The sequence below is a fragment of the Peromyscus californicus genome, unplaced genomic scaffold (assembly GCF_007827085.1).
Source record: "Peromyscus californicus insignis strain IS unplaced genomic scaffold, ASM782708v3 Scaffold_5__1_contigs__length_169319896, whole genome shotgun sequence".
NCBI lineage: Eukaryota > Metazoa > Chordata > Mammalia > Rodentia > Cricetidae > Peromyscus > Peromyscus californicus.
This window is the reverse complement of record NW_026294573.1, coordinates 123,183,751-123,327,929: the sequence shown is the minus strand read 5'-3', so window position 1 is coordinate 123,327,929 and position 144,179 is coordinate 123,183,751. Positions and strand designations below refer to the sequence as shown.

General features: G+C 39.0%; 1 long non-coding RNA gene and 1 pseudogene across 1 annotated transcript; both read left to right on the top strand.

Moving 5' to 3' along the window:
* The first annotated feature begins 40,185 nt into the window (after positions 1–40,185).
* Positions 40,186–120,472, top strand: LOC128097466 (uncharacterized). Its single transcript, XR_008213868.1, has 2 exons — positions 40,186–40,506; positions 117,703–120,472. It is a non-coding gene; the product is annotated as an uncharacterized LOC128097466 (long non-coding RNA).
* Positions 120,473–140,376: 19,904 nt separating this feature from the next.
* On the top strand, positions 140,377–141,228 carry LOC128097890 (60S ribosomal protein L5-like; annotated as a pseudogene).
* The last annotated feature ends 2,951 nt before the right edge of the window (positions 141,229–144,179 follow it).

The window sequence follows — 144,179 nt, the reverse complement described above, 5'->3', positions numbered from 1 at the left end:
AATTATCTATTCTAATTCACCTTCCTAGGAAGATCTACCTGTTTACCCTAGTCCTTCCTCTACACCTAATCTCTTTGGGTCTATGGACTGCAGGTTGGTTATCTTTTACTTAATGCCTAATATCCACTTAAAGTGAATACGTACCAGATCTATCTTTCTGGGTCTGGGTTACCTCAATCAGGATGATTATTTTTTAAGTTTCATTAGTTTGTCTGCAAATTTCATGATGTCATTTTTTAACAGTTGAATAATTTTCTATTGTAAAAATATACCACATTTTATTTATTAATTATTCTGTTGAGGATTATCTAGGTTGTTTTGAGTTTCTGGCTGTTATTAATAACACAGAAATGGACATGGTTGAAAAAGTGTCCTTGTGGTAGGATAAAATGTGCTTTGGGTATATACCCAAGAGTGGAATAGCTGGATCTTGAGGTAGATGGATTCCCAAATTTCTGAGGAACTGCCATATTGATTTCTATAGTGGCTGTACAAGTTTGCACTCCCACCAGCAATGGAGGAATGTTCCCCTTATTCCACATTCTCACCAGTATGAATTTTCACTTGTTTCTTGCATTCTTTAAATATTTTGGATATTAGTCCTCTATGGGATGTGGAGTCAGAAAAAAAATCTTTTAACATTCTGTAGGCTGCTGCTTTGTCCAAATGATGGTGTCCTTTGTCATGGAGAAGCATCTCAATTTCATGATGTCCCATTTATTAGTTGTTGGTTTTGGTGCCTGTGCTATTAGTGTTCTGTTCAGGAAGTCTTTTCCTGGGTCAGTTCATTCAAAGCTATTCCTCACTTTCTCTTCTATCATGATCAGGGTGTCTGGTTTCATGTTGAGGTCTTTGATCCATTTAGACTTGAGCTTTGTGCAGGGTGATAAGTATGTATCCATTTGCATTCTTATACATGCAGCCATGCAGTTTGACCAGAACCATTTCTTGAAGATACTTTCATTTTTTTCCAGTGCAGATTTCTTTTTTTAATTTTTTATCAAATATCAAGTGTTCATAGGTGTGTAGATTTATGTATGGATCATGAATTCATTTCCATCCATCAACCTTTCTATTTTTATGCCAATACCATGTTTATTGTTATTATTATTATTATTGTTGCTGTTGCTATTGTTATTATAGTCCTATAGTTAAACTTGAAATCAGGAATGATGAGAATTCCAGCAGTTCTATTATCATTCAGGATTGTTTTATGCTATCCTGGGTTTTTTGTTGTTCCATATGAAGCTGAGAATTATCTTTTCAAGATCTGTGACGAATTCTTTTGAAATTTTGATAGGGCTTGTATTGAATCTGCAGATTGATTTTGGTAGGATGGCCATTTTTACTATGTTAATCCTACTAATCTATGAGCACAGGAGATCATTCTGTCTTCTGATATCTTCTTTAATGTTTTTCTTCAAATATTTGAAGTTTTTAATCACACAACTCTTTCACATGCTTGGTTAGAATCATCCCAATGTATTTTTATATTATTTGAGGTTCTTGTAAGATGTGTTGTTTCCCTCATTTCTCAGATCATTTGGCATTTGTATGTAGGAGGGCTATTGAATTTTGTGAGATAATTTTGTATCTAGGTACTTTTCTGAAAGAGTTCCCTGGTGGAATTTTTAGGGTCATTTATGTATACTATCCTATCATCTGCTAATAGTGAAAGTTTGACTACTTCCTTTCCAATTTGTATCCACTGGATTTCCTTGAGTTGTCTTATTGCTCTAGCTAAGACTTCAATAACTATGTTGAATAGGTATAGAGAGAGTGGACAGTCTTGTTCATGATTTTAGTGAAATTGCTTTGAGTTTGTATCCATTTAATCTGATGTTGGCTATAGGCTTGCTATCAACTCCTTTCATTGTGTTGAGGTATGTCCTTATCATGAAGGTTGTTGGATTTGGTCACAGGTCTTTTCTGCATCTAATGAGATGATAATGTAGTGTTTTCTTTCCGTTTGTTTATATGGTGGATTGTGTATTGAACCATCCCTGCATTTCAGGGATGAAGTCATGGTGGATGATCTTTTCAATGTATTCTTGGATTTGATTTGCAAGTATTTTATTGAGTATTTTTGAATATATGTTCATAAGGGAAATTGGTCTGTGATTGTCTGCCATTGGGTCTTTATGTGGTTTGGGTATCATGATAAGCACAGCAATGTTCCTTCTATTTCTCTTTTGTGGAATAATTTGAGGAGTGTTGGCATTAACTCTTCCTTGACAGTATGGTAGAAATCTGCACTAAAACAATCTGGCCCTGGGCCTTTTTTTACTTGGAAGATTTTAATGACTGCTTTTGTTTCATTCAAGTTTATAGGTCTGTGTTAATTGCTCATCTAACCTTGTTTTAACTTTGGTAAGTGATACCTATCAAGAAAATTATCCACTTCTTTTAGATTTTCCAATTTGGTGGAGTACAGATTTTTAAAATATGTCCTTATGACTCTCTGGGTTTCCTTAGTGTCTGCTGTTATATACCCCTTTTCATTTCTGATTTTGTTAATTTGGATATTCTTTCCCTGCCTTTTAGTTAGGTTGGATAAGGGTTTGTTTACCTTGTTGATTTTCTCAAAGAACCAACTATTTGTTTCATTGATTCTTTGTATTGTACTCTTTGTTTCATTCCTCAGTTTGATTATTTCCTGCCATCTATTCATCTTGGGTGTGCTTGCTGCTTTTTTTTTTTTCCTTAGAGCTTCTTTTTGTGTGCTGCTAAGTTGCTAGTATGAGAGCTCTCTTTTTTTCTTTTCTCTCTTTCTTTTCTCTCTTTCTTTCTTTTTTTTTTTTTTTAGTGTAGACACTTAAACTACTGAACTTGCCTTTGAGAACTGTTTTCATTGTGTCCCATTTGTTTGGACCTGATAGTTGTGATCACTGGGCATTCTAGGTAAAATATGTTTCTGGTTATTGTGAGCTGACACTTAGAAATAGGGTTAGGCTAAGTGTCTGAAGGAGTTCACAGGAGGGAGGAGAGCAGAGTGTTAAACCAGGATCTGTTTTTGTTCCCTTGGCATAGAGGGAGACATTGAAGAGTGGTCATGCCAGAGGGTCTGCTATAGATCGGGGGACAAAACTGGTATGGAGTGATTGGATCTAGAGGACCACAAACAGAGGGCAAAATCTAAAGACAGTCAACCTATATTCCTGGCAGGTGTGGTCTGTGGTTTAGCTGGGAGTGCCTCCTGGAGTTGGGATCTTGGATAAAGCAACAAGTGGGGAGAGGTGGGTTAGGAGAGGAAGTTCTGTGGGGTCTACAAGAGATGTGGGCAGAGGGGGATGGAAGGCTGCAAGAGGTGTTCTGTTGAAGAGATAAGGATGAGACTGGGGGGTTTGATTTGGAGGGAGAGTGGTGGAGTTCTTCATTTAGCCTACCTGTTTTCCTGGCCTGCTCAGGTGGTGTGCCTACTGGTGTTGGGAGCTGGAATACTGGGATGAGTTAGGGGAAGGAACTTTGGAGGAGAAGGTCTTTGTGATCCACTGGGAATGGAGTCAGAGAGGAAAGTGTCAGAACTTCCTTTTCCGGCCACCAAATGTTCATCTTTGAGGAGAAACTATTTTCTATCTCTAGTCTCTTGACCACGATGATTCATCTCTAAGCCATTTTTCACTTTTGAGATGATTGGTCAGGGATTTAATAAAGGCTAACATTTTTTCCTGAAAAGGAGGCAGAGCCTGTTTGTTTCTTGCAAAGGAAGTGAAAAATGAGGAAGCCATCTGGCATTTCCTCAAAATACCTAGATAATTGAGGCCAAAGTATCTTTTAGCTTAATTTATATCAAAGAATGCGTTTCATGTCTACTTCCACACTTACAACGTAGAAAGTAGCCTAAAGAAAAAGACTGAAATATACTAACAACAATTTTAAGTACAATAGCTACTAATCCTATTGTTCTTTGCTCTCCATTCTCTAGACATTCTGCTATTCTTGAATTTAATATGCATGTACACATATATTAATTAAAAAGAAATTTTTGAAGAATTTTTAAATATTAAAATGCCTACCTTTATTAAAAATTTCATAGCATTGATCAGATATATTTTACTGGTGATGTAATCTCTCTGTTATCTTTCCAAATTTGCATTTCAAAGCCTATAGATTCACTGTGCAAGGTGAAGTTGGTGTCCTCTCTGCAACAAAGATGCAGGATGACATCACCTCTGATGAAAAAGCACTATTTACAGACACGATTATTTCATAAATTTAGTTTTACAGTTCTAATTTAGCAGCATGTTTTCTACTATCTCTTAATTTGCTGTTATTGAAATTCATATTTCTTAAAATGTAACTATATTTAAAACACATTTAATAGCAGAGTTTATTCTCAACAAATACATGAGCTACTGTTAGGTTATAATGCTGTCTCAAGTCAACAGACATACCACCTTTCATTACTACTTTGTAATCTCAGGAAGTCACTTTTTGGTTTTTCTTGAGAACAAATTAGAAATCAGAACCATTGCAACTTTTTTGTTAAAAAGTGTTTATTTCTTGGGGAGGTTAGTATTAATAATCAATCAAACTCAAAGTCACTATATTATAGACATACAAATGTATTTAACTGATTGTCTTGGTTTTCTATCACTATGGCAAAACACCATGACCAAGGCAAAGTATAGAAGAGTGTATTGGGGCTTATAGTTTCAGAGGATGAGTCCATGATTGTCATGGTAGGTAATATAGTCAGGTAAGCAGGCATGGCACTGGCACCATAGCTGAGAGCTCACATCCCTATCTGTAAGTAGAATGTAAAGAAGCTAACAGGGGAATAGTATGGGCTTTGGAACTTGAAAGCCCACCCTCTGTGACATACTTCTTTCAACAAGATCACCCTTCTCGATCCTTCCCAAATATTTCCACCAACTTGTGGACCAAGCACTCACATATATGAGCCTATGGAACCATTCCTATTCAAACTGCCACAATGGATTTATTTAATCTTTCTGACTGGTTAATGTTTTAAGATAACTGTCATTTTTACATCACACTTTACTACTACACTCCATCACCTACATTCCAAAGGCAGATTAATATAATCTGCCTAATGTATATAGGCAGATTATGTTAGAATTTATATATTTTAAACTTTAAAAGCTGAATAACTCAGTTAAGTCCTAGAGTTAAAGGAAATAAATCTAGAGTATTAAAAGTACAGAATTTTATAGTTTTATTTGAAAATACATGATTAGAAATATGTAGCAAGAATATAATATTGGCCCTTTAGTTAATATAGTCCCACATCATCTTTCTCCTCTTTGACTTCACATTCTGATTTTCAGTAGAAATGGAATCAATTAACAGTCTTGTAGCTTGCAAAGTATGAGATGAGAAGTGTTTTCTTTAATAGAAGAGTCAACACAATTCCTAAATTTTATTTCCTTTTTCTACTCTAGATCATTGTTTAACAGGATATCAATTGAGAATAAGTCTAAGTGGTCATTTAAAATAATATTATCTCTTTTTTTTCCTGAGGAGTGAGCTAAGCTTCCTTTCCTAAACAATGACAAAGATGTACAAAAAGTAAATAACAAATTTCAAGACTTTGAAATCAGGTGACGAAGGACAGTAATTTCTGAAAGATCAGATAATCAAGAGCTCAGTTGAGACCAACAACTGCCCAAGCTTGCTTTTTCAAGGGAGTTTCCAGGCCATAGCTCAGGATGGTGAGAAATTTAAAAGAAGTTTTGGCAGTCTATCTAACTCTACACTCAGTGAAAATATTTCTTAAACACAGTGGTGAACTGTGGACTGTTTCAGACATGTAAAACCTGGAAGACTTCATCACTAGTAGATCTGGACTGTAAAAAATGTTTATGGAAGACATTTAGGCAGAAGGAAAATAATAACAGATGGGAATCTGGATACATAGAAGGAAGAGAGGGGGCTAAGTAAGTTACTATTTAGAGAAATGCAAGCTATTTACATATTTGTTAGAAAACCATTTAATGCAAAATATTAATGTATTTTGGGGGCTTATGATTTAATTTTAAGTAAGATGATTTAGGAAAAAGAAGAAATTCATGGAAGAGAGATAAAAGTGTACAACCACAATGGTCACTGCTTTGTAAAGGTGGTATAATGTCATTCAAAGGTAGCCTGTGAAAAGTTATGGTATGAACTTTAAGGCAGTCATTAAAACTACATAGCAAAGAGCTTTATCTATTAATCTTGAATAACAGAGATAAAATAAAATCATGAAGAGTACCCAGATCTAATCAGGATAGAGAAACTGTCAAAAATATAGGACATATATCAAACAAATACAAAGGGATAGAGTTAAACCAGATATCAGTAAACACACTATAAGTGGTCTTCTTGACCGTAAAGGCAGAATGTAGTAAGAAACAAAGCCCAGGAGTATATCATGTACACAAAGCATGCACTAACACAAAAAATAGGAATGATTTAAAAGTGAAACACATTCTACATTAATCAAACAAAAACTGTAGTGGCTAAGTAATATTAGAAAAGGTAACACTAAGACAAATCATCTTCAGAAGTGATATTAAATATGACTTCTTTAATTATAAAATGAAAATATTGTAAAGGCTAAACTTTTCTCATTAAACAACAAAATGCATATGTGTGTGTGTGTGTGTGTAAGTGTGTGTTTTAGACAATATATACAACTGTAGAGTTTGACATGTGTGTCAAGATGCACTTGTTCACACATGCGAGAACGCATACTCAGGAGGGTAATATCGGCTGTCTTTCTCAATCATTCTCCACCCCAGTTTTTAATTTTTTTGTTGAAAAAAAATTGTCATATGATATATTCTGGTCATGGTTTTCACTCCCCCAAATCCTCCCAGATCCTCCCTACTTCTCCAACCACCCTTTCATCATCTCTTTCTCTAGAAAACTAACAGACAAGACCAAAACAAAACAAACCAAACCCCCAAATAAACCAGAATTAAAAAAATAAAATAAAGAAAAAAAAAACACATAAAACAGACACAGATACACATGCACAATGACATGCACCCACCCAACGAAACCCATAAAAAAATCCAAAAGTTAGAAAAAACAGTATGTGTGCAAAAGAACCAGTAAGACTAATACCCTAACAACAAACAAACAAACATACAAACAAACCCCCCCAAAATCCCAAAGTACCACTGAATTCATTTTGTGTTGGTCATCTATTTCTAGTCACACATTCAGCACGAAGAAAGACTTACTGACTGGGTATAGGATGGTTTAAATGCACACCCAGAAGAATGTGTGGAGACAGTTTGGTTCAGGTAAATTGAGTTTACTAGAGAGAATTAGACTTAAAACAGCAGTCCAAGCTTCTACCTGTAAAAAAGCAAAATCACTCCTAAACTTAGTCAATTCCCATGTAAAAGTAAAACACATTATTATTGTTTTCTTTTTTTTATTCATCAATTTATTTTACATCCTGGCTGCAGTCTCCCTCTCCCATCCTTCACTCCTACCTCCCAATCCTCTCCTCTTCTGCCTCCATCCAGAAAAGGGTGTGTCTCCTGTGAGTATCAATAAACCATGGCATATCAAATTGCAGTAAGAATAAGCACCTCCCCATGTATTAAGGCTGGGCAAGGTGACCCAGTATGAGGAGTAGGATCCCAGAAGCCAGTAAAAGAGTTGGAGACAGCCCCTGTTCCCACTGTTAGGAGTCCTGTAAGAGGACCAAGCTACACAACTGTAACATATGCAGAGTGCCTAAGTCAGTCTTAGGCAGGCTCCCTGGTTGTTGGTTCAGTTTCTGTGAGCCCCTATGAGCCCAGGTTAGTTGATTGTGCGAGCCTTTCTTAAGTGTCCTTGACCCTCTGGCTCCTACATTCCTTTCTCCTCCTTCTCTTCACCCTCCTTTTCCTCCTCAGGATTCCTGAACTCCACCTAATGTTTGGTTGTGGGTCTCTGCATCTGCCTCCATCAGTTGCTGGATGGCACCTCTCTGATGACAATTGTGCCAGGCACCAATCTGGTCACAGGAGACAGCCAGTTCAGGCTACTTATCCACTATAGTTAGATCTAAGCTGGGGTCTTCTCTGTAGACTTCTGGGAGTTTCCCCTGTGCTAGGCTTCTGCTGGACCCCGAAATGCCCCCCCAGAAGTTCCCCTCAGTACTCTCCCCATCTGTCCCTCCCACAACTTGATCTCTCGTAAAAACCATTATTTTTTATTTTTATTTATTCTCTCATATATTACATCCTCATCTCAGTTTCCCCTCCCTCCATTCTTTAAATCCTCCCACCCCCACCTCTCCTCTCCCTCAGATTCATTCCTCTTCCTTTTACCTTCAGAAAAAAACAGGCCTCCCAGGAATATCAAATGAAAATGGTGTAACAAGATACAGTAAGAATAGGTACATACCCTCATATCAAGGCTGGATGAGGCAAACCCAGTAGGCAGGAAAGTGTCCTAAGAGCAGAGAAAAGAGTCAGAGACGACTCCCTCTCCCACTGTTAGGAGTCCCACAAGAATGCCAAGCTATGCAAACATAACAAATATTCAGGGGACCTAGCTCAGATTCATACAGGCTCCCTGATTGTTGGTTCAACTTCTGTGAGCACCTAGAGTCCTGGTTAGTTGATTCTGTGGGCCATGTTCTTGTGATAACCTAGACCCCTCTGACTCCTTCAATCTTTCCTCCCCCTCTTCTACCAATTTCCCCAAGCTCTGGCTAGTGTTTGGCTGTGGATCTCTGCATCTGCTCCTATCAGTTACTGGATAAAGCCTTTCTGATGGTGACTAGGCTAGAATCCAGTCTATGAGTATAGCAGAATATCATTAGGAATCATTTCATTGACTTTTTTATTTGTTTATTTGTTTGTTTATTTATTTATTTATTTATTTATTTATTTATTTATTTATTTATTTATTTATTTATTTATTTATTTATGCCAGACATGTTTGGTATTATCTTAGGTCTCTGGGCTATCCAGCCTCTGGTTCCTGGCCATTTAGGCAGTATCAGGCTTGGGCTCCCTCTCGTGGCTTGGGCCTCAAGTTGGACCAGTCATTGGTTGTCCACTCCCTCAAGTTCTACACCACTATTGCCCAGCACATCTTGCAGGCAGGACAAATTGTATGCCGAAGGTTTTGTGACTGGGTTGATGTTCCAGTTCCACAACTGGAAGTCTTGCAAGGTTACAGAAGATGGCCAGTTCAGGCTCCATATCTCCCACTGCTTGGAGTCCTCACTAGGGTCTATCTCATAGATTCCAGGGAGTTTCTATTGCAATATGTTTCCACAGTGTGCCCCCAGAAATGCCCTCCAATTACAGCCATCTCTTCCAGCACTCTCTCCCTGCATCCCACCCTACACCTGCTTGATTCCTTCTGTTCCAATCCCCACTTTCCCTTAGGAACCCCCAAATCTATTCTGTTTCCCTTTACCAGGGAGATCCATGCATTGCCCAACCCTTAAGTCCTCCTTGTTACTTAGTCTCCCTGGGTCTGTGGATTGTAGTGTGACTATCTTTTACTTAACAGCTAATTTCCACTTATAAGTGGAAATACCATTTTTGTCTTTTGGGGTCTAGTTTACCTTACTCAGGATAATTTTTGCCTAGTTCCATCCACTTGTCTGCAAATTTCATGATGTCATTTTTTTTTTAAAGCTGAGTAATACTCCATTGTGCAAATGTACTGCATTTTCTTTATTCATTCTTTGGTTGAGGGACATCTAGGTTGCTTCCAGTTTCTGGCTATAATGAATAAAGCTGCTATGAACATAGTTGAGCTTGTGTTCTTGTGGTAGTATAGAGCCTCCTTTGGGTACATTTCCAGGGTGTGGTATAGCTAGGTCTTGAGGTAGATCAAATCTCAATTTTCTAAGAAACCACCATATTGATTTCCAAAGTTTGCACTCCCACCAGCAACGGAGGAGTGTTTCCCTTATTCCACATCCTACACAGCATAAGCTGTCACTTATGTTTTTGCTCTTACCCATTCTGACAGGTATAAAATGAAATTTCAATATTGTTTTGATTTGCATTTTCCTGATGGCTAAGGATGTTGAACTTTTCTATTTAAATTGATTTATCTGGTCTCGATTTAAATTTGCTAAGTGGTATCTATTGAGAAAATTGTCCATTTCTTTTATATTTTCCAATTTTGTGGAGTATAGTACCTCAATATGACCAAATGATTCATTGGATTTCTTTGGTGTCTGGTATGCCCCTCTTTTCATTTCTGATTTTGTTAATTTGAATGTTCTCTCTGTGTCCTTTAGATAATTTAGAAAGGGTTTGTCTATCTTGTTGATTTTCTTAAAGAAGTAACTGTTTCATTGATTCTGTGTATTGTTCTCTTTGTTTCTATTTTATTGATTTCATACCTCAGTTTGATTATTTTCTGCCATCTACTCCTCTTTTGTGTGCTTGCTTCTTTTGTTTTAGAGTTTTCAAGTATACTGTAAGTTGCTAGTATGAAATCTCTTCAACTCCTTTATGTAGGCATTCTCAGTTTGGCTATCCCACCTATACTTCCTGCCTGGCTACTGGCCAGTCAGTTTCTTATTAACCAATGAGAGTAATATATATTCACAGTGTACAGAAGGATTATTCCACAGCATTTCTACCCTTTTTTAACCTTAACATAGTAAAACTATATATAACAAAACAGTTACTAAATAAGAATTACAGTTACAATATCCAGTCCATTTGTATTTGACAAATTTAGAGAAAATACTCTATTATTTACCTTATTTTTATGACTCTAAAATTTTATACCAATTTCCATTTTATCATAACTAAGGAAAATTTTAACTATGACTATCTAGTCTTCAACTCCATCAGAGACCCCAGAAGGGCGAAATGTTACCTAACAACAGGGAGATCTGGCTGCCTGGACAGTCACACTAGGATTTTCTGTAATGTTGGGTCATCCATCTTTGGCCCATAGGCCTAGCATATCTGACAGACATTTCTGAGAAGCAGGGAAATTTGAAGGACTGTCCTGCCTTGTCTTTCAAACCACCACAGATAGTAATTGCCAGAATGATAGAAAGGGACAATTTGAGGGAAGGCAGGAGATAGAGGACTTAAAGGAGGGAGATGATGAACACACTGAACATGAGCTTAAACAGAAAGTGAGGTGATAGGAAATATGAGGGAGAGGTAAGCAAAATCAAGAATATATGAAAAAGGCCATTTGGAAACATACTATTTCATAAGCTTATTAAAAATTGTAATCTCAATAAAAAAAATCTTGAACAGAAGTAATCTCCATGGATTGATAATGCTCTCTAAGAAGCTGTGAGTCATTACATGAACATCTCAGCATCAGGTGCAGGATACCTCCCTATGGATTGTCAGTCAAGGAGGCTGCAGAGGCCCCAACAGAATATAGAACAGTGCCATTGCTCTTTTGTTTCCCACTAGATGGGAAAAAATGGTAAGGCTCTATTTGAAGACACCATACACTTTGGTAGCAGGGAATACAGAAATCAAGATGGAGGTGAACTAAAGTTTTCCTCTCTGCCAGCTAGCATTCACAGCGTCAGAAGGTGCTATGCAAGCTGCTAGGGGAGAAAAGCCACCAACAGTTTTACCCAGCTGTGTATCCTGTGAGCTATAATAATTACCTGCTAGACAAGATGTGCCCTTTGGTGCGATGATGGCATGACTGTAATGGGATTAACCAACTTCTTTCTGATGCACTTGAGGCCCACTCCACAGAAGAGAACTTATACTTGGCTTTGTAAACCTGGCAATGAACCTATGGCTTCAGAGGTCATACACCTTAGAAGGGACCCTACTATTCTTGATTTGCTAAATGGTTATATTATCAAACTACCTTCTAAATGTTAATATTTATCCATAGATTAGTGCTGTGCCCAGCCTTTATCACAGAACCTCCTTACTACACCAGACAGGTGGTTACTGCAGAGATCCAAACTGGTGCCACAATCTCAAGAATACATGATGATAGAGTGCTTGGCAGCTGTATAACATTTCCCAAGACTCAGAGAATATTGAAGAAGAGGTGGAAAGAATGTAAAAGTCAGAGGATGGGGAGATGTGCAGCAAAAAGACATCTTTTGGATATGACATAGCTGTTGTCCTCATGAACTCACTCCAGTTGTGGTTATCTGTAAGACTGGAGCTGTCAAATTTTCAGGAGGGAGTAGGGTCCATTCTTTCCTGAGGGATGATTGGCAGTTAGTGGCTACTGAGGGAGGGCTGTCATCTTTTTCAGTGTTACAGTCATAGATATGTTGCCCTTGCTTCAGTAAATAACCTCTCCTCCATGTTTAGGCTAGAAACTCTAATTAAACTCATTGGGTCACACACAAAGAACAAGACACAAAATATGGGGAGCTTGTTGAGAAAGAAGTTTGCAGCATGAAGAAGGTGGGGAATGAGTGAGGAGAGTGGGGGTGAAAAGACTAAAAACAATTAGATAAATGTAAGAAACTGTTAAGAGACAAAGAAATGAGAAATAATTCGAAGACCATTCTTCCCCAAAATAGAAGAAAATAAAAAGCAGTCATGAAGGCACAAAAGAAACCACATTTTCAATACAATCCTGAGCAGAAAGAGAAAGTGATGGAGACACCACGTTAGTTCAGAACCAGCATACTGGCACAAAATGTCTACATAGACTGATGGAGTATAACAGAGGACCCATAAAAAAGCCTATGAAGTCGTAATCACCTGATATCCAATAATAGCCCCCAAATCATACACTGAAGAAAACAAATACTCTTCAACAAATAGTACTGAACAAAGTGGAAGAGTGAAGCAGGATTCTGAACCATTCAAAATGGACCCAAAACCAGGAACTTTGGAATTGCCTGAGGAATGCAAAGAGGAAACACTTGAAGATATAGGTACCGGTAAGGATTTTCTGAAATGGGTTTCAACAGCTGAAGGAGAAGCTCTTATCAAGGATAGCCAATATATCTTGACAATGTTTTTAACACTTTTCTTTGACTTTCTTCATTCTCTTGCCCATAAGTTAAGCATATTCTACAGCCTCCCCATTTTTCTTAGTCCATTGTTTCTTCAGATCAACATGCAGATGTTTGTGTTGCAGGATGCTGAATCTTGTGTTCCTTGGCCCTGGGATTCTTACCTTCTTTGTTCAAGGATTTTCTGTCAATATGCTGGGTGGGCATCATCTTCTTTAGAGAGATTGAGAAGCTCTTAGATTCTGCTAGCTCTTTTGGTCTCCTACTACTGAGGTACAGTAGTACCTATCACTACAGGAATATCCTTTCCCTTCCCACACTTAAAAAGAAAAACAAGTTGAGGACACTAAGCATCCACAATACATCTGCAAACAGACTTGCACTTCTTTTCTCCAGTTCTCCTGAGTCTATAACAAGAATGATTGTCATTCAATAGCAGATGCACACTGCCATGGGTCAAGAGACCTTGCTTCATGGGAGGACTTTGCTTGTCATTTTACTGCTGATATAGGCCACTTTTCCACTTTTCACTCAGAGTATCAGCATCTACTTCGGTGGTTACACATTTCTCAAAGAAAGTTCTAAGTTTGTGTTCACTGTTCACTCCAATGAGTTTCTGATGGCCACTGCCTAGGAAGGAAGCTTCATGTTGACATATCCTACTGTGTAGGAAGTTCTACAAAGAGAACCATATTTTGTTTTCCATGCCACTTAATGCTCTCCTGTGTGAATGAATCACAGTTACTTCTGTTTTGGTGGTAGATATTTAGGCTGTTTCTATTATTAACTATTCCAAATAACATGGCTCCCAGTACTTAGATTGTATGTCTCCTTCTGGACCAGTGAAAATTTATTTTCATATGGACATATGCATATCCATCTACATTTAGGAACAAAATTGTGCATGCTAAACTTACCTCTGTCTCTCTGTCTCTGTCTCTGTCTCTGTCTCTGACTCTCTCTCTCTCTCTCACACACACACACACACACAGTAGAACAACTGAATGTTTAACTTTATAGGATAAGGTCACTTAATTTTCTAATAAATTTCTCATTAGTTTTGTAAACTATAGACAGGATTTATCCCTGTCTCTTGACTGATTTTTGTACATGGCACTTAGCTGCTTGTAGGAATAATTTTGATACATCATTTTTCTTTTTACAAGACAAGGTTTCTCTGTGTATCCCTGACTGTCCTGGAACTTACTTTTTAGACTAGGCTGGCCTCAAACTCAGGGATTCTCCTGTCTTTGCCTCCTGAGTGCTGGGATTAAAGGTGTGCACCATCACTGCTAGGCTATTATGATACATCAATTTTGATGCCAAGTAACCTCTCTTAATTGCTGCCGAATTATGAGAAGTCCTTTAATTTATTCTCACAAAAAGATGGAGGCTCCTGTGTTGTATGAATCAAATGATGATAGATGTCATATTTTCTAGCCCCTTCTAAGAGTTGAATTTATTGTAAAGCAAATGATGCTTAATCTTCATTGTCTTTCATATTCTTGGACCCCACTAGCATCATTCGAAGGTATTCACATTTTGTATACCTTTCTTTAATAATTAATTTCTTTTCTCAAGGACACCCATATTTTTATAATCCCAAGTTTTTATGAACCTTGATATTGCCCCAGTTGTAGGAGACTTTCCTTAATTTGGGATTTATGTTTTATGTATAACCTTGACCCTCCCAATTCTCTGTATTGTTTGAAAGGATCTCTTTAAAGATTCAGAACATTTTTTATTTCTCCAGAATATATACCAATTATCTGAAACATCAGAGGAGACTTTAAACTTAGATAATAATGGGTTCTTTCTTTGGCTATCATTCCGGTTTCAGTGAAGATATCTGGAGATGAATCAGACTTCTAGCACTTCTCAACACAGTGGATGAATCTAGTCAATTCAAGTTATTGTTCTTGGAATATTTTAATTTACTTTGGTTATTATTTGGCTGTAAGGACCAGTTCCAATAGGGCAACCTGTTGTATTAGTGCTTCATAGACTTATCTTTCCATTTTCTTGTAATTTTTGCTTTCTTTTCTGAAGTTAAAATAATGAAGAGCATCAGGCACAGCATATTAAGTATTAGTGAGAAAGTACTGTGCCTATGAGCATGTTGCTGGCTATCAGTGTGTTGTGGTCCCTCGCTTAAGGACATGCTGATTTTTGGTCATAGACTGTCCTAGTTAGGGTTTCCTTTTAAAAATAATCTACTTATTTTATGTGCATTTGCGTTTTGCCTGCATGTATGTCTGCATGAGGGTGTTGGATCCTAGAGTTACAGACAAATGTGGGTGCTGGAAATTAAACCTGGGTCCTCTGGAAGAGCAGCCAGTGCTCTCAATCACTGAACCATCTCTCCAGCCCTAGTTAGGGTTTCTGTTGTTGTAATAAAACAACATGATCAAAAGCAACCTAGGGAGGGAAGGGTTTATTTGTTTACATTGTTAGGTAAAAGTATCACCACTGAGTATAGTCAGGGCAGAAAAGGAAACAGAGGCCACAGGAAAATGCTGCTTGCTGTCTTGTTGCTCATGGCTTGCCCAGCCTTCTGTCTTATACACCCTAGGACTACTTGCTCAAAGATGGCACTGCCCACAATGACCTGTGCTCACCTACATCAATCAGTTAAGAAAATGCCTGACAGGCTTGTCAATAGCTCGATCTTATGAAGACATTTCCTTCTTTTTTTCTTTTTTTGGTTTTCTTTGTTTTGTTTTATTTTTATCATTAGCTTCTTTTTTATTTAATTTTTGTTATATTTTTCCTCTTCTCCAAATCATCAGATACTTCCTACTTCCCCATGCAAAAATTAATGTTATTTTGATCTTTCTTTCTCTAAAAACAAAAGCTAAAAAGACAAAAATCAAAACAAACGAAAACAATAAGATAAAAGTACTAAACCAAGTCAAAATAACATAAAAATTACACAAAACATGGAGTCCACTTCGTGTTGGTTAACTGTTCCTGGGCATGAGGACTACCCTGGAATGTGGTTGATATACTTCGTGATACTCCATGGGAGAAAACTGGTTTTCCCTTTCCCATCAGGTATTAATTGCAAATAGCTTCATGGCTAAGGGTGGTGCTTTGTGGTCACTTCCCTTTCCTGCTGTTTGGATTTTGTCTGGTTTGAACCAGTGCAGGTTTTGTGAATGCTGTCACAGTCTCTATGAGTTCATATGTTTATCAGTACTTGTCTTGAAGGTGTTGCTTTCTTGGAATCATCTACCACCTCTGACTTTTACAATCTTTCTATGTCCTCTTCTGCATAGATTGTTGAGCCTCGAGGGGAGGATTTTTATAAAGACATTCCATTTAGGGCTTAGTGTTCCAAAGTCTCTTACTCTGCACATCATCCAGTTGTGGGTCTTTGTGATAATTACCATCTACTGCAAGAAGCTTCTTGGGTGAGGACTGAGCAATGCACTGATCTATGGATATAGCAATATATCATTAGAAGTCATTTTATTTCTGTAGTTCTTTAGCAGAATAAAAGTAGTAGGTTTTTCCTTAGGGCCCACAACCTAGCTAGTCTCAGGTTCTTGGCTACTTTTTCCAGTGTCTGATATGGGTTTCATCTGATGGAATGGGCCTTAAATCAATAACAAAAAATGATTGGCTACATCCAAAACATATGTATCACTATTGTACCTGTGCTATCTTGCAGGTAGGTCATTCTTGTAGCTCACATGGTTTATAGCTGGGTGAGATTCAAGATTGCTTTTCTCCACTGGTAGCATGTACAGCATGTGATAGAACTATGAAACACCAGTAAGTAGGGCTGAAGCTTCCAGTTAAGTACTAGTTTTATTTCTCCATGTTCTATGACATAAACATCTGGTGTCTTCAGCAACAGGGTCTTGTCCTCAGCTTGTGGTGGGTAACTAACAGCCTTGACAATAGCTTTTGATGTTTTGGGGATTCTATGGGACCCGTTTGACAAATGACTCAACAAGATGTAACACATTCTTGTCACTGGAGGTTTTAGTTGGTGGTATAAGATGTCTAGTTGGGGCATTGTCTCCCCCTTTATATGTTGACTACATTTAAATTCCTTTCATATATTTTAGGAAGCTTCTACAATAGTAGGTTTTTATATCTCTTGGTCATATGCCTAAAGGACCCTACATCCTACAGAGATACTTGCTTATGCTCATCACCACTCTATCCATAATAGTTATGAATTGGAAATAGCTTAGATGTCCATTATCTGATGAATGGATAATAATAATGTGGTATGTTTGTACAATAGACTATTATTCAGCTGTTAAGAAAAAAGAAAATTGTGAAAATTTCAGTTAAACGGCAGGAGCCAGAAACAATTATCCTGAGTGAGGCAACCAAGAGCCCCCCCCCAAAAAAAAACCCCAAATATTGCATGTTTTCTCTTATGTGTTGATGTTAGCTTTTAAGCTTTATGTTTGTGCAATTAAATTTGAATAACCATAGAGGTTAGGAAGCTAGTAAGTGAATAGCCAGGATGATGAGATCTTCCAAGGAAGGGGAAATAGAACATGGTTATAAAGTGATAAAAAGGAAATAGAATAGGAGGATTAAATGGATGGGGGGCTGGGAGAACATGGTGAGGGAGGGAATATGGAGAGGGACAACTAATACTGTGAAGATATTTTCTCAGTTGAAGTTTCCTTTGCTCAGATTACTTTAGATTATGTCATGTTGTCAACAGACTTTTCAGCACAATTAACTTCTTGTTAACTTGACACATGAACACATAGCTATTCAACTATAACCTTTCCTTTCTCATTTGTCCCCAAGATGGCATATTAATATCACAATATAAAACAACATAACTTAAAAAATCCCATCTTTAAAAATTCAAATGCTTTATTTATTAATTTAAAATTATTTTTATTTTTTATTGAAAAATGTTTTCATTCATTTTACAATTTCAGTCTCTTTAAAATATCCAATGCCTTTAAAATATCCAAAGTCTCTATAAAATTCCCAACTCTCTTTAAAAGTTGCAAAGTATTTGAAAAATCCCAGGTGTCTTAACTGTGAGCTCCTGTAAAATTAAAAAAACTTACATATTTTATTACTTTGAGAGGGAAGAATCAGGGCACAGTCATATTTGAATCCAAGCAAAACAAAAGTCTAAGAGTATAAAGTTCAGTTTTGGACTTCTGGGACCCCATGATGATCCTCTGAGTTCCAGAGAACTTCCACAATAGTTCCTTGTCTCTGGTTCTGCCACCCAAAGCAGAAGCATCTTGTTGCTTAGGAATACACTGTCTTTACTCCATGGCTGCTTCTGTCTTTGCCAACAACCTTATGGCATTGGCATCTCCAAAATTCTGGGGTGTTCTGCTGCGACTGGGTTACACTTTCACCAATAACCTCCCCTGGGCTCTCTTCAGGAACTCTAACTCTTATATGTGCCAAGCCTCCAACTGATCCTGAAGCTTCTACTTCAACTGAGTCTCTATATTCACCAATGTCCTTTTTTGGCCTCTCATGTCTTGAAACCTCAGCAGCCCTCCATGTCCTCTTCATGACTTCAAATCCAGTACCGCCTGGAAGACTTATCAAGTCGGGTAGTCATCATGAAGTATAGAGATGGTGGTCTCTGATCTGCAGCTTCTGTGTGTTGACCCCAAGGAAACACTTCCTGGGAAGTTTCTGCCTAAGTGATTCTGGTTTCTTTTTAATCACAGCTGATTCTCCTCTGCAGGTGACCAGAATTCATGGTCTCAGTAAAAAAAAAAATGTTTTACTCCAGTGGTGGTGCTGATCTCTTGAAAATTACAGCTGATTTTTCAGCTACTGCTAATGAAATATTACAGTTTCTTAACACAAAATATTACACAAATGGCCCGAGTAGAGTCTTTTCTTCCCTCTGAAACCTCACAGCCCAGGTCTCTACTATCTGTATTGCTCTCAACATTGTACCCCAAGTTCCCACAATAGCTTGCCAAGTCTGAATGTCAGTGGCCTCTAGCCCAAAGTTCCAAAGCACTTCCATAATCACCTTGAAAGCACATGTTCAGGTCTATCATAGCAATACTCCATGACTTGGTATGACTTTCTGTCTTGGCTAGAGTTTCTACTGCTGTAATAAAGCACCATAACACAAGAAATCTGGGGAGGTAAGGGTTTATTTTGCTTACATTTCCAGATAACAGTGCATTACTGAGGGAAGTAAGGACAGGAACTCAAGGAGAGCAGGAACCTGGAGGCAGAAATTGATACAGAGGCCATGTGGAGTGCTGCTCACTGCCTTGATCCTTATGACCTGCTCATCCTGTTCTCTTATTCACCCAGGACTATCTGCCAGGGGTGGCACCATCACAATGTGCTGGGACCTTCTATATAAACCACAAATTAAGAAAAATGCCTGACAGGCTTTACTACAGCTCAATTTTATGGAGGCATTTTCTCAATTGATGTTCTCTTCTCTCAGATGACTCTAGCTTGTGACAGTTTGACAAAAAAGTAGCAAGCACAGGGTCATTGAGAGACTGTAAAACAAAAACAAAAACACACTCCACAGAAAAGTAGCAAAACTGAATCAGGCTATTACCATTATCTTTAAGGACAGATTATGTTTTAATGAATATACTCTTTCTCTAGCAGCCATTAATTGTTAATAGCTTCCTAGCTACGCATGAGACTTCTTGAACACCTGCCTCCTCCAATCTGGAATTTTTCTGGCTCAATCTTGGGCAAATCTTGTGCAGGCACTCATATTTGGGGTGAGGTCATATGCACAACTGCCCCATTGTGTCTGGAAAATGCTGCTCCCTTGTAGTCATCCACCATCTCTGACTCTCTCAGTCTTCCTTGATGAGTCTTGAGCTTTTGGAATAGGGGATATAATATGGACGTCTCATTTAGGGCTGACCACTACTCACTTTTATTCACCGCACGTTAGTTGATTATGTACTCTGTACTGATCAACATCTATTGTAACAAGAAACTCTCTGATGAGCATTGAGAGATGCACTAATCTATGGATAACAATAAGTCATTAGGAGACAGTTTAATACTATGTTCCCCTATAGGGCTCATGACCTACCTAGTCTCTGGTTCTTGGCCTCACTCACGGTGACAGACATGAGCTCCATTTTGTGGAATGGGCATTAAATTCAAGGATAAGGTGGTTGTTTACTTTCAGAACTTTCATGTCACTATCGCACCAGTGGGCATGTCTTGCCAGGCTGGTCATTATTGTAACTAACAGGGTTCACAGCTGGGTAAGACTGGTGATTGATTATCTTTCCTGGTAGCATATCTACCACCTTCTATCACTGTGAAAGCTATCCAGTAGGGCCGAGGCTTCCAGATGAGTACCAGCTTGATTTCTCCATGTTATATGAGTCAAGTACAGGGTGCTTTCAGCAATTGGGTCTTACTCCCAAATTCAGGAGGGTAACCAAGAGCAATGGCAAGAGTTTGTAAGGTTTGAGAGCCTACAGGATCTCATTGATGAACAATTCCAAAAGAGGTAGCCCATTTCTGGCACTGTGTATTTTATTCAATAGCCTACAGTGTCTGAGAAAGGCATTGTTTCTCCAATTATAAGGTTATTCCTTAAAATCTTTTTTTTTTTTTGGGTGTATGTGCATGTATAGATTTTTAGGAACCTTGTACAGTGATAGAGTTCCACATGGCTTTTTCAAATGTCTTTAGCATTACTTATCCCTCCCTGTACTCTACCCACCCTTATTCCATCCTACTTAAACCTTCTTGCTCTATCCTCTCCACTCTTCCTTCACGTTACTTGTGTTCTTTCTGTCCTGTTCTCATTGTAAGGTACAACAAGAATTATTTACATTTATATATACTTTTTATTCATAATTTTACAATTTATTTTTACAGGAGGGCCTTTGGACATATGCAGTCCCTTATAAAGAATTAAATAACCTCTGAAAGGATTTCAGTACCTATTAACAAAAACTCTCAGATTCTTGGAAATGAACTGTAGATCCCAATTCAAGAAACATAGGCATCTAAGGAGTAAAACTTTGCATTTTATTCAACTGTGGTACCCTCAGTGAATAACTCAAATGTGTCTGCTATGAGCACTCCCATCCAGACCTGCTTCTCCTGGGGCTCCCCTCAAGTTCAAGGCTCCATTTTAGAACTCCTGTTGCATCCTCATCTTGTTAAGAGGCAGAGGAAGTTCCTTGTTTCTTAAAAACCTCAATATCACTTTCGATGCTGTCAGGGTATACTGCAAAGATTTCTCTCTGTACTTCTGAAAAGTATCATTAATCCATTCTCTGACCACCCCAGAGTAGGTAATGGGATACAGAGGCAGGATGTTCTTAGCCACAGAATAGCAACCTCAGTTAATTTGCACAGAATATCTTATTCCTAGGTCTCTCTTATGTAACTCTTTCTGGCGAATGAAGACTCCTCAAGCAATAACAACTTGCATTTATACAGCCTCATGAACATGAACTCACATAAATCACATTCATTAGTGCCTCTTCCCTTCTGTGGTCCCTTTCCCAGGTGACTAGCGTGCCTCCAGCTTTCCTTCCAACCTCTGCCTTGTCTCTATTATTGGTCTAATCGTACTTGGGTCTCCCTGGGGAAGCCCACCTGCCTGATCCTTTTCTCATTCTTCCTTGATTCTCACACCAGTTTCAGTGAGGCCCAGGACCGCCTGCTGCCCGCTCTGACAATCCCCCCACCTGCCCCTCAACTCCCCTAAGTGTGCCTCTCCCATTACAGTCTCTCTCCTTTGTGTTTTGTGGAGAGAACCGAGGCAGCTTCTCCCCGCTGTCCTGATCTTTTGTCTCTTCTCCAGCTTAAAAAATTCTGTTTTTATTCACACTTCCACCTTTCCCATACATATTGGCTACCTCCACAAGTAAATAAATACGTAATAGCGCAATACTGTCATTAAGGGTGCAAACGGAAGAGGCCTCTGTTTTAACAACCTGAGTTCTTAAAAAGTTAGGCGCATGTTTCTGCCCCTGAATATTTTGATTAGCAAACTGTAAAAACACTCTTTAGGCCCCAGCTTCCTCGTGCATTAATAATCGTGCTTACTTGACAGAGAAGTTGGGAGCATCCGATGAGAAATGGGCCCTCGTGGATGATTGTTGCTACAGGTGGTGTTCTTCATGGACTTGTCAATGAGTTGCTGTTTGATCTCTTTGCACCAAGGAGAACAAAAATGTTTTCATTTAGGCAACATTTCTTCAATATTTCAATACATATTTGAGATATTACCCTTTGTACAAAATGTTTGCTTTATTTTTGATTAGGGCTGTTAGTATGGTGATCATTTCTTTAACATTTGACCAGATAACATTATTTCCTGAACACACCCTGAGTGGTGTTATGTCTATTCATAGACTTAAACTTCTTAATGAGTATTTATTAATTTTCATCTTATTTTAGTAAGGAAACATTTTATAATTTCCAATCCCATTTCAAAGATGGTGAATGAGGTATTTCAGAAAAAGAAAGTTTGTCTGAAGCCACAGAATGACTAAAAGAGGATGATGTGGCATAAGCCCAGATCTAGTTTGCCCTGTGCAATTTTGTATGAGTATTTCTTTTTAAAATGCACTATAAAACCTAATCAGAATCTTCTGATTTGTAATCATGTGCTGAAAGATGGTGTATTCTTTTTGCATAAAAGATTTTCTACATTACAGCAGGGTGCTTTACATTGATGTGTCAGGAGGAGGAAGAAAATCCATTTCTTATACCAGCCTGTCAGCTGTCCTTTATGATTGGACCATATACCATTAGATAATCACAAACAGTGACAAGAGCTGTTGCTCTGTAGAGAAGCTCATGTTTGAATTGGTTTGCTGAGATGCAGCACTGTCCTGCATTACAAGAAAACACTACAAAGGACAGATTTGTGGTGCCAGGCAATATTTATCATTTTGATGTTGAATAGGGGTGTTTTAAATATGACTCTAATTTTGTTATTATGCATTAGATATTTAAAGTTTTAAAAGAAACATCTAAAAAATAAAAATGACTATATATTTGTGTTGATTAAGTCCTTCACTGTTGACATAATTGCATCCTGAAAAAAGGTTGAAAATAAAAATCTTGCTAATTTTCATTCCAAAAACTACATACATATTTTCTATTGTGTATTTGTTACAAATTTGCTGGAGTAAATTCACATCCCCTGCATCTGGTATACTTTTTATATAATCCTTAGAGGAGACTTCCCCTATGGAGAGATACAGAAGATATATGCCCTTATATTAACCCATAGTAGATTACAAAAAAAAAAAAAATCAGAACGAAAAGAAAGATATACTCTTCATTGTATATTTCCAGGCTTGAAGTAATATTTTTTCTTGCATACTAAAGCAAGTAAGGACCTTTTAAAATCATCGCTGGTCTCTTTTTAAATCATTGGGTAAGTGTATTGAGAATAAGTGCATTTATCATTGAAGACTGTTGGTAAAGAATATGGCATTTATTCAGATTATTCAGAGATACAATGTTTGAAGGGTTTTGAGATTGCTTGTCTGGTTTAAAGCCATATTTATGTCTTAAGTGATGAAAGTAAGAAAGCTTATTGTCTTACTGATTACTGTCATAGCCAATGAAAACATTAATTTAAAGAATTAAAGTGTAGGGTAGGTTATATGAATTTTAATAATGGGTTTCATGTTTAAATTATACAAAAACTTAATAGAATATATATTCCTAAGGTTAATTTTAAAGACACTGAATTTCTTGAGTCAACACAAATGCTATGAAGGGATTTCAGGATGAAAAATGAGTACAGGACAAAGACCACTGTGGAGAATCACTAAGTACCAGCTATGATAATAACCTATTACAAGGCACCTGGTTATAGCATGGACTTGATCACAGAGGTCAAATCATGTTCGCTGTGTACATAGTGATGGGTGATGCATCCTTTTTCTCATAACTTGGAATGCATACAGTAAAGGGGTTCTGTGTGTCCTCTGGCTCTTGCATAATAAGAGGATTCTGTAGAGTTAGGCCATTACAACAGTTACGAATGTATCAACAGTGACTTATCTGGGAGATTGCAAAATGCTCATGGAAGGAAATTTTGTGCTTACATATTCATTTAGTCTGGATTTTACCCTCACTACCAAAAGGAAATGGGGTGGCTTTCAGACTAGATCAGTGAAGTAAATCTATTAAAGCAAATATTAGCCTTTTAGACAAACGTTTTCTCATTAGTCTTGTCTCTGTGAGGAGAATGAGGTTAAAAATGATTTGAAGTTTCTCGAGTCATTATGTTCCATGGCTTCTCTAAAATTAGAGTACCATATTTTCACTAACTGTGTTTGTATTTACATAATTTTATTAATTTTTATTGCAGTTCAAAGCATACAACCATTTTACCGATTGCCTTTTTTGTAATTAGAATGTTGCATCCTCACTTTGTTTTGGTTCTCTGTGAGCACAACAACACATTTTATCAGCAAACACTGAACAGTATTTCCTGATGTAATTAGATAAGTGTATTTGGAGTTTAACATGATTTTCATCTTTATTACAGGGAAATATGAAACTTGTGAGTCTTCTTTACCATGGAAAATTCTTTTACTTTGATTGAAAACCTGTAACTTTTTCATTCTTCTCTGGCTTTGTGAAGCAGGCTGCCATCTGAATTAGTGGATATGCCAAAAGATCTCAGTTTGTGTAGTGAAGAAAACAATACTTATGGGGATGTGTGCAAGTTACAAAGAGACAGTGTCTGGAAAGGTGACAGGGATGACTGTTTAGCTCAACCAGGAGAGTTTCTGTTCTTGGATCGACACATGTGACTAGAACTTTTCTTTTATTCTTGAGCCTGGAATGTCGTTGGAGATAGATGCTGGCACAGGACTGAAGAGTATAATATTAACAGACAAAACACTATTGAAGAGCACCGGAGAAATATCCTATAATAACTTTATTTTATTGTATATCCCACCAGAATAGAAATTATTTATTTATTGTAGTTTACTGAGCTACAGAATAATACAAGTAGAATTTTGAAGCACTTAATGTATAACACATTTTTATTTTAAATTATACTTGCATCATTCCCCCCATTCCCTTTCCTCCCTCCAACCACTTTCATGGTACCTCCTTGCTCTCACTCAAATTCATGGCCTTTTTGTTCTCAATTGTTGTGAATATACCTCATACACACACACACACACACACACACACACACACACACACACACACACACACACACACCACATATATATAATACACACATATATATCACAACAATACATACACATATTACTAAATACATAAATGCAACCTGCTCAGATTGTAAAATGTTCCCTGCATGTATATGACCTCAGGGCTGACCATTAGGGGATCTTCCCTGAGGAAGATCACTTCCCCTGCTCTCAGCATTCCCCAGTTGCCTGTAGTTCTTTGTCTAGGATTGAGTCCTTCTGAGATTTCCCCCTTTCATGTTACTATGTTCGTTGGTGTTGCCATTGTTCAGGTACTGTTTAGGCAGCCATGTTGATGAGGCACCTTGGGTGTAGCTTCTCTGATATTTCTGGGAGATACCACCTCACAGCAAACTTCTTCTTCCTCTTACTTCTTCTCCTCCTCTTTCTTCTTTTTGCTTTTTGAGACAGGGTTTCTCTGTGTAGTTCTGGATGTGCTGAAACTCACTTTGTAGATCAGGTTAGCCCTGAACTCAGAGCTTCACCTGTCTCTTCCTCTTAAGTGCTGTGATCACAGCCAACTTCTTGTTCCTCTGAATCTTAAAATCTTTCCTTGTCCTCTCTTGCAATGATCCCTCAAGTCTTGAGTACAAGAATTGTGGGTTCTTTGGACTGGCTACCACACAGTCTCTTGTTATCTGCATTTTGTTTGGTTGTGGCTTTCTCTAATGAACTCCTTCATCACTGAGAACTACACTTTCCTGTGGATATAAAGACAAATATTTCGAGTGTAGTTCGGAACTATTTGTCTACTAAAGTGGCAGTTAAAGGTTCTCCTCCAAGATCTGTGATTTCACTATTTCTGGGTAGTTGACTGGGTTTCTAGTACTAGGCATGATTTCCCTCTTGTTGAGCAGGCTATTATCAAGCTGTCAGTTACTGACGGGGTATATGTACCACTACTGCACTCAAAGGTCGTTATCCCAGGTGAATAGCTGCTAGGGTTCACAGTCATCACATCTGAGTAGGGCTATTGGTTGCTTTGTTTCTTTGGAGGCTTCCATGGGACCTTCTGGTAACAGGAAAGTTAGTCCTCAAGGAGGAGGCTATCAGGTCAGATACAGCTCAGCCTCTGGGCTCTATGTCTGAGGTCATGGGACTTACCTTGTGCTCCTGGGAGGCAACCAAGGAAACAGCAATCGACTATAATGTTTTAGGGGTCTTTTGAACAACCCTGACCAACAACTACAAAAGGGGCTTCTCATGCTTGGTGTTGGGACTTTGTTTTAGATAGTTGATGGCTCTTTGAGGGAATAGTGTCAGTCCAGATAGGAAGATTTCATTTCAAGTGTATATGTATACACAGACTTATGAAATGATTCCTTATGATTTTTGTCAGACATCCTTACTGTTATTTTACTTTCCTCTTTCCTTCTTCTACATTTACCTCCCTCCCACTGGCTGATTAAGGTCCCCCAGCGTTTCCTATTTCCCCCTTTAAATCACTTATAGTTTGTTATTCTCCTTTGTATTGCCCCCTGCCACAATCTCCTTTTAATTTCCTGGTGTCTACAGTTACTTCCTGAAGTGTTGTAGCTGTGAGTTGTAGATGAAAGAAAATGTTCAATGTTTGTCTTTCTGGATCTGGGCTACCTCACTCAAGGTGATCTTGACTAGTTCCATCCATCTACCTGCAAATTTTATTTTACTTTTTTTTTTTTTTTTTTTTTTTTACAGCTGAATAGTATTCCAGGGTATATAAGTACCACATTTCATTAACCCTTTCTTGGTTGTAGGACATTTAGATTGTTTACATTTCCTTGCTGTTGTGAATAGAGCAGCAATACCCATGGCTGGTCAAATTATCTATGAAGTAGTATGTTGAGTCCTTTGGGAATGTGCTGAGGATTGGTATATCTGAGTCATATGATAGATTTATTTTCAGTTTTCCACACCAATTTCCAGAATGGCTCTATTAGTCTGCAATCCCACCAATAGTTAGCAAAGGTTTCCTTTCTCCCACATACTCTCAAGTACTTACTGTTGGTTATTTTGTTGATTATTGTCATTTTGGATGGAGTAAGTTGAAATCTCAAAGCTGTTTTGATTTTCATTTCCATAATTGCTAGGGACAATGAACATTTTTGAGATATTTCTTAATCATTTTTATTTCTTAACTTGAAAACATCCTGTTCATATCCCAGGTCATTTTCTGAAAAGGTCATTTTCTTTTTTGACTCTTTGCTTTTTGAATCCTTTATATATTCTGGATATCAGATGTATAGCTGGAAGAGATTCTATCCCATTTTGTTGACTTCACTCAATTTATTGTTTCTTTTACTTTGCTGGAGTTTTTATATTTATGGGGTCTTACTTTTGTCAATTGTTGGCCTCAATTATTGGGTATATCAACTATTACTTAGGAATTCCTTTTCTGTACCTATATTATATAATGTACTCCCTACACTTTCTTCTAGTAGTTTCAGTCTTTGACATTTCAAATTTATGTCTTTGATCCATTTAGAGTTAGTTTTTTGTTCAAGGTGGTAGATATGGGTCTAATTTTATTTTCCCATGTGTGTACATCATGTTTTTCCCGAAACTATTTGTGGAAAATTCTGTCTTTTCTCCAGTGCATATTTTTGGCACTTTTGTTAAATATTAGATGGTTATTATTATGCATACTTATGTTTGGTTCTTCGCTTTTGTTCCATTGGTCTACATATACATATCTTTGAGTCTAGAATACTAATCTCCCCAGAATGCCTCTTTTTGCTCAGGATTGTTTTGGCTCTCCAGGGTCTTTTGTGTTTCCATATGCATTTTAGAATAGTTTCCCCTCCATTTTTTGTAAAGAGTGAGATGGAGATTTCAATTGAGATTGCACTGAATCTGTAAATGGTTTTGGTAGAAGTGTAGAAGTAACCAACCATCTTATTAAACAAGAAACACAGAACCAATGCAAAGAAGAAAGCCAAGAGATCAGAGCTAAGAGCCTTACCCTTCCTGCTGAAGCTAGCCTCTTCAGCCAAGAGACCTCTCCGAAAGAGACCTACTTCCTGTCTGTTTGTCTTTATATAGACTTTCTGTTCTGCCTTCTCATTGGTTGTAAACACAAACACATGACTGCCTCATCACTGCCTGTATGTACAGTCCTTCAGGTCTTCTATGGTATTGAGATTAAAGGCGTGTGTCTCCAATGCTGGCTGTATCCTTGAACACACAGAGATCTACCTAGCTCTGCCTACCAAGTGCTGGGATTAAAAGCATGCACCACCACCACCCAGCTTTTGCTATGGCTCTAATAGCTCTGACCCCTGGGCAACTTTATTTATTAACATACAATTAAAATCACATTTCAGTACAAATAAAATACCACCATATAGAAGGGTCATCTTCATAATATTAATTCTACAAACTGATGAGCGTGGGGCATTTTTTCATTTTTCTAGTGTCTTTCTTTAGATATTTGAAGTTTTTGTTGTAGCAGTCTTTCACCTCATTGGCTAGGTTTAATCCTAGACATTTTGTTTTCTTTGGGGTTATTATAAATGGGAGTTCTTTAGGCACATGCCAGCGAGAGTCTGTGGTCACTTTATCTACATTTTTGCTGTATATAGAGAAAGCTATAGAGAGAGAAAAGCTTGGTGTATATAAAAGCTGTTTATTGACTTTTACAAGTTGATTCTTTATCTTTTCACATTGCTGAAATTGTTGATCATTTATAAATGTTTTTGGCAGAATTTTTGGCATTTTTAAAATGTATTATTAGATCATCTGCAAATAAGGATAGTTTCACACACTCCTTACTTTAAATCCCTTTAACTTCCTTGTTTTCAGCTAGTATTTCAAGCACACTATTAAAATGGAGTGGGGATCACGGACATCCATGTCTCATTCCTTATCTCACTGATATTGCCTCACATTTTTCTTCATTTAGGATGATACTGGTTGCGGGCTGTTCACATGTAGGTTTTGTTATGTTGAAGTATGTTCCCTCTGGTCCTATTCTCTCTAGGATTTTTATCATGAAAGCATGTTGGATTTTATCAAAGGCTTTTCTGCCTCTATTGAGATGATCACGTGGTTTTGTATGTAAGTCAATTTACATGATTTATTACATTATTGACTTGTATATGTTGAGCCATCCTTGCATCTCTAGGATAAAGCGAACATATTTGCTGTTTGTTGATAATCTTCTTGATGCATGTCTGTATTCAGTTTTCAACTATTTTAAGTTCACTTGAACTTACCTCAGTGGGACAGATAGGTCTCAGGAACTTTTAGCTCCTGCTTTAGAAATTTACTATATTAAGTTAAATTCTTTTCTTGTACCTTATAAAAGACACAGAATACAATCACTTAAAAAAGTCTTTAAGTCATCGCCCCAGGTCACTAGACTTGGGGCGAGAAGAATTTCACTCACGTGCCTGCTTCTGGCAACAGGCAGTTGGGCACCATTATAATTCTTGGAAGCAATGTCTTGTCCAGTGCCATGATGGACACGGGGCCAACACGTGGCGCTGGGCAGACAGGCACTATTCTAGTGAGCAAATTTATGGTGCACTATGGCAGAGAGCCAGAGAGCCAGAATGTTTATGTCCTGTGGACAGAGGCATATCTGAGGAGGTGAAAGTGGTGAGGAGTAGGCTGACATATGCTAGACAAGGACCATGGTGATGTCTGGGTCTAGGCTGAAGCTGGGGCCCATGTCTAGGTTCATGGCCTTGTTGCAATCATAGTCAGTTTCCATATCTGCCACTGTGGCTCTTGATACTGCTGAAGGACTGAGAGGAAGGGTTGTACAGAGTTAGCCCTGCCCCCCTGTTCCCTCCCCACCACTGGGTACAACACTAGGGAGAACTGGTCTTGCCCTTCACTGTCTGAAGTACTCGGGAAAGAGGGTCCTACACCTCATCTGGGCAACATAATAAAGCTGGCCCTGTTCACAGGGCAAGGGTGAGTTAGCCCTGAGGGTGGGAAAAGGGGAGAGCAGGCCATGCTTGCTTTGTGGTGAGGGAAAGACACCTCCCCTTGCCCCTGACGACCTGTAGCAGGTGGAAGACCTGACCCAACTCCTAACCAACTGCAGCGCTCAGGAGAATGAGCCCTCTGCCTCTTTTGGGCAGCATAGGAGAGTTGACCCTGTGGACAGGTGCATGGGTAAGCCAGACCAGAGCATATGAGATGGGCATAGCTGGTACTGCCTCCCTCAGCCAAAGTGTGGTGGTGGGGATGAGGGAAAGATGCCCTCCCCCATGACCTCTACCACCCCTAGTCGTTGAGGGAGCTGATCCCTTTATCAGTTGCAACACTTGGGATAGTGGGACCTGTGCCTCAACAGGGCAGCCCAGCAGAGCTGACCCAGTTGACTAAGTGAGCTGACCATGGGGAGACCTGGCGCTGCCCCTCATCTCCTGTATGGTGGCATGGGTGGGGGAAGAGATCCCAGCCCATCAAATGGATGAGCTGGCCCTGAGGTCAGAAGGGTGAGAGAGCTGCCCCTGCCCGCCACCAGATGCAACACTCAGGAGAGCAGGCCTTCTACCTTTCCTGGGCTCTACAATAGAGCCAACCTCATTGGCAGAGGTGTGGGTGAGCCAGCCCCAAAGTTGTGAGCATGGGAAAGCTATCCCCATTGCTATTCTACCGTGGGGAAGCATTAGCAGGGGAGAGCTGGCCCTGAGGTCATAAGGGTGGCAGAGCAGCCTCTGTCCCCCACCAGCTACAACACTCGGGAGAGCAGGCCCTGCGCCTCACCTGGGCAGCACACCTCATCTGGGTAGCATAATAGATCCAATCTTGTTGGCGGAGGTGTGAGTGAGACAGTCCCAAGGTTGTGAGCATGGGAGAGCTGTCCCCATTACTCATCTATCATGTGGCAGCATGGGCGAGGGAGAACTGACCCTGAGGTCCTAAGGGCAGGAGAGCCGCCCCTGTCCCCCACCAGGTGTAACACTCAGGAGAGCAGGGCCTGCACCTCGCCTGGGCAGCACAATGGAGCCAATCCTGTTGGTGGAGGTGTTGAGTGAGCCAGTCCCATAGTTGTAAGCATGGGAGAGCTGTCCTCATTACCCATCTGTCCTGTGGCGGCATCCCCCATCCACCAATGCCCTAGGCTGGTTCGAGAGCTGCCCCTGCCCCTCATCAGCTGCAGGACTCAGGAGAGTGGCCCCATGCCATGCCTGGGCAACACAGTAGAGCTGGCCCTGAAGGTGTAGGTGTGGGAGATCCGACCCTGGGGACATGAAAGCTGTAAACCGGCCCGGCCCCTTGCTCATCCCCAAAAGGGGTTGAACCTACTAGGACAATGCTGGAGAGGTCACCCTGGTGGTGAGGACAAGGGAGAGCAGGCGGGCCGACAAACCCCCGCAACTACCCAGGCCCAGAACCAGTGTTACGTGTTGGTCCACTCCAGCATCCACTCCATCTGTGATCTGCCAGAGCACGTTAAGAGACGGGTCGTGCAGACCCAAAGCTGCAGGATTCCTACAACACAGGGCAACAGCAGGATAACCAAGAGGAGTTCTAGTGAGGGTCCAGCATGGATAGGGTAGCAGAAACCAGAGACCTCAAAGCAGACAAATGAGTCTTTGCAGTGAACACTTGCAATAAAGATATATGGATGAAAGGGTTTACTTTGTGACTCACTGTGTCACACTACAGCTTCTATGATGAGATTTTTTCCCTTCTTTTTCTCTCTTTTTTTTTCCCATTTCCTAGTTTTTTAATTAATTAATTAATTAATTAATTTTTTTATTTTGCGATACAATTCAGTTCTACATATCAGCCACAGATTCCCTTGTTCTCCCCCCTCCCGTCCCCCTCACCTTCCCCCCAACCCACCGCCCATTCCCACCTCCTCCAGGGCAAAGCCTCCCCCGAGGACTGAGATCAACCTGGTAGACTCAGTCCAGGCAGGTCCGTTCTTTTTTTTCTCTTAAATTTTATTTAATTTTTTGGGGAGGTTGCAAGGGCAGAAGGTAGATATGAAGGGATGGGGAAATGAATGGGATGGAGATGCATGATGTGAAAGACACAAAGAATAAATAAATAAATAAATAGACAATTTTGTTTAACTATTATAAACTTTTATTATATATATAATTTTTATTCTGTAAAATATTTATTTGACGTATGAAAAGTCATGTCATGACATCATCCAAAAACTCCATTCAGTTAAATAAGCATACAACAAAACTTTCGAGGAAAATCTCTACAATAAGGTACAAAATACTTAGGAATATACATCTGCAGTGGGCATTTTCTGAAAAATAAATTTGCTATGTAACTTAGAAACAAAAATATATTTACAACCCCAGCCAAACAGCAAAGTCCTCAACTAATGGGTACTTACTCCAGGATGAGAGCAATTCAAAGTAAGATTTCTGTGAACCACCTTCATTTTCTTTCTGGTGGGTGCTGTTTTCTTTTTGAGACATGGGCTCATGGAGCCCAGGCTAGCCTCAGACTCACTATGCAGCTGAGGACTCCTGTTCTTTTTGTGCCTGATTTCTCACATGTTGGGTATCAGGGACCTTATTTACTTCTTTTAGAAATTTAGAGAGGACAGAGGACACCAAGCAACCATGGCCCTCTGGATACAACAGAGCTGCCACACATATGAACTTACAGAGACTGTGGCAGCATGCATAGGGCCTGCATAGGTCTAAGCCAGATGGGGGCCTAGAGCAAAAAGGATAAAGGGACACAGGCCCCTATCTCTAATGCAGAAGCTATCTCCAATTGACAGCCAATGCAAATGCAAAGCTAGTTTTCTCCAAGGAGTCTCACTGGGGAAACAAACTACTCTTTAACGGTAGGCCTCATGCCCAGCAGCAGATGATCAATACAAAATGGAATCAACAGCCTCTTTGGAGGTTCTTTGTCTCACAATATCAAGTTGAGTGTTTCTTCCCCACTTTGTCTCTTTACATGTTCTTTGTGTATATATTATGACTTCCAGTTTGGGGGTTTTATGAGATTCCTGTGTGTGCAAACATGTGTGTCTCTGCACGTGTATGTGTTTCTTGAGATTTTCTTTGGTTCTTTTTATTGTTTGGTTCTTTTGTGATATTCTGATTTGTTTGTTTTTTATTGATCTTACTTTATTTTATTATTATACATAAGATGCCTTTTATTTTTTCTAAAGACAGGCAGAAAGGGATTGGATCTGGGTAGGAGGGGAGATAGGGAGGATGGGGAAGAACAGTGGTAGTAGAAACCATAATCAGAATATATTGTAAGAAAAAAGAAATCTATTTTCTACAAAAGAAAAAAAAGAAATTTAGTATAAGGCCAAACATGTTTTTGTTTCTTGACCTATTAAAAAAGCCACAGAATATACTTTAAAAGCTTTAAACATTTAAAAAATTTGCTTTATATGTCTTTTAATAATATCACTTTTTATACTCTTCATTTATTCAAGGAATTGAAGTTAATTTATAATAATGGTCCAATATAAAATATTAAAAAATATTAAGGAAAATAGGAATAAATCAAGAGTCAGGATCAAAAGTAGAAACAGTTAAAGTAGCTGTGATATGTATAAGGTTTGTTTCCCTGTGACCAAAGAGAAAATGAACAAGTGGATAGTAGTTCAATACAAGGCAAGAAATACTTACCTGAGGCACATAAAAGTTTTGTTATCACACCTCACAAAAGAAATTTCTCAGGCCACAGTTACAGTGATAACAAAATCATATAAAGAGGCAAGAGAATTATGGACTAATTTCCTTTATTAACACAGATGCAAAAATACTGAATAAAATACTTGCAAACCAAATCCAAGAACACATCAAAAAGATCCTCCACCAATCAAGCAGACTTCATGCTGGAAATGCAGGGATGTGTCAAAGTATGTAAATCAATAAATAAAACCCAGCAGGAACACAAATTAAAAGATAAAACCCACATGATCTTCTCATTAGAGGCAGAAAAGACCTGTGACCAACACCAACACTCCTTCATGATAAAAGTCCAGGAGAGATTAGGGGTACAAGGGACATACCTCAACATAATAATGGCATTTTACAACAAGTCCATAGCCAACATCAAATTAAATGGAGAGAAACTCAAAGCAATTCCACTAAAGTTAGGAGCAAGACAAGGCTGCCCACTCTTTTAATACCTATTCAGTATAGTACTTAAAAGTCTTAAATAGAGCAATAAGACAACTGAAGGAGATCAAATTGTTAGAAATTGGAAAGGAAGAAGTCCAATTATCTTTATTTGCAGGTGATAGACTAGTATACATAAGTGCCCCCCACACCAAATTACTATCAGGAAACTCCTACAGCAGAAAAACACTTTCAGCAAAGTTGTCCTATACAAAATCAACACAAAAATAGGTAGCCATCCTATATATAAGTGACAAATGGTTTGAGAAAGTAATCAGGGAAACAACACATTTCACAATAGCCTCAATAATATAAAATATATTGTGGTAATTTTAACCAAACAAGTGAAAGACTTGTATGATAAAAACTTCAAGTTTGGTTATCTTTTGCTTTATATCTAGTATCCACTTATGAGTGAGTACATACCATGTTTATCTTTCTGAGTCTGGCTTATCTCACTTAGGATGATTTTTTTTTTAAAGTTCCATTTATTTGTCTGCAAATTTCATGATGTCATTGCTTTTTTTTTTTTTAACAGCTGAGTAATACACCATTGAGTAAATGTACCACATTTTCTTTATCCATTCTTTGGTTGAGGGGCATCTAGGTTTTTACTAGGTTTTTGCTATTATGAATATTGCCTCTATGAACATAGCCAAGCAAGTGTCCTTATAATATAAATGAACATCCCTTGGATAAATGCCCAAGATTAGTACAGCTGGGTCTTGAGATAGCTTGATTCCCAATTTTCTGAGAAGTCACCATACTGATTTCCAAGGTGGTTGTATGATTTGCACTCCCACCAGCAGTGGAGGAGTGTTCCCATTATTCCACATCCTCTCCAACATAAGCTGTCATTAGTGTTTTTTATTTTAGTCATTCTGACAGGTGTAAGATGATTGTCTCAGAGTCATTTTGATTTGCATTTCCCTGATGACTAAGGATGTTGATCAATTCCTTTTGGCCATTTGAGATTCTTCTTTTGAGAAGTCTCTGTTTCGATAAGTACCCCCATTTTTTAATTGGATTATTTGCTATTTTGATGTGTAGTTTCTTGAATTCTTTATATATTTTGAAGATTAGCCCTCTGTCAGATGTGGGGTTGGTGAAAATCTTTTCCCATTTTGTAGGCTGTTGCTTTGTCTTATTTACCATGTCCTTTGCCTTACAGAGCTTTTCAGTTTCAGGAGGTCTCATTTATTGATTGTTGCTCTCAATGTCTGTGCTACTAGTATTATATTTAGGAAGTGGTCTTCTGTGCCAATTTGTTCAATGCTACTTCCCACTTTCTCTTCTGTTGGGTTCAGTGTAACTGGAAATATGTTGAGGTATATTTATTTATTTATTTATTTATTTATTTATTTATTATGTATGTATACAGTGTTCTGCCAGCATGTGTCCCTGCAGGCCTGAAGAGGGCACCAGATCTCATTACAAGTGGTTGTGAGCCACCATGTGGTTGCTGGGAATTGAACTCAGGACCTCTGAAAGAGCAGTCAGTGCTCTTAAACACTGAGCCATCTTTCAAGCCCTATTTGCAATCTTCTACCTGTTGACATTCAGTTATGCTATTGAAGATGCTTTCTTTTTTCCATTGTACAGTTTTGGCTGCTTTGTCAAAAATCAGGTGTTCATAGCTGTGTTGATTAATGTCAGTGTCTTCAATTTGATTCCATTGGTCCACATGTCTCTTTTTATGCCAGTACCAAGCTGTTTTTGTTACCATATCTTTATAGTAGAGCTTGAAGTCAGGGATGGTGATGCCTCCTGAAGTTCCTTTATTGTACAGGGTTATTTTGGCTATCCTGGGCTTTTTGTTTTTCTATATGAAGTTGAGTATTGTTCTTTCAAAGTCTGTGAAGAATTATGTTGTGATTTTGATGGAGCTTGTATGGAATCTGTAGATTGCTTTTGATAAGATTGCCATTTTTATTATGTTGATCTTACCTATTCTTGAGCATGGGAGATCTTTCCATTTTCTTATATCTTCTTCAATTTCTTTCTTCAAAGACTTAAAGTTCTTGTCATACAGGGCTTTCACTTGTTTGGTTAGAGTTACCCCAAGATATTTTATATTATTTGTGGCTATTGTAAAGGGTGATGTTTCTCTGATTTCTTTCTTGGTCCATTTAGCATTTATATATATTTAGTTAATCTGTATTCCACCACATTACTGAGTTGTTTATCAGCTGTAGGAGTTCTCTGGTAGAATTTTTGGGGTCACTTAATAATATCATATCATCTGCAAATAGCAAAAGTTTGACTTCTTCCTTTGCAATTTGTATCCCTGTGATCTCCTTTTATTGTCTTATTGCTCTAGCTAGAACTTCAAGTACTATATTGAATAGATATGGAGAGAATGGACAGACTTGTCTTGTTCCTGATTTTAGTAGAATCACTTTGTGTTTCTCTCCATTTAATATGATGTTGGCTGTTGGCTTGCTGTAAATTGCCTTTATTATGTTTAGATATGTTCCTTGTATCCCTGATCTCTCTAAGACCTTTATTGTGAAGGCGTGTTGGATTTTGTTGAAGGCTTTTACAAGGAGGATCCTAAGAGGGATGCATGGATGGCTCTGGAAAGGGGAAAGAGATGAGATCTCCTGGGTAAACTGGGAGTGGGAGGGCAGTAGAAGGGAGGGGATGAGGGATGAGAACACCAGGGAATGGGATGGTCCAGCTGGATCAGGGATGGAGTGGGAGAGCAATGAAAGAGATATTTTGATAGAGGGAACCATTGTGGAGTTAGGAAGGAACCTGGTGCTAGGGAAATTCGCAGCAATCTACAAGGATGACCCCAGCTAAGACTGCTAGCAACAGCAGAGAGGATGCCTGAACTGGCATTCCCCTGTAATCAGATTGGTGAGTACCCTGTCATCATAGAGCCTTCATCAAGTAACTGATGGAAGCAGATGCAGAGATCCACAGTCAAGTACCAGGCCAAGCTCTGAAGTCCAGTCAAAGAGAAGCAGAAGGCATTATATAAACAAGAGGGGTCAAGATCACGAAGGGGAAATCTACAGAAACAACTGAACCAAACTTGTGGGAACTCATGAACTTTAGACAGACAGCTTTGGAGCCTGCATGGGTCCAAACTAGGCCATCTGTGTATGGGAGACAATTGTGTAGTTTGATGTATTTGAGGGGTGTAGCATGAATCATAAAAGTTCTTATTAATAAAATCATACCTGAAGCCAGGTATTGGAGTGAACACTGGAAGATCAGAGAGACAGAACAAGCCACAGCTAACCTCACCTGGCCAACTTCTCAGCTGATCTTGTTTCCTCAGACTGGAAGCCTCTGTGTCCTCATATCCGAATGGCTCTCAGCTGAACTGAGCTGCTAGAAGCCTGAATGCTTAACCAGCCAAATGCTTCTAGTTTCTGGTCCTCACGCCTTATAAACCTTTCTGCTTTCTACCACCACTCCCTGGGATTAAAGGCTCGCTTTCTGGGATTAAAGGCGTGTGTCACCATGCCTGGCCGTTTCCAATGCAGCCTTGAACTCACAGAGATCCAGAGGGATTTCTACCTCTGGAGTGCTAGGATTAAAGGTGTGAGTGCCACCATTTTCTAGCCTTTGTATCTAGTGGCTGTTCTGTCTCTGACCCCAGATAAGTTTATTAGGGTGCACAATATTTTGGGGAACACAATACCACCACAGAGGGGCTCCTAGCAGTGGGACCAGGATCTTTCCCCAGTGCATGAGCTTTCTTTTTAGAGCTCATTCCCTATGGTGGGATGTCTTGCTCAGCCTTGATGCATGGGGGAGGGGCTTGGTCCTGCCCCAACCTAATGTACCAGGTTTTGTTGACTTCCCATGGGAGACCTTACCCTTCTAGAAGAGTGGATGTAGGGTGGGAGGGGGCACTGTGGTTAGTATGTAAAATGAATAAAAAGTTAAAAAAAACCTTTAAGTTGAAGATAAAAATTAAAGAAGATATCAGAAAATGGAAAGATCTTCCACGCTCATGGATTATTAGGATTAACATAGTAAAAAAAATGGCAAAATATAGTAAAAAGTATAAAAACAATCTACAGATCCTTTTCAATTTCCATCAAAATTCCAACACCATTCTTCACAGATCTGAAAAGGACAACTTTCAATTTCATATGAAAAAAATAAAAAACCCAGGGTAACTAAAACAATCTTGAATAAGAAAAGAACTGCTGGAGGTATCAACATCCCTGACTTCAAGTTATACTGCAGAGCCACAGGGACAAAGAAACAAACAAAACAAAACAGCATGGTATTGGCACAAAAACAGACATGTTGATCAATGGACTTAAACTGAAGACCCTCACATAAATCCACACAACTATGGACACCTGGCGTTTTTTGATAAATAGGACAGAAAAAAGACAGTATCTTCAAAAATATTGCTGGTCAAACTGGATATCTGCATGTAGAAAAATGTAAATCGATCCATACTTATCCCCCTGCATAAAACTCAAGTCAAAATGGATAAAAAAAGAAACATGAAATGGGATACACTGAACCTGAGGGAAGAGAAAGTGAGTGATAGCCTTGAACTTGTTGGCACAGGTAAAGATTTTCTGAATTGAACACCTTTAGCACAAGCAATAGGATCAATGATTAATAAATAGGACCTCATGAAACTAAAAACCTTCTGTAAGGCAAAGGACATTGTCAATAGGACAAAATGGCAGTCTACAGAATGGGAAGAGATTTTTACCAACTCATCTGACAGAGGGCTAATATCCAAAATATATAAAGAATTCAAGATACTAGACATCAACAAACCGAACAATCCATTTAAAAAGTGAAGTACAGATCTAAACAGAATTCTCAAAAGAGGAAACTCAAATGACTAAGAAACACAGAAAATAATGTACACCACCACTAACCCTTAGGACAATGTAAATCAAACTGTTCTGATATTTCATCTTAACTCCATCAGAATTGTTAAGATCAACAAAACAAATGACAACTCATGCTGCGCAGAATGTGGAATATGGTGAACACTCTCCCACTGCTGGTGGGAGTGCAAAATTGTACAGCCACTGTGGAAATCTGTGTGGCAGTTTCACAGAATGTTGGGAATTGATCTACCTCAAGAGCCAGCCATACTACTCTTGGGCATATACCAAAGGATGTTTTATCCTGCCACAGACAAACTTGCTCAAACATGTTCATTGTTGCTATATTCATAATTGACAGAAATTAGAAACAATTTAGATGTCCTTCAACAGAAGAATGAATTTTAAAAAGGTGGTACATTTTCACAATAGAGTATTAGTCAATCATTAAAAAAGAAAAAGACATTGTGAAATTTTCAGGCAGATAGATGGAACTAGTAAAAATCATCCCGAGTGAGGTATCTCAAACCCAGAAAGACAAATATTGTATGTATTCATTTATTTGTGGCTATTAGCTGTTAAGTCAATAAGAAGCAACCTACTATTCACAGAGGGTATGTATAGAGTAAAAGACTAGAGGGAACAGATAGATACTTAGGAAAGGGAAATAGAATAGATAGACATGGATGAAAGCTAGGGTGGAATTGGAGGATAAAGTGGAGAGGGGTTTTGGGAGGAAACACACAGAGAGACAATTAAAATTAAGGGCCATTTCAGGAGTAGTACGGAAAAACAATGCAGTAGAAACTGCCATATCTATATAGGCAGTCTAAATGGAATTGCCAAAAATGGTGGAGACTGCATCCCAGCTGGCTACTTCTTGTCACCAAATGAAGTTTCAAGTACCAGGATGGTATTCTGAGTTGCATATGGGATCATATGTGATCATGGGGCCTTGGTAACCATATCATAGTAACAGGCTGTTTATAAGAATGTTTTTCCGGCCGGGCGGTGGTGACGCACGCCTTTAATCCCAGCACTTGGGAGGCAGAGCCAGGCGGATCTCTGTGAGTTTGAGGCCAGCCTGGACTACCAAGTGAGTTCCAGGAAAGGCGCAAAGCTACACAGAGAAACCCTGTCTTGAAAAACCAAAAAAAAAAAAAAAAAAAAAAAGAATGTTTTTCTGAACATTTCCTGGGATGTCACTGTGAATCTGAGATAATTTAGTTAAAAAGCCTTTTTCTTGGTCTGCCTTGGAGATGACATCCTAAGTAGTTCTAAGTAGTATCTTTGTGGTTGTTCCACATTAGTTAAGAATCAGCAGAAGGCCAGGTAGGTTACCTCCTGACCTTTTGTGTTATCTCTCTTCCCTCAGACCCAATCCTCGGACTGCAAGAGGCTACCAGCTGCAATCTCCCCACCCCACCCCCCATATCTCCTAAGGATCCCACAGACCACCCCCTCCTGGACTCCCTTACCCTACTCATCATTGTGTCCCAGCTCCCAACTTGGGTGAAGTTGTGCTCAACCACAGGACATACCTGCCAGAAGACCAGGTAGGTAGCCCACAGACCTTCTCTGCTCTCTCTGTTCCTCAAGACACAATTTCTCAGGCTCTTTCTTGGCACTGCAACAGAACACCAGCTGCAGCCTCCTATCACCCCTGTCCACATCTCCCACAGAACCCATAGACCATCTCCTCCCGGCCTCCTTCCAACCACTCATTGCTATATCCTAGCCTTCAACACCGGAAGGCATTCCTTGCGAACACAGCAAACAGGTCAGTATAAAGCCAACATACAGCAGTCACACTCTCTGAAAATCCACAGAAGATACAGAAACCAAGCCACCCTACATTCCCACATCCCCCAAATCGAAGTCTCCCATGGGGAGTCAGCAGAGCCCAGCACACTGAGCCTAGGCAGGTCCAAGCCCCTTCCCACTGCACCAAGGCTGTGCAAAGCGTCACACCTGAGGCACTGGATTCCCAGAAGCCTGCCCATAGATCAGGGACAGATCCTGATCCCTCTGCCTGGGTGCCCCCCAAACAGTTTGAGCCAAACAACCGTCTTCCATATCCAGAGGGCCTAATCCAGTCCCATGGGGGTTCCACAGCCACCAGTCTACAGTTCATGGGCTTCCACCAGTGTGGCTGGTCATCTCTGTATGTCCTCCCATCATGATCTTGATATCCCTTGCCTGTAGTATCTCTCCTCTCTCTCATCAATTGGATTCCCGGAGCTCAGTCTGGTGCCTGGCTGTGGATCTCTGCATCTGCCTCCATCAGTCACTGGACAAAGGCTCTATGATGACAGCTAGGTTATTTGCTAGGCCAGTCACCAGAGTAGACCGGTCCAGGCACCCTCTGGACCACTGCCAGCAGACCAAAGTGAGGTCAACCTTGTGGATTCCTGAGAGCCTCTCCAGCACCCTGTCTCTTCCTATTCCCATGATGTCCTCATATATCTTGGTATCTTCCTCCCTGCCCTCCCACTCTGTCCCTGTTCTAGCTTGACCCTCCCATTTCCCTATGTTCTCATCCCCCACTCCTCACCCTCTGCCATGCCCCCCACAACCAGTCCACTCATGTAGATCTCATCCACTTCTCCTTCACAGGGTCATCCATGTGTCCCTCCTAGGGTCTTTCCCTGTTAGCTAGCCTCTCTGGAGCTGTGGATTGAAGTCTGGCCATCCCTTTCTTCACATTTAGTATCCACTTATGAGTAAGTACATACTATGTTTGTCCTTCTGAACCTGGGTTACTTCATTCAAGATGATATTTTCTAGTTCCATCCATTTGCCTGCAAATTTCATGATATCATTGTTTTTTACTGCTGAGTAGTACTCCATTGGAACACCTGATTTTTGACAAAGAAGCCAAAATTATACAATGAAAAAAGAAAGCATCTTCAATAAATGGTGCTGGCATAACTGGATGTCAGCATGTAGAAGAATGCAAATAGATCCATATATATTGCCCTGCACAATACTCAAGTCCAAGTGGATAAAAGACCTCAGCATCAATCCAGTTACACTGAACCTGACAGAAGAGAAAGTAGGAAGCAGCCTTGAAAGCACTGGCATAGGAGATAACTTCCTGAATAGAACAGCAGTAGCACAGACACTGAGATTGACAATTAATAAATGAGACCTCTAAGGCAAAGGACACTGTAAATAAGACAAAACAACAGCCTACAGAATGGGAAAAGACCTTCACCAACCCCACATTTGATAGAGGGTTGATCTCTAAAATATATAAAGAACTCAAGAAACTAGACATCAAAACACCAAATAATCCAATTAAAAAATGGGGTACTGATCTAAACAGAGAATTCTCAACAGAAGAATCTCAAATGGATGAGACACACTTAAAGAATTTTTCAACATCTTAGCCATCAGGGAAATGCAAATAAAAAAGAATCTGGGATACCATCTTACACCTGTCAGAATGGCTAAGATAAAAATCACTAATGTCAGCACAATGTTGGAAAGGATGTGGAGTAAGGTGAACACTCCTCCACTGTTGGTGGAGTGCAAACTTGTACAGCCACTTTGGATATAATGTGGTGGTTTCTCAGAGAATTGGGAATCAATCTACCTCAAGACCCAGCTACACCAATCTTGGTTATATACCCAAAGGATTCTCATTCATACCACAAGGACACTTGCTCAACTGTGTTAATAGCAGCATTATTCATAATAGCCCAAACCTGGAAACAACCTAGATGCCCCTCAACTGAAGAATGGATAAAAAATGTACATTTACACAATGGAGTATTACTTGGCTGTAAAAAAAATAGTGACATCATGAAATTTGCAGGCACATGGATGGAACTAGAAAAAAAATCATCCTGAGTGAGGTACCTCAGACCCAGAAAGTCAAACATGCTATGTATTCACTCATAAATAGATATTAGCTATAAAATAAAGGATAACCAAGCTACAATTCACAGCCCCAGAGAGGTTAGGTAACAAGGAGGGCCCAAAGAGGAATGCATGGATTTCCCTGGGAAGGGGAAATAGAAGAGATCTCCTGGGTAAACTGGGCATGGGGTAGGGATATAAGAACATGAGGGATCGGGTGAGTCAGATGCTGGAGAGTAATGAAAGAGATGTCGTGATGGTGGGCACATTTTGGGCTTAGGGAGAAACCATCATAGATGGAGAAAATAAAATAGTCCATAACAGGGTCAAATTTAAATAATATCTATCTACAAATTCATTCTTACAGAAAGTGCTAGAAGAAAAACTACAACCCAAGGAAGTTAACTATACTCATGAAAACACAGGATATAAATAATTTCAAACCAGTAAAACCAAAAGAAGAGAAGTGTGTGTACACACAGACTTACAAAGAAACACACCACCATCACAAAACGACAAGAAGATAACAAGAATCAATATCCATTGGTAATAGATATCTCTCAATACCAATGGTCTCAATTCCCTGATAAAATGACACATACTTGTAAAAACTTGATCCACCCTTTTGCTGCACTCAAGAAACATACCTTAACATCAAAGACAGACATTACCTCAGAGTAAAGGATTGGAAAAGATATTCTAAGCAAATGGATCTAAGAAGTAAGCTGATGTAGCCATTTCAATATCTAAGAAAACAGACTTCAAACCAAAACTAATCAAAGGAGATGGTGAAGGACACTACATACTCATTAAAAGAAAAATCCACCAAGATGACGTTTCAATTCTTATGATCTATGCCCCAAATACAAAGGTACCCATTTTTGTAAAATAAACACTACTACAGCCCAAATCACATATTGATACTCACACACTGATAGTGGGAGAAATCAATACCTGACTCTCATCAAATTTTAATAAGTTGACAAAATAGGTTGAGAAAAGCCAACACCCTTTCATGATAAAAGTCCTGGAGAGATTAGGGATGCAAATCACATATCTAAATATAATAACGGCAATTTACAGTAAGCCTAAAGCCAACATCAAATTAAATTGAGAGAAACTCAAAGCAATTCCATTAAAATCAGAAACAAGACAAGGCTGTCAACTCTCTCCTTATCTAATCAATATAGTACTTGAAATTTTAGCTAGAGCAATAAGACAACTCAGGGAGATCAAGGTGGTACAAATTGGAAAGGAAGAAGTCAAAGTACTGTTATTTGCAGATAAGAGTGCACATAATTGACCTTAAAAATTCTACCAGGGAATTCCCATAGCTGATAAACATTTTCAGCAGAGTGGCTAGATACAAGATTAACTAAAATATATTAGTAGCCCTCCAGCATATCAATCCCAAATGAACTGAGAAAGAAACCAGGGAGACAACACCCTTCACAATAGCCTCAACTAATATAAAATATCTTGGGGTTACTTTAACCAATCAAGTGAAAGAATTATATGATTAAAAACTGTAATATATTGAAGATAGAAATAGAAGGAGATATCAGAAGATGGAATGATTTCCCATGCTCATGGATCAGTAGGATTAACATACTAATAATGACCATCCTACCAAAAGCAATCTGCAGATTCAAAGCTATCCTCATCAAAATTCCTATACAACTCTCCGAAAATCTTGAAAAGATAATTCTCAACTTCATATGGAAAAACAAAATATCCAGGATAGCTAAAACAGTCCTGAACAGTGCAACAACTACTGGAAGTATCAACATCCCTGATTTCAAGTTATACTACAGAGCTATAGTAATACAAACTGCTTGGAATTGGTATAAAAACAGATGTGTTGATCAATGGAATCAAACTGAAGACTTACACATAAATTCACACATTTATGGACACCTGACTTTTGATAAAGAAGTCAGAAATACATACTGGAAAAAAAGACAGAATCTTCCACAAACGGTGCTGGTCAAACTTTATGTAAAGGAGTGCAAATAGATCCATATTTATCACCTCAACCAGAATTCAAGTCCAAGTAGATTAAAGACCTCAACATAAAGCTAGATTCACTGAGCTTGGTAGAAGAGAAAGTGGGGAATAGCCTTGAATGAGTTGGCATAAGAGATGAATTTCTGAACATAACATCAATAGTGCAGGCAATAAGATCAACAACTAATAAATGATACCTCACAAATCTGAAAAGCTTCTGTAAAGCAAAGGGCACTGTCAATTAGACAAAGTGGCAGCCTACAGAATGGGAAAATAAATTTACCAACTTTACATCTGATAGATGCCTAATATTCAAAATATATAGAGAGCTCAAGAAAGTAGATAGCAAAAAAAATACACAAATAATCCGATTAAAAATGAGGTATAGGTTTAATCAGAGAGTTCTTAATAGAGGAAACTCAAATGGCTGAGAAACACTCAGAGAAATGTTCAACATTCCTAGCCATGAGGGAAATGCAACTCAAAACTATTTTGAGATTCCATCTTATACCTGTTTGAATGGCTAAGATAAATAACACAGGTGCTGTTTCATGCTCACAAGAGTGTTAAGCAATGAGAACATTCCTCCATTGCTTTTGAGAGGTCATACTTGTACAGCCACTATGGAAATCTGTGTGTTAGCTCCTCAGAAAATTGGGAATTGATTTACCTCAAGACACAGCTATCCATCCTACCACAAGGACACTTTCTCAGCTATTTTCAGTACAGCTTTATTTGTAATAATCAGAAACTGGAAACAATCTAGATGTCCCTCAACAGAAGAATAGATAAAGAAAATGTGGTATATTTACATAATGGATTATTATTCAGCCATTAAAAAATGAAACCACGAAATTCACAGGCAGATAGATGTAACTAGAAAAAAACCATTCTTTGTGAGGTAACCCAGACCCAGAAAGATAAATATGATATGCATTCACTTATATGTAAATATTAGCCACTAAGTAAATGATAACCAAGCTACAATCCATAGGCCCTGAGTGGTTAAAGAGAAGAATGGCTAGAGGGGGATGCATTGATGTCCCTGGGATGGGGAAATAAAATAGATTTTGTGGGTGGTGTGGGGGTAGGTAGGGATGGAAGTAGGAGGGATCATGTTTCAGGGGGAGACAGGATGGAAGAAGAAAGTGTGGGGAGAAACAGCTGGAACTGCTGAGTATTTGAGGTTGTGTATAAACCTAGTGCAGTGGAAACTTCCTGGAATCTATGATGGTGATTCTAATAAGGACTGCTAGTAATGGGGGATATGGAGTCTTAGCTGGCCATCTCTTGTAGCCAGGCAACGCTTCCAGTGTCAGGACTGGGTTGCATTGAGTTGAGTTGGTCAAGAGGTTCCCTTGGAGATCCCCAAACAACCCAGGCTGATGCTAGGACAGAGGGTTGCTCTCTACAAACTGACAGTGAGGACCCATTGAGGACAACATGACAGTGAGGCCCCATTGAGGACAACATATGCACAGCTCATTGAAAATGGTGAGGTTGAGCTCGAGCCTACCTGGAGCCTTCACCCCTACGTTTTTGTCTCTTTGGTATGAAGGTACTGTGCAGGCTAACGAAAGAGAAATGTGGACACCAACCCTTGAACAACAATCTGTCCAGTCTGTAAGATGTGCTGGGGCAATGGTTGTAAAGAACTTCTGGGAGTGGCCACCAATGTCTGATTGAACTTAAGGCCCACTCAAGGAGAGGGAGCCTATTGGTGAAATTATTAAGGCCACTCCACATAGTTAAAAGGGAGGTTTATTTTGTGGGGTAACTTACAAGTGAAGGGATTGGTTACAGGGTCTGGGAAAGGTGTAGTGCAGTCCAGCGGTGTTCTCTGGAGAACTCTGCTCGGTCTACCTCCAACGTCCAGGGTCCAGGAATCAAGAGAGCCAGCACATCCAGATCTCGGGTCTTCAGGGTCCTCTCTTGGCCCTGCCTTGTAGGCATGACAGTTACCAAAGCCTCAGTGGGGGTTGAAACTTCCAGATAAAAGCTGGAATGGCTACCCACTACAGGAGCCCATGCCCAACACTGTGTAGATGACCAGGAACAGGAGACTGGATAGCCTAGAGACATAGGGTAGGACTAAACATGGCTGGTCTAAAAACAAGTCAATGAAATGATTCTTAATGATCTTCTGCCATACTCGTAGATCAGTGCCTTGTCCACTCATCATCAGAGAGGCCTCCTTCAGCAGCAGATGGGGGAGAATGCAGAGACCCACACCCAAACATTATGCTGGCTGAGAGTCTACATTGGATGTCTCCATCGGGTCCCTTAGAGCTTGGGGAATCATGCAGAAGAGGGGGCAGATGAATTCTAGGCCTTAGAGGGGACTCACTGAATTAAAGGCTCACTGAATCAACTAAGCAGGGTTTATATGGGCTCACAGAGACTGAAGCAGTAAGCATGAGGTCTGCATAGGTCTGCACCAGGTCCTCTGTGTATTATGTTGTGGCTGTTAGCTTGGTGTTTTTGTGGGACTCTTATCTGTGGGAACTGTTGTGGGATCCTTAGGACTTTCTCTCCTGTTATGTTGCACTGTCCAGATTTGGTGTAAGTGCTCTTGCCTTGCCTTATTGTATTTTGTTTTGTCCTGTTTAGTTGTTGTCTCTTGGAGGCCTTCTTTTTTCTGGGAGAAGAGGAGGAATGGATTTAGGAAGAGGGGAGGTGGGGGGAAAGTGGAGGGAGAGAAAACTGTGGTTGGTATGTATTGTGTGTTGTATGATTAAAGAATCTATTTTCAATTATACATGTGTATACACACACACACATATATACATATAAATGTATACACACACATAATTAATCTTTACTCTTAGGGTTGTTGATTTAAAAAAATATAAAAAAGAGGTAGAGACCAAATTTGTGATCCAACAAATTTGTGGTCCAAAGTGAAGCAATCCCTAAGAAGAAAAGCAGAAGCCTTGGGTTAGAAAGAGACAGCAGTGGAAAACTAAGGCATGCAAATACAGGCCCCTGTGACTGCTTGAAAGTCTTTCGTTTCTTAAAGGCTCTGGAAGTGATGTGACACTTCTCCAGGAGTGTATCATGCTTCCTTCCTCTCTTGGTCATCCATAAAGATCAATGGAGAAGGTAATTTCCATGCTCTTGTTCTTTGTAATTAAAAAGAGCTAAGTACAAAGATCTATCTGTATAATTTGGAGATTAAATGACAAGGCACTATATTATAACTTTGCAGAAATTAAGGACTCTAATGAAATTATGATCAGCAAGATTTGTTGTGTGTGTTCACTCTCAACTGTCATCAGTGAAAGAAGCACAGACACTTAGGGCAACTATAAGTAATACAAATTAGAGATTATTGGGGCTTGTGTTTTTAAGTCCTCTAAACATCTAAGAATCTTGTCATTTATTTAATTCACTAATAATTCCTGGATATAAAGTTGTGATGTTTGAAAATATCATAAGATCTCATAAAACAGCAGTTTGGATGACAAAGAATGGTACAGTTTGGAAGGTGAGTTCTCCTATGATTTACCATGTTGTAGGGCTGATGTCTTTGATCATAATTAGAAGAACGAGTATATTAGTAGTTATTAGCTGTGTTAGTTTTGTGTTTTAGAGACACAGAATCCTGGTGCAATAGTAGACAGGGAATTTTGGATTATGGAGGTCTCCTATGGTCTTTTCTTATTCTAAAATTAGAAAGAATATTGAGTTACAGTGAGATTACCCTAATGAAGCAAAGTGTATTCATCCTCAGACCCTCAAAGAGCACTCTGGTAATGCAATCGTTTTCCTTCAGCAATTCAACCCCAATCCATGATGACCTTGCTAATGATACATAAAACCTATAACATGCAATTATATTAATATATTCTAATGCAATTTGGTTGTACAAAAGGCTGGTTAAATTTTTAATGACGTTTCCACATTTCTCAGAAGCTTTAGTTCTTTCAGACATCCGTGCCTCACTTTTCAAAGCATCACCGTGACTCTACTCCAAACACATAAATGATTTTTAAAAATAAATTCCTACACGTTATTATTTTATAAAATATATCACAGTGTTTGGTGATTGGAGGTTACGAAAGGGGTAAAGTAATAGAGTTTACAATGTCCAAGTTATAGATTATCAGATTGCTATTTAAAAACTACTGAGTGTGTTTTTAGACACTCAGGTTTTGAAGTGTGTTAAGTAGTTTTACATTTAATAACACGTTGTAGCTGCCCTCATTAAATGAACTCCTTATTGGAACCTGCTCTCTACTTAGAACTGCTGAAACTAGCAAGTTTCTGGGACTACAGACAGCCACACTGAGTTTAGTTGACCTGTAGTGGTCAGATAAGGGCTGCTGCATGGAAACTAATGTTTCAGGGGTGGGCCCTGGTTCATTTGAAAATATGTTATTATCGGCCAGGTAGAGGATGGTTCTTCATATGTGGAAATTACCCAATGGCCTCTTATGTTAGAGTTACGATTTTGCATGAATAAATGTGGGGAGAAAAGACTCAAATCCTTTGAACTTCACACATGCCATTTTATTCTCTTATCTGGCTGCACACGGCTACTCATAAGCGGAGGTTTCTGGACGGGCCTCTGTGGCAACCTGCCTGGGCAACGGTTCTCTGTAAAGCTAGGGCTTTTCTCAAGTTCGAGTGCAATTTAAACAACACAGATAACTGTCGGCCAGTAACTAATCAGAGCACACAAGTTACTGAAGGTGTGAGATTAGATCCAGCTGTGGTGGAAGGGAGATCCCGGAGGAAATTCCTAGGGAGACAGTCCTGCTGAGGGACACACATGGCCAGACTCCTCGGCAGGGAAGTCAGCCTGGCATCTCCACACATCCACCCCTGGGGATGTTGTTGCTGGCTCTTTAGAATCTCTTAAATGTACTGAGGCAGAGAGTGGGTAAGGATAGGAGGGAAGGAAAACTGGAGGGAAATGTCTGAAAAAAAATCACCACACAAATTATCTGGGCCTCTTGCTGTAAAACCTAACAATTTCAAGTGAATATGATTTTCTGGGTTTCTTCTGCAAGCGCCCGAGGGATGGAACCACATAACAGACAAAGTAATTATTAAAAATGCAAAGATCCAGTAGGTATGAAAAATGAAAACTTGTCTCCAGAAAAACATTAAAAGGCATGCCTAAGTCAGGGAACCAGAGTCTCTTTGCTTCTAACAGCTGCTTTTCTGAGGCTGTACAAGTTCTGTGATGAGCAAGTCCTGTATGTGGAGGTGGCTGCTCCATTGTTGCCGGCAGTTGAGACCAGAGTAGGCTATTGAGGGGAGCTAACGGTTTTGGCACTGGGTTTGGGTGTTAAGTATCAACTAACATGTTTATGCCCGCCCTTCAGATGTCCACACACAAAGACCCCTTTCTCTCCCTTCTGGCAGAAATCCAGGCCAATCTTGGAATGCTTCGTCCCTTGTCCTTCATTAAAGACCCTGTGTTAATCGTGGGGCTTCATCATAGGAGCACCCTGGAAAGGAATGCTCACTGACCCACAGCAAACACATTTCCGCTTCTGTGGAAATTGCATGTACTCTAACGTGGGGTTCTGAAGCAGAACTAAGAAACAATCAACCTCCGACCCACGTGAAACCACCTATAAGTTTAGCTCGCTGCAGTCTGAGTGGGTCTGTCTAGAGGTTGCTGCCATCTCAAAACAAACAAACAAACAAAAAACCAACAAAAACAAAAACCAACCCCCAAACAAAACAAACAAACAAACAAACAAAACCCCTGTATTAAATCTGATTGTGTGATACGTATGTCTACATACATATAGATGAGGTTCTTTCTTGCTATTTGTATGGATAACTTAGTTATTATGTATCTCATTCAGTAGCAGGTCTTGGTCCGTTAAAATGATGTTGGCCTGATCTAAATAATATGTTCAAACTGGATTTTGATAAGTAGGATAATAAGCAAGGAACGAGGGAGCGATGCGTGTTCCCCGTGGCTTTAAAGGGTGATGTTGCTATGCCAGCTTTACCAGAACTATTTCACTTTCTTTTGTGTTCTTTTTGGCATTAAAATTCTCCTGATGTTCTCTAGGCTTTGCTGAGACCAACGATTTTAATGAACTACATGTTTATAAATTTATTAAAATAAAATCACTATCAATGGAGAAGAGAATTTTTGGATAGTTCTACTAGCAAACAATTTCAGGGAGGGTTTTTTGAAATAATAAATTGTAGTAAATAATTTCTTTTTAATATTGCAGGTTGGTTTATTATTGGGCAAAGAACTGAAAAATAAAAGCATGGCTTCACATCCTAGGTATCAGATTTTTAAAAATTTTGTATAGGTGATGACTTATTTAGTTAATATTATGACTTATTTGGGTTACATATCCATATTATAATTCTTTACTCATGCTCAAAGATTTATTTTTATGATTAAAAAATGTGTTGAGTATTTAGAAAAGAAGAAAATTTCTTCCCATGCACGCCAATAATTTGCATATTTATGCTGTCTGACTTTCAGTCTTACCTTCAAGTGAAAGAAAAAAAAAAGAGTTAAAAGTAAGATACTGTGCTCATCTCCTTAAATGCCCTTGTTAGTTATTTTCCACTTACACTGCCAATTCAGTATCTTCTTCAGGCTAGAACAGGCATGCATCATTCAGCACTCTTCAGGCTGCAATGGTAGTTCTAAAAATCCCCAGAGACACGGCCTAGGCTTCTGACAGGCAGGACATCTGTCCTCTAAGTGCTGCATGCCAGGCACATAGCTGGCACCCAATAAATAGTTTTTGAATGGCTGATTGGATAAAGACTTTGTGATTTATGCAAGTATGGGAGGAAACATTAGTCCCCCTTTTCTTCTCTGTTTTTGTAGAAACCACAGCCTCTGACAGGCCTATAGCTTTATGTAGTGGCCTGGATAAGGGCCTCTGGCTTTCAGAAGACCCTTTGGGGGCCTTTGCATCCTTGGTTCTTAGTCCTGAAGACCCATATGCATACTGCTCAGAGTATCCAGACTCAACCACGTTTCACATTCCTATTGTCATGGATCAAGAATAATTTCTGGAGTGGGCAAGAGGACCCAGGAAGAGAAGACATACACAGTTTTTTGTTTGTGTGTTTGTTTTTTGTTTCTAACACCCTGTCCCATTCAGCTCTTCTTCTTCCCTCTGATCAGTAGCCCACTGATTCAAAGGCAACACCTTTCCTATCTGGTAGTTCTCTCCATTCTATGTTGGTTAATACCATATTTACTGTACTTTACAGCGTGTGTTACACAGAACTACTGCAATTCTCATATCTCAATATCCCACTTGCTGACTACAACCCACAGGTTTTTTTTTTTTACTTTCTCACTTACTGTGTGTCTTCCATGGCCTTATAAGGACCTCGAGTTCCTTGAACCAAAAGCTTCTGATTTCTTCCCACCTCTTTTACCTTCTCCATCTTTTTGCCTAATTAATACAAATTTGGTAACCTTATATTTTTAGTTGTCTCCTTGCTGATAGGCTCCATACACTTTCCCCTTGTTTCCACATACCTATAGAACCTTCCCGCTGGTTCAGTCTAGTGCCATTTGTCCCACCAGTATATACCAGACTGCTGTGACTTCCTGGGAAGATCATTTGTCAAACAAAAATGTTGGCAGTCAGCCTCAACTGCTTCCCTCCATGCATTAGAGCTGCTGGGCGACCTTGGGTCACTTACCACCCTCTCTGTGTTTAACTTGTTCATCTTTAAGATGGGGCTTATCATGTGGTGTAAGCACTGGATTAATATATGTAAAGGATTTTAGAACAATGCTTGATTGAAAGTCACCACTTGAAACTAAAACTACTTTGAGATTTCATCTTACCCCAGTCAGAATGACCAAAGTCAATAAAGCAAATGACAGCACGTCCTGGCAAGGATGCAGGCACAGGGGAGTGAAAACCTGTACAATGTGGCAGTTTCTCAGGAATCTGGAAACTGATCTACCTCAAGATCCGGCTATATCACTGTTGAACATATATCAAAAGGACTCTACATACTACTCCAGGTATACTTGCTCATCCACGTTCGTTGCTGCTCTATTCAAAATAGCCAGAAATTGGAAACAGCCTAGATTTCCATCAATCAATAAACGTAACGAAAATATGGTGCCTTTACATAGTGAAATGTTATACAGCTGTTAAGAAAAATAAATAAAAATTTGCAGGCAAATGGATGAAGCTAGAAAAACTCATCCCGTGTGAGGTAACCCAGATCCCAAAAGACAAATATTGCATATTTTCTCTTCTATGTGGATGCTAGCTTTTAAGCTTTCAATATGTGTGCTACAATCCATATAACCGCAGAGGTTAGGTACCTAGTAAGGTACTAGAGGAAGGGACAGGATCTCCCAAGGAAAGGGAAATCGAATATATTGTGGAAAGACAGAGGGAGGAATTAAAATAGGAGGAATAAATAGGGAGGAAGATGGGAGAGCAGGATAAAGGAGTGAATATGGGGAGGGCAACTAACACTAAAGGCCATTTGCAAAACCTTATGGAAACTGTCTACTGTAGAAGCTTCCTAAACTATAGACATATATGAAAGGAATATAATGGAGTCACCACATAATAGGGGAGACAATGCCACACTGGACATCTTATGCCACCAAATTAAACCTCCAGTGCTAGGAGTAGTTAGGTCTTGTTGAGTCATTGGTCAAAAAGGTCCCATGGACCACTCCCAAATCACAAGCTGTTCTCAAGGCTATTGATTGCTCTCCACAACCTGGTGGTAAGGGCCTATTGTTGAAGACAACACTTAACTTATGCCATCAAACATGGAGAAATTGATCTGTTGCTTAACTAGAAGCCTCATGCCTACTGTCTAATGTTCATGGTAATAGAATGTGCATCCAGCACTACTGGAAAAGAAACGTGGTAATTAACATCATTTAGTTACAAATCCTGTGACTTAAAACAGTGACCTGGTACAATATTGGCACAACTGTTATACTAAATGAATTAATAGTGTGACCACCAATCAAGATTTTCTCTTTGAAGAATGTGGTTGTGTGCCATGCTGCACACTGACTTCTATCATGTTTTTCTGTTATTTTTGCCATGACTTCACCTAGAAGCCCCAGCAATATTTTTGACTACCAAGCTGACTGTGTCTGTCTTTATCTTTTTGCTAGTTTTTAAAACCTGCCAGTATCAGGATTAAATTTGGCTCTAAAATTTTTTTTAGAAACTTAAGCAGATTCTTCATCTGCATAGAGTGGCATGAGGCTAAGGTACTCACACATTTTTTTTAAGTGCAAAAGAGATTCCAAATACCTTTAATCACTATAAAGACAGAAGCTTGCAAAGACTCAGTTACTTATCCAGAGACATGTGTCAATTAATGCTGAAGGCAACAGTGAAGAACCAGCATCCTATGGCTCTCTTTAGTTGACAATAAAACATTTCTGCAATATATCACTAAGAAAGAAATTTCAGGTATGTATAAATACAAAAAAGTGTTTATAGGCAGATATGGACACATCCATGAATAATTATATAGACTATGTAAATAAAGTGAAGTATTGAGAAAGTCAATAGGTAACTGTTCCTAGTTCTCCTGGTTTGCTTTGTGCCAGGTCTTTGTTCAAGTCATATGTTCCTTCTTGCAGAAAACAAAGTTGAAAATCTTTCCTATCCATTCTTGCTAGTACAGGGTCTTAAATATTAGGTTCTTCTCTTTCAGATGAACTTAATTTTTTTCTCCCTTTATTTACCATATATCTATTATGATGCCTTCTTCACACCAGATGACACTGCCTCCTATATGCTTTCTGTATTGATTTTAGCAGTTCAGTGTGTGTTTTTTAAGTAGATCTTCCAACATATTCTTAGCTTTTATTCATCTTTAACTTTCTTGCTAATATTGTTGATCAAGTCTCCACTGTCAAAATACCCACTCTCATGGGAAAGAAGCTGAGCATATCTAGGCTACATCATACTGGTTCTTTTCTGTCTTATTTAAGCCTTCTGTAAATCCTTTGTGTTCTTTCATGTCCAACAAACTATTTACCAAATTAAAGCCTTTTATTTTTCTTCTGAGTTTCTGTTCTTCGACAATCAATCCTCTTATATAATTCACCAGATTTGTGAGAGCGGAGACACTGTCACTGTCATCCTCATCTGGTCTCTTTTCAGTACATTGCAGCACACCTGGAACATGGTAGGTACTCATAAGAGTTTCCTCACTTGAACATAATAAGCTCTGTAGATGACTCAAAAGTCTATGACAATAACTTCTGCTCTTTTCACTTTCGGTCCCAATAATATTATCACTTTCTGTATGTTTATAACAATAAAATAGGTGCTGACACTACACTAGCTAGTCTTCTGGGTGACTTGAGTACACATTTTAAAAATCCTTAGCATGGGAAACACTGACATACACATAATGTTTTCAGCTTAACTTTTCAAAAGATAACATCTTCTCAGCCCTGCTTATGAGGTCTTTCCTTGTCTAGAAAGCACCAGTTCTTTCATCTAACTATTCTTTCCCTTTGCTTCCTTTTCCCACATCCAGTTCATTAATATGTGCATGCAGTTAATTATTAAAAAGACACTTTCAACTCACTTTTCCTCATTTCTGTTTTCCAATCTAGTACAGGCCACCATATTTTCTGTCAGTACAAGAACTTCCTGTTGTATGTCTTGACTTTTCTTCCAAACATCTACATTCCATTCTCCACATCAGACCATGATATTTCACACAATGTAGATCACGTTACATGACCTGAGTGGTTACAATCTGTCATTACCAAAAATATTGCCTACAGGGCTGACTTGATAGTAATGGCAGCGTGACTGCACAGTACTACTAGCAATAGGTTTGAAAATATAAAGTAGTTGAAAATACAAACCAAGTGTTGATTCATGTATGAAGGAAACCATGTCTACGTCCACAAGAAAAATTAGGAAATGAAAATTCTATATTCTGTAGTTACTTTAAGTATTCAAGTATCAAAACTTAAAATATTAGCTAATTTCCCATAATTTATTTAATACACTTTAAGAAATATTAATTGCTGCAAAAATAGGGATAAGACTAGGGGCTGAACTTGGAGAAATGGAAGAGAGAGATACCTTCTTGCTTCCCTGGCAAGAGCGGGCTGTGGGTTGCTTGTTATAGCTGGGAGCTGGGATACAGCAATGAAGGGGAGCCAAGGGTTAGGAACAGAAGATCTGTGGTGTCCACTGGAGATTGCACAGGGGGAATGGAGGCTACAACAGGTGATCTGTTGCAGAGCTGGTGATGAAACTTGGACATTGTATTTGAGGGGACAGAAGGAGTCAAAAATCTGCTGTTAGCTTCCCTGGCTGGAGTGGCTTGTATCTTCCCAAATAGTCTCTAGCAACTTAACAGAGCTCTAGTGCAAACAGAAGTGATCATACCCAGGAGGAGTAGACAGCGATGAATAATCAACCACAGGGCTGAAATCAATAAAATAGAAACAACAAAAACAAAAAACAATACAAAGAATCAATGAAACCAAGAGTTGGTGCTTTGAGAAAATCAATAAGATTGACAAATCCTTGTCCAAATTAACTAAAAGGAAGAGAGAAGATTCAAATTAACAAAATCAGGAGTGAAAAGGGGGATATAACAGCAGACACCCAGAAAATCCAGAGAATCATAAGAACATACATTAAAAACTTGTATTGGAATAGAGGCCATGCCAGTACCCATATCCCTAGGTAGTCACCCAGCTCACAGACCAGCAGTACTTCCCCAGAACCTGCCCTGACTAACCCCAAGAACCCCTCCTCTTCTCATCACTCTATCCTGGCCTACATCTCCATCAGAAGCCCCTTGTTCCACCAGAGGTCATGCCAGCCCCCAACTCAGGCAGGGATGCTCTACTCAATCACAGGCCACACTGGCCAGAGGACCAGAGAGAAACATCTGTGTAAGTGAACAGAAACTATAGAAGCAAACATCACCAACAGAATATAAGAAATGGAAGAGAGAATCTCAGGTGTTGAAGATATGATAGAATAATTGGTCAAAGAAAATATTAAATCTAAAATATTCCTGACACAAAACATCCGGGAAATCTGGGATGCCATGAAGAGACCAAACCTAAGAATAATAGAAATAGAAGAAGGAGATGAATCACAGCCCAAAGTCCCAGAAAAATATTCTCAACAAAACCATAGAGTCAAACTTTCCCAACCTAAAGAATGACATGCCCATAAAGGTAGGAGAAGCTTACAGAACAACAAATAGATTGAATCAGAAAAGAAATCCCCACACCACATAATAACCAAAACACTAAGCACACAGATCAAAGAATGTTAAAAGCTGCAAAGGAAAAAGGCCAAATAACATAAAAAGACAGGCTTATTAGAATTATACACAACTTCTCAATGGAGACTCTCAAAGCCAGAAGACCCTGGATAGATTTTCTGCAGACTGTATGAGACCACAATTGCCATCCCAGACTATTATAACCAACAACATTTTTATTCATTATATGGAGAAAACAAGATATCCCATGATAAAGACAAATTCAAACAATATCTATCCTCAAATCACACCCTACAAGAGGTATTAGAAGGAAAATTCTAACTCAAGGAGATTATACCTATGAAAACATAGGAAATAAATCAATAATCTTACACCAGCAAAATCAAAGGAAGGGAAACACAAACACACACACACACACACACACACACACACACACACACACACACACACTCAAACACACACACAGAACTACCACCACCACTAACAAAAACAACAAAATAACAGGAATTAACAATAATTGTTTATTAATATCTCTCAATATTAATGAACCCAATTCCTCAATAAAAAGACACAGGTTAACAGAATGGATATGAAAATAGGACCTATCCTTCTGCTCCATTTAATAAACACACCTCAATATCAAAGATAGACATTAACTCAGAGTAAAGAGTTGGAAAAAGATTTTCCAAGCAAATGGACCTAAGAAGCAAGGTGGTGTAGCTATTCTAATGTCTAGCAAAATTGACTTCAAACCAAAATTATTCAAGAGAGACTAAGAAGGAAAATTCATACATATTAAAGGAAAAATCCACCAAGATGACTTTTCAATTTTTAACATCTATGCCCCAAATGCAAGGGCACCTACATTTGTGAAAGACACATTACAAAAGCTTATATCACACATCAACCCTCACATATTAATAGTGGGAGACTTGAATATCCCACTCTTACCATTAGACATGCTCTTGGATTGGTAAAATTAAATAGTACAGTGGCATCCTATTAAAAGCAATCTGCAGATTCAAAGCAATCCCCATCAAAATTCCAACACAATTCTTTACAGCCCTTGAAAGAACAATACTCAACTTCATATGGAAAACAAAAAACCCAGGATAGCTAAAACAATCATGTACAGTAAAAGAACTTCTAGAGGTATCACTATGCCAGATTTCAAGTGGCACTACAGAGACATAGTAATTAAAACTGCAAGGTATTGGCATAAAAACAGACAGGTTGATCAGTGGAATCCAGTTGATGACCCAGACATAAATCAACATACTTATGGACATTTGATTTTTGATGAAGAAGCCAGAGATATTCAATGGAAAAAAGAAAGCATCTGCTGGTCTAAATGAATGTCTGCATGTAGAAGAATGCAAATATATCCATATCTATCATCCTGAACAAACATCAAATTCAAGTGGGTCAGTGACTGCAACATAAAACCAGTTACACTGAACCTGATAGAAGAGAAAATGAAGAATAGCCTCGAGCATATTGGCACAGGAGACAACTTTCTGAACAGGACAGCAACAGCAAAGGCACTAAGTTTGACTAATAAATGGGACCTCATGAAACTGAAAGGCTTCTGAAAGGCAAATGACACTGTTAATAGGACAAAATGGCAGGCTACAGAATGGGGAAAGACTTTTCACCAACTTTTTATCTGACAGAGGCTAATAACCAGAACATAGAAAGAACTCAAGAAGCAAGACATCAACAAACTGAATAATCCAATTAAAAACTGAGGTACAGATCTAAACAGAAAATTCTCAGCAGAAGAATCTCAAGTGGCCCAGAAGTGCTTAAAGAAATGTTCAACAATCTTAGCCATCAGGGAAATGGAACTGAAAACGAATCTGAGATTCCATCTTATACCGAGTAGAATGGCTAAGATAAAAAACACAAGTGACAGCTTATGCTGGAGAAGATGTGGAACAAGGGGAACACTCTCCTACTGCTGATGAGAGGGTGAAAACATGTACAGCCACTTTGGAAATCAGCATGACAGTTTCTCAGAAAATTGGGAATTGATCTACCTCAAGACCCAGCTGTACCACTCCTGGACATATCCAGAGGACTCTCCATCCTACCATAAGGACACTTGCTCAACTATGTTCACAATAGCCTTATTTATAATATCCAGAATTTGGAAACAACTTAGATATTTCTCAACTGAACAACTGATAAAGTAAACAATGAACATTTACACAATGGAGTATTACTTAGCTGTTAAAAAATGAAATCTTGAAATTTGTAGGCAAGTGAATGGAGCTAGAAAAGATCATTCTGAGTGAGGTAATCTAGACCCAGAAAGACAACCACGGTACATACTCATGCATAAAGATGTATAAAGAACTCAAGAAACTAGACATGACAAAAACACATAACTCAATTTAGAAATGGGGTGCCAATCTAAGCAGAGAATTTTCAATAGAGGAATCCCAAACATCTGAGAAACACTTTAAGAAATGTTGAACATCATTAGCCATCATAGAAATGCAAATGAAAACTACTTTGAGATACTATATTAAACCTGTCAGAAAGGGTAAGATCAATAACACAAGTGACAGCTCATGCTGGAGAGGACGTGGAGCAATGAGAACACTCCTCCATTGCTGGTGGGAGTGCAAACTTGTACAGCCACTTTGGAAATTTGTGTGTTTGTTCCTCAGAAAAAAAGTGAGTACACCTCAAGATTCATCTCTATAACTCTTGAGCATATACCCAAAGGATGCTTCATCTTACCACACAGACACTTGTTCAATGATGTTCACTGCTGCTCTGTTCACAATAGCCAGAAACTGGAAACAACCTAGATGCCCCTCAACAGAGGAATGAATAATGAAAATGTGGTACATTTACATAATGGAGTATTACTTAGCCCTTAAAAAACTGATATCATGAAATTTGCAAGCAAATGGATGGAACTAGAAAAAAATCATATGAGTGAGGTTATATCCCAGACCCAGAAAGACTAATACCATATGCATTCTCTTATATGTGGATATTAGCTGTTAAGTCAATAGTAGTCAAGTCACCATCCACAGAACCACAGAGGGTAGGTATAGAGCACCCTTACTAGAAGGAACAAATAGATTTCCTTAGGAAAAAGATATAGAATAGATATGGATAGTTGGAATGGGAAGATCAAGTCAGGAGAAAGATGGGAGAGGGGGAATTTGGAGGGGATACCTGGAGAGACAGCTGAAAGTAAGCTTTTGAGGGGTAGTATGGAAATGTAATACAGTAGAAACTTCGTAAGATATAAAGGCTAGCTAAATAAAATCACCAAATAATGGGGAATACAGAGTCCCCACTGGCCATCTCTTGTCACTAAATGAGACTTTCAGTACCGGTACTAGATTGCATTCAATTGAATTTTTGGCTAAGGCAGTCCCATGGAAATCCCCAAACAGACTGTGCTGTTGACAAGTCAATGGATTGCTCCCTGCAAGCTGACAGTGGGTCCCCATTGCTGGGGACAACACCCATACAACTCATTGAACATGGAGATATCGAGATGGTGCCTACATAGAGCCTTCATTCCTACATTCCAGCATCCTTGGTACAGGAAGGTATTCAGCATGCTATTAAAAGAGAAAGTTAAACATCAAGTCAGACACAAATCTTTTATCTACAATGGTGTATTAATTTCAAGATATGCTAGGGCAATAGTGGCACAGACCTTATGGGGTAATCAACTAATAACTGATTTGACTTAAGGCCCACTTCATGAGATGGAACCCATATACAACACTGATTGAGTGATTAAGAACATGAGACTAGATCGCCCAGGGTAAAACCAAATAATACTGTATAAAAACAAGGTGCAGTGATAAAATGCCACCTAATGATATTTTGCTATATTCATAGATAAGTGCCTTGTTTAGCCATCACCAGGATGTTTCCTTCTGCAGCAGATGGGAATATGTACAGAAACTCACAGCCAGTAATGACTTAGAGAGTAAGAGACCTTGGAATATGCCTAAATGGATGTCTCCATTAAATCCTTACCCTCAGAGGTCAGTGAACCCAGCATAAGAGGAGGCAGAAAGAGTGTAAGAGCCAGAGGAATGGAGGACATCAAGAAACAAGGCAAAGCTCATATGAACTCCCAGAGAGTGCAGCAGCATGCACAAGGCCTGCCCCTGTTGGCACCAGGTCCTCTGTGCTTGCATCATGGCTTCCAGTTTAGTGTTCTTATAGGATTCCTGAATGTGTGAATGAGTTGGTCTATGATTCTTGGTTCTTGTCTTGGACTCTTTTCATTCTGTTGGTTTGTCTTGTCCAAATTTGATGTAATAGTTTTTATTGTATTTCATTATATTTTATTTTGTTATGTTTTAAATGAATGAATAAATGAAAACCTAGTCACTAGGGTAAAAGTTAATAACTGAAATGTCATTTATATCTGCTGGGAGAGGAAAAATCAGTTTTCTCCAAAGTAGTGACTCTGGATATCAACCACTCCAGGACAGACTTTATATTCAGGAGAAGTTGACTAGCATATAATGGACTCCATAGTTTTTTTATTATTATTTAATGTGCTTAGATATTTTTATTTGTTTTTTTTTTGGATGATGTTTAGTTTTGTTTTCTTGGTTGGGGGTTTTGTTTTTATTGGAGTTTTATTGTTTTTTCAGAAAGAACTTAAATTATGGGTTGGGAGGTTTAGGGGATCTGGAAGGACTTTGGAGAGGGGAAGAATATGACTAAAATATATTTAAATTTAAAAACTGTTTTAAATAATAAGAAAGAAAATATGTGCAATATTATATTCTCAAATAAATAATCTTGTAAGAAGCAGAAAATCTCAGTTTACTTCTTTACTCCCAAGTTTAAAATTGGTCTGTGATGGGCATTTCTGCTTGTGACCTCATATCTGGGAAGAAGGAGCCTCAGCTGAGGAATTGACTCCATCAGATGACTGGCCTATGTGTATGTCTGTGGAGCATTTTTATTGATTGCTGATTCCTTGAGGAGAGCCCAGTTCACTGTGGGTAATGCTATCCCTGGGAAGGTGATATCGGTTATACAGGAAAACCTGTTCAACAGAAGCAGGGGCAAGCCAGCAAACTGCATTCCTCGATAGTTTCTGCTGAGTCCCTGCCCTGACTCCCCGCAAAGGTGGACTGTTATGTGGAAGTGTAAACCAAACTCTTCCCTCCCCAACCTGGGCTTGGTCAGTGTGTTATCACAGCAACAGAAGCCAAACTAAGACATGACACAATAAAACTCGACGATAGACATGTATTATAAACTACATGGTAAAATTGATGAGAGAGAGGAGAGATACTGCAGGCGAGGGACGTCGAGATCATGATGGGAGGACGTACAGAGATGACCGGCCACACTAGTGGAAGCCCATGAACTGTGAACTGGTGGCTGTGGAGCCCCCATGGGACTGGACTATGCCCTCTGGATATGGAAGATGGTTGTTTGGCTCGAACTGTTTGGGGGGCACCCAGGCAGGGGGATCGGGATCTGTCCCTGGTCTATGGACAGGCTTCTAGAACCCGGTGCCTGTGGTGTGACACCTTGCACAGCCTTGGTGCAGTGGGAAGGGGCTTGGACCTGCCTAAGCTCTGTGTTCTGGGCTCTGCTGACTCCCCATGGGAGACCTCAATTTGGGGGATGTGGGGTGGCTTGAGAAAGAGGGCTGGGAGGTGGGAATGGGGAGGAGGGGGGATCTGTGGAGAGTATGTGGAGTGAGTAGAAAATTTCTTAATAAAGAAAAGTGAAAGAAAAAAAAGGAAAAAAAATAACTACATGGTAAGAGTATTCTTTAAAACTCAGTCACTCCCTTTTTAGGAAGCAGGAAGGAAGTTTTCTCATTCTGTCCAGGTAAAACTGCCTAGGTTTTCCCTAGTGGTGATTTTGACCTGGGTTGCCTGGTTTTGTTTGGTGGGTTGGCTTGGGTTTCTAATTTGTGAAACTATTAATATCCTAGGGCTTCTGTTCTGTGTGTTGATCCTGGTTGGTAAGAATACGTTACATACCAGGATCAACACACAGAACAGAAGCCCTAGGATATTAATAGTTTGATCCTGGTTGGTAAGAATACGTTACATAGCCGGGCGGTGGTGGCGCACGCCTTTAATCCCAGCACTCGGGAGGCAGAGCCAGGCGGATCTCTGTGAGTTCGAGGCCAGCCTGGTCTCCAAAGCGAGTTCCAGGAAAGGCGCAAAGCTACACAGAGAAACCCTGTCTCGAAAAACCAAAAAAAAAAAAAAAAAAAAAAAAAAAAGAATACGTTACATAAATGAGTCAGAGTTGCTCCATATTCTGGGGAGTCAAAGCAAGACTGGTAAAGAGATGTGGATGAAGTAGACAGGGCTGGTGAATGATTGTGTCCTTATGGAGTATTGATTAGATTCTGGTAGGTTATTGATCTGGATTATACTTGTTGGATAGGGTTGTGATGAATGGATTATGTAAATTTTGTCTTTGACATTCCTCTAACCTTAGAGACTATTTCTTATTCTGAAATTTTAGCCAAAGGTGCTTTCTCTCTGTTCCCCCTCTGTCTCCCTCTCTCCATCTCCCTCCCTCTTATTAACTAAATGATATCCAGAAAGTACATGGATATTTATGAGCCCTTTCTTAAGACAATTTTGCATTTATTTCAAAAAATTTTACACACAAGGAAAATGTTGATTTATTTAAATTAGTGAATGAAAATTCTGCAGAGTATCCACTTCAACCACAATTCCAATTACTTTTTCCTTCTGTCATCACAATCAGGTGAAAATTATAGAAGTCTCAGCACCAAAGTTTGCAAACTCAAGAGACAGAGTACATTTTTTTTTTTCAGAATACACGCTGTAAAAATAGGAGCAAACTATAAGCTGTAAACCACCTCATTTTAAAGGTAATATAAATGGTTCCAATACAATATTCAGAAATATTACTTTATCATGATAAGAACATATTATATTACAGAGCCAACCCATATAAGTTATTTCCTCCTAATAATATTTTTTTAACAGAAACAGTTAGACAGGCTGTGTTGAACCTTCCTCTGAACACAAATTCAGTCTTTGCCTTAAGCCTGGACTGTCCAGTACCATAGCCACTGGGGTTCTGTGGCTGTTTCACTTTAACATAATTTAGATAAAAATGTATTAGAGACATTTCAAATTCTCGAAAGTCACATGTGATGGCCGTGGCCCCTTCTTGTAGAGCACAGATCATAAAACATTAACTTTATTGCAGAAAATTCCACCAAACAATACTGCTTTATCTTACGTCATGAATTTATTTTATATCAAAGCTGTAGCTAGTCTTTAGTAGGGACTGAGCAAGTCTACAGAATTGTAATATTTATCCCTAGTGTTGCACTTGCGTGCACACACACGCACACACCACTAACCCTAATGTATTCAATGTCCAATTTGTTCATTCCATTTTATGATTACAACTCACTTCATACTTTGATTTAACAAATACCTCACTGTAGCAGGCTTTCTTTTGGACCACCAACCAACTCTCAAACCAGGACAAGAAGATTTGTTTGTGAATGGAGGCAGAGTTTTTCTGTCCCGACAGCGCAGTCCCAAATAAACACACAAAAGCTTATATTAATTACAAAATGCTTGGTCGTTAGCTCAGACTTATTATTAACTCTCTTTTACATTTAAATTAACCCATTTCTATTAATCTATGTATTGCCACATGGTCCATGTCATTACTGGTCCTCTGGTGTCTTGCTTTTGGGGCAGCTCACTTGCGTCTCTCTTAACTTGGCCCTTCTTCATTCCAGTCCTCAGTTTGATGGTCTCACCTAACTTTATCCTGCCTTGCTATAGGTCAAACAGCTTTTATTATTAACCAATGAGAGTAATACATATTCACAGTGTACAGAAGGATTATTCCATAGCACTTATTATTAATTATGAATGCTCAGCCTTATCTTATGCTTGTCCCATAGATCTTAAAACTTAAATTAATCTGCTTCTATTCATCTATGTTTTGCCTTGGGGCTTTTTACCTTTCTTTCATTCTGTATGATCTACTCCATGTCTGTCTGTCTGGCCCTCAGCGCCTCTTTCTCTTTTTCCCTCTTTCTCTCTCCTCTCATTCTCTTGAGCCTGAATTACTCCTACTACTTATTCTCTCTGCCCTCCAGTCCTGCCTATCTCCTTACTTCCTAGCTATTGACCTTTCAGCTTATTAGACCAATCAGGTGCCTTAGGCAGGCAAGATAAAACAGCAATGTAGCTAGAGTTTTCCTGCCTGGCCCACAGTCAGGACAAATCTTTGTCACCCGCCAGTCCCACAGCCACTCAGACCCAACCAAGTAAACACAGAGACTTATATTGCTTACAAACTGTATGGTTGTGGCAGGCTTCTTACTAACTGTTCTTACAGCTTAAATTAATCAATTTCTATTAATCTATACCTTGCCATGTAGCTCATGGCTTACCAGCATCTTCACATGCTGTTTGTCATCGTGGCAGCTGGCAGTGTCTCTCTGACTCAGCCTTCCACTTCCCAGCTTTATTCTCCTCCTTGTCCTACCTATACTTCCTCCTGCCTGACTACTGGACAATCAGTGTTTTATTTACCAACCAATCAGAGCAACACATTTGCCATACAGAACATCCCAAAGCACTTCCCCTTTTCTTTTTTTTTTTTTCAAAAAGGAAGGTTTTGACCTTAACAAATTACATATAATTTGGGAATTTGGGCATAGCTTCTCTTACTACTTCCTGCTGGAGGGGGGCGCTGTATCTTATGGGGACACAAAGAAAATTTTAGGATTATGGAATAGTCCATGAGGCTGTATTGTCTGAGCCAGTTGCCTTCAAACCATTCTAGATGTTGGATCATCTGTGCCATGGTGTCATCAGAGACCTTTCAGGGGGTCTTGGCTGGTCAAACCTGATGAATCTTAATCTGGAACAAATCCATAGCCTCTGGCTTTCTGTGGGAACAAAAGCAGAGTCTCCTTTCCAAAGCAACATATCCTTATATCCAAATTTTGAAGTCAAGGTATCTTTAAAATATACATATTGGTTTAACTCAACATCTTTTATGATCAAATGTTTTTCTGCAGTTAAAAATCCCAAAGACAACACAATCCAGATTCTCTGTGTAATATTCATCTTTACGTGGCTTATTTTTTATATTAATTTTACTGTCTCTTTAAAGACTTTATTTTTTAAAACTATGTATTTGTTTATATAACTGTATATATCACCTTTTTTGTCTCTTTCAAGCCTACATATATTTTACACACATTATAAACTATTACATCTGAATCTGTCTTATTGTGACTCTATTGCTTTAAACTGCAGCATTTGTAAGACTGAAATGGCGCTATGGCTGCTGGCTTTGCCCACCTCAGCTTCCCAACATGGTGGTGGTACGCTTACCGCCAGCTCTGGGAGCTATCGTGGGTCTATGCTTTTATCCAAGCAGCGTGTAGCTCAGAAACCTCTTTTTTTGTTTTGTTCTAGTAAAGGCTAAATCTACCACGCAGCTTAATGTGCCACTTGCAGAGGCCTCATTCCTGCCATTCTGCAGGTCGAGCACGCATGCTAGGAACCCAACAGTAGCTCAAACCGGCAGCTGCTGCTCATTTGAGAGAGACAATTAGGAACTGTTTTTAGCTCCGTTTTAGAATCTTTTTTCTCAGTTTTTAGGTGGAAACTCTTGCCACTTGTTGGGCACCATTTGTAGCTAGAGTTTTCCTGCCTGGCCCACAGTCAGGACAAATATTTGTCACCTGCCAGTCCCACAGCCGCTCAAACCCAGCCAATTAAACACAGAGACTTATATTGCTTACAAACTGTATGGCTGTGGCAGGCTTCTTGCTCACTGTTCTTACAGCTTAAATTAATCCATTTCCATAAATCTATACCTTGCCATGTGGCTCATGGCTTACCAGCATCTTCATATGCTGTTTGTCATCGTGGCGGCTGGCAGTGTCTCTCTGACTCAGCCTTCCACTTCCCAGCTTTATTCTCCTCCTTGTCCCACCTATACTTCCTCCTGCCTGACTACTGGACAATCAGTGTTTTATTTACCAACCAGAGCAACACATTTGCCATACAGAACATCCCGCAGCACAGCAACACATCTTTACCTGATTAAATAAGTGCAGTATAAACAAATGTAACACACTTTTACATAGTTAAAGTAATATTCTACAACACAAACAAATGTAACACATCATTGCCTAGTTAAACGAATATTCCACAACACCTCACCACATTTCTTGTCACTCTGGACACACCTCAGGGATATGGAATCTATATCACATCCCTTTATTCCTTTTTATTCTTTCTCAGATTATTATGTACAAGAAGGCATTTTCTTTTTGACAAGTACTTACAGGGTTGAAATGTAACATTGCCTACAGCTACGGTTTGGTTATGGTTTATCCCTTAAAAGTTCATGTTTTGAATGCTTAGTCCTAAGGTCACAATTTAGAAGGTAGAAGATCTTTAATGAAGAAGGGTCTAGTACAGCATGACAGCCCATGACTGTGCCCTTAACAGTCTGGAGGCTGAAACAGGGAGAGTGAAAATTTGAGAGGCCTGCTGGGGATACAAAGCAAGACCATGTATTAAAAAAACAGACACAAACAAACAAACAAACAAACAAACAAACAAACAAACAAGCAAACCCTGCAGAGCCTCTTGCCTTGTGGTACTGAAAGGGTTTCTAGCAGAGAGGACACCTAGACTCTCCTTCTTCACTTATACACATGCCCTCTACCTGCTGCCAGTTTCCACTCAGCATCTGTCATGTCACTCAGCCACAGGCCTCTTGAGATGCACGTCCTGTTAGCAAGAGTAATGAACCAGGTCAATCTGTTTCCTTTACACTGTTAAGTCAACACAAACCATGCTCAGACACTTATGAATACCCACCTACTCTGATGCTGTGCATTCTGGCTACTTAGTAATTCAATTCTCAGCATCCTAGATTTCTATGGTGGCAACTTTTGCAGGAGGAATCCTGTGAAGCAAAAGATAACAGCCAGTACCTAACAGCTGCTTTGGTAGGCAAGTTCCCAGTAGCTCCTGCTGAGAGCCTTGCAACAGGGAAGAAGCTTTGAAACCCCAAGCTCACTACTTGGAAAGCTGGGCACTTGTTTGCCATTCAGTGTGCCCTGAGTTGTGCAATTCAGCCAGAAACAGTTCTTATGTCTGCTACTGATAACTCCTTTTCTAATCCTGACAGCTATTCTAAAAGTACTTGTACATTCTTCATATAGGCATTAAGAACCTCTTTTTTTTAATGATTTATTTATTTATTGTGTATACAGTATTCTGCCTGCACCACAAGAGGGCACCAAATCTCATTATAGATGGTTGTGAGCCACCATGTAGTTGCTGGGAATTGAACTCAGGACCTCTGGATAAGAAGCCTATACTCTTAACCTCGGAGCCATCTCTCCAGCCCAAGAACCTCTTTTATCCAAAGGTGTGTCCTTGATAGTGGAGATGAAACAGAATAAGGGAAGTAGATAATAAAGAGCAAACCAGTGCATTGTTTCAGTCTATGAGGCACTGCAAAGAACTAGACCAGAGTGCTCTAGTAGAGGGATAGAGGGGAAATAAAGTAGGAAGAATCTTAGATTCAATTAGCAGAGAAAAACTTCTGGCAGAGGAGACCTGAAGGATGAGAAGAGCCAGGTGGGAGAAACAGCAAACTAAGTCATTGAGACAAATTTCAAAGTGTGGTTTGATCAACTGTGTGGCTCAGTAGAGTTTAGAGGAAAGGCACAAGAGGTAGGGAGGTAGTGACCACGTCACTGCTGCATTGTGCATGGTTTTCACAGGCATAGTAGATTTTAAGAGGTTTGGAAGGCCCTTAAAATATTTATATCAGGAGACTAAAATGGAGATTTGATGCCTGAGGAGAAGAGTGAGGGAGTGAGTGAACGAACGAACGAATGAATGAATGAATGAATGGACGAACATGCTTAACACTCAGGATAAAGTGTTGAAAATGAAAGGAATCCTAAATGCCTGGAAGGTGCTCATCTTCCTTAAATAGCTATTGCACTTCCTCTCTGCTCCCGCTCTTCTTTCTTCTACACTAGGAGGGTGATATACTGAGTGGGACTCTGGAATTGATTGGACAATATCTCTACATCCACTTTCTAAAGAAAGCAACACTAACTGGAAGACTTCCTTGACCCCTTTAGGCAAAATCAGGCCTTCTCTCTTCTGTATTGCCACAGTGCTTATTGGCACATTCCTCTATGAAACAGTTTCACTTTAAATTATAAGCAAATGTTCTAAAGGTTTCAAGTACTGTAACTTCCCAACTCAGCCCCCAGCACACATAGGCTCTCGCTCAATGTTTTCTGGACAAATTAAAGAATAAGAAGGAAAACATGGAGGTGCTTTAAGTAAACGCAGAACCAGAACCAAGTTTCAATGCCAATTAGTACTAAAAGAAGATTAATTTACTGTCTCTGCAATCAGCTCCTCTGACCTGATTATGTATTGGAGTCATGAGGTTCTCTACAAATATTACTATTTATGCAGCATGCAAATTAAGACAACTCTCAGAAAACTTAGAAGTTTGAATTCCCATGCTGTAATAGAGGTCTTCTCAATTAATTCCAAGTACCCTTTGGTAAATAATAGCTTGAGAGCCAGTGGTGCTAGCCAGCATTCCTACTTTGTGTCGAGGATAACACTGCTGTATTTACACAGAATGTGGTCTTTGATTTTGCCTGAGGGAGGTAGGCAGAACAGCATCTTATCTGTACATTGTAGTGAAAATATAGTCCACCCCAAGAAATGCTCTTAGTTACCCAGTTCACACAGGGCACTGCTGGTGGTACCAGGGCCTTTTTGCTGGACAACTATCCCAATAGGTCTCAAAGTGTAGTGCAGCCGCAGTGGAAACCTCCCCTAGGAAGTGTCTAGAAATGCAAATTCTACTTTTTGAATATTTCAGGGTAAGAAGGTGAAAGAAAGACCAGAAATATGTTTCCAACCTGGCTGGTTCACCTCTCCTTAGACAATCTGTCAAGTTCCCTGCTTCCAGAAGCAATATTGATGATTGATGGCTAACTTAGTGAAGAAATCCAGTTAACATAGAGCACCATCACCCAGACATCTTGGATTTAAGTGATCCCCAGGCTTCAGCCACTCAAGTAGCTAAGAATTCAGGCTTGTGCCACTGCAACCAGGCAGAAAAAAAATAAAAGCCCACCATAGATTCTATTTCTCAGTGAGAAGTACAGACATAAAGTTCTAAAACAAAAACAAACTAAGGGATTCAAGCTGTAGTCACTCATGGAATATATTCCTTGTATATACTCTAGGGATACATGCCAAGTAGTATGACACTGCTTAAGCTGAAAAAATTTCTGACCTGGAAATTCAAATATATTCATTATCCATTATTGTATTAAATTTTCACACTAAATACTGTTTCATACGGACATATTTTTGTTTTATATGATAATTGAGCACTTCATCACAACCTTCCAAGTATAGTGTAATCTTCAATGAAGGAATGCAATAAACTATAAGTTGTACTTACACCTAACCTGATCCCATCAACATTAATACAAACTGAAATGCATAAAGTTTGGCCATTATACTTATAAGAGAAAAATAATATAGAGAAAATATATAGTATGAAGTAAATTTCATGGTGGGATGTTTATGTTAAATCACAAAATAGATGGGGCAGGGTAATGCACTTTTCTGCATTATACCAAACAAACTCTTCAACTGAATGAATCTCATCCAAAGAAGACAATTGGCTACTTTCCCCTGGGTACATACATACAATATACAAGCTTCACATAACTGAAAGCTAACCGAAGTACTCTGAAGGGATCTCAAACACATTCTACTTGCAGAGCCATGCAACACGCAAGCAACATGTGAAGAGAGGAAAGAGGGATTATATGAGCAAGGCAGGGCAGGGGTTTAAGATCATGATGGGGAAATCTATAGAGACAACTGAACCAAGCTCGTAGGAACTCAGGAAGTTTAAACCTACAGCTGTCGAACCTGCATGGGACAGGACTAGGCCCTCTACATATAGGAGACAGTTGTGTAGCTTGGTCTGTTTGAGGGGCCCCTGGCAGTGGGGTCAGGATCTATCCCTGGTGTGTGAGATGTCTTTTTGGAGCCCATTACCTATGGGAGGATGCCTTGCTCAGCCTTGATCCGGGGGGAAGGGAGGAGCTTGTCCTGCCTCAACTGAATGTATCAGGCTTTGCTGACTCCACACGGGAGCCCTTACCCTTTTAGAGGAGGGGATGGGGGGTGGCCTGGGGTGGGGGAAGGGTAGGGGGTAGTGGGAGGAGGAAAGAGAGGGGGATCTGTGGTTGGTATGTAAAATGAATAAAAAAATTTCTTAAATAAAACAATAAAAATACCCCCCCAAGAAAGATGTGTGCTTTAAAGGTAGATAAGTAGATAAGCCACCAAAACCAAATATGAAAAGGAACTATTATTCCTCCAATAGGTTTCATTTAATAAAGGTTTACCTTAAGGAAAAAAATGTTCAAAATCTGTGTGCTAATGAACCCAATTTCCTATTTTAGGGTGAATAAGCACTTCTGTGTTGCTGAACAACAGTTGTTTGTAGTCCAAATAAGTATGTTTTGGTTTTAGTTTGAACTTCCACTACTTTATTTTGTAAAGGGGAAGGAATCTTTGTCAAATACAGAGCCAGCTCCCAGTGTTTGGAGATGATAATCAAGGATAAATATAAGAATCTTTAAGATCCCAGCCCCTAAACATTAGCTACCAAATGTCTTCCTTTTTCTTTGATGCCTTCCCTGTCTTCACCCACTCAAATGTAAGGGATTTCAAAAAGCCATTAATACACCTTGATTAGCTTCGGCAGATTTTACAGTCTCTAAATCATTTTCATGAGGGCACATTGCATTCTGGGATATGTTATCAATTTTATGTCCCAATGACAGTCTTGTCCTTTTCTACATACATCCTTTGTCCCCTTCCCAAGGGGAACTGATCATAACCAGAAGGTGGAAACTGTTTAAGAAAGTGCCTAAAAGGTTTGAGTGCTGATATGCACAAAAGCTGAGCTAAAATAATTATATATGATTACCTATGTCATTGATTACAATAATTATCTAGGGAGAGTTAGCTCTCAGTTGAAATATGGATAGAAAAATATATTAATAGTGATAATTTAATAAACATAAAAAATATTATAAATGTAAATAAACACATAGAATAATAAATAATAATCATCTTTTATTGGTGATGTGCCTTTAAGTTTTCACCTATTTCTCCACAGCTGATGAGCACAGTTTATTCTTTCCACAACACTCCCTGTCTTGGTGGCATCCTCTTGGCTACAAGTTGAACTTGGAAAGCATCTCTGCAATGGTTACTGTACCTTATCTTCTAGAAGAATGAATTTTGGCTGGAACACATAAATTTTTTAAACAAATAGAATCTAAATGATTCGGATTTTATAAGGAGTTATTTTAAGATTGTAAAATTTGTTTAAGTGCAAAATTGCTGCATCGAGTGTATCAAAGAGACTTCAGGTGACTAGAAACCAAAAGCAATCAACTTCCTCAACAATCAACACATTTGGAATGAAAAAGCGACAGTACAGCAACAAGTCCAAGAAAGAAGGAAGTATTGTCTTTAATTTTTTGTCTAGATATTTCATAGTTTCCAAATAAAAAGCAATACAAACTAATCAAGACTAATTTTACTCAGAAAACACTGCATGTAGTTTTGCTGACATCAGCAAGACAGAAGTTCCCAGCGGAAAAGCAGAATGTGCTTCCTAAGCAAACTGGATTAATTTCCAAGTCACAGAATTATTAATTCTCCCTTTGGAATACTATTGTTTTCCAGAAAAATAATCTTTTATGGTACCGAGACAACATGACACCAAGAAAAGAGTGTCACAATTAATCCATCCTTTTAACAAATGTTTATTGAACATTTCTTATGTGATAGGCATGATGGAAAAGAAAAGATGAACAAAGCTATCTATGCCAATAGTCCATTTGGGAACATACATATGACAACAATTGTGAAGCAGTTCAACAGGGACTGTAACAGGGGTTTGTACAAGGTCCTTCTGGAACAAAAAGAAGTGAGATGCATATTTAGCTAGTTCCCAAGAAACTCTCACTGGAGCCAGGGGCATTGTAGTCGCTCATGTGCACATTTCCAGAGGTAAGATGATCCCTGACCTGTTACAGAGATCTTATTGCAAAAACAGAGGCGGACGCTGGTGATGGTTTTACTCTTGAGTGTGCCTCTGACTAGGAAGCAATAATAGAAAAAGAATTTTACTGTTAGCAGTAGCAGAGCTGGATCCCTGGGAATACTAGGGGAAGAGTTAGGATCAAAGGGTCAGTTTCTAACCTCAACTAAATTCTCAGACCAGGCATGAACTAAAATGAATAAAAAGAAAGGAAGTTTGCTTAATGATGTAGTGAGTTTATTTGGGACATGTTGAGTTTGTAATTGTCCTAAAATAAAGTTCAAGATTTAAGAAGAGGTGAAGCCTGAAAACATAAGCCCATTTGTCCTTGTCATAGGTACGGTTGGTGCCACAGAGGCGGGCAAAAGCGATAGTAGGAACAAATGTTATACAAAGTGGAAGCAGCCATCACCTAAGATGCAACTCTTGGGTAAAGAGCTGAGAAAAGGGAAAGAATCTCAAAACAGCTCTTGATGAGGGAAGGAAGAATGAGATGGAGGGGGAAATACAGAGGAAAGTGGATGGAAGGAAAGAAAACCTTAAGAAGAAAGAGAATCTGCTTAGCTTCAATTTCTGGAATATCATCTTTTTCTTCATAGAAATTTAGAGGGCATTTCCCCATGTCAATTTATCTTTTATTTTTGTAAATGACACTTTAAAATGCTTACTTTAATAGCCAAACAATCACTATATTGTTTTAAAAAAGAGCTTTTCTAAAAGCACAAGTTCTACACCAAAATCAACCTTGTGAATATCAAAATTTTTAAGTGTTCTTGAATGTCCAGACCTTTCTCACGAAATTTATGCAAACAAAAAACTTTACAAAACTAATTTCAAGAAAAAGTTTTAGATTGAATATGTTAAAGTGTTTTATACCTTTGTTTGCCATCAGAACAAGTTCAAATAGTTAAAAAAGATAGGATTATATTTTTCAGTGCAGTGAAAATTGTATCAATTAAATAAACTGACATGTAACCGTTCTCAGTTGCAACTTTCTCCACCAATCAAATGAGGAATATTTTGATTAAACTATTTTTCTAATGCAAAGATGACTACAGTTTATTAGATATATGCTTTCAAAGTTATAATGAAAAGATGTGTGAGGAAATTGCACAAAGTTGAACACAATGGCAGACAAAGTCAGATTTCTTCATTGGTCTCTACTTCCCAGTGTGGCTAAGTCCAAAGACAACCAGATGATGCATCTATGCATTTGACAATCTGTCATGGTTATTCTAACCCCTAAACATATAATACAAGTCTAAAAAGCACAATCATGGGGAAAATGGCAGATTTTAACATTATTTTACTTCTTTATTTGGCTATTTGGCTTCTCACTAGCTAGATTCTAATGCAAATCAAAACAGGAGAAAATGCACATATAAATTATGGACAACATTAGTATCACAAGACATTATTTTGTACTAGTTATTTGAACAAGATGATAAGACTTAAGTACCACAAATTATTCTTATGTGGGTATGAATGCTCCTTATGGTATGTGATTAATATTTCTTTTTTTGCCATTTATTTATTTTAATTCAAATATATTTTGATCATATTCTCCCCATCTGTCAAGTCCTTCCAGATTCTTTCCCTCTCCCCACTCAACTTTAAATTTAAGGTCTTCCTCAAAAGACAAAAACCCAATACAACAACAAAACTTAACAAAACCAAGAGAACAAAATAAAATGCCACTCCAAAACAAAACATCAAACTGTTGTGTTAGTTCAATCCATCCAGCCAATGACTTTTGGGATGTCTGGCCCAAAGGGCATGGTTAAAATGGATAATTGACTGGTTAAAACTGGGGGTGGAGTTGCTTGGTAGCTAGCTCTCTTGTCCCGGATCAGGTCAGGCAGAATGGAAAAACTTACAGTTGGTGCCCATCCCCTCAGGGGCAGGAGGACAGGATAGCAGCAGCTGGACCAGCAGGATCAGCAGTGGTGTCTTCCTTATTCTGTATCAGTGAGTATATTATCCCCATTTTATACCTTAATAAATTCTTGAGATTCTTTAACAGACTCTCGTGGCCTCTCATAACACCAAACTGTATTAAAATAAAAGAATGCAGAAAAAAATGTGAATCAATTATATGTTGGCCAACAATGCCTGATCATGAGGCCTGTCTTGGAATGGTTGATATGCCAAGTGTCAATCTATTGGAGAAAACTGATTTTCACACTCTAAGAGGTATAAGTGGCAGTTCAGTTGTTAACCTTTACTCTAATGGCTATGTTTCCATTCATTCATTTTTTAAATATATAACAAAATAAAACAAAAGCTATCATATTGAAGTTGGACATGAAAAGCTAACAGAAGGAAAAAATCCAAGAGAAGACACAAGATCAGAGACTCACTTGTTTGCACACACAGGAATCCTGTAGAAAGAGAACAGGAAGCCATACTATATTCAGAGGACCTGCTACACACCCGTGCAGGCCCTGTGCATGCTGTTTAGTCCCTGTGAATTCATTGAGTTTTCTACATGTCAATGTAGACAGCTTTGTTTTTTTTTTTGGTTTTTTTTTTTTTTTTTTTTTGTGTGTGTGTGTGTGTGTGTCTTTCATTCCCCTTGGCTCTTAAAATCTAACCATTACCTCTTCTGTGGTATTTCCTAAACTCTGAAGGAAGGTTTTTGATGGAGCCATTCCATTTAGGGCTGAGTGTTCCAAGATCTCTTACGCTCTACATATCGTCTTGCTGTGGATCTCTATATTCTTTTTCTCATCTGCTGCAAGAGGAAGCTTCTCTGATGATGACTGAACAAAGCACTGACAGTGTATTTCTGTGTCTGGGATATCTTACTCAGAATGTTTTTTTTTTCTAGTTCCATCCATTTGTTTGTAAATTTTATGATTTCATTTTTTAATGTCTGAATAATACTACATTGTATAAATACATCATATTTTCTTGATCCATTTCTCTGTTCAGGGACATCTAGGTTGTTTCCAAATTCTGGCTATTATAAATAAAGTTGCATTGAACATAGATGAATAAGTGTCATGGTGATAAAATGGAGCATCCTTTGGGTTTATGGCCAAGAGTGGTAGAGCTGGGTCTTGAGGAAGATAATTCCCTATTTTCTGAGGAACTGCCATCTTGATTTCCATAGTGGCTGTACAAGTGTGCACTCCCACAAGCAATAGGGGAGTGTTCTCCTTGATTACCATCCTCATCAGCATGAATTGTCACTTGTGTTATTGATCTTAGTCATTCTAACAAGTGTAAGATAGGATCTCAAAGTAGTTTTGATTAACATTTCCCTGATAGCTAAAGATGTTGAACATTTCTTTAAGTGTTTATCAGCCATTTGAGATTCCTTTATTGAGAATTCTCTGTTTACATCTGTACCCCATTTTTAAAATTGGGTTATATGTTTTCTTGATATCTAGTTTCTCGAGTTCTTTATATATTGTAGATATTAACCCTCTATCAGATGTGGAGTTGGTAAAAATCTTTTCTCAATCTATAGGTTGTTGCTTTGTCTGAGTGACAGTGTCCTTTGCCACACAGAAGCTATTCAGTTTCATGAGGTCCCATTTATTAATTGTTGATCCTAGTGCCTATGCTAATGGTGTTCTGTTCAGAAAGTCTTTTCCTGTGCCAATAAGTTCAAGGCTATTTCCTACTTTTTCTTCTCTCAGGTTTAGTGTATCTCATTTTATGTTGAGGTCTTTGATTCATTTGAACTGAGTTTTGTGCAGGGTAATAAGTATAGATCTATTTATATTCTTCTACATCCAGACATCCAGTTTGACAAACATCATCTTTTTGAAGATGTCATCTTTTTTCAAGTATGTATTTCTGGACTCTTTAGCAAAAATCAGGTGTCTATAGCTCTTTGGAGTTATGTATAAGTCTTCAATTTGATTCCATTGATCAAATGTCTATTTTTGTGCTAGTATGGTGCTTTTGTTTGTTTGTTTGTAATTACTACACTTCTGTAGTGCAACTTGAAATTGGGGATGGTGACATCTCCAGCAGTTCTTTTATTGCTCAGGATTGTTTTAGCTATCCTGTTTTTTTTTTTTCCCGTTAGGAAGTTGAGAATTGTCCTTTCCAGATCTGTGAACAATTGTATTAGAATTTTGATGGATATTGAATTAATCTATAGGCTGTTTTTGGTAGAACGCCACTTTTTCCTATATTAATTCTACAGACCCATGAGAATGGGACCCTTTTTGTTTTCTGATCTCTTCTTTAATTTCTATCTTCAATGTATTGAAATTTTTATCATATGAGTCTCTCTCTTGTTTGGCTAGAGTCACTTCAAGGTAGTTTATATTATTTGAGGCTATTATGAAATGTGTTGTTTCTCTGATTTCTTTCTCAGATCATTTGTTATTTGTATATAGGAGAGCTACTGAGTTTTGTGTATCCAGCTACTTTGCTAAAAGTGTTTCTTTACTGTAGGAGTTTCCTGTTAGAATTTTTTTGGGTTACTTGTGTATGGTATCCTATCATCTGTAAATAAAGATACTTTGACTTCTTCCTTTCCAATTTACATCCCTTTGATCTCCTTTAGTTGTCTTATTGCCTTAGTCAAGATTTTTAAGTACTATATTGAATGAGTATGGAGAGAGTGGATAACCTTGTTTTGTTCTGATTTTAGTGGAATTGCTTTGAGTTTCTTTTCACTTAGGTTGACTTGAATATGGGCTTGCAGTAAACTGTGGTTATTATATCGAGGCACGTCCCTTGTATCCCTAATCTCTTCAGACTTTTATCATGAAGAGGTGGTGGATTTTGTCAAAAGCCTTTTCTGTATCTAATGAAAATGAGATGATCATGTGGTTTTTGCCTTTCAGTTTGTTGAGATTGTGGATTACATTTATCAATTTACATATGTTGAACCATAACCATTCCTGCATTTCTAGGATGAAGTCTACTTGATAATGATGGATGATCTTTTCAATGCATTTTTAGATTTTGTTTGCAAGTATTTTGAGTGTTTTTACATGTAAATTCATTAGTTAAATTGGTCCTTTCTTCTCTTTCTTTGTTGGGTGTTTATGTGGTTTTAGTGTCAGGGGTAACTGCAGCCTCATAAAATGAATTGGGCAATGTTCCTTCTGTTTCTATTTTGTGGAATAATTTGAAAATTATTGGCATTAACTCTTTTTGAGGAGGGGATGGGAGATTTTAATGACTGCTTCTATTTCATTAGAAGTTATAGGTCTGTTTAATTTGCATATTCGATCTTGATTTAACTTTGGTGAGTGCAAAGCACCTTCTGATTGGTTTAGTGAAGGGCCGAATTGCCAATAGCTAGGTAGGTAGCAGAGGATAGGCAGGATTGCCATGGAGAGAGAGGAAGAAGAGATGAATCTAGGCATGAAGAGAAACCAATGAGACACAGTCTAAGTCAGATGCACAGAATGGTAGAGAGGCAAAAAAAAAAAAAAGCCATGTGGCAGAAAGTAGATTAGTAAAAGCAGGTTAATTTAAGTTATAAGAGCTAGTTGGGGACAAGCTTAAGCTAAAGACCAAACTTTCATAATTAATAATAAGTCTCAATGTCATTATTTGTGGGCCAGCTGTTCAAGGAAAGTCTAACTATAGGTAAGTAGGACCTATGTAAGAAAACGATGCATTTCCTTTAGATTTTCCAATTTGGTGGAGTACAGGTTTCAGATGATATCCTTATGATTCTCTGGATTTCCTTGGTGTCTCTTGTTATGTCCACCTTTTCATTTCTAATTTTGTGAATTTGGATCTTCTTTCTCTGCCCTTTAGTTAAATGTTTGTCAGTCTTACTGACTTTTCTCAAAAGAACCAACACTTGGTTTCATTGATTCTTGTATTTTTTTTTTTTGCTGTTTTTATTTCTATTTTATTTATTTCAGCCCCGAGTGTGAGTATTTCTTGTCATTTACTCCTCCTGGATGTGATTACTTCTTTTTGTTCTAAGAACTTTTCCATCTATTGTTAACTTGCTAATATAAGATATCTCCAATTCTTCTCTGTAGGCAATTAGTGCAATGAACTTGTCTTTTTGAACAGCCCTCACTGTGTCCCCATAATTTTGACTATGCTGTGTCTTCATTTTCATTCAATTCTAGAAAGTCTTTGATTGCATTCACTGTGTTAATCTGTGCCTTTTTATTGGTGAATTTAGACCACTGATATTAAGATTTATTAATGACCAGGGATTGTTGGTTGCTTTTATTTTGTAGTTTTTGTTGTTGTTGGTGTGTGTGTAAGTATGTGTATATATGTGCAGGCATGCTTCCCTTCTTTTGATTTTGCTGGTCTGAGATTATTTATTCCCTGTGTTTTTATGGGTGTAGTTAACCTCCTTAGGTTGGAATTTTCCTTCTAGCACATTCTGTAGGACTGTATTTGCAGAAAGATATTGTTTGAATTTGACTTTATCATGAAGTATCTTATTTAATCCATCTATAGTGAATGAAAGTTTTGCTGGGTATAGTAGTCTGGGCTGGCATTTGTAGTCTCTTTGAGTCTGCAGCACATCTGCCCAGTACCTTCTGATTTTTAGACTGTCCATTGAGAAGTCAGATGTTATTCTACTAGGTCATCCTTTATATGTTACTTGGTTGTTTTCTCTGGCACCTTTTAATATTCTTTCCTTGTTCTGTACTCTTAGTGTTTTGATTATTATGTGGTATGGGGACTTTCTTTTCTGGTCCAGTCTATTTGGAGTTCTGCCTACTTCTTGTACCTTTATAGGCATCCCCTTTTTTGGTTTAGGAAAATTTTTTCCTATGATTTTATTGAAAATATTTTCTGGGCCTTTGAACTGGGATTTTCTCTTCCTCTATTTCTAATTATTCTTAGGTGTTGTCTTTTTATAGTGTTCCAGATTTCCTGGATATTTTTGGCAGGAGTTTTTTTAGATTTAACATTTTCTCTGATCAATGTACCCATTTCTCCCATCATATCTTCAATGCCTGAGATTCTCTCTTCCATTTCTATTGCTGAAGCTTGCCTCTAGTGTTTTCAAATTTTTCATTTCATTTCTTGAATTCCCTCAGTTTGGGTGTTTTTCTTAGTGATTCTGTTTCCATTTTCAAGTCATAGACAGTTTTACTCCTTTCCTTGAACTGTTTTTGTGATTTTTCAGGATTTCTTTAGGAGATTTTAAAATTTTCTCTTCAATGATAATTATCATTTTCATAAAAGGAGTTTTTAAGCTTTTTTAAATTTTGCTTTAGCTATGTTGGAATATTTACAGCCTGCCATGGTAGGATAGTTGGGCTCTCGTGGAGACATGTTGCCTGTTACTGATTGTGTTTTTACACTGGCATCTAGGTACCTGGTATTGGGATGATTATAGGTCTAGGTGCTGATTTCTGGATTTGTCATTGTTGGGTTGACATTCTGTTACTTGGTTTCTGTTTCATCTGTAGGTTTTTGGAAAATGTGATGGCTGTGGGTTGCCTGGTAGAAACTTTCTTTGGACCTGATAGTTGTTGACACTGGTGTTTCTAGGTAAAATATGTACCTGGATATTGGGAGCTGGCACTTAGGAATGGGGACAGGCTAGGAGTCTGTTTGGTTTCCCAAGAGGCAGGAGACCAGAGTGTTCATTCAGGATCTGTTTATTTTGTCTCCTTGGAATAGGGAGAGACAGTGAAGAGAGGTCACCCCAAAGTGTCTGCTGTAGATCTGGGGATGAGACTTGAGGGTTGGATCTAGAAGAACAGAAGGTGAGTGAAAGATCTACAGATAGCCTTCCTGCTTCCCTGGTAGCAGTGGCCTTTGAGTTAACAGGGAGTGCCTGTTTAAGTTGGGGTCTGGTAAAGCAATAAGTTGAGGGGTGGGGGAAGGCAGGTTTGTAGTGGACTGTCTGTAGGATCCACAGGAGGTATAGCCATAGTGGGAAGGAAGGCTGGAAGAGGTGTTCATTCCAGAAATAGGGATGAAATTTGGGGGATTTTGTTTGGAGGAGAGGAGGGAGCATGAAGGTCTTCAAGTAGCTTACCTGTTTTCCAGGACTGCTCAGCTGTCATGTTCACAAGAAATGCCTGCTGGTGTTGGTAGCTGGGATACTGGGACTTTTGTCCTCACAGTGGCTGTTGGAGCTTTAAACTACTAGCACCCAGCTGCTCAGGCCATAACCTGATGGGAATTCTGTTTCCCCAGACAATGGCTCCGTTGCTTCCATTAAAGGTGGCTTTAACTAAATCTCCACCTTCCAATAAAACTTGAGATTCAAAGGCTAAGGTGAAAATCTGTGAGCTTACAGTGTTAGAATAGCAACTGGCTAACTTTCTTCACTGGCATTTTTGGAAGTCTCTCTTTTTCCATACCACCCCAACTGAAAAACCCATACTATGTTCCTCCCTGCTACTTCCTGTTAACGAGTTGCTAAACATGCCTCTCTGAGCTCAGATTAATTTTATGTAATTAAAGCAAATGCAACACATCCTTATATAGTTAAACAGCCTAAACAAATGTAACGCATCTTTGCCTAGTTAAACAAATATTCCACAAAAGAGACAAATTGAAGTAGCAACATTGGAGGAGGTCTTTGTGATCTTTGAGTATGATGTCAGAGAGAAAAGGTAGACCACAGAAGGTGTTCTGCTATAAAGTTGGGGATGAGACTGTATGTGTGGGATTTTAAGATATGTTTGTCTGTGGCTTTTAAAGCTGTACTTAGTGCTATTTATCTCCCCTCCCTACTTGTCACTGGTTTTGCCCTCTCTTGACTCTTTCAGGAAAGGAGCGCCTCATTTTTCCCACTTCCCTTCATAGCACCTATATTCTACTGTTCCCTCTTTACAGCCCCTTCTACCAATTTCCTACACGGTCCCCCTTTACTTTTCTGGTATCTGCTCTTTGTCCAGGTGATACACTAACATCAAAAGATTTGGAACTAGGATCCACAATTAAGAGGCAATGTGTGGTGTTTGGCTTGCTGGATCTGGGTTACCTCACTCAATTCAATCTTGTCTAGTTTCATGTATTAACATCACAATTGTATGATTTCATTTTTCATTATAGCTGAATAATGGAATTGGTTATTTTTTAAATGTAAAATCTCCAGATGATTTAGAGAGGTTTTATTAAATTATTATGTATTATTTTATTAAAGTCTCATTTTAGAGCTTGTTAACATGTCCCTCTTGACAAGCATGCAGCTCTCATGTGCCACAGAAACATCAGGGCATTGGTAATTTATATATGGCCAGAAACAACAAATATATTTGGAGTTTATCTAATGTCTCATGTTATAAATTAATACCCCTCAACTCTTAATTGGGGGCCAGGGAGTGGAATGTGGTGGTTTGAAAGAATATAACTCCCATAGGCCCATAGGAAGTGGCACTAATAGGAGGTGTGGCCTTGTTGGAGTAGGTATGACTTTGTTGGAGAAAGTGTGTAACTGTGGAGGCTGGCTTTGAGGTCTCATATTCTCAAGTTATGCCGAGCATGGCTCACAATCTCCTTCTGCTGCTTGTGGATCAAGATGTAGAACTCTCAGCTCCTTCTCCAGCACTTTGTCTGCCTGAATGCTGGCATGCTTCCTGCATGATAACAATGGACTAAACCTCTGGAAATGCAAGCTAGACCCAATTAAATGTTTTCCTTTATAAGAGTTGCCATGATCATGGTGTCTTTTCACAGCAATAGAAAAGCTAGCCAAGACACATAGTAACTTTGGTTGAAAACTGTATCTGTGTCTTTCTGAACATTACATCATTTCAATGTTTCTTACATGAGAAAGTAGATAGAAGGCTAGGATATACCAGCCACATACTCTTCAGCTGTTTGGAAGACCTCATGGTTCTTGCTAGCAGTTTTTGTTTTTAAATACTGAAATATTTTTTGAGAATTTTATACAACATTTTTGATCACATTTGTCCCCTACTCCTCCCAAATCTACCCTTTCCACTTTGTGTTCTTTTATTTATTCATTGCCTCTTGCATATGTGTGTGTGTGCATGTACACACACACACACACACACACACACACACACACACACACACACACACGTATGTCACAATAATAATCAAAGACAAAGAGGCTTTCCAGTCTGGAAGTGGAGGCATGGGAGGGGTTTGAGGAGGGAAGCCGGGAGAGGCTGGAGGGAAGAAAGTGAAGAGGCAAAATGGTATTGTTCTATTTCAATTAGAAACAAACATTGTTTTCAAAAATGAGAAAAGGTTATTTTCAGAAATATAGAGACAACAGGCATTTCTTTTCCTAGTGGAAACTTGGAGAAAGCTATTTCATAATTTTATATTTTTGATATAGATTGGAAACATCTTCAACTTTATTAATCTATAGAATATATATTATGCAAAATGACAAACATGTGACTTTGCACCTGACAGAGGAAATAATTTTCTTTCACTCTGATAGTATAAAATTGCATTGGAAAACAAAACTGTGTCTGTGTCTTTAAAAAATATATCACACAAGTACATAATGTACTGAAATAAAAATACTGCATTATAAAAAATATCATGAGTCTCCAAAGGTCCAGCCATGGTGAGCAGAACCAAAGTCTTTTGAGTGGATTGTGTGTTATGAAGCAGACTAGATAAGGCAGCTGTATGCTTGTCTCTCTGATGTAGGGTTGTTTCTCCTTCACTGCATGTGATGGCCAATAAGGAGAAACCTCAGCCTGAGAAATGTGTGCAGTGTGTGGGGACTGACTGCAGAATGACTCAGGGACGGACGTCTCATCCCAATCTTTTTTTTTTTTTTTTTTTTTTTTGTCTTTGGGATTTTTTTTTTATTTTAATTTATTTTGCAATACAATTCAGTTCTACATATCAGCCACGGATTCCCTTGTTCTCCCCCCTCCCGTCCCCCTCACCTTCCCCCCAACCCCCCCCATTCCCACCTCCTCCAGGGCAAAGCCTTCCCCACAGACTGAGATCATCCTGGTAGACTCAGTCCAGGTAGGTCTAGTCCCCTCCTCCCAGGCCGAGCCAAGCGATCCTGCATAGGCCCCAGGTTTCAAACAGCCAACTCATGCAATGAGCACAAGATCTGGTCCCACTGCCTGCATCATCCCAATCTTTATGTGCTTTAAATCAGAAAGAAAACGAAAGTAAAATAAGACAGAACAGAAACATGTAAACTTTGAAATGGCTGGCTTCACTAGAATGCAATAATGATTCAGAGCAGTTTAGAATCCAATGGAGGAAAAACCACAGCAGTAATGTTTAGGAAAGTTATAGCAATGTCTAGGTGAACTGGCCAAGGAGTGATTTAAAGATTACGGTCACAACAGAATAAAAATCATAAAAGTAATGTATTTTTAAGAGGCATAAGAAAATACCAGCAGTTGAAGACTGTCAAGGGAGAAAATAAAAACAATAAAATAAAAGTTGACTGGAGTGGATCCTGGATTTCCCCAAACATGAGAAGTCAGTGTTGGAGGATTAGGGGGTGGAGGTCAAGCTTGGAAACAGATCTTTTTTTTTGAGAGAGAGAGAGAGAGAGAGAGAGAGAGAGAGAGAGAAGATGCTGAGGATAGGGAGGGTGAGAGAGGAAAAGATGAAGAGAAAAAGTAACAGGTTGAGTGATTTTCAGATGATCACAACTGCTTCTTCAGTCTTTTACTAAAATTAACCTAAAGTGTATCAGAGAAAATGAATTTGTGTAAAAGGAATCTCTGAGTCCAAGGCAAAGTGCTTTCGAACTTCAGTTGAGCTTCCTCTCATACATCTGGAATTGGGGAGCAAAACATTACAAAGGTTTACTTATATTAAATTTATATGATAAAGTATTATTTAATCAATTTAACAGTGATGATTTTTAAGGAAATTTACTAAGATGTTAAGAGCTGTAAAACTCTAACATATAAACATAACAAGTAATTTAAAAACTAGATGCATCTAACAGGGGTGGGATGATTTTAAGAACCACAAGTCAGGGAGGCCCAGAGTGAAATAACATCTGGACGTAACAGAACAGCTGCACTCATGAACTCACTGCAGCTGTGGTTGCCTGCACAAGATGTGCACAAGATCAAGCCGATCACCATTCTCCTGCTGGTTGAGGAGCTGTTGACAGTTGATGGCCTCTGGGGAAGTGAGAATCAGGTTTTTTTTAGGTATGTGGTCCCTGTAGGTCAATCACATTCCTGTTGATGGATCCATACCAAAAGAGTATTTGGGATACCCAGAAGTATTTTGTTAGCACAAATTAGATTTGGTAGATAATAAAAATATATAAATAAAAAATAAATAAATTTGGCAGAGTGGGTGGGTGATGAGAATTGAACTGAAAGGCGTTAGGCGAGGTGTCTGGGAGGCATATGTTCAAAATACATTGTATGCATGTATGAAATCCTCAAAGAATGAATAAAATGTTGTATTTAAAAACAAACAAACAATACACTACAGTATCCTAGTGCCTCTGGGTTATAGAGGAATAAAACTGAGAGTCTTAACCACATGTATAAAATGCAACATTCACTGTCAGTTTTGTTTAACCTTGTATGAAATCTAACTCTATTGCTATTGAAAGTTGAGAGTGGCTTGTAACAGTTTTTAAATGATTTTAGAAAAAAGTAAACATGGGTATACATCTTAAATATAAAAACCAAGGTAGCATTAAAAATGACAGTTGTACGAAGAAAATAGCATAGCTTTTGTGTAGATATTTTAACATGTAATTTTCAGCACAGAATTCATATAATCAAAAGGCTGGCATTGACCTTGAGAGGAGGTCAAACCCATCTATCTGCTGTTATAGGTGAAGAGTGAATATAAGACTGTGCAGTGATAGGTACAGACAGGTGAATTCACAACAGTGACTTCCTTCTCTGAAAATAACATGATTTTCATTTTCATTTTGATATAATGAATGGCCAGCTGAAAATACACGGCTCCTTGGAATTTGCTTAAATCCTGTATGATAAACAATTAGGATCAAGTTGCATCTCACTTTACAAAAAGCATTTGCATCACTAAATGGTAGAGAAAAGAAGATTAAAATAACACTCAAGTGCATATATTGAAATAAAAAACATTTTAAATGACAGAAAACTTCAGAATTTGTGCTATGGCTTTGGAAAGTTTTGTATATGGCTCTTAGCTCCAAATTTGATTATCTTCTCTTGAAGCTGTCACTTGAAATTATACTGAGTCTATTTTGCTACACAAGGCAACCTTTCTTTGAATGTACTTTCACAGAAGAGTTTCTCTTTGAATGTGGTTAGCTGGATTCTGAGGATTTTGATGACAGAGGGGAGAAGGATCACAGAAGCCTTCCCTCCCAAAGCTTAAACACATTATGAAAGACAGGGCTGTGAGTTCTCAACGGTGGTCAAGTAAGGAAAGGGTATACTTTTTACTAAGGCTCAAAAAATAGGAGAGAGAGAGAGAGAGAGAGAGAGAGAGAGAGAGAGAGAGAGAGAGAGAGAGGAATAGAAAGATAGTTCTCTGAATATCCTATTTTGAAGAAATATGAACTGAAAAGGTAGAGTTTTACTAAATAAAGCCAAGGAAAAACCCTGCAAAACAGGAGCTAAGCATAGAATACAGGTCATCCACAGTGATGTGATGGGCAAGTCTCTGCTCTTTTCCATGGTGAGTGGACAGGTCACACTCTTGACTAACAAACACAGTTGTGTTAATGGATATTGAAGGAAGGACATTAGAAGAACTTGGAACCCAGAGTCCTTTTTATTAAGGGGCCAAAAATGCATAGGGGCCAGTGAATGTGAAGGCAGGCTCCCTGAGATGGTGGCTTCTCATTCCCAGAAGATTCTTCAAGGCAAGATGGTTGGAAGGCATGGGGACAGGCATCTAAACAGGGCCAATGGGGAGAGGGGAGGACCCAGGGACCTTGTAAAATATTCAAGGCAGCATTCATTTGTTGCACTTCCAGCCTTAGGCTTCTCCCACCCTGAAGAGATAAATACAGCTTTTCCTTTCTCCTGTTCATCAGCCTGGCTTTGGTCTTCAATTCTTCATTTAGGCTCAGCAATCCCCTGGATGATCACCAGCAACCTGATTATAGCTCACACTTGAATTCGAGCCCAACAAATAGTACAGCTTGGTTTATGTGACACATAATTATGTTAACACATAATTTTCGTGTTAACTTGGCTAGGCCATGGATCCCAGATATACATGGTTCAATATTGTTCTAGGTGCTTCATTCAGCAAACTTTCAAAAGATCAACATTGAAATTAGGCACCTTTGGTAAAGTAGAGTACCTTCCCCCAAATAAGACTCACCCAGACAATATAAATGTTTAACAGAGTTGTGTTGATGCACACCTTTATTTCCAGCACTTGTGAGGCAGAGACAGGTTACTCTCTGTTGGTTCCAGGCCAGCTGCAGCTATATGGTAAGATATTATCTCAAAAAGAAACAAAAAGAAGTAGAAAATAATCACCAGCACTATCTTGACCTCTGTAGACTCATGCTACCACAAGTTAACTGCAGCTCTTTCTATAGCTTGCTGGCATCCTATTTTTCTGGAGAAGTCTGGTTCTGACTAACAGAGCTTAGTAAAGGAAACACTTACTTACCCCCAACCTTAAATTCAGATGGTTAGCACATGATTCTACATAGTTTATCAGAGATTGAAGCTTTCTCCACCTTTCATCTTTACTGATTTCTAGGGTATTAAAGTTTCCTTCTAGATTTCCTGCATCAGCCCACAGACAGATAAAAGATGATAGACCACCGTTGTTGGGACAGCAATAGGGGTTAGACCCAGAATAAGAGACTGAACATTCGGATGCACCCCTTAGGCGAGCTCACCCTTAGCATCACCCCACTGCCAGGGAGGTTTTTCGAGACAGGGTTTATGTTGTTTTGGTGCCTGTCCTGGATCTCACTCAGTAGACCAGGCTGCCCTCAAACTCACAGAGATCCGCTTGCCTCTGCCTCCCAAGTGCTGGGATTAAAGGCGTGCACCAGGGAGGTAAAGAAACACTGTGTATCTGTGACAAAGGTAAAGGGAATTCGTTTTGTGAACTTAAAGTGGGATTTCAGTTATCCTTTCTTACCTATTTCATAGATTTGCTCAGGTTACTGAATGGGCAAGTGTTTTTAAAACAATCAAGTCGTAGACAAATGAGTGACATTATTGTTATTACTACAAATGTTAAGATTTTGCAAAGCAGACTTATTTTTCAATTTCACGGGGAACTTAAATATAAATAAGAAAAATATATTCAACTTGGGACATTTAAACAATCTACCTAAAATACTATTTATTGTCCTTACTGGTAATAAAATACTCAAAATGAAGAAAAAACATGAAATAAAATCCTAGATATTCCTAATCTATTTGTAGAGAGAATCTGTACAGTAGAGACTTTAACAATTCTAGCCCAACCTGATTTGATGTGGCTACTGCAGACATTTATCCTTGCTAGTCTGTCTGCTATACTTGCTATACGTTTCTTTCTTGTGTTGGTATTGTAATCAGCTTGGCTATCTTTGGATAGTAGAAATGGCTGTAGCCATTCCAAATGGCATGTTCTTATATTGAACTAACCAGAGGAAGGCAAAAGAGCCTCAGCTGTTTTCTCTGTACCGTTAGAAACTCATTTTCTTTCCTTTCCAGAAATGTCCAGAAAAATCTTGTGAGCAACCATCTGAATTATATTACATGCCCACCACAGATCTGAACTCAGGTCCTCATGCTTGCATGGCAAGAACTTCACCTTCTAAGCCATATCCTTAGACTCTGTTTAATTTTTGAGACACAGGCTCTTATATCCAGGCTGCCATCACATTCCCTATGTAACAGAGGATGACTTTGAACTTCTGATATTTCTATATCCCCTCTCCCAAGTGCTGGGATTACAGCAAGAAAACAGTTGTCTTAAATATTCTAACAAAATTGTCCGGCACATTGTAGGGTAGTACCTCAGATAGTAAACTCCAACGTATTGTGTCATCACCAGCTTTAGGAAAAGCCATCAGTGAATCAATAAGGCAAGAATGAGATTGGTATTTCTCTACTGGAATTTCTGCTCTGTGATATTCTTGTTTGGTGTTAAGCAGAGTCAGTTGAGGCTGAACAGTGTGAGTTTGTTGATGGCTTGTTTTAACCTGAGGTGTGGAACTTGAGCCTGCTCCCCCTAGTGTTGCTGCTGTCACTGATTTTCCAAGGCTCCTAGCAGTGAGATCAGGACCTGTCCGTGGTGCTTAGGTGGCTTTTGGGAACCTCTTCCCCATGGTGAATTACCTCTCCCAGCCTTGATGCAGGGGGAAGAGCTTGGTCCTGCCTCAACTTGATGTGCCAAGCTTTGTTCAAGCCCATGGGAGGCCTGCCCTTTTCTGAATGGAGATGAACAGATGGGGAGGGAGGGTAGATGGAAGAGGAGGAGGGAATGGTCTGTCTCTCTGTCTATCTATCTATTTATCTATCTAGACTAAAATTTACATTTGTGTGAAATTGCAACTTAGCCTAGAATTGATCTTTAGGAATATTTATTTATTTATTTATTTATGTTTGTTTGTTTGTTTATTTTTGTTTTTTTGAGACAGGGTTTCTCTGTGTAGCTTTGTGCCTTTCCTGGATCTTGCTCTGTAGACCAGGCTGGCCTCGAACTCACAAAGATCCACCTGCCTCTGCCTCTGAGTGCTGGGATTAAAGGCATGGGTGCAGAATATTTATTTTTTAATACATTTAAAAAATTTTTTTGAGAATATAATAGAATCAACCATTCTTTTTCCTTCTCTTTCTTCCCTCCAAGCCCTCCTGTGTAAATCTTCTCCCCTAACCACTACCCACTACCTTTCAAATTCACGGCATTTTTCCTTTAATTCTTGTTGTTGTTGTTGTTGTTGTTGTTGTTGTGTGTGTGTGTGTGTATGTGTATGTGTGTGCACACACATATACATAATAGTATATCTATTGGTATCCTGTTTAGGAGGCCATGTTGGTGAACCTTCATGGATGTAGTGTATCTGACATTTCTAGGAGACACACTCTCATAGCAAACTTCTTGTACCTCTGTGGTGGTATTGTGTTCCCTGAAATATTGTGCACCCTAATAAACTTATCTGGGGTCAGAGACAGAACAGCCACAGTATTAAACATAGAGGATAGGCAGTGGTAACACACGCCTTTAATCCCAGCACTTGGGAGGCAGAGCTAGGCAAAAATCCATGTGTTCAAGGATACAGCTAAGCATGGTGACTCACGCCTTTTATCCCAGAAAGCGAGCCTTTAATCCCAGGGAGTGATGGTAGAAGACAGAAAGATATATAAGGCGTGAGGACCAGGAACTAGAAACATTTGGCCTGGTTAAGCATTTGGCCTGGTTAAACATTCAGGCTTTTGAGCAGCAGTTCAGCTGAGACCCATTCTGGATGAGGACTCAGAGGCCTCCAATCTGAGGAAACAGGATCAGCTGAGGATCTGGTGAGGTGAGGTAGCTGTGGCTTGTTCTGGTTCTCTGATCTTCCAGCATTCACTCCAATACCTGGCTCAGGTTTGATTTTATTAATAAGAACTTTTAAGATTCGTGCTACATACCTCTGGCTCTCTTTTTATTTATTTATTTATTTATTTATTTATTTATTTACTTATTTATTTTTGAGACAGGGTTCCACTGTGTAGCCCTGGCTGTCCTGGATCTCACTCTGTAGACCAGGCTGGCCTTGAACTCAGAGATCTGCCTGACTCTGACTGCTGGGATTAAAGGCGTGCACCACCACCTGATGTGCCTCTCGCTCACTTTCTTTTCTTTTCTTTTCCCCTCTCTCTTTCTTTTTCCTTCCTTCCTTCCTTCCTTCCTTCCTTTCTTTCTTTCTCTTTATTTCCTTTTTATACTTAACATAATTTCTTTATTGAATCTTGGGGATTTCCCAGCATACACTCCGATTCCCCCCACCTCTCAGTCCCTCCATATCCTTCCTTCCCCACTGCAGCAACCCCCAAATGGAAAAAGAAATCAGACCCAATCAAAACAAAACAAAGCAAGCAAAGACAAAAAGAAAAACAAAAAACACAAAAGAACAAAAACAAAACAAACAACAATAAAAAAAGCCTCTTTTTGCTCCTTCATTTTTCTCGCCTCTTCAACACCTCTTCATTTGTCTTGGTGGCACTGGGACCCATTGTGTGTCACACACTATACCCCTTTGTCCAATCAGCTTCACTTGCAAATGTTCATTCTAATGAGTTACTCTTCCTGCCACCTTTTCCACAGTGATTCCTGAGCCTGGAGTACAGGAGTTGTGCTGTAGATGTATCAGATGTGACTAGGCCCTACCACTCTGCATTTCATTGGTTGTGGTTGTCTTCAATGGTCTCTGTTTGTTGCAAAGAGAAGTTTCTTTGATGAGGGGTGAGGACTGTATCTGTGGGTATAAGAGCAAGTATTTAGAATGCAGTTAGGGATAATGCAGTTTAGTAAAGAAGCAGTTACAGGTTCTCTCCCAAGATCCATGACTTCACCAGCTCTGAACAGTAGGTTTCCAGTACCAGGCATGATTTCCTTGTTGTTATGCAGGTCTTAAGTCCAATTAGAGAGCTGCTGGCTACTGCCCAGGTATGCACGCCACTTTGCACCCCCAGGGTTCTTGTGCCATTCTGGTCACCACTGTGGTTTATAGGTGTTGTAGCTGGGTAGGACTATGGGTTGCTTTCCTTGTTTGGAAGCTTATGTGACTTTCCAGTACAATGAAAGCTAATTCTCAGAGAGGAAGTTTTCAGTTCAGCCCTAGCTTAGGTGCCTCTGGGTCCTGTGTCTGAAGTGTATAGCATCTTCAGCAGCAGGTACTTACTTTCCATCTCTGGGGGACAAACAAGAGCATTAGCAATAGCCTGTAATGTTTTGGAAGTCTCCTGGACAACCCTGACTAGCAACTCAAAAGAGAACTTCTCATGCCTGGCATTAGGGGTTTTGTTAGATAATCTATGGCCTTTGGGGAAAGCATTTCAGCCTAGATGGGAAAAATTTCATTTAAGCTATATATGTATATATACACATACCAGTACTAGAGGTATTTGGGTAAGTAGGTAGAGGCATTTAGTAAGTAATTGTATGATTTCTTATGACCTTTTCAAATATCCATACTGCCATTTTCCCCTCGTCCTTCCTTCTTTGCTATTCATCTCCCCCCTCCCCGATTGACCTTCCCTGGTTTCCCCTTCCTCCCTTCAGATCACGTGTACTCTGCTGTTCCCCTCTTCTGTTGATCCTTCCCTCCACATTTGCCCCCTTTTACTTTCCTGGATTCTGCAGGTACTCTCGGTTATAGACTCACAGCTGGACCTAGGTACCTCAGATGAGAGAGAACTCATGACATCTGTCTTCCTTGGTCTGGGTTCCCTTGTTCAATAGGATCATCACTGTCTCCACACACCTACCTGCCAATTTTATGATTTTATTGTTCTTTACAGCTGAATAGTATCGCATTGGGTCTATATATTCCACATTTTCATTATCTATTTACCTGTTGAAGGACATTTAGGTTGTTTCATTTCCTAGCTATTGTGAATAGAGCAGCAATGAACATGACTGAGCAAGTATCTGTGGAGTATGCTGATAAGTCCTTTGGGCATATGCTGAGGTAAGGTGTATGTATCTGAGTCATATTGTAGAATTGTATTTAGCTTTGTAAAGGTCTATATTAACAATTTCCAATGTGGCTGCTGAAGTTTGCAATGCCACTAACAGTGGATGAGGTTTAACCTTCCCCCACGTCCTCTCCAGTATTTCTTGTCCACTATTTTGTTGATTGTTGCCATTCTGATTAGGGTAAGATGAAATTTCAAAGGAAAAAACAAAAATATCTCTGTGAATTTGCATGTGGGCCTAAAAATGTATTTTTAGAAAACATCTTTTCAAAATTTATATTTTAGGTGCAGTTTCCATATATGTAGAAAGAAAACATCACAGGAGTTATTTTCTTGTTAATAAGTGATTATAAATTATAATTATTATTGAAGTTGCTTAAAATTATCCCTAAAACTTATTGGCCAAATTCATCTCATAGACAACCCCCAATCATAACTATTGCCAAGGCTGTTGGTTATTCTCTGTCTTGTGATGGTAAGGCCCCATTGCTAAAAACACAATTTATTTATATCATGAAACATGGAGAAATTTAGCTGATGTCCAACTAGAAGCTTCAACTCTGCTGACTAGTGTTCATGGGGCTGGAAGGTACCTTTTGTGGTACCAGAGGAGAAAAATAAGCATTGATATCACCTAGTTACAAACCCTGAGATCTACAATAAAGATCTGCCTGCAGGGTGTGCTGGTACAATAGTGGCTCAAATGTTTTGGGAGAAAAAAGTGACTTTTTGAATGAATCTAATGAGATGAAGGAAATCCATACGTGACACTGCTAAGGTGGGCAAGAATCTGAGACTAGCTAGATCTTGGGCACTCATACATATGAGCCCATGGGGGCCATTCTCATTCAAACCACCAGAGAGTCTATAGTTTAGGGATCAGAGTCCATGATGCTGGAGCTGAGGTAGCAGATGGTTGAAGCAGTAGCTGAAATCTCACATTTTGATCCACAACCACGGGGCAGAGAACACATTGGGAATGGCACTAATCTTTTGACACTCCAACACCATGCTCCTTGTGAAATATTTCATCCAGTAAGGCCTCACCTGCTAATCTTCCTCAAACAGCCACCAACTGAGATCAAATATTCAAATTCCTGAGACTTAAGGGGGTCATTTCATTCAAATTGAATGATACTGGCCATTTGGATGTTACATAATCACCACATTGGTTAAATATTTGTTTAAATATTGCTGTAAAACCAATATATTGGTTAAATATGGATGCCACATTGGGAAAATATGGATGCCAGGTTTAGGACAGAGGCACAGAGGATACAGACACCTTACTGCTTAGGATATACTCTGTATTGTAAAGAACAAGGACTGAGTTTAACTTGGGTTAACCAAAGAGCCATCTAATTGACTGATGTAAGAAAATTTTCAGGGAGTACTGCTTCTACATGGCTTAGATGAGGTAACTGAGTCCTAAGCTCTTCCTGCCCACCGGCACTGCTCTCCTCTGGGCCTCGGCTTCCATGTGGGATTCCGTGGGGAAGAAAGATAGCAGTAGCAGTTCGATTCTACATGCTTCAAAGTTCAAGTCTATCTGAAAAGAATCCTCCCAGAGAGGGTCATTATCTGTCACTAGTTCAAGGAGCCATGGGATGACTTAGTCCTTGGACCTTGAAATGAAGCTGATGCTGCTCAAATATGCATCTTGAGAACACAGTTGGGGTTGTTTCCCAGTCCTAACTTGAAGTTTGGTGTGGGTGCTGGCTGGCAGGAACAACTATGCCTCCACCTGCACAGACATCCAGCTAGTAAATTTCCATTTATTCAGGCAGCGTGCTAGTACTTTACATACATTGTCTCACGTAGCACTCAGGATGCTTTTCTTTTGATGATGATTTCTCATCTGCAAGCTAAAACTGGTGCGTGTGTGTGTGTGTGTGTGTGTGTGTGTGTGTGTGTGAGAGAGAGAGAGAGAGAGAGAGAGAGAGAGAGAGAGAGAGAGAGAGAGAGAGAGAGAGAGAGAGAGACTAGTCAACTAGAGTGACTTGGATATGGAGTTTCCAGTCTAATCTAAGTTGATTCTTGTCTTTGTTTTCTGATGGATAAATTTTGCTTTCTAATGATTATGTGTTGCTAAAGTTTTCCTGCCTGGCCCACAGTCAGGACAAATCTCTCTCACCCGCCAGTCCCACAGACGCTCAGACCAGACCAAGTAAACACAGAGACTTATATTGGTTACAAACTGTATGGCCGTGGCAGGCTTCTTGCTAACTGTTCTTACAGCTTAAATTAATCCATTTCTATAAATCTATACCTTGCCACGTGGCTCGTGGCTTACCGGCATCTTCACATGCTGTTTCTCATCGTGGTGGCTGGCAGTGGCCCTCTGACTCAGCCTTCCACTTCCCAGCTTTATTCTCCTCCTTGTCCCGCCTATACTTCCTGCCTAGCCAATGGCCAATCAGTGTTTTATTTATTGACCAATCAGCAACACATTTGCCATACAGAGCATCCCACAGCAATTATGTGAACTAATAAGTGACTGGATTTAAAAAAAAACAAAAGCAAGGTACAACATTGAACATAGCTGAATTAGGCAGCTATATGTCTTTAAAATAAAATTAAAATTCTGGTGTGTTACATACACATGCCACATGCCTGCATGTGAATGTCAGAGGACAATTTGTGGGGTCAGTTCTCTCCTTCTACTTTCTGGGTTTCTGGGGATTGAACTCAGGTTGTTAGTGTTTGACAGCAAGATGTGGTTGTGAAGTTAGGAAAGTTTATTTTCAAAGCCTACCATATTGAAAAGGGTGTACTAACTTATAAAAGACTTATGAACAAAGAACCATGTTCTTCATCCTTTCATTGAGAAGTGCTGAGGGATCTCTAGGCACACCCTCTTCTGATGTTAACTCAGGGTAGAGTGACCCACGTGCTTTTATATCATACCCCTGTTCATCAATTTTATGATGCTTCAAGAAAGTACGATTTTTTTAAAGCTGGGTATATGTACTATATTATTCAAATATAACTGAAAAATAGTCATTTTGTATTCCAATTACTGTCTGGCATAGAATGAGGAATCAGATAGTATAATTATCAATTAATGTTTCAAAATATAGATGTAAACTTTTCTGATTTGTAAGCCACATGCAAATATTGTGATTTTAAGTTGCTATTTCACAGCTTACAGAAGACAAAGGAATGACTCCTAGGAAGATGCAGACCTTCAAGTTCGAGTCGGGGACAGGAGAGAGAAAGAAAACCAGTCACTGAGCCAAACTTCTGTCCTTTGTCATCTTGACCTTGAAAACCTCGTTTCTTTCCACCCTTCCTGTTGATCTCCAGGGACCATCAGAAGGCGGTGGAAGGGCTGTGCTTATCATCTCTCTATGTGTAAAGAATTAACCCACAGGATATAGTGACTAAGGGAGAGTTATAGTGGTTAGGTTTAGAAATTCCATTTTACCAAAAATCTATTAGAAAAGTGTTTATGATCAGTGGTTCTCAACCTGTGGGTCAAAACCCCTCTGGGGGTCAAACAACCTTTTTACAGGGGTCGCCTAAGACCATCAGAAAACACAGATGTTTACATTATGATTCATAACAGTAGCAAAATTTGTCAGGCGGTGGTGGTGCACACTTCTAATCCCAGCACTAGGGAGGTAGCAACAGGAGGTTCTCTGTGAGTTTGAGGCCAGCCTGGTCTACAGAGCTAGTTCCAGGACAGGCAAGGGTATACACAGAAACCCTGTCTTGAAAAAATAAACACAAAAAGTAGCAAAATTACAGTTATGAAGTAGCAACAAAAATAATTTTATGGTTTGGAGTCACCACAACACGCGGAATTATATTAAAGGGTCACAGCATTAGGAAGGTTGAGAATCACTGTTCATGATTATCCAAAAGCGGGTATTTTTACTCAGATGAGCTGTGTTGTAAGATTAGTGCTCTTTTTAAAGAAGTTCATGATCTTGAAATTACTCTGATGATGACTTCATTCTGGGAAGTCCTGCCCTGCCAGCTCCTGGACACAAGTTCAGTCCAAGGGGGAGTCTCTGAGAGAGCTGAAACTTGCTTTCTGGGCCATAAACCAGTCAAAATTCACAAAAAGGAAGCTTTAAATTTGCACGCTGGGAAGGGGGTTGTTAAAGCTGGCTTTTAGAGAGGGCAACTGTAGTGTGGAGCTCTGAATGCGGCCTCTGTTGTGCTCCCCTTCCCCTCTGGCCGTCGGAGCACTTGCTGGAGGAACTGGTAGGATGTTGTCTGAGTTAACATTGCCTCCTTTCTCCATTGATTTCTTTTCTGAATAGGCCTCCTTGAATCTGTAGTTATCTGCATCTTTAGGGTTCCCCTAAGGGGTATTGGATTTCCTGCTTCTAGGACTAATCAGAACCATTAATCAGCCATGAAAATAAGTGCCTGCCTATACAGGCCAAAGGCCTGGAGGAAATTACGGCTGGCTCATTAGGTAGTAGGTATAGAAGAACCGTATTTATTTATGAAACCTGCATTCTATAAGGGACCTGACAAGGCAAAAGCAAAGATTTTCCATGTTTGTGTGGTTTGGAGTTCAGAGACTGCTTCCAGGGCAGTGTGAAGGCCATAAGGCTTGCTCACACCAGGCACATGGTCACATGGCCAAGCAGACAGACCGTAGACTTTGGCTTCCAGAGAAATGAGTGGGAATTTTGTTGACCTCCATTCCCACATCTTTAATTAAATAACACACTATGTTATTCTCATCTCTACAGTCATTTTCTCAGAACGTTGTTGTGGAATCTAACTAGTAGGAAATACATCACCAAATTGTTAGTAAATACTGCTAAGTTGGTTTTCTCTGATGCAGGTTCCCAGTCACACATTTGCGTTAGAAAGGTTTGGGAAATATAGACACCAGCTGTGCTGGCTAGTTTTATGTCAACTTGACACAAGCTAGAGTTATCAGAAAGGAGGGAACCACAATTGAGAAAATGCCTCCATAAGATCCAGTTGTAAGGCATTTTCCTAATTAGTGATTGATGAGGGAGGGCCCAGCCCCTGGTGGGTGGTGCCATCTCTGATCTGGTGGTCCTGGGTTCTATAAGAAAGCAGACAGAGCAAGCCAGTAAGCAGCACCCCTTCATGGCCTCTGCATCGGCTCCTGCCTCCAGGTTCCTGCCCTGCTTGAGTTCCTGCCTTCACTGTTTTAGATGTGGGACTGTGGGTGAAACAAATCCTTTCCTCTCCAGGTTGCTTTGCTCATGGTGATTCATTGCAGCTATAGCAACCCTAACTAAGACACCAATCTAGGGGAGTAAGGAGAATAAAAACTGGGGAAAGGATCAGGTAATAAAAGAAGACCTAGCTATTAAGCTATCTGACATGATTTGAAAGTTTATATTTTGAAAATTTACTCCACAATTTAATGGGTTAAGAAATAGTATTTTAATAAGTGATTAGGCCATGAAGCCTCTTTATTAATGGATATTTAAATAACAGCATCACAGAAATGGGTTAGCTATTGCTGCAGTAGATTTGCTAGAAAATATTTATCTTGGTTTTTCTTGTGTACTCTTTGATTATGTGGTTTTCTCTGCTGTATACAATGAAGCAAGAAGACCCTCACTAAATGAAAACAACTGATTTTGCATTTCCTGCCTTTAGAACCATGACCCCAGTAAATCAATCTCTCTCTCTCTCTCTCTCTCTCTCTCTCTCTCTCAATACATATATATTTTTAGTTTGGAGATATCAGAGCCAAGTTCTTTCTTTTTATTCCCCCCTACCCTTTTTTTTCTGGTGTGATCTGAGTCCCATCAAAATCTAGGCTTTTGAAAATGGAAAGTCCTTTTCATGGCCATTTGTGGCAATGTTTCTTCTTTGAGATCATGAATATCTCATGGTTATGTGTGTGTGTAAGGGAAACATGAAACAGAGGGAAAACCTTACAGGAAAAAACCAGTTTTGTCCATTGTCCTGCCTTTCATCTCTTTTGCCATGGCTATCTTTCCCGCAGACTTCCCTTTCCATCTCATAGCAAGCAGCATGCCCTTTCTGTTTACTGTTGGCCTCCAAAGGAAAGTCCAGTCACCCACCCTTCTATAGCCTCAAGAGCCTCTGTCATCTGAGGAAACACTGAATTCTAATGTTCAGGTAAGGATAGGATATGGAACTGAAGGACCTGTTCAGGCTCTCACTCCCATTAGTGCCATCATTTTGTTATAGTGGACTTTTCCCATATTTCTACTTAGGATTTAACTTTCTTATCTGTAAAATAACATTAATAACCAGTTTCATAGAGTTATTGTGAGAATTAAACATCACAAGACATGCAAAAGTACTTTGTAAAGGGCAAGTGTCTTTAAATATATGTCAGTCTTTTCTTATGCCAACTTTTGGCAATTCACAAATATCTACCCCACTGAAATTCTGGGATAGAAAAAAAAGTAAGTAATAAGAGCAAAGTCAATTAAGCCAGGCAGTGGTGGCATACACTTTTAATCCCAGCATTTGGGAGACAGATTGGCATATCTCTGAGTTTGAGGCCAGCCTGGTCTACAGAGCTAGTTCAAGGACAGCCAGAGCTACACAGAGAAACCCTGTCTCAGAAAAAAACAAAACAACTAATAAAAAGTGTTTGATCTTTTACTGAAATAGGTGTGGGATTTTGATTCACCCTAGTGTCTGTTTTTTTCTGTTTTGATGTAGCAAAGATTTAATTAAGCAGGATACAGAACTGTAGTGACCACACTTGTCTCAGCTCTGGGACTTTATTTGGAATTAATTTATCCTGCCAGACTTTCTATTATATTTCCTCTGTAGTTGTTTAACTAGACTTTCATTTGTTTATAATCCATGACTTCTTTTCAAAACCCAATTTTTGTCACAGTGTCTGTCAAACGGGGTGCATAGATAAAAGCTGACAGGCTGGCGAGCTCCAGGTATCTGTCTCTCCACCCCAGAACTGGTATTGTAATGATTCCATCATAATTTCTGTTTTACATGGGTATTGGGGACTGAACTTGGGTCTTCTTGTTTGTGAAGTAAGTGCTATGCTTTTGTGTGAGCCTCTCATCTCTATTTAAATTCTTTATTGAGAGTGCTTGCCAATATTTCACATTCAGTATATTCCAAAATTAAGTTATGATGTTTTCCAACCCAAACCCTAACCTAGGTTAGATTCTTCTTTGAGATAGATCACCATTGTGTCCATGTCATATACTTCCTTATATATAACTTCCATGCCATATCTTCCTTTGAGAGAAATGAAGCAATGATTTTAAAGCACAAACCACCCAACACATTGCATATGCTCAACAAACACTGACTATTACTATCATTGTGTAAATGAGCTGAGGGACTCATAGCCATACACATTAGTGAAGCAATTTTTTCTTCATTTCTTCATAATTAGCTTCCCTCTGTCCACTATGCCTTCCTCCCTCTCTATATTTTAAACTACTATGTGTGTGTGTGTGTGTGTGTGTGTGTGTTTCCCCTCTCTCCCTCTCTTGCTTTCTTTATTAGTTCTGAGTTTGAGCACATGCTAGGCAAGTGCTGTATCACTGAATATGTATATTCTCAGCCCTTTGTAATTTATGTTTATGATAATCTCTTAAGAAACAGTTGTTGGGGCTACAGAGATGACTCAATGGTTCTTCTAGAAGAGTCAGGTTCAGTTCTCAGCATTCACATGGTGGCTTGTAACTGTCTGTAACTCCAGTTCTAGAGGATCCAATATCCTCTAGTGGCCTCTATGGGCATCAGGCATGCATATACTACACAGACATACATACAGACACAACACTCAAATGCATAAAATAAAATAAAATAATTTTAAAAATCCAGTTGTTAGTAATACCGTCTATCATTACCTAAAATTTAAAGTTGCTATAAAAGAAGAAAAAAAAAACAATGTATGATAATATTTTCTTTTTCTAAGGTTCACTAAAAACGCTTTAGTTCTCTGTTTTAAGTATGGCATATCTTGCTAATAGTTTGCTAGATGAAAGGAAAACAAGACTGATGCGAAGTTATTCATGAACACGTGAGCAGGAAGTGAGGAGAAAGATTTTCTTAGGTCACACTAGCTGATTAATTTGTATTTACTTAATAACAAATGTAAGGTGTAAATAAGGAAACATTAAAAATATTTTAGAATTTTGGAAATAACTGGTATTTCAGAATTTTGAGATAATTGCCTGTTCCTGGATGACTGGTCCCTGTTTGTTTGACTGTTCTAAATACAAAACATGTGTTTTCATTTTTAAAATGGGAAGTTTAGTGACTAAATGGTATTGAATTCAATCAGCATAATCATTATGATTATTAATTCACCCCAGCCTTGGCAGCTCAATATATTCTGGTGAAAACTCCCATTTGCACATCAGTTTATATCCAGGATAGGATAAAATTATAAACTTCAAGCTGAATTTTATGATAAATTTATAAAGAAGGAAAGTGGAAGAATTCTTCAAATCTTTCATATGAGACGTGAATCTCGATCTTCAGCTTACAGAGCATCCTCTAAGGCCACCACCAAGGTCCTTCTTCTCAGTCAATTTTATTTATGTAAAATCTTTCATCAAAAAATCACAGAGAGCTGTCTAACCAGCAATAAAGAAACATAAATCACAAAAGAAAATGAAATGCTCAAACAATAAAATTATACATTAGAGGCCCATTTAAAGCTGAGCATTTTAAGATGAGAGAAAAGTCTTGGCTGAAGTATACAGAACATAAGTTATAATGGGAAGCTATTTCATAATTTGGTGAAAAATGAAAAAAAAAAGCCCACTTCTAATCGTGGAGAGCCTGTTATCAGGAATGATCACTTGCATACTAGTGCTTTAATGAAGAGCTGAAGAGCATAATAATGTGAAGTAGAACTGTCAGAGGACTGAGGCATTTGCTGCTCCTAAGAAGGAAAAAAGAATATTCCCCCCACTCCAGCCAGATGGGCATTGTGCCCAAAGTGTTGTGCTCTTTAACATGTCTGGTACCTATGTCTCTCATGCTGTTCTCAGAGACCTATACTGAGGTCCCACAATACACATATAATATTCATATATTTATGATGGCATCAACCACACAGGGGCCTCAAGAAAGCCAAGGGGATCTTTCACTCTTGGCTGTCATCCTTACTTGCTTCCTCAGCATAGTTTCATCCAGTGTCCCCTAAGTCTCTGGATTTCTAATTTATAGTTAGAAAGATATTCATTTTCATGTCCCCAAGCATAGGAGAAATATGAGAATCTTGTAACAGCATTGCCTTAACATAAGTCAGCAGAAGCCCTTTTACATTTACTTCTATAGAGAAACTGAGGATTTCTTGAGACACTAGTCTTGTGTTTTATTGCTCTTAAAATAAACATAAAGAAAATGCTTCTTTGGGCAAAGTTTATAGCATTCAAATTAAAGTATACGTTCTAATTCTAGAATTTCATGTACGTCTGAGACTTCAATCCCTCTTGCTTGACTACTCAAGTCTGATTCTTGAAAATTCATTTGTGGTTTGAGATGTATACTTGCCAACCTGTCCTGAGAAGACTTACCCAAAGTTTGGTGTTTGTACCTCCCTGACAGTTAAAATGCACGTTCAAAGCAATGCCCAGTCTGTGTGTGGAATATGTTAAGATAAGGTGGCAAAGTTGGTGGATATAAAATTTTAGTATTTTCTTAATTTACAGTGAGGATTTGTGGTTTATCATTTGTACATTCACAATTAAGCATTGCCAAGTACCAAGAATATGCAGTTTATGTCTTGAACACTCCTAATTAAACATTGCCATGTGACAGGCTAATCTGTATGTTAGAGATGAATGAAGAAGAGAGGGAAGCCGTGTGAGGAGGGAATTGCCTCTACCACCAGGGGTGATTTCTCTGCACTGGGGATATTTGAACTAAGACCCAAAAGAAGAAGTGGAACTGTCCACATTTTCAAGAGGGAGCAGAATGTGTAAAGAAAGGAAAAGCATTCAAATGTTTGAGGTACTGCAAATTATGCTGTAACATGAATGCCATCAATATGCTGGAGAATCTTGTTAAAATGGAGGTTTCTAGGTGTTGTATCAGGCAAGTTCTTGGTTTCAAACAATGGAAGTGACTGCTTATGGTACAAATGTATACTCAAACATCTATATGCTGACATTTAACCCTCAATGGAACAGTTCTGAAAAGCAGTGAATTTGGGGTGATCTGTAGGTCACAAGGGCTCAACCCTCATAACTAGATCATTGCTGGTATAGACAGGGTTTGTGTGAGTGGTTGCCTTTCTACATTCCATGAAACACATGACTAGAAAACTCCCACCACACAGAAGCACCTTGATCTCTAACTTTCCGACATTTAGAACTGGGGAAAATAACCCTCTCTGCTTTATCCACTACTCCATCTGTGCCATTTCCTTATGTCGGTACAGCATGGGTTAAATCAGCAATGATGGCTTCACAAGCTTGAAGGAATTTGTTTCAAATCCATGATTGACGGAAAATGTGGAGAGTGACTTTGAATAATGAGCAGGAAACCAATGAAAAACAAAAGGAGAAACACATCTTTAGGCCATCGCTGGTATTTGTGTGTCTGTGGCTCCACCGGGTAGCGAATGCTGACAATTTATGTTCTGAGGAAGCCTTTCTCAGTCATCTCCATGGCTTCTTGGCCCTTTCTCAGGATTCAGATGTCCACTTGGAGATGTCAGCTTTGCAGTAAATAGACCACAGATATGTTGTATTCCAGAAGCTGGAGAAGGCATGGATCCTTGGCACGTGAAGACACATATAGTGTTACTCTCAGTCTATATTACCACTAACTCCTGGAAAGGAATTAACTAGATTTAGATGCGATGTGAGTTCGTTAAGAACTCTGATGGGAGGGAGGTGGCCTGATTCTGTATTTCACAGAATGGTTATCCAAGATGCTGCTATTGGGTGTCCCCTTGGAGCAAGGAAGTAGCATTCTATTTGTTAAAGAAACAATTGGTAAACTTTAGACAGCTGGAAAATAATTTCACTAATAGTATAATAAGTTTTTATATACTAGATAGAATTTAAAGCATAACTAGGCAAGGTATAGCTGTTTTGAAATTTTTTTCTCTTAGACCTCAACCATCTTTAGCTTCCTATCCTGTTAAAGGCAGGAACTGTCTGAGCACATAGTTACAACTACCACTTGGACTCCACAGGGCTCAAGCAGGAGCTCAAAGAACAAAACAGGGCTATATAAAGTGACAAAGCCCACACCAAAAACTTGTTAAGGGTTTCAGTGAAGCTCAGAAATGAAACTGGGCTGATATTTTTTTTTTAAGGAAGGACTACAAAAAAAAAAATCTACAAACAAAGCATTGGCCTTGTGAGCATTGGTATGTTAGTAATTGCTACTCTTTTCATTGTGCACTCTTTGAAAGCAATTTTGCAAAAGTAGAAATAATTTAAAATATCATTTCTTCTAGAGTCTTAGATTTTCAAATCACTGCAGACGTGATATAAATTCTTAGCGGATGTCTTAAAGGAGAATTCCAGATGAGAAAGGGCTGAAACTCACTGCCCATTAGTCTCCCAAAGAGCACAATAGGGAAATCATTTAGAAGGGAAAAACTCTCCAATTTTCTTTGACAGTCAGTGTCAGAGCAGTGAAATTCAGGTAGCTAATATATTTTAAAAGCAGTGAGTGAGTAATCCTGACATACTCTAATAAGCTGGTAAATGGTTAATAATTCATAAAACAGTCTTTTTGCAACAAAATTAAGAAATTTCCTGAATGTATGACTGATATAAAAATGAAAGGGAGGTATTTAACAAGAGCAGCATTTGTCAAAAAGGAAATCAAATTACAGTGTGATATGCAGCACATGTCCTTACACACATACTCACACTCTCTTACACATAAGAGATTCACACAGAAAATTAGTGGTGCTTTTTGACCAATTTGCCGATTGCCTTTCAGAATACTGTTTTTATAGCCAAGTGTATTTCCATTTTGGAAGTCGAAGAAAGGAGGGATTTTCTAGTAGTTTTTGAATGCCTCTCACGCTGGCAGTTCACTTGTGTTGTGTTTTATGTGGCTTGATGCTTTCTTATTTTATCGTTGTGATGATTTTTCAGATGGCTATTGCTACTTGACAGATGAGGGAATTAAAGGCTCAGAGTAGATAAGAGTTTCTGCAAAGTCATGGACCTGGTAGGTAGGTAGGTAGGTGGACTGGATTCTCAAAACCAGGTTTGATTAATTCTCCAATTCATAATTTCTTCTAAACCTTGCATGCTCTTAGATAATATGTATATGAAAATTTAACATAGCTACTATTATTTAAAGAATAATATGTCCTTACATTTACTCAGACCACATGAAAAAAATTATTATTAAATTATTTGATCTATAAAACTGGAAACATAAAATTTTCACTGAAAACACAAAACCCTGTAAATGATGGGAAAATCGCTGTCATAATTAATGATGAAATCCATTTTCCACTGCATATATTATTATCACATTATATTCATATAAACCATAGTGATATATAAGTTCTTTTTTGTGATCTTTGATATATTAATTCATTTTCCTTTTATTGAAAATAGATTTTTTTTCTCACATACTATACCCTGATTATACTTTCTGCTCCTTCTACTCCTCCCACCTCCTCTTTCCACCCCTCTCCTCCTATCCGGATCATTCCCATTTTGTCTCTCATTAGAAAAAAAAAAGGCTTATAAGGGATGATAAAAAAATATAATATCATAAAATAAAATAAGATAAAAACAAAAACTAAATAATGGAATAGGATAAAACAAACAACCAGGAGGAAAAGAGCCCAAAGCAAAGGCACTAGGAACATCTAAAGATACAGAGACCCACTCGTTGGCACCCTCAGAATTCCCAAAAAAAACACTAAACTAGAAGCCATAATACATGCCCAAAGGACATTCAGGGTAAGAAAAAAAGGAGGAAAAAATAAAATAGAATTTTAAAAAATAAGCATGACATAACATGATGAGACAAGGAACCTTTAAAGATGACATTGAGTTTGTTTTCTGTTGGACACACACTGCTGGGCATGCAGCCTATCCTTAAGAGTAGTTTCCTTGTGGATTGTAGCCTGGATAGCCTTTGCTTTGCATCTACTATTCATTTACAAGTGAGTACATACCGTGTTTGTCTTTCTGGGTCTGGATTACCTCACTCAGGATGATTTTTTCTGGTTCCAACCATTTGCCTACAAATTTCGTGATGACTTTTTTTTTTTTTTTTTTTTTTTTTACAGTAGCTGCGTAATACTCTATTGTGTAAATGTACCACATTTTCTTTATCCGTTCTTTGGTTGAGGGCATTTAGGTTGTTTAAAGGTTCTGACTATTATGAATAATGCTGCTATGAACATAGTTGAGCAAATGTCTTTGTGGTGTGGTTGAGCATCTTTTGGGTATATGCCCAGGAGTGGTATTACTGGGTCTTGAGGTAGGTCGATTCCCAATTTTCTGATCTAAGACTCAGCAATGATGAGGAGGGTGCTTGATCCAGCTTTCCCCTGCACTAAGATTGGTGTCTACCCTAATTGTCATTATCGATCCTACACCCAGTGACTGATGGAAGCAGATGCAGAGACCCACTGCCAAGCACTTGGCCAAGATCCTGGAGTCCAGCTGAAGAAAGGGAGGAAGGATTATAGAAGCAAGGGGGGTCAGGATCATGATGAGAAAAATCCACAGAGATAGCTGACCCAAGCTAGTGGGAGCTCATGGACTCTGGACTGACAGCTGGGGAGCCTTCATTGTACCACACTAGGCCCTCTGAATGTGGGTGAAAGTTGTGTGGTTTGATGTGTTTGTGGGTCCATGGGCAGTGGGACCAAGACTTATCCTGGGTACATGAACTGACTTTTTAAGGCCCATTTCCTATGGTGGGATGCCTTACTCAGTCTTGATGTGGGGAGGAGGGGCTAGGAGCCCCAACTTGGCATGCCAGCCTGTGTTGACTACCCAAGGGAGGCCTTACCCTCTATGGGAAGGGGGTGGGGGTGGCATGGGGGAGGGAGGAAGATGGGGGAGAGGAAGAAAGGGAGGTAGGGGGAAGAGTGGTTGGTATGTAAAAGGAAAGAAAAAATTGTAATTAAAAAGAATCATAAAAAAAGAGTAGTTTCCTTCCCCAGTGAGACACCATGGGGGCATGCATCCCCTTTCACCTGCAGGATACCATGTGGTGTAGCCCTGTCCAGGCCCTGTGCATGATGCCTCAGTCTCTCTGAGCTCATGTGTAGGTCCTGTTGTGTTTAGAAGGCCTTGTTTCCTTGGTGGTGTTCATCACTTCTGGTTCTTACGTTCTTTCAGCATCCTCTTCCCTAGGACCCCCTGAGCCCATGAAAAGAGAGATTTGATAGAGATATTCCATTTAGAGATGAGTGTTCCTAGGTCTCTCACTCTGTGCATATTGTCTGTCTGTGCATATTTGTTTACATCTGATGCAGGAGGAAGCATCTTAGAGGATGACTGAGCAAGGCACTGATGTACAAGAATAGCAGAAAGTCATTAGGAGTCATTTTATTGTAACATTCTTTTAGTAGAACAGTAGCATTTGGTTTTACATTAGATCCCTGGGCTATCTAATCTAGGGCTCTTTGTCACCTGTGGAGTGCTGAGTAGGGGCTCAATTTGACAGAGCGGGTCTTAAGTCAAATCTGTTCTTGGCTGCAAGCTTTGTGCCACTATTGCCCTACCATGTCTTGCAGGCAAGACACCATTTTAGATCAAAGGATTTGTTGTTGGATTAGTGTTTACATTTCTCCTTTGGTAGCATGAAGAGTACTTTCCTGTACCAAAGATAATAGCATATAAAGCACCAGCTCAACCTCTCCATGTTCAATGAGCTGTGTGGGTGTTGTCTTCAACAATGGGACTTTGTTGTCAGTTTGTGGAAAGCGACCTATAGTCTTACCAGCAGCCTGGGTTATTTAGGGGTTCCCATGGGACTATTTTGTCAATGATTAGAAGTAACCAATTCCTAGTACTGGAAGCTTTATATGGGGACAAGAGTTGTCCAGTGGCACTCTGTCTTCCCTGATAATTTGGCAATTTCACATAGATCACCTTCATATATGTATATATTTTAGCTTCTACTATTTTAGGTTTCCATATTACCCCTCAAATGGCCCTTAATTTTAGCTTTCTCTTCCCATATTTCCTCTCTTGTCCCTCTCTTGCCTCCTTCTTCCCACTTGATCCTCCTGTTCTAGCCCCCCACCCAACTATGATTATCTATTCTATTTCCCATTTCTAGGGAGATCTATCTTCCCCCTAGTACTTTCTTACTTTATATCTAACCTCTGTGGTTCTACAAATTGTAGCTTGTTTGTTATTAATTTATCAGCTAATATCCACATACAAATGAATATATACTATATTTGTCTTTTTGGGTCTAGGTTACCTCACTCAGGATGATTTTTTTTTAGTTCTGTCTATTTATCTGTGTGCTTCATGTTGTCATTTTTTTAAACAGCTAAGTAATATTCCATTGTGTAAATGTACCACATTATTTTAATCTGTTCTTCTATTGAGGGACATCTAGGTTTTTTCAATTTCAATATTATGCATAATATTATGAACATCCAGAAATTGAACAAGTGTTCTCTGTGGTAGGATGAACATGGTTGAACATGAAAGTGTCTTTGTGGTAGGATGAAGCATGAATTAGATATATGACTGTGAGTGGTTTATCTGGATCTATTCCCATCTTCCTGAGAAACTGCCACGCTCATTTCCATAGTTGCTGTATGAGTTTGCATACCCACCAGCAATGGATGAGTGTTCCCCTTATTACATATTCTTGCTAGCAAGGCTGTTATTTGTTCTACTTACCTTAGCCATTCTTACAAGTCTAAGATGAAATTTCAAAGTAGTTTTGATTTGCATTTCCTCAATGACTAAGAATGTTGAACATTTCTTTAAGTGTTTTTCAGCCATTTGAATTTCCATTTTTGAGAATTCTCTGTTTAGATCTGTGCTCCATTTTTTAATTGAGTTAGTTGTTTTTTTGATGTCCAGTTTTTTGAGTTCTTTATACATTTTTGATATTAGCCCTCTATTGGATGTGTAATTGGTAAAGATCTTTTTGTAGCCCACTACTTTGTTCATATGACTATGTCATCTGCTGTGAAGAAGCTTAGTTTCATGAGGTCCCATTTATTAATTATTGATCTTAGTGATTGTGTTAACAGTATTCTCTCTTCAGAAAGTCTTTTCTTATGCCAGTGAGTTCAAGATAATTTTCCACTTTCTTTTCTATCAGGTTCAGTGTATTTGGTTTTATGTTGTGACCTTTGATCTATTCAAAGTTAAGTTTTGTTCAGGATATTAAGAATTGATCTATTTGTTTTCTTCTACATGCAATCATCTTGTTACCAGCTGTTTTTGTACTATAGCTTCATAATACAACTTGAAATCAGGGATGGTGGTATCCCCAGTAGTTTTTTTGATAATTCAGGATTATTCTAGCTATCCCATTTTTCTGTATGTGTGTTTCAAAATGAAGCTGAAGACTGTAAAGAATTGTTTTGGAATTCTGATGGGGATTGCATTAAATCTGTATGTTGCTTTTGGTAGGATGTCCATTTTCACTATGCTGATCAGACTGATCCATGGAGCATGGGGATCATTCTATCTTCTGATATCTTTTTTAATTTCTTTTTTCAGTGTCTTAAATTTTTATCATACAAATCTTTCACTTGCTTGGTTAGAATGGTTAGAGTTACCTGAAGATATTTTGTATTTTATTATTTGAGGCTATTATGAAAGGTGATTTTCCCCTGATTTCTTTCTCAGACTATATACCATTTGTATATAGCAGGACTTACTGATTTTTGTGACTTTATTTTATATCCAGCTACTTTGCTGAAAATGTTTATCAGCTGTAGGAGTTTCCTGCTGCTTTTTTTTAAAGGATCACTTACTTATACTATTAAATCACCTGCAAATAAAGATTCTTTAACTTCTTCCTTTCCAGTTTGTATACCCTTGATCTCCTTCAATTGTCTTATTGCTCTAGCTAATACTTCAAGTACTACATTATAAAGATATAAAGAGTGGACAATCTTGTCTTGTTCTAGATTTTAGTGGAATTGTTTTGAGTTTCTCTCCATTTAAGTTAATGTTGGCTATGGACTTGCTGTAAACTGCCTTTACAGCAAGTAAAGAGAAAGATGTCTCTTGTATCCCTAAACTTAAAAAATTGAATAATTTTGTGTAAAAGGGACTTAAAAACCTTTTTTAAACACTGAGGAGATAGTTTTCAGGGTAAGAGCACCCTTTGTACAATCTTGTGGACCTTCATTTCAATTCCTATCATCTAGTTATAAAGCCTGCTATAACCACAATTGCTTATAGCCCAGTATTGGAGGAAGTAGACAGGAGGGTCACTGGGTCTCACTGGATGGCCAATCTAGCCCCCAAAGAGTGATATCCAGGTTCAGTGATAGACCGTGCATCAAGGTTATGATAAAGTGGAGAGTAATAGAGGGAGACACTCAAAGTCCTCTTTAGGCTTCCACAATAATGCATGAATGGGGTACCTGGACACACACACACACACACACACACACACACACACACACACACACACAGAGAGAGAGAGAGAGAGAGAGAGAGAGAGAGAGAGAGAGAGAGAGAGACCCATACAAAGTGAAATTCAAAAAAGTCTGTTAAAAAGTGGTTTTCAAAAGAAAAACAAGAATTTAAAACATAGAGACTGATTAATGTAGACAAATTAAATCCTTCTGATTTTTCTACATTAATATACAGCATTTTGTATGGCAAAATACAGCATTTTGAGGCATTAAGTATGTTTGCATGAGTTGCCAATAAAATTTCACTCATAGAATATCAATTCCATTAAGTTATTAAAATGATTATTTAAAACACATTTTCTTAGAACTTCAAAAGTTTTAAATAGAAAGTGTTAGGTAAAGTGTTAAGGTGAAACTGATTGAAAATATGGCCCTAAAGTGCTGGATTATGACCTTTCAAAGTCCAGTCCCTTTGCAGAGTCTAAGCATGTCACTCCTCCCACCAAGGATGCACAATTTTTTATTATCATTAGTTTTTTATGTATTTTACATACCAACCACAGTTTTTCCTCCCTCCTCCCCTCCTCTCCCTTCCCCCACCTCCTTTCTACAACTCCCCCATCCACTCCTCCAAAAGGTTAAGGCCTGCTACAGGAGTCAATAAAACATGGCACATCAAGTTGAGGCAGGACCAACCTCCTCCTCCTTGCATTAAGGCTGAACAAGGCATCCCACCATAGGGAATAGGTTCCAAAAAGCCAGCTCATATGCCCTGGATAGTTCCTGGTTCCACTTCTAGGGTCCCTACAAACAGACCAAGCTATACAACTATCTCCCACATGCAGAGGGCTTAGGTCAGTCCCCTGCAGGCTCCCTAGCTGTTGGTCTATGAGCTCCCAAGAGCTCCAGTCAGCTGTCTCTGGATTTTCCCTCATGGTCATGATCTTGAAGGCCCTCCCCCTTGCTTATATAATTCCTCCTCCCTTTCTTCAACTGTACTTCTGGAGCTTGGCCTAGGGATGCACAATTCTTGTGTTATATGTAAAACTAGTCAACAACTCAAAACTTACAATGCATGTTTTCACTTAAATTTCAATATCTTAAAAATTTTGAAATATTGAACTAGGTATGAGTTATTGGTATTAAACTGAAACTAGTAATATGCAGAAAACGGGGCTTGATTTAAGTATAAATAAAATTTTCCATTGATTTGATTGCTATGTTTTGGTTGATAGCTTCATCAGTTCTGTGTAAGAAATATTCTTTCATTTAACAGAGCACTAGTTCTGGAAAAACTCAGAGCAGAAAATCATTATAATTATTTAAAGAATGAATCAAAACATTAGTAGGGCATCTGCTATGATTTATTACCAAGGATCAGTGTGATGGCTTGAAAGAAAATGACACCCATAGGTTCACAGGGAGTGGTGCTATTAGAAGGTGTGGCCTTGTTGGGGTAGATGGCGTCTTGTTGGGTGAAGTGGGCCACTGGGGGTGGGCTTTGAGGTTTCAGATGCTGAAGCCAGGCCAGTGGCTCACAGGTCTCTTCCTGCTGCCTGTAGATCCAGACATAGGACCCTTAGGTGCCTCTCAAGCACCATGTCTGCCTTCATGCTGCCAGGCCTTCAGCCATGATGATAATGGACTAATCCTCTGAATTATTAGCCAGCCTCAATTGGATGTTTTTTCTTATTAGAGTTGCTGTGGTCATGGTGCCTCTTTCACAGCAAGAGAAATCCTAACTAAGACTCTCAGGTTCTGGGCTGTGAGTTCCCATGTTATTGGTCTCTTTAAGGATAAAATTAAAGCCCAAATACATTGCAAAGTAGTAAGGAAATGTTATCTAATGCAAAGGTGTAGAACAGGTTAGAATATACTGTAACACAACAAAGGGTCACATTGGTAGAAATATTTAAGGGATTATGCTGGTTTAGTAAAGTGGTAGTAGTATGCATGCTACTGCTGTATCCTTAGGGTTGTTACGTCATGCTGGTTTTTTGCACTTCTCAGTGAACAGCTTGACTGGACTGTTGGTTGCTTTCCTTCTTTGATTGCTTGCATGGCTCCTGATATCATGAAAACTAGTCCTCAGGGAGGAGGTATTCCAGTCAGTTTCAGTGCAGAGGCCTCTAGACCCTGTGTCTGAAGTGCACTTTGTCTTTAGCAGCAGGTACTTAACTTCCTCCTCTCATGGGGCAACCAAGGCCAATAGCAACAACTCAATTATTTCAGGAGTTTCTTGGGCAGCCATGATCCACAACTCAAAAGAGGGCTTCTCATACCTGCTGTTTGGAGTTTTGTTAGATGGTCTTTGGCTCTTGATGGTAGCATTATCATCTCAGATGAGCACATTTCATTTAAACTCGTTAGGGATATTTATGTACAAACCTACATGTATTATAGTTTTCTTATTGGATAGATAGCTGATAGCATGCTATCTTATGGCTTTATCAGATACCTTTACTGTTATTTTTATCCTATTCCCTTCTTCTTCTGTATTTGTCTCCCCCTCTCTCCCCCATTTTCTTAAATCACTTGTACTCTCTTGTTTCCCTCTCTATTGCTCCCCCACCCCCAAACACTGGCAAGGGTCCTTTCTGCTTTCCTGGTTTCTGCAGTTATTTCAGGATATGTACTCACATCTGAAGACTGGAGCTAAGGGCCTCCAATCTGAGAGAACAGGTAATGTTTTCCTTTTTGGGTAACATAATTCCTAACTGCATTCCAAAAATTAGTCCTTTGTTCCCCCTGCAGATGAGTATCATTCTCAGTCCTAATCCAGGAAACTTCTCTTTGCAACAGATGGAGACCATTATGGGAAATGCAGAGCAATGTAGCCCAGTCTCAATGGATATATCTACGAAACACTCCGACACCTAAGGCTCAGGAAACATTACAGAGGAAGGAACAGAAAGATTGTAAGAGCCAGAGGGTAGGGTGCTTGCTGTGAGGCTGTGTCTCCTAGTAAAGTCAGGAGCTATGTACCTAAAGTCTCAAAAACATGACTGCTTAAACATTAATTGAGAGAGCAACGACATGCTAATGTGGAAGGGGGAACTATCACAAGGCTTCTCGACCCTAGACAAATAACTATAGGCAAGAAAGGAATGCAGAGTGCAGGAGAAATAGTCTTCACCAGGCAAGAGCACACCAAGTTGTTACCCAATATAAAATGACCAGCCCTAAAATCATACATACAAATAACATTATATAGACTGAACAGGTTATATTTAGGAATATATATATATATATATATATATATATATATATATATGTATATATATATGTGTGTGTGTGTATTGTGTGTATTTATATATATGCACATATACACATACATGCTTGTAATAACAATTAATGAAAAAGAGACTCTAAATTTGAAAGAGATTAAGGAGGGGAATATGGGACAGTTTGGAGGGTAGAAAGGGAAGGGAGAAATGATGTAATTATATTATAATCTCAAAAACAAAATAAATAACAGTAAAATATACCTAAGGGCTCTAATTATTGTTTGGAGCTTTTCAAACGAGATTCTAAAGAAGCAGCTGCTCATTACTTAGGATATAGTTTGAATGGTTCTCTATTTTGATCAATGTGCTTGGATTAGGTAGGTTTGCTCTTTATGCATGTCCCTTCTCACTAAGAATGCCATTTTAGTCATATGCATGCCAAATGATGCACAGGCATAAGGCAGTAAAGCAGAGATTGTCTCTAAAATTCAATTTGAGATCACAATTTGCCTCAGTGTGCATGTATCCCAAACCACTCTTGGCCAGGTTGACCCACTGCTTGGATTCTGCTCCAGGATGTGTTTAAAACAAGGTTTTTACCTAGAGCTGCTAAGGAGAGTAACTTATTCCCACTGTTTAAAGCAGATACACATGGGGCTACATGGAGGTATGAGTCTGAGGTTGCTAAGGGCTTGTTACATGCGTTCTCTGGAGAGCAGTGTGTGCACAGCCCAAGCTAGTGGCATTCCAGGTTGTAAAGCCATTCCCTATGGTTGTTGCTTTGGCCTAAATATGTTTTATCCCCTTTAAGACTCATGTTGAAATACGATTTCTAATGTAATAGTGTTGGGATGTGGAAACTTTAAGGCATGTTTGGGCTATGAAAATGAAGCCTCCATTAGGAAGTCATGCTGTTCTACAGGGACTGGGCTAGCTCTCTAAGGAGTAAATGCCTACCTTGCTCTCTGGGGACTGAATTAGTCACTGTCATGAAACCAGTCTATCCCATGTGCTTTCTCTCTTCCATATCTGCCTGCTTGTCTTTCTGTCAGATTATAATGCATCACAAGACTTCCATCAGAGATACCCACTTCACCTTGAACCTCTAGTTTCCTTACTTCTTAATTAAACTTTTTTCCTTTATAACTCACCAAGTCTCAGGCATTCTGTTACAGCAAAATAAAACAAAGGAAGACTGAAGTCCCAAGGAACTTGATTATAAAACTGTAGATATGTTTATCAATTAAAGAATGTTTTTGATTTTTTTAAACAATTTGCTTCTGGAGAAATAACCAAGTTGCATGCTTGTGATATAAACATTAGGACATGAGTTCAGAATCCTAAAACTGGCATAAATTCAAGTGTGGCAGTGAGTGCCAGTGAGCCAAGTTCTGGGGGATGGCATAGGTGGTGAAAAGCAGATCCCCAAGCTAACAGGCCAGTCTCTGTATCAAGCCTCAGGTTCAGTGGAAATACCCTGTCTCAAAACTAAGGCAGAGAGCAACAGATGAAGACACCTGGAATGAACATCTAGCTTTTGCACATGCATACACATACAAGCACACGGTCACATATATTTGTACTCTCACGACATAGTACTGACATATGCATGTCCCTGCGTGTATATGCTTGTACGTATATGCATGCACATGTGCACACACAGAGAGAAGAATGTGGTTTTTCTTGTAGGGAGGAAGTGAGAAAACCCACCAGAGGCATTTTCTTGACACACAATGAGTATAGGTTTTTATTGAATATCTATAATATTAGAAAAGTATTTTTTTTGGTGTTGGATTTTAGAAAAAGTGTCATTGTGGCTCCTTACAAATTAATTCCAGTATGATTGGTAGAAATTTGCATTGGGAGGGTTCTTAAAATGGGAAAAATAAAATCTACTAAACTTTCATTTGTTCTAGCATTAAGATGTGAAAACATCAACTACATGGTAAAATGTTCACAACAAAATGTTAGATGCTTTCTTAGACAAGATACTTTTTGATAATAGACTTTGTATGTGTGCAATACCTCAACAATTTTGGGTCAATTTAGCAATCCAGAAAGAACTTAGGATTTGACTTTGAATCCATGTGAGAATGACTCCTGCCAGTCTGGTTATTTTTTATATATATGATTACAGAACCACTGCTACTCAAATCCCTTCTTTGATGAATGATTGGCAGGAGGCAGGGCTGTGCTCTTTGTATGAGCACGAGGTGCCATTCTGCATAGAGAGTGCAAGGTTTTCCATCATGCATTAGTAGAGTGAGCACTCCATGTTCCAGCAGGAATCACAACTAGTCTTGGGGCAAATTCTGGTAAACTGGGAATGGAATAATCTCTTTTGCTCAACACTAGCATAACTCTTGGGTTTGGAACAACTTGTAGACATTTTCAGGTCCATGATTAAGAAATTATGAAATTCTCTGGTTTTTGTTTATCTAATGTGATGCTCTGCTCCATGAAAAATTTCTCAGAAACCTGGGTTAGGAGTTAACAGTGCTAATGTGGTGGAAAATTGGGTGACTGTATTCTTGCTTTTTTCTCCTTTAATTGTCATGGAATAAGACCTCATTGGGAGGGCTTCATAGTCTTTTTTTTAATATAAAACCTTTATGGCAATTGTTTCCTATTTTAACACTCAGAAAGTTATGTTTGGTACAACACTTTGAAGTGGAGGTTGTTTGTAGCAGATGACTAAAAATCTTGCCCTGCTTTTCAGAGAACTGAGGAGATCTATATCCTAGTCATATTTTTCTTCTTTTCCTTTCTTCCTCCTCCCCAATACCTCTCTCTCTTTCTTTTCTCTTTCTCCCTCCCTCTGTTGGTTTTTTTCGAGACAGGTTTTCTCTGTGTAGCTTTGTGCCTTTCCTGGAACTTGCCTGCCTCTGCCTCCCGAGCGGTGGGATTAAAGGTGTGCGCCACCACTGCCTGACTCATTTTCTTTGGGCAGTTCCTACTACATAGCTCAGATTTGCTTGGAACTTGTGATCCTCTTGTCTCAGTCTCCCAAGGACTGACGCAGTAGGATTGCACCATCAAATCCAGTTGACAAAGATAATTTCTTAAAGCATGAGGATATGACAGAGTGTGTTGAGGACTTAGAATATACAAATTCTGTCATCTGTTTTGAGCATAAAACTGTTAGCCTCTAAGAAGTAGGAAGTTGGTACAGAAACTGTGTGTGTGTGTGTGTGTGTGTGTGTGTGTGTTGCTCAGGATTGAATTTAGAGTCTTGTACATGCTAGGCAAGTCAAATCCCCTGCAACTCTTTTGTACAGTAATTTTAAAGTCTCAAGATACAAAGTGAATCTTCAGGTATCAGGATCTCAAAGTACGTTAGGAGAAGGGAGACTTGACCACCAAGAGTTGATTCCATAACTGGCCTGCAGAGTAGAGTCTGCCTGAATTATTGGACCCAGAAATGAAGAAGAGAGTGTGTCAAGATAGTTAGGGCTGGGATTCTGGAGATTTTATAATGATGCAGAGTTCTGAGGGTGCTTTGTAATGCTTCCTAGAAGGGCAGCTCAGCCTCAGAGAACAGGCAAGGCTTTTTTTAGTGATTCCTTTTTATGTACAGTTCCCTACAACAAAGACACAAGCCAGAAACCTAAACACCTCTCTTGGCTACCTCATCCTCCAATGGTCCCACTGGAAGATCTCATTGTTTCATGCCATATGGAGTAATAAGTGGAAGGAAGGGCAAATGGGCTCCCAAGAGATAATGCTAACTGTTAGGAACTTAAAACATTTTTTAGCATTTATCTTAATTTCTTTTTCCTGTTGCTGTGATAACACAACTCAAGGAAGATAGTAGTTATTTTTAACTTCTGTTCAAGGGTACAGTCCATTATGATCTAGCATCAAGGAAATAGGAGCTTGAAGTATCTGGTAATACATCTCAACTGTCAGAGACCAAACATGGACCATGGAAAAGTATTAGCTAGGCCAGAGAACAAGCCCCTACCCTAAACCAGATGCCCCCAAAGATAAAGAACAGGCAGGCAGGTCAGGTAGCATAGCAACAGAACAATGGGCCCTGACCAGTGATCTTAGCACCTAGCAGCCTCACGACTTGCACGACTTGCACGTAGCCCTTCACCTGCACGCACAGCACGTCGTGCACCCCTTCCCTCCTTCCTGCCCCCTCTCATGTTATATAAGCCTTGCTGAGGAGAATAAAATTTGCAGCTTGATCAGAACACACTGTCTTGCTGTCTTCTCTCGTGTCTCCCCCATCCCTCTCGTTCTCTCCCACAGGTGGGTCGCCCCCGTTGATACCCTGCTGGCCGGAGCATACAACCAGGAAGCAGAACTCTTTAAGATTCATGCTACAATCCAAGGCTCAAGTTTCTGAATACTCACAGAATTTCCCAACAGGGGGAAAAGAACAGTACCCATTGCTCCCAGTGAGGCCACCAGAAATAGATGAGGAGGAGGTACTATTGCAACTCTAGCTGACCCATCACATAGCTTCATCTTTCAGAGAAGAGAAAGATACAATGAAGAGCTGGGATGTTTTATTACTGTCCTAGAGGCTGGAACATTTTATTCTATTACTCTTAAAGATGTCTGAAGTGCATCAGTGCTGATGAAAGGCACACCAAGTCTTCAGTGACCTAAGGAGGGTTTCTGAAAACCCAAGGGGAAAAGAAAATCTGTCCTCTTTCCCTGCCAAGCAGACAGGGACATGAAGAATCCTCCATTGATGGCTCCTTGTCCTAAGATGACAATGAACAGCTGTTGCTGCTATCAAGTGCTTTGGAGGTGCTCCTCAGGGCAATAATCAAGGCCTAGAAGTTCCGATTTTTACATTGTTTCATCAGAAGCAGCTGGCTTCAGACCCAAAGGAACAAACAGAAACCTTGATAACTGCCTGGGTGTTGATATGTGGGTTATTGAAATGGCTCATTATTACCACGACACAAAAAAGAATCCTCAATGCCAATCCCCAAATTCCTCATTCCAGTAATTCAGATATAGGCTCTGCAAGACTAGAGATGCAGTATTTAAGTTCCTTTCTTTCAATAAATGTGCTCTGGAAGACATTTATAAATAAATTGTGCTTATTTACTTAGATTTCCCTGAGAACTTGATTCTTGAGCACTAACAGTTTAGAGGAACTTGGGTTGATACTGTTGGTCATTGGTAATGCTAGGGAGTAGTGGCTACAATGATGATATGTGTTTCTCTTGAAGCTATCAATTTTGCAAAGAAGGTATTTACACAACTCATAAAATGGAATAAATAACAAACTGAGAAATGAGAAGGTACTTATTCTTCCTTTAGGCAAAATAGATAGGGATGTGGGAGAGTGGGAATAAAAATTGGGAGGTTACCCATAGTGCGTTGTCTCCAAACCCTACCTAGCAGTAGTACATGGACCTAGTAACCTGGCACCTCGTAAATAGATTTAACTTAGGCACACCAGGTTTCCCCTTGAGAAGTTTCCATATGTATTTTTGCATCAATCCTTTAACTAAGGATTTTTCACTCCCTTACATTAAGTATGAGTGCAGTTCTGTGATTGACAACAAACTTCCTAGGTAGACATTCTGCTTTGGGAAGGAGTACTGGGGAAGAAATATGCTTTCTGGCATTTCAAGGAGGCTTCTCTGTGTGAGTTATTGCTGAGGGCTCCACAGCCGCCGTGTTTGTTTACATCATCCCTGCACTACAGTGCCGAATTCATTGTTTGTAAAGCTCTTTGGGATAATTTGTATATGAAGGATTCTATATAAAAATCAGTATTTATTCCTTTTTGTATTATGCTTTTTCAGTCTGACACATAAGGATGCTTTTATATGCAGTAAGTAAGAAGTTAAGCACTCAACTCCTATTAACAGCACTAGGAACTGGCTTCCAGCGTTCTATCTGGGGCAATGGAAAAGGACTCACAGGTGTGCAGGTAAATTGAAACAAAGACAGGGGAGAGCTCAAGTACTTATTCAGCTGCTGTAAGTTTTATGTGCAACCAAGCTATAAAGAATGTGGGGGAATTTTACTGATTGTTGAAGTTTGAATTACTCTGGCTTATTTGTGGGTGTTATTATATACAGAATGTGTGTGTGTACAAATAATAAAACGTCCATTATCAGCATCTTGTTATATGATAATTTCAATTAAATAGCATAATTTGATTCATTGATGAAATGATACTAATAATATCTACCATAAACTTGAAATACTGAACAATCCTGTAAACCTTCAGAATCTAAAGAAAGATTAAACTGAGGCTTATTGGGTTTTTGTATTATTTTTCTTTTTTATTCTTAGAACAGGAATGGTTGAACTAATAGTTGTAGTGACCTCCCAAATCACAAGTTTACAAACTATGTTTTTATTAGTTTAAAAATTAGAATACAGAGTAATGGGTTTTGTGATGGTATTTTCTTACATACTTATTGTATCCTCTTACCTCCCATCTTTTCGCCAGTCCCCTGCCCCTTTGTTCTGGTCCCCATCCTTATTTTATTGATCATCCTTCTCCCACGTCACCTGTGTTTTGTTACTCTCTTTTCTTTTTCCTTTTCTCCCTCCCAAGTCTTCACTTTCTCCCCACTATTCTCATGTTCTCCTTTCTAGTTTCACAAACTATATACAAACATGAAAATTTAAATCTAGGAGTCTTATCTAGAGGAAACATGCAGTATTTGATTTTCTAAGTCTAGGAGAATAAGCTTAAGATAACAATTTCCAGTCTATCCATTTTCTGCAAACATCATGATGTCATTATTTTTGTTATAACTGAGTACAATTCTATTATGTATATATACCACATTTTTGTTATCCATTCTTCTGTGGATTGACATCTAGGCTGGTTCCATTATAAATTATGAAACAAAAAAAATGAATGTACAAATATATCTGATAAGACTTAGAGTCCTTTGGATAGATACTCAGGAGTGTTGTAGTTGTATGATATGGTAGTTTAATTTTTATCTTATTGAGAACCTTCCATACCAATTCTCATGGTAACTGTATATGTTTACATTCTTACCAACACTGAATAAAGTCTCCTCTTACCATGTATCTTCATCATGTTTTTTTCTTCATGTTATCTATTCTAACTTGGGTGAAATGGCCCTTCAAAGTAGTTTTAATCCATCAAAGAATATTTTGAGGAAGGACGATGGTGAATGACACTCATTCCTCAACTACTAGAATCTCCAGGAATAATTTAGAAACAGTGGAGACAATCCAACTTCCAAAGTGGGTGGTGATGGAAAGACATGGACATTTTAGTAGAAAAGAGAGAGGAGGGAGAGCTCATTCCCAGATCATGAGTGCTTAGTTTTGAATGGTAACTGCAATTGAAGAGGGCAGGAGCCAAAGCTAAAGCTAAAGAAAGCCTCAGAAAACATTCACTGTTCATTCATTTCCTGAAAAATTGGGGAGCAGTTGAGTGAAGAGAGGGAGGCAGAAAGACGAAGAAGAGAGAGAGAGCCAGCTAGCACCAGAGATAAAAGTGAAGACAGAGACTCTGAAAATAGAACCAACTCTGGATTCGTTGCTGAGTAGATTTACAGTTTAGTCAGATAGGCACCCTGAGGGTCTATAAGACACAAGTGCTAGGGAAATTCTCTTTTGTCAGAGTTTGATTCACTAGGGCAGTGGCTCAAAGCTGTTGTGAAAAGGACCTCGCTGAATTGGCAGATAGGAGAAACTAGAGGCAAAGGTTCCTGTTTGCACTAACTGACAGTCTGTGAACCCAGGGAAAACGGCTGGCAGTTATACTCAGAGCTGGCCAGCAGAACCTGGCTAGCTAGAGGGGAAAATTGTGAGTCAGGACCATGGATAGCTCCAGCAGGGCTCAACTGCTCTAGGTCATGAGTGACTCTTACTTACTCCCCATCCTGGTATTAGAATGCTGGCCACTGGATCTCCACTGGAGGAGCGAAGAGCAACCACAAGTATATATGTGAGAACAGTTGTTAAAACCACTTTGCCCTACCACAAGCCTAGAGAATTGAAGATACCAAAGTCTTAGACCCAAGAGCAGACAGCTTCTCCTCTGCTTCATCCAGTCTCTAAAGATAGAAAGACCATCTTAAATACAAACCTGTACTGCTCACCCCATAAACACACCCTTTTGTTTTGTGGAGAACATCACAAAGAATACCAAAGGAAGTGAAATATCAGAAAGGTTTGGTCTTATTCTCATTGGGAGACTTGAACCCCAGTAGCCAAGGGAAGGAAAGCCAGACAACACATATGGAGTGACAACCTCAGGAGATGTAAACCTAGCTTTCCTTATTCTCATTCTGTGAGTTTGCTATTATCGTTGCTAGCTTTATTTTAAATTAAAATTATTTCTATTTTATTTCATCTTTGCCCCTTTTCTCAGATCATAGAACATTTATAAAGTGTTTAAGTCAGATAGATTCAATCAGAGAGAGCAGTTCAAGTACTTACTTGTATAATTCTCTTTGTTAGTATTTAATCTTTTTTTTTTTTTTTTTTTTTTTTTGGTTTTTCGAGACAGGGTTTCTCTGTGTAGCTTTGCGCCTTTCCTGGAACTCACTTTGGAGACCAGGCTGGCCTCAAACTCACAGAGATCCGCCTGCCTCTGCCTCCCGAGTGCTGGGATTAAAGGCGTGCGCCACCACGCCCGGCTAGTATTTAATCTTATGGCCTAGCTTGGTCTGCTCTTCCTCTGTCTTTGTCTCTGCCCCCGCTTCCCTGTCCTCTGTCTTTGTACCCCACTCTGGCTCCCAACAGAGCATAGGTTGGGCTGGTGCTAGGGAAGAACTTCTCTCTGTCCGACTTCCCCAAGTTTCAGTTTGCCTGCTCACATTTCTTTTTTTTTCTCTTTCTCCTCCTTCTGTACCTTTAGCTAAGCCTGTATTCTCTCTTCTTCTTTACTGTTCCCCTTTATATTTATCTTTCCTTCTTCTATTTTGCTACATTGCTGTATACTTATCACTAGTCTTCCTCTCTTTTTCATATTGTTACACCCATTAACCAATGCCTTTGTATGTGCTGTACTGTCCTTTTTTTTCTTTATTCTTAAAAATTATTGAAATTGAAGGAATGCTTGTTTTAAAATTTCTATTTATGTGTTTTTAATTCAGGTTTTAACTATCAGTGTAGTTAACTTTGTACTGAATTTTCTATTCTTAAAGTGATTATTAAGAATTGTGCTTGATACTTTGAGAATGTAACCTTACAGTTTAGCTACCGAGCAACCCCCACAGTCTAGTTGGGGAGAAAGCACATCTCAACCACAGAACGTCTGAGTCTCACCTGAATATTGCAAAAGCAACTGAAAGAATGTAGACAATACATAAAATGAAACTAGTGATCCAGTATCAGATATACAAGTCCCAAAGAGGAAACAAAAGAACATGAAAAAAAATCAGAGGAACATGACTCTTCCTGAAGTTAACAATTCTGTATTAAAGGATTCCAGTGAGGGTGAAGTAGGTGAAGTCAATGAAATCCCCAACAAATAATTCAAAAGGAAAAAAATTATTTCAAGAGTGTTCAGTGAAATCAAGGAGGACAGAAATAAACTCCTGTGTGAATTCAGAGAGCATACAATAAATAGCTGAATGATATAAGGAAGACGGCATAGGAGGGGTAAATCCAAAAAGGAGAGAGCAATATGCAAATGATCAATTGAAGCTTTGGAAATAGGAATTAATAAATTAATAAATGGAATAAGAAATTTGATGGAAAGCTTGAGAGATTGGATCAAATGAAAGACAGAATATCAGGGATTAAAACAAATGTAGAAACCAGGCGGTGGTGGTGCACGCCTTTAATCCCAGCACTTGGGGGGCAGAGGCAGGTAGATTTCTGTGAGTTTGAGGCCAGGCTTATCTACAAAGCAAGTTCCAGGACAGTCAGAGCTGTTACACAGAGAAACTCTGTCTCTAAAACAAACAAACAAACAAACAAAGTAGATGAGTTGACCATTTATAAAATAATACAAAACAATAGGAAAGTATAGAAAGAGCACGCGAGATCTCTGGGACATCATTTAAATTCTCACCTTATGAATATGAAGGAGAGGCCCCAGATAAAGGAATAGAAAAAACTCAATAAAACAATAATAGAACACTTCCACACCTAGTGAAGGAGTTAGCTGTCCAGGCCCATGACATACTTAAACCATCAAGCAGACAAGATTAGAAGATACTCCTTTCATGTCCTATTACAGTGAAAACGCTAAGCCTGACAAACCAAGTTGTGACACTGAAAGCTGTAACAGAGAATTGCCATGTTACCATAAAAGTGAACCCATTGGAATAACAGAGGATTTCACACCAGAAATTTAAAGTCAGGAAGGCATGTAGTTATGTATTTCAAGCCATGAAAGATACTAACTGCCATCACAGATTAAATTACTCAGAAAAGTTACCCTTTAAACTGAAGGAGAAAAATGAGCCTTCCATGCTAAATACAAACTAAAGGAATTCATGATCACTAAGCCAGCAGTACAGATCAGAAGGAATCCTACACATTGAGAGAGAAAAAGATGAATATATCTAAGAGGTCACAGGAAAGACCAAGCTGCATCAAAACAGTAAATAAGCATGTGAGGACTAGGAGTACACCAAAATTACAAAACCACAAGAGGCTTTTCAATAATAATGCTGAATGCTAGTGGTCCCAATTCTCCCATAAAAAGACACAGACTAATAGATTGGTAGGAGGAAAGGGGAAAATGATGTAATTATGCTTTAATCTAAAAAATAACAGAAATAATATGAACAACTATAGTCAAAATGTAAAGATACCAAAGTAATTGAATTTTACATTTTAAAATGGTGTGGCCTATTATATATCAAACATGTCTCAGTAATGATGTTTGGACACCCTCATATTCAACCCAATAAACCAGGTGAGATGGCTCAGTGATTAAAGGCACTGGCTGTTCTTCCAGAGGACCCGGGTTCAATTCTCAGCACACACAGGGTGGCTTGAAGTCACCTGTAACTCCAGTTACAGGGGATCTGATGCCCTCTTCTGGCCTCCTTAGATACTGTATGCACATGACTCACAGACACATGTACAGGCAAAACACTTACACACAACAATTTTCAGAAAATTAGGGAAAAAAATTTTAGGACCTATATCTCTGTTGCCCTTAAGAAACAAATCTCTGTTTTGAAGACAAATTTAGCCTTATAGTAAAAGGATGGAAAATTTATCCAAAGAATATGGAACTGGAAAGCAACCAATAGTAGCTATACTAATATCTGACAAAGTAGACTTAAAACCAAAATGAATCAGAAAAAGATCATTTCACATTGATTAAGGGAATAGTATTTTAAGAAGATATAAAAATTCTAAACATATACACACTGATTCATATACAACCAATTTTATTAAAACCCTGATGGAGCCGGGCGGTGGTGGCGCACGCCTTTAATCCCAGCACTCGGGAGGCAGAGCCAGGCGGATCTCTGCGAGTTCGAGGCCAGCCTGGGCTACCAAGTGAGTCCCAGGAAAGGCGCAAAGCTACTCAGAGAAACCCTGTCTCGAAAAACCAAAAAAAAAAAAAAACCCTGATGGACGTAAAGGCACAAACTGACTTTCACACAGCAATAGTGGGTAATTTAATTGCTCCACTCTCATCAATAAACAGTTTATTTAGATCAAAGCACTAGCAGGAAAACAACACAGATAACTGATAGAATAAACTGAATCATTTTCACTCTCCAATTGCTGAAGAATACATTCTTTTCAGCAGACAATGGAACTTAATCTAAAATATTGCATATTTTAGGATGTAAAGCAATCCTTAATGAATATAAGAAAATTCAACAACTTTTCACACTCTATTTGTTCATAAGAAATAACAGCAAATGAAACTCCTAAAAATACATGAACTCATGGAGATTGAACAATATACTATTGAATGACCAACAAGTCCTAGGAAAAATCAAGCTGTAAACAAAAAAATTCCTATAATGAAATAAAAATGAAAACACAACATAGATCCTGAGTGCAGTTCTGGTAGGAAGGCATATAGCTATAAGTTCCTACACTAAAAAATTAAAGAGATCTTAAAATACATAACTTAATGACGTACCTTAAGTCCTTAAGTTCTTAGACAGATAAGAGAAAACCAAACTCAGAATCACTAGATGGAAAGCAGTAATAAAAATCAGGGTAGAAATGAACAAAATGAAAATGAAAATAACAATACAAAGAATCAATGAAACACAGAGTTGGCTCTTTGACAGACTAAACAAGACTGACAAACTTTTAGCCAAACTAACAAAGAGAAAAGCCAAACAAGTAAGGTTAGTGACGAAACTGGAGGTGTTACAACAGATACTAACACAATTCAGTGGATCACTGAGGCATGCTTCGATAATGAAAATTTCAGTAAATCATAAAAACTAGGGAAACAGATAATTGCATAGACACATTTGATCTGCCAAAATTGGACCAATAGAACAGAAGCAATTTAGACAGCTTTATAGTGAATACTGAGATAGAAGTGGTAATAAAATTCTCTTAACTAAAAGAAGCCTTAGTCTGGAAGGATTTGCTTCTGAATTCAATCAGACTACTAGGAAGAAGCAAAATTAATGTCCTCCTAACTGTTTCATAAAACAGAATGTGAAAGAATGCTACTAAACTTTTTATGAAGCCAATACTATGATGATACTCAAACTAGATGAGGTCACAGTAGAAAATGAAGATTATGGATCCATCTTCTTGATGAATATGGGTGCAAAAATGCTTAATAAAATATGTGTAAATGAATTCAGCAGCACATTAAAAAAGATTGTTCACCATGACCAAGTTTGCTTTAATCTAGGGATGCATGTATAGTTCAATATAGGCAAACTGTAAGTGTTAACACAGCATATAAATAACTCAAGGACAGGAATCATACAATCATCTCAACAATAGCAGAGAAGATTAAAGATAAAAGCTCTGAAGAAACCAGGATTGGAAGGAACAAAATTCAACACCATAAACACTATGTATGTCAAACCTACAGCCATTGTTCTACTAATAACTAAAAGCATTTCTTCTAAAATCAGATTATGACAGGTATCAATTTCTTCTATTATTCAATATAGTGCTTGAAATCTTAGCTAGACCCATTAGAGGAAACAAAAAAAGTAAAAAAAAAAGTTTATACTTATTTTTAGCTGATATAGTTCTACAAATAAGACATCCTAAGGACTCCTCCAGAACACTCTTAGGTCTAATAAGCACTTTCAGCAAAGTAGAATACAGAATTGACCCATAAAACCCAGTAGCTTTCCAATACACCAATAGCAACATTCTTAGGAAGAGTCAAGTAAAATTCCAAGCACAATATTGCTTAAAAATCTTGGAATAAGCCTAACCCTGTAACTGAAAGACTTCCATAGTGAGCTAGATGAAGGAGAGATCACCTGTAACTCATGAATTGAAAAAAATAGTCATGTGAAAACGGCTGCCCTACCAAAGACAAATTTCAGATTTAGTGCAATCCTCACAAAAATACCACCACCATTCTTCACAGAAATAAAAAAAAATAGGTTTAAAGTTCATATGAAAGCACAGAAAACATCAGAGAGTCAAAGCAATCCTACTCCAAAATGGTGCTAGAAGTATTATCATGCCTGATTTCAGGCTGTTTTACAAGCACAGAGTAATAAAAAGAGTATGGTACTGGCATTAAAAAAAGACATGCAGCTCAATGGAACAGAATAGAAGATCCAGATATAAGCCCATTTAGCTACATCCATCTGATTTTTGACAAATACACCAACAATACATATTGGAGAAAAGACAGTCTCTTTAACACTGGGCAGAGGAAACTGGATGTCTACATGTAAAAGAATGAAACTAGATCTGTCTCAATCCTGTATAAAAGTAAGGTCAAATGAATCAAAGAGCTTAATGTAACACTAGGAAATCTGAAATTATTAAAGGAGAGTATTGGAAGAACACTTCACGATATGACCATAGGAAAGACTTTCTAAATAGGACATGACCCAATCAGGAAATAGGGCTGACAATTGACAAATAAGACCTCATGGAACTAAAATCTGCATAGCAAAGGAAACAAATGAGTTGAAAAGACAGCTTAGAGAGTGGGAGAAAAATATTTGCTACTTATAAAACTTTGCCTACAGAAGTTTAATATTCAAAGTATATGAAGATCTCAAAACAAAACTGAATACTGAAAATTAAACAATGCAGTTAATAAATGAGCTGATGAAATGGACAAATAGTTCTCAAAAGATGAAGTAAAAGCTGAAAAGATGGCTCAGCAATTAAGAACAATCATTGTTCTTGCAAAAACCTCTTATACTCTGAGGGTATCTGCATTCACACGTGCACATATACACACAATGCACGCACAAATAAGAAATAGAAATAAATCTTAAAAAGTAATAAAAGTTCCAGTACAAGTATGCAATAAATATATTTTAACATATCCAATGTTCATAGACATCAGGAAAATGTAAATTAAAAGCACACTGAAATGCCATTCCAGCCCAGACAGAATGGCTTTCATAGTGAAAACTGCAACAAATACTGGTAAAGATGCAGGGACAGTGAACACTTACACGGTGTTGGCAGGAATGCAAATTCATCTAGCCACTGTGAAAATCAGCATGTGGGTTCCTAAATAGAAACAAACAAAGAACTAAAAACAAATAAACAAAAGCTAAAAATAGATACAGCACAGGACCCACCTATACCACTCATGGGTATATTGGGGAAGAACTCTAATGTAACAAATCACAGAGAAACTTAAGAATTTCATCTTTATTGCAGCACTATAATGATAGCTAAGCCATGGAATTAACCTAAGTGTCCATCTGTCATTGAACAGTGTATATGCAAGATAGGTATCTGTTCACCTGGGAAGAATGAAATGAAATTTGCTGGGAAGTGCATGTAAAACCAGAGATCATAACATTAAGTGAAATAAGGAAGACTCAGACACACACTGCATTGTTTTTTCCTCATTTTTCAATTCTAGATTTATTGTAGATTCATAAAACCATGCACATGAGGTCCACCAAATATGAATGCAGAATGGTGTACATAGGAAGAAAGGAGATTAGTGTGTGGGTGGGCAAGGGACAGAACAGGGAAAGGAATGGAGGATGGGTGAGTAGGGCAAAAATTCATGATATATTTTAAAGAAGTTATGTTTATGAAACTCAATACTATGAACAATGAATATATAATAATATAAGTGATATAAAACAGCCAAGTGGTAGCTTGAAACAAGAACATTTAAAATTCATATCCATTGTTTCCATGGTTTGATCCTACAAAAAACCTTCTGGGCATATTTCAACCATTGTATTGGCTCCTGAAATGAGCACATATGTAAGTTTTTCACATCTTGATGAGGTTATGGTAATAGATCCTAATGTTCCCATGATGACCCTTAGAAATACTATTTAATTTATATGACCCCAAGGTTCTGAAACCTATTCAGACTGTGAGTTCAGATGAGGTCACTTTTTATTGATGCTATAATCACAGTGGTTACGTGGCTTTGGGAAGTCATTTAACCTTTTAAAACACCTGTTAACTCATCTGTAAAATGAGAATAATAATAGGACCAATATCATTTTGTCTGCAGATTAAGGGGATGATCCATGCAAAGCTGGTAGGAAGTGCCCATCACTTAACAGTAGAAACATAAACATTGCTACTAAAGGCATCATTCTGTTTATTCCTTGGTTTCTATCCTATTTTTAGCAAAATAAAACTAAAAATAAAGAAGAAATTTTGGACTAATTTTAATTTTATCAGATATATTTTCTTTACCATGCAGTATCTGAAAAGAATACACAAATGTTGGAAAAGCAAAAGTTGTCAATACTTCAAAAACCTCAGTTCAAATGTATCTTACAACTCAATCCTTAAAACTGGAGCCATTGAATATGCCTTTATAAGTTCAGTCAATCTCTGCATTTTGAAGATAGATTTAGTTTCACAGTTCTTTCTTGCCTGCACATGACTACAATGCAATTTCCATTACCTATCAGATTGAATTGCTATTGCGTTTCTGTACACTATTAGCCTGTGAGAATGCTTTGCTCTGGAAGAGGCAAATGCTGGGAAACACAGTGAGACTGTACAGCTTGTTCTTGTATAACCAGCAGTGGACAAGGGTGTTGATGTGGGATACGATTCTACTTAGTAAAGGGATCACTGAGCAGAACATAGGCAATGGCTAGCCATAATTATACTCTGTGGCAATAATTATTTTCCAAAGGAAAAGTACATATAACAAATAAATGAAATATTTAAACATAGACATAGAGGAAGAAAATTCATTATTTGGAATGAGCAAAAGAAGAAAGGATCAAAATATGTGATGATCAACGGAAATAAGAGCAGTTTAGTTATGTTTTCATTGAAATAATTGGGAGAACAAAACACTTGTCATGATTGGTGAGAGCCACAGAAAAAACTCAAGCATAAGCTATTTTATAATGCAAAAGGAAGGAAATAGGAGGGTTTTAGTATTTTTAATTCAAATTTTTGTTTAAAGGTTGGAGAGAGAGAGAGAGAGAGAGAGAGAGAGAGAGAGAGAGAGAGAGAGAGAGACAAGAGAGAGCCAGCTTAAAAAGTGTGGTGGGGCTCCGGACTTCCCTTTTACAACACTGGTGAGTGCCCGTCCTTGCCCCAGACCCCATCCCTGGGCACCAGCCACTCCAGGGAAGACCTGCCCAACTCGGCCCCAGGTTCTGGCCACCGGGCAGGTTCCCTGCTAGCCCCACCGGGAAGGATCCCCTTCTCCAAGACCCCTGGCAGACCCTGCAGTCTCCACGCCCTGCCACCACGCCCATCTGCCTGAGCCCCAAGCCTCTTCCTGAGACTTAGAGGCCGGCCCCCAGCTCCCATCTTGCTCCGGACTTCCCTTTTGGAACACTGACTTCCCTTTTGGAACACTGGTCTGTCTGAACCAAGTGTGCGGATAAGGCCAAGAACGAACCACAAGGAGATGGGCAGACGTCAAGGCAGAAACATATACAACAAAATGAATAGCAATACAGCATCACCAGGCCCTAGCCCTCCTCCAACACCTAGACCTGAACATCAGAAATTGGAAGAAGCAGAAGAAAACAGCCTTATGAATGACATCATGAAGAAGCTAGAGGCTTGCGTAGAGGAAAAGACAAAAAAATGTGAAGAACGCTGTAAACAACTAGAGGAAAGGGCAAACAAATTAGAAGAAATCAATAAAGTCCTGGAAGAAAACAATAAAATACTGAGAGAAAATCAAGAAAAATCAATGAAACAAATGAAGGAAACAGTCCAAGACCTGAAAAGGGAAATAGAAAAAATGAAGAAGACACAAACAGAGGGAATGCTGGAAATAGAAAATCTGAGAAAACGATTGGGAACTTCAGATGCAAGTATAATCAACAGAATGCAAGAGATGGAAGAGAGGATCTCTAGCGTTGAAGATACAGTAGAAGAAATACATTCATCAGTCAAAGAAAACACTAAAGCCAACAAAGTCATGAACCAAAATGTCCAAGAAATTTGGGACACCATGAAAAGACCAAACCTAAGAATAATAGGGGTCGAAGAAGGAGAAGAATACCAACTCAAGGGCACAGAAAATATATTCAACAAGATCATAGAAGAAAACTTTCCCAACTTAAAGAAGGAAATGCCTATGAAGATACAAGAAGCTTATAGAACACCAAACAGACTAGACCCCCAAAAAAAGTCCCCTCGCCACATAATAGTTAAACAACTAAACGTACAGAATAAAGAAAGAATATTAAGAGCAGCAAAGGAAAAAGGCCAAGTGACATATAAAGGCAAACCCATCAGAATAACACCCGATTTCTCAATGGAGACTTTGAAAGCCAGAAGAACCTGGACAGATGTAATGCAGACACTAAGAGACCATGGATGTCAGCCTAGACTAATATACCCAGCAAAACTTTCAATCACCATAGATGGAGTGAACAAGACATTCCATGACAAAGCCAGATTTAAACAATACTTATCCACAATCCCAGCCCTACAGAAAGCACTAGAAGGAAAATTCCAATCTAAGGAAGTCAGATACACCCTCGAAAACACAGGCAACAGATAAAGCCACAGCAGTAAACCCCAACGTATAGAAGTACCCACACATCACCACCAAAAAATAACAGGAATGAACAATCACTGGTCATTAATTTCCCTCAATATCAATGGACTTAATTCACCTATAAAAAGACATAGGCTTACAGAATGGATACGAAAGCAGGACCCATCTTTCTGCTGCATACAAGAAACACATCTCAAATTCAAAGATAGACACTACCTAAAAATAAAAGGCTGGGAAAAGACTTTCCAATCAAACGGTCTTAAGAAACAAGCGGGTGTAGCCATCCTGATATCCAGCAAAATAGACTTCAAACTAAAATCAATCAAAAGAGATCAAGAAGGGCATTACATACTCATCACAGGAAAGATCCACCAAGATGAAGTCTCAATTCTGAATATTTATGCCCCAAACACAAGGGCACCCACATATGTAAAAGAAACATTACTAAAGCTTAAATCACATATAAAACCCCACACATTAATAGTGGGAGACCTCAACACCCCACTTTCACCACTGGACAGATCTCCCAAATTGAAACTTAACAGAGAAATAAAGGACTTAACTGATGTCATGACTCAAATGGACTTAATCGATATCTACAGAACATTCCATCCTAACAAAAAAGAATATACCTTCTTCTCAGCACCCCATGGAACCTTCTCTAAAATTGACCACATACTTGGCCACAAAACAAATCTAAACAGATACAAAACAATTGGAATAACCTCCTGTGTTCTATCAGACCACCATGGTCTAAAGTTGGATTTCAACAACAACAAAAACTACAGAAAACCTGCAATCTCATGGAAACTGAATAATACCCAACTGAATCATCAATGGGTTAAGGAAGAAATAAAGAAAGAAATTAAAGACTTCCTAGAGATCAATGAAAATGAAGACACCACATATCCAAATTTATGGGACACTATGAAAGCAGTACTAAGAGGGAAATTCATAGCACTAAATGCCCACATAAATAAGTTGGAGAAATCTCACACTAGAGACTTAACAGCATACCTGAAAGCTCTAGAACAAGAAGAAGCACAGTCTCCCAGGAAAAATAGACGCCAGGAAATTATCAAAGTGAGAGCTGAAATCAATAAAATAGAAACAAAGAGAACAATACAAAAAATTAATGAAACAAAGAGTTGGTTCTTTGAGAAAATCAACAAGATAGACAAGCCCTTATCCAAACTAACCAAAAGACAGAGAGAGAGCATCCAAATCAACAAAATCAGAAATGAAAAGGGGGACATAACAACAGACATTGAGGAAATCCAGAGAATCATCAGGTCATACTTCAAAAACCTCTATTCGACAAAACTGGAAAACCTAAAAGAAATGGATAACTTTCTGGATAGGTACCACATACCTAAGTTAAATCAAGACCAGATAAACTATTTAAATAGTCCAATAACCCCTAATGAAATAGAAACAGTCATTAAAAGTCTCCCAACCAAAAAAAGCCCAGGACCAGATGGTTTCAGCGCAGAATTCTACCAGATCTTCAAAGAAGAGTTAATACCAATACTCTCTAAATTGTTCCACACAATAGAAACAGAAGGAACATTACCAAACTCCTTCTATGAGGCTACAATTACCCTAATTCCTAAACCAAACAAGGATACAACAAAGAAAGAGAACTACAGACCGATCTCCCTCATGAACATTGATGCAAAAATACTCAATAAAATACTGGCAAACAGACTCCAAGAACACATCAAAACAATTATCCACCATGATCAAGTAGGATTCATTCCAGGGATGCAAGGGTGGTTCAACATACGAAAGTCCGTCAATGTAATACACCATATAAACAAACTCAAAGAAAAAAACCATATGATCATCTCACTGGATGCAGAAAAGGCATTTGACAAAATCCAACACCCCTTCATGATAAAGGTATTGGAGCGATCAGGAATACAGGGAACATACCTAAACATAATAAAGGCAATTTACAGCAAGCCAACAGCCAACATCAAATTAAATGGAGAGAAACTCAAAGCAATTCCACTAAAATCAGGAACGAGGCAAGGCTGTCCACTCTCCCCATACTTATTCAATATAGTACTTGAAGTTCTAGCCAGAGCAATAAGACAACATAAGGAGATTAAGGGGATACAAATTGGAAAGGAAGAAGTCAAGCTTTCCCTATTTGCAGATGACATGATAGTATACTTGAGCGACCCCAAAGATTCCACCAAGGAACTGATACAGCTTATAAACACCTTCAGCAACATAGCAGGATACAAGATCAACTCAAAAAAATCAGTAGCCCTCCTATATACAATGGACAAAGAAGCAGAGAAGGAAATCAGAGATACATCACCCTTTACTATAGCCACAAATGACATAAAATACCTTGGGGTAACACTAACCAAGCAAGTGAAGGACCTATATGACAAGAACTTTAAGTCCCTGAAAAAAGAAATTGAAGAAGATGTCAGAAAATGGAAAGATCTCCCATGCTCATGGATAGGCAGGACTAACATAGTAAAAATGGCAATCTTACCAAAAGCAATCTACAGATTCAATGCAATCCCCATCAAAATACCAACACAATTCTTCACAGACCTGGAAAAAATAATACTCAACTTCATATGGAAAAACAAAAAACCCAGGATAGCCAAAGGAATCCTGTACAATAACACAACTTCTGGAGGCATCACGATCCCTGACTTCAAGCTCTACTATAGAGCTACAGTAATAAAAACAGCTTGGTACTGGCATAAAAACCGACATGTGGACCAATGGAATCGAATTGAAGACCCTGACATTAATCCGCACACCTATGAACATATAATTTTTGACAAAGAAGCCAAAAGTGCACAATGGAAAAAAGAAAGCATCTTCAACAAATGGTGCTGGCAAAACTGGATATCAACATGTAGAAGGCTGCAAATAGATCCATATCTATCACCGTGCACAAAACTTAAGTCCAAGTGGATCAAGGACCTCAACATAAATCCAGCTACTCTGAACCTGCTAGAAGAGAAAGTAGGAAGTAGTCTTGAACGCATTGGCATAGGAGACTACTTCCTAAATAGAACACCAGTAGCACAGACTCTGAGAGAAACAATCAATCAATGGGACCTCTTGAAACTGAGAAGCTTTTGTAGAGCAAAGGATACGGTCAACAAGGCAAAGCGACAGCCTACAGAATGGGAAAAGATCTTCACCAACCCCACATCTGACAGAGGACTGATATCCAGAATATATAAGGAATTCAAGAAATTAGACATCAAAATGCCCAACAGTCCAATTAAGAAATGGGCTATAGAACTAAACAGAGAATTCTCAACAGAGGAAACTCAAATGGCCGAAAGACATTTAAGGAACTGCTCAACATCCCTAATCATCAGGGAAATGCAAATCAAAACAACTCTGAGATACCACCTTACGCCTGTCAGAATGGCTAAGATCAAAAACACTGAAGACACCTTATGCTGGAGAGGATGTGGAGCTAGGGGAACTCTCCTCCACTGCTGGTGGGAATGCAAGCTTGTACAACCACTTTGGAAATCAATATGGCGCTTTCTTAGAAAATTGGGAATCTATCTCCCCCAAGATCCAGCTATACCACTCTTGGGCATATACCCAAGAAATGCTCAACCACACCATAAGAGCACTTGTTCAGTTATGTTCATATCAGCATTGTTTGTAATAGCCAGAACATGGAAACAACCCAGATGCCCTTCAACTGAAGAATGGATAAACAAAATGTGGTACATATACACAATGGAATACTACTCAGCAGAGAAAAACAATGGCATCATGAGGTTTGCAGACAAATGGATGGATCTAGAAAAAATCATCCTGAGTGAGGTAACCCAGACTCAGAAAGACAAACATGGTATGTACTCACTCATAGCAGGATACTAGACATGAAACAAGGATGACTTGTCTGCTACTCACATCACCAGGGAGGCTACCTGGAAAACAGGACCCCAAGAAAGACACAGGGATCACCCAATGACAGAGAAATGGAATGAGATCTACATGAACAGCCTGGACATGAGTGGGGGTAATGAAAGGCGAGGGTTGAGGGAAAGAGAGCTTGGGGGAGCGGGAGATCCCAGCTGGATCAACAACAGAGAGGGAGAACAAGGAATAGGAGACCATGGTAAATAAAGACCACATGAGAATAGGAAGAAGCAAAGTGCTAGAGAGGCCCACAGAAATCCACAAAGATACCCACACAACAGACTGCTGGCAGTGGTCGAGAGACAGCCCGAACTGACCTACTCTGGTGATGGGATGGCCAAACACCCTAATTGTTGTGCTAGAAACCTCATCCAACTACTGAGGGATCTCGATGCAGAGATCCATGACTAGGCCCCGGGTGGATCTCTGGGAGTCCAATTAGCGAGAATGAGGAGGGTTTATATGAGCGAGAATTGTTGAGACCAAGGTTGGATAAAGCACAGGGACAAATAGCCAAATGAATGGAAACACATGAACTATGAACCAATGGCTGAGGGGTCCCCACTGGATCAGGCCCTCTGAATGGATGAGACAGTTGATTGGCTTGATCTGTTTGGGAGGCATCCAGGCAGTGGGACCAGGTCCTGTGCTCATTGCATGAGTTGGCTGTTTGAAACCTGGGGCCTATGCAGGATTGTTTGGCTCGGCCTGGGAGGAGGGGACTAGACCTACCTGGACTGAGTCTACCAGGTTGACCTCAGTCTGTGGGGACGGCTTTGCCCTGGAGGAGATGGGAATGGGGGGGGGGGTTGGGGGGAAGGTGAGGGGGACGGGAGGGGGGAGAACAAGGGAATCCGTGGCTGATATGTAGAACTGAATTGTATTGCAAAATAAATTAATAAAAAATATATATATATATATTTTCCATAAAAAAAAAAAAGTGTGGTGGGCTGCTATGAGAAAAGAATAAATGGAGGTATGAAGTTTAGTATGAAGGCTCTTTACAGTTTACCAGCTTTAAGCTAATTGCTTATGTCTTCTCTTTAAGAAGAAGAAATGGAAGAACTCATAGACAACACAAGCATTTGGGAAAGTGATGGCATAAAAAGCTACAGCAGGAGTAGCAGAAGGGGAAGGAATCTTTCAGCTTTGTCACTATCAGGAATAACAGATGTTCCTGGAGAAGTAAGCTCAGACTTGGAGAACAAGTGACCCAACTACAGATGGGAGTTGAGGTGTGAAGGACAGGTGACAGCACAGAAAAGATCACAGAGCAGGAAGGTCTAAGGCGGAAGAGTGAGGAAAGGCTCTTTGGCCACATGTGTAGCCCTGGTAGCAAAGGCTGGAAGAGTGGCCTGGCTCACCAGCTCCATGGCAAAAGGATCATATGTGACCAGAATAAGATCTTTTTTTTTTTTTTCTTACATCCTCTAAAGTCAAGTTCTTTCAAAATTACAAACTTTAATCTCAAATAAATAACAAGCTCGTGGAGTTGAGGCTAAACAGACCTACAAGACATATATTTAACATTTTTATATTTCCTTGTTTAGTGATTAGGGTTTTATTTTTACACTCTTTAGTTATAAAGAAAAAAAATTCTTTTAATTCAGTACAGGGTTCTGGTCTGTAGGTGCCAAGACATGTTTCCCGATAAACACCTCACTCACAGCGGGGTGGGGGGTGGGGGTCGCAGACTGATACCTGACTCAGCTGCTCCCTTTCTTCTTCCGGAATGGAACTGCGGAGGTGCTCCAGGTATGGAACTCTGCAGGCGGGTTTAGGTGCCCTCCAGCCGGAGAGGAGGAAGCAAAGGAAGGGAAGAAACAGTACCAGGAGGTTAAGGGCTGAATGAGTAAATGTTTGGTCCCCAGGAGGGGGAGGAATTTTAAAAGAGACAGGATAGAAGAGACAGGGAAGTGTGGTAGGTGTGGAAAGCGTGCCACAGCAGCCACAGAGGAGGCTGAGTGTGAAAGCCATCCAGGCCTTTGGAGTCTGCCTCATGTGAGTGCCAGATATTGGTGGAAGTATTAAGGCAACTCCATGTAGTTAAAAGAGAGGTTCATTTTGTGGGGTAACTTACAAGTAAAGGGATAGGTTACAGGGTCCGGGAAAGGTGTAGCGCAGTCCTGAGGTGTTCTCTGGAGAACTCTGCTCGGTCTACCTCCAGCGTCCAGGATCCAGGAACCAAGGGAGCCGGCCCATTCGGATCTCAGGTCTTAAGGGCTCCTGTCTGTCTCGGCCATGCCTTGTAGGTGTGACAGTTACCGGAAGCCTCACTGGGGTTAGTACTTCCAGGACAAAGCTGGAACAGCTACCCACTACAGGGTTTTATTTTTACTTTCTTTAGTTATATAGAAAAAAATACTTTTAATTCAGTACAGGGTTCTGGTCTGTAAGTGCCAAGACTTGTTTCCCGATATTTGCAATTAACTTTGAGAGACCTCAAAGTTTCACTTGCCTGTGAAGAAGGCACCCTCAACCTTTTAAAAAGTGGTGTCACTCTGCCTGAGCCCTAGCAACTGAAACTCATTCCCCAGGGAGCCATCTAGTCCATGGTGGGAAGCACTTCTGCAACCTCTGTCAATGGTCATAACAAGCCAGCAGTCACTATATTCGATATAACCAACGGGGTCTGTGTCTGTAAAGCAGTGACAGAAGTGAGTGTAGATCCCCCACCTGCCCTATGTCCCATGGCCATTATCCCTTGAAACTCCCTGTATCTCATGATTTAGAAGGTGTGCTGGGCTCCAAACGTAGGAAGGTATTTCTGCAGCCCTTACCTCCTCCATTTCCTAAGGCAGGGGAGCCTGCAAAATTAGAGGCTTGCTGCAGCTCCTTCAGGTGTACGGTGCTTTTACAATTTGCCAATTTCTTGCAGTGAATCGGATTGCTACAATCTTATCATTTTCAAAAACTCATCATTACTTGCTCTCTCTGTGTAGATCTTATTCAGTTATAGGAAAACCTCCCTCAGCTTTTAATCTCACACTGGGGCAGGGTTTTGCATCTCACTTTTCAAGTGCATTTCCACAGAAGAGAAATACATAGACATTCTGATAGACAGTCTCTCAAAACTAGAACGCTATCATACCTTTTTATCCTTTGCCACTCTAAACTAAAGAGTGTGGAGAGAGGAATTTTCTTTTTCTTATGCTAAGTTATTTTTTAATATAAGTACTGAATTTGTATTGACCAGGCAAGGATGCTACAAAGAGCTTTTGGATAGTCTTGGTCATCAGCTGCTTAAACTAAACAGAGATATAGCATCCTACATCTGTAAAAGTATGACATATGTGTAATATTTATACATGTACATATGCATGTGCTTGTGTGTATCTATCACATGTCGATGTTTCTATCATGTACTGATACATTTATGTCATCTCTAATCTATCATCTATTTATATTTATCTATCATCTCTCTATTATGTATTATTAATAATCTATCTATCCATTATCTATCTATCTATCATCTATCAATCATCTATCTATTTAATAAATATCTGTAACCCTTATTAATTTGAAATTTTCCAGAATAAAATTCAGGTAAAACAGTCACGAAGGACTTCAAATAAAATACTTTAGTAGATATAGAAAAGCCTCACATATGTCTGATGCATTCCTTAGTCATCTTGTAAACCCCAGAGGTTTTTTGCCTTTACAGCTCTTGAGAAACTAAAGTAGCACTTCTCTTTTACAACTGTGACTCAAGGATACCTGTTTGGGAACTTTAGGAATATAAGAGAACATCTAGAAGTCTGTTGTATGTGTTTTAGTGAGCTTTAGTGGGTAAGCTCAGGAGGAGCTATTGTGGTTTGTTATCAGATGAATGAGGTCAGGATTGTGAAGCAGAATTAACCACAGCAGCATGCTGTCCAGTTTACAGTTTTAATATGACAGAAATGTAGAGAATTATAATTGTTGGATAACATTTGGACTTTTTGAAAGTAGATGAAATAGCTTTCTTTTCTTTTCCCTTATGTGACTTTTCTGTGAGACATTTTCTTTTGTATCTCAGGTTGACTTGAACTTGCTGCGTAGTAGAGGATGATCCTGAACTATTAATCTTCCTGGCCCAGCAAGATAGATTCAGTTAATCTCCCACCACCTCTGCCTTTATCTGTCTCTTTCTTTCCCCTTTCTGTCTTTCTATCTGTCTCTTTGTCACCTCCCTTCCTCCCTCCTTCCCTCCTTCCCTCCTTCCCCCACCCTTCTTCAACTCTCTCTCTCTCTTTCTCCCCTTCTTTACTTCTTCACTGTCCAGATTATTAAATTCTCATGACTGATACTCAGTTCATCTTTTTAATAAGCCTATTGATAAGTCTTTCCTGTTGCTAGCGTATCAATCTTCCACAGAACTGGTTTTTTTTCCTTTACTCATCTCATGAAGAAGAGGGTCATGCTTTTTCTCCCCTAGAACCTCTGTGCCTGCAGCTCTGTGTGGAGCAGCGACTGTGGGTTTCAGAGAAATAGAACAAGCCACAACTCCCCAGCCTATCCTGTTTCCATGAATCTCAGACTGAAAGCCTCTGAGTCCTCACCCCAGGGGTCTCAGTTGAACTGCTGCTTAGTTCCTGTCTCCTCATGCCTTATATACCTTTCTCTACCCAACCATGTCACTTCTTGGGATTAAAGGTGTGTGTCCTTGGGCTGGAGAGATGGCTCAGCCGTTAAAGGCTAGGCTCACAACCAAAGGTGTGTGTCCTTCCCAAGCAAAGACATGAGATCTCAAGTGCTGGATTAAAGGCGTGTACCACCACTGCCTGACTCTGTTCCCAGTGTGGCCTTGAACTTACAGAGATCCAGACGGATCTCTGCCTCCCAAGTGAGAGGATTAAGGGTACCTGTCACCACTGTCTGGCCACTATGTCTAATTTAGTGGCTGGCTCTGTCCTCTGATCCCCAGATAAGTTTATTAGGGTACACAATATATCACCACAGGATGGAGTTTGTGAAAGGCCTACTTTAAGATATATCAAGTGAGATTCACAAGGTGGTGAGAAGGTAAAACTAACTACTATGCTTAGAAGTGATTGGTGATACAGGACAGAGTAAGTACAACACATGCAAGTACAGGATGATAGTTCCTGTAACTAACAGAGATATCATTTGCCAGATTGTATATGCTGTATAGAAGGGGATATGATAGTTTACAGAGCAGATGCACATGAACTGCCAAAATATGGTGTGAAAGTTGGCTTGACAATTATGCTGCAGCCTGTTGTACTGGCCTCTGCTGGCCTCCAGGCTTCTCAACAGGTTTGGCATGGACAAGATCTGTGAAGGCCAAGTGGAGGTGACTGGAGATTAATACAATGTGGAAAGCACTGATGGTCAACCTGGTGCCTGCACTTACTACTTGGATGCAGGTCCTGCCTAAAACACAAATGTCAATAAAATTTTTGGGGGCCCTGAAGAGAGCTGTGGATGGAGGCTTGTTTATCTCTCGTGGTACCAAATGATTCCCTATGTGTGATTTTGGAAGCAAGTTCAATGCAGGAGTACATTGGAAGCACAGCATGGGTCAGAACGTCACAGACTAAATGAGTTACCTAATGGAGGAGAAGGAAGATGTTTATAGGAAACAGTTTTCTCAGTACATAAAAAACAACTCCAGACATGCTGGAGGGGATGCATACCAAAGCTCATGCTGCCATCTGAGAGAATCCAGCCTATAAGGAGAAGCCCAAGACAGAAGTGAAGAAGAGGAGATGGGACTGTCCCAAAATATCCCTTGCCCAGAAGAAAGATCAGGTTGTTCAAAAAAAAAAGAGGCACACTTCCTCAGAGTCCAGGAACGTGCTGGTGAGAGCTAAAGTAATTTTTAGTGTTTGTTTTGTTTTTTCAAGACAGGGTTTCTCTGTGTAGTCCCAGCTGTCCTGGAACTCCCTCTATAGACCAGGCCGGCCTCGAACTCAGAGATTCACCTTCCTCTGCCTGCCTAGTTCTGGAATTAAAATCATGCACTATCACCACCTGGCACTAAAGCAATTTTTATGAAGAGTTTTTTTTTTTAAATAAAGACAATAAATTTATTGACTGAGTAGCTAAAAAAAAAATAAAAATAAAATCTTGTCTTTAAACCCTAAAGATTCCTTTTCTTTTCCTTAGGGTTGTTGGCATAACAAGAACCTTGCATTTTCTTTTCACTTGGCTTTATCTGGGAAAGAGCTGTGAAGACACATTTCTTTTTTTGATTTTAAAATTTATTTATTTTTAGTGTTTGTATTTGGTGTGTGTGTGTGTGTGTACAGGTGTGCACTACATGTGACATGGTGCATGTGTCAAGCCCAGAAAAAAAGATGAGTTTCTTAAGGCTTGGGAAATATGTGGGTGTGGTTCTGTGATCAAAAACTAAGAATATCAAATTATTTAAAATGAATTGTTAATAAGGAAAACCTCCTAGAGACATTAAAAATTGCTACACAGGAGTAAAGGATGGAGGCATGATGCCTACTGAGATAGACATGCTTACCATGATGCTTCCAATGAGATCCACACATACGTTAAGCCACAAAGATGGGCATGTTAGCAACAATGGAGTGATGGGAGTTCATTGACTGTAAATGTGAAAACACAAAACTCCCAAGACAATGTGCTAATGACTATATTTTTTTAATGAATAGTAGAAGGAAAGGCAAACAGAAAGATTCCTTTGCCTTGAGGAGATTTTATAATGTAAATTAGAATAAAGTAGTGCCACTCATTTCCTTATTTCATTCAGAGAATAATTTATTTTATTTTCTTTCCTTTTTCTTTAAATTTTAAAGACAGAATCTCACTATGTAGCCCTTTGTATAATGATACAGCCCTGGCTGGCCTGGAATGTACTCTGTAGACCAGGCTAGCCTTGAATTCACTGAGATCCTCCTGTCTCTGTCTCCTCAGTGCTAGGGTCAAAGGTGTGTGCTGCCATGCCCTGGGACAAATGAAATAATTTCTGAAGTAGAAATTACGTAAGAGGCATTAACGTGATGGATGGAATTAGTGGCATGCAAGACCAGTGTCTTAGGCTAAGATGGTGGCACAGAGGGTATTGAAATAACTTGCAGATCAGGTTCTACTCTGTGTCTACATGATTTGGCCATATGTTATCTACTGCTTTTCTAAGCAAAGTACAGTATTAATGAAGAATAAGGCAGCACAAATGTTCCCGTTATGTGCCCAATGTCTATGTATTTGGAATGGGGTTGGGAGGTAGTATTTGCTCTGAGCAATGGCAACTGTTTTCCTCTGTATTGGGGTCATTGGTGTGTTCAGTCAACAGCTGGCTGTATTGTTTATACAACTCCTAAGCTTTACGGCAATAGACCACACAAGTCTTTGTGTATGCGTTGTTTATTAAATTCAGTAGCTTTTAATGTTTCTTCCCATACATGTGCTGGTTAGCTCTTGTAAACCTGATATAAGCTCAGGTCATCTGGGAAGACAGGACCTTGATTAAAAAATGTCTCTATCATATTGGCCTGAAGCAAGCCCATGGGGGGTTTTCTTGATTGATGATTGATATGAGAGGGTACATCCCATTCTGGGTTCTACAAGAAAGCAGGCTGAGCAGGCAGTGGAGAACAAACCAGTAAGCAGCATTCCCTCATGACCTCTGCTTCAGTTCCTGCCCCTGGGTTCCTGCCTTTAGCTCCTACCCTGACTTCCCCTCATAACTGATTCTGACCTATAAGTTGTAATAAACCCTTCCTCCTCAAGTTGCTTTTGGTCATGGTCTATTGGTGAAATTATTAAGGCCACTCCACGTAGTTAAAAGGAGATTTATTTAATGGCGTAACTTACAAATTAAGGGATAGGTAGGTCGCGGGGTCTGGGGAAGGTGTATTGCAGTCCAGCAGTGTTCTCTGGAACTCTGCTTGGTCCACCTCTCCCGTCCAGGGTCCCGGAACCGAGCCCAAGCCCCCCGATCCAGCTCTCCAGTCTCCAGGTGCCTCCCTTGGCCCCGCCTTGTAGGTGTGACAGTTGCTGAAGTCTCAATGGGGGTTGGAACTTCCAGATCAAAGCTGGAATGGCTACCCACTACATCTCCCCCTTTTTGTCTAAATAAGAAAGTTCTAACCTAATACAAGACTATATACAAAGGAATGGTTATCAAATATTGTCCAGGAATAATGAGGGATAATGACCTAGATAAGATGGAACTACAACCAATGCAAACAATATCAAGCAAGAAACACATACTAAAATCCAGAGAACTATAGAGCATAGGTAAATGGCATGTTACAAAGATCATTCCAAAATGTGTCCTATCCTAAAGAACCTGAATCTAATACTTAATATGTTCTATCTACTAAGTTGTAACTGTAACTGCTAGTCTTCAATCCCATCAAAGACCTGAGAAGGAATATAATGGTACCTGAGAAATGGTAGATGGATGCAAGCAACTTTCGGGAATCTTGCGAGAGTAGACCGAGACAGCTGGCAGCTTGGACAGTCACCTAATGTTTCTCAGCATTGTTGGTGCATTGGCTACAGGCCTAAAGTATCTGACAGACCATTTTTAGAAGCAGGAATTCTGAAAGACCATCTTACCCTGTCTTGTTAGAGTACAGTGGTCGCTTTCTTTGTGTTCTGCTTGTCCAGAAAGGACAGCATTGCATTTGTACTGTCAGCCATCGAGGCAAGGGCAGTTCTTTGCCCAGTAGGCCATTTTGTGCCAAGAAGACAAACTTCCAAATGGAAATGTCTTAGAAGCCCAACATTCTCTTGGGGTCAAATTGGTGCAGCCAGGAGCAATTGTGTCCCACGTCAACAGAATTCT